The sequence below is a fragment of the Aythya fuligula genome, chromosome 1 (assembly GCF_009819795.1).
Source record: "Aythya fuligula isolate bAytFul2 chromosome 1, bAytFul2.pri, whole genome shotgun sequence".
Lineage (NCBI taxonomy): Eukaryota > Metazoa > Chordata > Aves > Anseriformes > Anatidae > Aythya > Aythya fuligula.
Genome location: NC_045559.1, coordinates 135,583,429 through 135,710,151, shown reverse-complemented (window position 1 = coordinate 135,710,151; position 126,723 = coordinate 135,583,429). Strand labels below are relative to the sequence as shown.

General features: G+C 40.2%; 4 protein-coding genes across 5 annotated transcripts; 1 reads left to right on the top strand and 3 right to left on the bottom strand.

Moving 5' to 3' along the window:
* Nucleotides 1-5,065: 5,065 nt before the first annotated feature.
* LOC116485928 (granulocyte-macrophage colony-stimulating factor receptor subunit alpha-like) lies at nt 5,066-25,229 on the top strand. The gene is given in 13 exon segments (XM_032182177.1): nt 5,066-5,161; nt 12,685-12,802; nt 12,979-13,112; nt 14,113-14,233; nt 17,365-17,494; nt 17,581-17,756; nt 18,902-19,041; nt 20,984-21,022; nt 21,376-21,505; nt 22,128-22,201; nt 22,203-22,222; nt 22,817-22,898; nt 24,987-25,229. Coding segments are annotated over 12 exon segments (1,203 nt in total). The 5' UTR covers nt 5,066-5,161; nt 12,685-12,714; the 3' UTR covers nt 25,056-25,229.
* Nucleotides 25,230-25,355: 126 nt separating this feature from the next.
* Nucleotides 25,356-30,532, bottom strand: SLC25A6 (solute carrier family 25 member 6). The gene is made up of 4 exons (XM_032180899.1): nt 30,351-30,532; nt 29,064-29,550; nt 28,161-28,301; nt 25,356-27,680 (listed from the first exon to the last, which is right to left on the bottom strand). Exons 1-4 carry the CDS (start codon nt 30,459-30,461, stop codon nt 27,523-27,525), a joined length of 897 nt encoding a protein of 298 aa, XP_032036790.1. The 5' UTR covers nt 30,462-30,532; the 3' UTR covers nt 25,356-27,522.
* A 2,548-nt stretch (nt 30,533-33,080) lies between these two features.
* On the bottom strand, nt 33,081-60,631 carry ASMTL (acetylserotonin O-methyltransferase like). 2 transcript variants are annotated; one of them, XM_032189308.1, is made up of 13 exons: nt 60,441-60,631; nt 59,219-59,350; nt 57,479-57,526; nt 56,798-56,862; nt 54,587-54,648; nt 52,427-52,535; nt 46,825-47,251; nt 43,627-43,789; nt 42,345-42,529; nt 40,961-41,090; nt 39,782-39,925; nt 39,119-39,241; nt 33,081-33,420 (listed from the first exon to the last, which is right to left on the bottom strand). In XM_032189308.1, exons 1-13 carry the CDS (start codon nt 60,531-60,533, stop codon nt 33,206-33,208), a joined length of 1,896 nt encoding a protein of 631 aa, XP_032045199.1. In that variant the 5' UTR covers nt 60,534-60,631; the 3' UTR covers nt 33,081-33,205. The 2 variants fall into 2 exon arrangements, with proteins under 2 accessions (XP_032045199.1, XP_032045188.1); XM_032189297.1 differs by having other exon boundaries at nt 33,358-38,114.
* A 12,453-nt stretch (nt 60,632-73,084) lies between these two features.
* On the bottom strand, nt 73,085-100,067 carry P2RY8 (P2Y receptor family member 8). Its single transcript, XM_032202125.1, has 2 exons — nt 100,018-100,067; nt 73,085-74,637 (listed from the first exon to the last, which is right to left on the bottom strand). Exon 2 carries the CDS (start codon nt 74,567-74,569, stop codon nt 73,496-73,498), a length of 1,074 nt encoding a protein of 357 aa, XP_032058016.1. The 5' UTR covers nt 74,570-74,637; nt 100,018-100,067; the 3' UTR covers nt 73,085-73,495.
* Nucleotides 100,068-126,723: the final 26,656 nt, after the last annotated feature.

The window sequence follows — 126,723 nt, the reverse complement described above, 5'->3', positions numbered from 1 at the left end:
CACTGAGGCCAATTGTCATGTAATTTTGCTAGATACATTTTATTAAATATTTAAATAAGCTTGATACATGAAAACTGCCATTAGAAATTAGCCCTGATCTGAGATAACCCCTGGACTATGCCCAGGATTTGTTCAGGACATTGCTAGCAAGTCCTGGCCAAGTCAATGCTTGGAATGGTTGTTCCTGGATGCTTTCCAGTGCTGGGGAGTCTTCCAGCTACCAACTTATGCAGGGTTTATCCCCCACATTGTCCTACTCATTCAGTAGCTAGATGCAAACAGCTCTTGGAACAGCCACTACCTTTGACAAAGTTAATGATTGCCTTTTGGTCAAAGACTCAGCTGGGAATCTTTTTAATCTTTTTTTTTTTTCTTTTTTCTTTTTTTTTTTTTCAGAAGATTAGAACAACAGGGCCAATTTCTTAATGAGACTGCATTCATGCTGGACACACATGCAAACCAACTTTGTGTTTCTTTCACTATGCAGCAGTGGCCAGAGTTGAAATGCTCATTCACATGCTAAAAGAATGATGGGGTTGTACTAGACTGCAGTAGCTTATAAAATCTTTCATGATATCTTTCCTCTTGTGCAAAATTGCCAGGGTGAAGCATAGGTTGATTATAATCTGCCATAACAGCCATGAGGCATAAAACATATGTTCGCTTGCTATAGGGAAGGGAAAAGGAAAGCATAATAAAGGCAGCACCAATACACTCAGGAAATGGTATTGTTAAATTGGTCTGGTTAAATAGATGCTAAACAAACTCCTTATTAGTTTCCTGTTTTCTCCTGGTAAGGGATAGCATATTTTAGCTTATTCAGGAAAGGAGCTTAGGAAAAGCTGGCAGGTCGCTTAAGACAGCAGAACAGAGAGCCATCATGTTACTCAAGGAAACAAGCAAATGTACTAGGAGAGCAGCTTGTTAAAAAAAAAAAAAAAAAAAAAAAAAAAAAAAAAGTACAAGAAAAAAAAGGAACAACAAAGCAGTGGGTGAGGGTCAAAGGAAGGGATTAAATGAAAAAAACTCAAACATGTATTACCTAGACAAGATTGAAATTTGGGCCCATGTGAACTTCATGATGTTCAACAAGTCAAAGTGCAAGGTGCTGCACCTGGGCTGGGACAATCCCAGACATGAGCACAGACTCGGGGAAGAACTCATTGATAGCAGCCCTGCTGAGAAAGACTTGGGGGTTCAGGTGGATTAAAAGCTTGACAGGAGCCAGCAGTGCACAACTGCAGCCCAGAAGGCCAACTGCATCCTGGCCTGCATCAACAGGGGAGTGGCCAGCAGGGAGAGGGAGGTGATTGTGCCCTTCTTCTCTGCCCTTGTGAGGTCCTACTTGGAATGCTGCGTCCAGGTCTGGGGCCCCCATCACAAGAAGGATGTTGATCTGTTCGAGCAGATCCAGAGGAGGACCACAAAGATGTTCAGAGGGCTGGAGCACCTCTCCTATGAAGACAGGCTGAGAGAGCTGGGGGTGATCAGCCTACAGAAAAGAAGGCTCCGGGGTGGCCTCATTGCAGCCTTTCAATACTTACAGGGGGCTTATAAAAAAGATGGAGAGCAACTCTTTGCTCAATCAGATAATGACAAGACAAGGGGGAATGGTTTTAAACTAGAAAAGGAGAGATTTAGATTAGAAATTAGGAGGAAATTCTTCACTCAGAGGGTGGTGAGGCACTGGCACAGGTTGGCTAGAGAAACTGTGGATGCCCCATCCTTGGAGGTGTTCAAGACCAGGTTGGATGGGGCCCTGAGCAACCTGATCTAGTGGGTGGCAACCCTGCCTATGGCAGGGGGTTGGAACTGAATGATCTTTGAGGTCCGTCAAACAACCCAAGCTATTCTGTGATTCTACAAGACCCAAAAAATTTTATTCAAGAGTGCTGAGACCTACCAAACCCATTCTCTCTCATCTTCAGAAGGTTGAGGAGACCAGGGAGGTTTTTAATGACTGAAGAAAGGCAAGTGTTGCCACTGTCTTCAAAAAACAAGATCAAAAGTTTCTCATAGAACTCCAGGCTTGTCATCATGGAAAAGTCATGAAGTAAGTCCTTTGGAGCACATTTCTGGGCATATTAAGGAGAAGGTCACTGGGAGCAGTCAGGTTGGTTTTACCAAGAATATCTGTGACAACTGGAGTACCACAGGGCTCTATCCTGTTCTGTATGACATCTTTATCAATGACCTAGGTCTCATCGTGTTTGTAGATGACACCAGATTGGGGTGACCAATTCATTTTCTCAAGATGAGATTTACTCAAGATGTTGCTGCCATCCACAAGGACCCACACAGGCTGAAGGAATGTTAAATATATATATATATATCCATTACTCAACTGAATTTAAGTTGTCCAGAAGAGGAAAAGGTAACATATATATCATATATATTTATTTTTTTAGAGTAGCTTTTTCAAAATAAACATTGTGGAGGAAAAAAATGCTGTGCATTTCCTAAAACTATATGCATTACACTGGCCCTTGTTAGGTTGTTACAAAACAACTTCATACCACATTGGGCAACTTCTTGAATGTTATGGAAACAATTGTTCCATTTACTCTTTACATATGACAGATTGGTGACATTTACAAGCTTTCATTAGCCTGGTGTGGGTTTTTGTTGTTGTTTTCCTCAGGGCTTCATCTAACAGTAGTAGATTTCGCCTTATTAGTGGTATATTTTTAAGACCATGCAAATTGAATGTCTATTTCATTTATGATAAATAAATTGGCTAGCTACACCTGCATCAACACTGTGGCACCTGCCACATGGGGCACCTGCCCCATGCAGCAGCAGGACAACATTTTCCCCAGTCTTCCTTTTTCTGCTGATGTATTTGAAGAAGCCCTTCTCCTCTTCAGTGAACGGAATAAGTCTCTGCCTGTGCCTCACTACTCCTGGGGGAGTCTCAGCTTCTGACACTGACAACACTGAACTAGAACAAAGCACAGAGTAATACATACACAAAACCCAATCTTTGCTGGCTCATCATAAACAGCAGGACATGGAGTGTCTCAGTTCACAAGCTGTTGAGCTGATAGCTCCCAGGAGAGGGTGAGGACTGATGAAGGGGGGCACAAAAGAGATGTCCTGGCGGAAGCTGGTCTCCAACAGAGTCACAGTCCTGGGCTTGGCCATGCAGATATATCATGGCACAAGGAGGGTCAATTGCCCCAAGAAGGGAGCCAGGACCTGAAGAGATCCGTGGGGCAAGCAGGCCATGCCCTCCCTGAGCAGGACCCACCCCACAGCAGCCATTGAGGGAGCAGGGCAGACACAACCTGAGCAGAGGGGAAGGTTGGTCGAGCCAATTGGTGCACACAGAGACCTGGTGAATTAATCCAGACTAGAGTTTAAAACTGATTAGTCAAAAGTAATTCAGCTACTCTGAACAGCCTGAAAGTACTAGTCAGATGAGACTGTTAGACAACCCTCAAGTTACCCAGAACCTGACCAAAAATGCCACCACAACAGGAAGTAAATTCCTTCATAAAAACTAATTGCTGTTTGGGAAAAATAAATAAATAAATAAATAAATAGATAAATAAATAAATGATTAAATAATAAATAAAAGTGGGTGTAAAATGGCTCAAGGTTGTCTCTGAACACTTATTGATCATTTATTTATCTATTTCCTTCACCTGGAATGACTTGTCTTGTTACTCTTTTAGGCACCATCATTTAGACCATCTTCAACCCTTTTCAATCCTTCTTCCCCTTCTCCTGCTCCCAAGTGAAAACCATCTTTTGAGAGCAGACTCAGGTGCAAATCCTCCCTGGCATCTATCACAAGGCTGAAGGACTTCTCCTGCTCTTTTGAGAGCAGACTCAGCTGCAAATCCTCTCTTGTACTATCACAAGGCTGGAGGAATGTTCTCAACAACCAACAGACAACAGTGAACAATACTTGCTTGAATTGTGTCCTGAACATTGCTGAACTATTTTAATTCCCACTATCAGAATAAACCCAAAACAGACAGTGTATGAGAAATGTCTGAGAACTCTTCTTTGGTGGATCTGATCACATGCACAAGCCAACTACTACTACTAATAAAGAGAGAGATTTTGGTTCAAGGAAAGCAGGGTTAAGACCTGCCCTTCCTCTAGCAGACTAAGGATCCCATCCCACTCCTAAGAAGCCAGGGAGCTCTCTTTCCTGTTATTATGCCTGCACTAGAGGTGGAAAGTACAGGGTAATTCAAATCACTCTGGCTATAAGTGCTTGAGAACAACAAGAAATAAAAAGAAACATTTGCATGAAGAACAACTAGCTTCTTCTATGTATATCACATACCACATAAAAACAACTGTGAAGTAGCTAATTCTCAGCATCACCCAGAGCCACATCTAACATTGCTGAAAGTTAAAGTAAATATTGTGGGTTAGATTCTCACATTTATATGACTGCAAAGTCTTTTACAAACTTGACATTATTCAAAATATCCAATACACTTTGGATATTTTCTTTAAATTTGAACATTCAGGAACTTTGGCAGGGTATTGTAGCCTAAGATGAACCAAACCAAATCAAAAGTCATTCATTTCAGAGATGCACTTCTTGCATTTTCAATGCCACTTCTTTGCCTACAAATATACGAGACAGAATTTTCTTGGCTGCTTCCAGATGAATGCCTGAGGATTGATCTTACTCAAGGGAGAACCTGGCCATAAATAATATATACAGCCAGATAGGTCATGATAAAATTTAATAACCCTGTTGTAAGCACTTTAAGTACGGACTAGTTCCACAAAACTTCAGTTTTTATAACAGAACTGCAGTAATGTATTTCCAGAACATGTTATTTATGAAACTGTTCTTATTTATAGGAGGGGTATTTTTGTGAGCATGTTCACAACTATTGTGTATTTTAGTTTGCACACTGTGACTATGAATATTTAGCTTATCCAACATAGCAGGAAGGAAGAGTTAGTTGCGTGATCAGTTCATGTGAAATCATTAGCATCTGCAAATTAGGAAATTTAAGGAAGTTCAAACGCAGTAGGGGAAATGATAATCTGAGTAACGTTGTGACTTGCAACATTTGCAATTGAACATTTGTTTGCAGTTTAAAAAGTGGCAAAGCAAAACACAGAGTCTTTGCAGCTCCGATCCATAATCAAACACAATAAAGGAGGAGGGTTTTTTCAAGAGGAGGTAGGTGACTCTCTATTCTTTTTTTTTTTTTTTTTTTTTATTTTGCCACAAAATAAATAAATAGCTTGTACAGAATCTAAATGTTTGCCAAGGATAAAATTAGGTTGACTTATAATACAACATGTACAAAATCTGTATTAGTTTACTGCTTAAGAAAACCTAGGCAGAATGTTTGTGATGCATAAGCCTATTTGATTAAAAACATGAATTTGTATATATATAAAACATCTAGAGCTTTCTGCAAGATTCAGGGAAGACTATGAAATGTCTATGATATCCATTGCTGTATTTATTAAAAGGGCAAACTAAAATGAAAAACAAAACATAAGAATTTAGTGGTGATTAAAACTTACATTACAGTGATGTGTGATTGTGTAAGAGTGCAGTAGTATCTCTGTAGAGCTTAGTACTATTTAACAGATATTTAAAAAAAAAAAAAAATCACACTTCAGCCCTTTTAATCCAGATAAAATTAAAAACTAACAAACTAACTAACTAACTCACTAAAACCAAAACAAGCAAGCAACAAACAAAAAAAGCATACTCACTGAGGAGGTTATCAAGAAATATTCCAGCATGGAAATTGCCTCTGCACAGGTGAGTATTTCAGTATGTATGCATGGAACTCGTCTTGTTCATAAGAAACTTTAATTGGAAGAAATTACTGTAGCTTAAAGAAATCAATCACTTCTTGGACAATCATAACTATCTTGAACAGTTTATTTTGCTTGCAGCCCTGGGGACCCCAGGACAAGAAGGAAATTGGGGCAGGTTCAGAGGAGGGCCACAAAGATGCTCAGAGGGCTGGAGCAACTCTCCTATGAAAACAGGCTGAGCGAGCTGGGGCTATTCAGCCTGGAGAAAAGAAGGCTCTGGGAAGACCTTCTACTGGTGTTCCAGTACATACTCTTTGCCAGGAATTGTACTGACAGGACAAGGGTAAGGTTTTAAGCTAAAAGAGGGAAGATGTAGATTCTATATAAGGAAGAAATTCTTTACTCAGAGAGAGGGGTGAAGCACAAGAACAGGTTGCCCAGAGAAGCTGTGAATGCCCCCTGGAAGTGCTGAAGGCCAGATTAGATGGGGCTTTGAGCAACCTGGTCTGGTGGGAGGTGTCCCTGTCCATGGCAGCAGGACTGAACTAGATGATCTTTAAGGTACCTTCCAATCCAAACCATTCTACAATTCTACAATTTGACGTTTGTTATCTGGCATTTATTTTGCAATAACTAAAATAAATGTTCTTTTCTATACCCTTTCTATTAATTATTATAACTAGAAATACGTGGGTTTCTGTTTCTTGGGGAAAAAAAAAAAAAAAAACACAAAGTGAATCCTGAAATAAAGAACATGGGTAGTCGATGCAGGAAGGCACCTCTGGAAACTGTCCAGTCCCACCCCCTGCTCAGAGCAGAGTAAGCTGCAGCAGGTTGGTTAGAGCTGTGTTCAGTCAGCTTTTGAATATCTCTGAGACTGAGGACTCAACAGCCTCTCTGAGCAGCTCTGCCAGTGTCTGCCCACCCTGAAAGTAAAAAGTGTATTCTTGTGTTTTAATGGAATGTCCCATATTTCATTTTGTGCCCATTGCCTCCTGTCCAGTCACTAGGCACCACTAAGCAGTCTGGCTCCCTCTCAGTTGATAAGATCCTCAAGATGAAGATGAGCATTCATCTTCCCAGAATGAAGTTCCAGCTCTCTTCACCTCTCCTTTTATGAAAGCTGCTCCACTCCCTTAACCATATTTGTGGTCCTTTGCTGGACTTATTGAGTCCATGTCTTGCTTGTACTAGGAAGCCCAAACTGGCCACAGTACTCCAGGTTGGGCCTCACCTGTAGTAGAGAGGAAGGATCACCTTCCTTGTAGTGCTGGCATCATTACTCCTGATGCCAAGGTTGCTATGGATTGCCTTTGCCATAAGGGCACTTGCTGGTTCATGGGCAGCTTGTTGTTTACCAGGACTCCAAGGGCCCTCTCTGCAAAGCTGCTTTCCAGCAAAACATCCTCAGCCTGTGCAAGAACCCCAAGAGCTCATTTTCCTTTAATGAAATTTATGAAATACTTGTCAGTCCATTTATCTGGCCTGTCTTGGACTCTCTGAAGCAAAACAGAATAGTGGTATATCACTTCTCCCACTTTCGTACCATCTCAAAAAATGAAAATACTGACCTAGAGACCGAATTGGTTCTGGAAAAGCTTAATTAAAGTATCAATGTGAGGTAAATATTTAATTGCCTTGTGTGTGTTGCCCTATTTTTATCCCTATTTCTATGCCTCTGGGTATGCTTAGCATGTGTATGGTGCTCTCCATATGTCCACAATGTATAAGCATCAATTTATGTCCACATCACCCAGAGAGTAAAATCCAAATTTTCATCTCTAGAAGGGTGTCACAAGCAGGAGTGCTTTTCCCAGATCCATTCAAGAAAATAAAGTCAATTGAAGAGCTAGGAATTAGAACCAAGGGACCTTGGTCTCAGGTGGCATTTTCTGGTAGCTTCCTACACTCACACCCTGAGAGAAAAGACAACAGCCTGTACAGACTAATAGGGTAAGAAATTAGAGTGTTTAAGTTAGTATTGAATTGATGCTTTCTGTAAAAACTGCTACAGATACGCCACAACTTTTAAATGTGACCTTGTTTTCCTTCTGGCATGTCAGTACTAAGATCTTTCCAAAGCATACTGCATTTGCCCATGCTATAAAGGATTGAATATGCTCAAGTTCACTAGCATACAATGAAAGAATCCACCTTACCAGGGATATGATCACTATTTCTGAGTAAGTCAAATCATACATCTGGTAATGTTAGATAATAAGCCTAGCAGTATTTTAAATGTTTTCCTTGATAAGATTTTGCTAGTGAAAAATTAACCATATAGTCTATGTCCATACATCTAAAGAAAAGAAAGCTAGAGCTTTTCATAGCTCCAGGGTCATGTAGCACTGACCAGCTCATATCCACATAGCTTAGGTTAGTCTTACAGCAAATCTGCCTTGGAGAGAGCTAGGGGGTGACCTAAGAACTGAGGAGTGTGGAAACCAGATTCTTGAGCTCCCTCTGCATCCCTCCCCCATGCAGTAGCATAGCCACATGCTGAAAGGCCAAGGCACCAGTAAGGCTGGTCAGGAGGAAAAAATAAAGAAAAACAAACAAACAAACAAAACAAACAAACAAACAAACAAACAAGCATAGAGTTAAGAATGAGGGAAACACTACTTATACATGTTCTTGTTCCTGTTAGTTTGATCCTCCAAATAACACTCCCAAGCAGTCTGAGATAACTACACCTTTCTTCTGACACCCTGAGGTCTGTTGAGAGCAGAGAGAGTTTAACCATACCTGTTTGCAAAACATCAATCTGGGAGAAGATGCAGGTCCTGAAAGTACAAAGCTCCTGCAGATGTGGTGCTGGAGCCATTTGCTTGGCTGCCAGGCAGAAGGTATGGAAGAGCAAGGCAACTGAATTAAGTCTCTCTGCAGCTCCTCTATCCTTCACCCTGCCTGCAACCCAGAGAAAATTCAGGAGACCTGGCTATGTGTTGGTACTTTCAAACCTGGTGGGGCAATGGAGAGAACACAGCAATAACTCAACCCAAATCTCTTCTTGTGTAATTTATTTTAAAAGTCAGTCAACAGTGAAACACAAGTCTATTGGGAAGCAAATTCCGTCAGTGCTCTGGTCAATGGAAAGGGACATTTCTTATGAGGAGAGTAAACACAACTTCTACTTCTACTGCAAGCTCACCGACAAGTCCAGATCCTGGACACAACAGTGCCAGCAAGCACTCCTCTAAGCAGGAAGGGCTGCAGATGACTTCTTTGGCAGTGATCAGATCAGTGATCAAATGAGCATTTCCATGAGAAAACATGGAGAACATTTACAGAATGGGCCTGCTGTCATTCATAAGAATTTGAAAGCCCAAGAGTCACAAGAACAGACAGAAGGAGATGACAAGAAGAATGAAGCAAAGACGATAAAGGAAAGGAGACCAGAGAGTTGAGAGAGAATAAGGAAGCAAACACCTAAAATTGAGGGTAGGATGAGGAAAAGAACAATGAAAGGTTAAGAGTCATTAAACAGAAGGCACAAAACCGAGAAAAATATGGCTATATAAAAAGAACAGGAGGTCTTGAGGTTCCTGTGCGCAGTTCTGAGGAGATCACTGAGAGCATGGAAGAGTAGAATAAGTGTTGAGACCCTTATCTTGCAGAGCATTTCAGTGCTGGTCCTCCGTACAGTTTGCGCTTAAGATTCTTCAGTATCACTTCCCAGCAGCTGTGGCCACATCCTCACTGTAGCAGGATGATTTGCAAAGAAACGATTGATGTTGCAGAGATAAGCAGAAAGGCATCAGGCTACAGTGAAGAGTCACTCTGTCCTGCCTCAATTTCTGGAGACTGTAATGGACAGGCCATGCTAAGCTATTTCCATGTCTTCTTCTGAAATGACCATAAAAATTAATCTAGAAAGACAGACAAGTAACAAACTATTAGCAAACTTCTTCTTCTCCTGAGTTCATAAGAATTTATCTAACAGTGTTAGAATTAGCCTTAGAAATGCCTACAATCAAGAAAATGGCTACTAGAAAATTACACTACTAGGAAATACTAAAGCAAATAATACCATGAATTGCCATTGCTTCTTAACATAGAAAGGAACAGAAAAACAACTTCTGGTCATAGTGAAAGGAAGTGGTGCTGGTGCTTTCCCAAAAAGAGAAAGAAAAAGAACAAGAACAAGAAAAAGAACAAGAAAAAGAACAAGAACAAGAACAAGAACAAGAAAAAGAAAAGAAAAAGAAAAAGAAAAAGAAAAAGAAAAAGAAAAAAGAAAAAGAAAAAGAAAAAGAAAGAAAAGAAAAAGAAAAGAAAAAGAAAAAGAAAAAGGAAAGGAAAAGGGAAAGGAAAAGGGAAAGGAAAAGGGAAAGGAAAAGGGAAAGGAAAAGGAAAAGGAAAAGGAAAAGGAAAAGGAAAAGGAAAAGGAAAAGGAAAAGGAAAAGGAAGAAAGGAAAAGAAAGGAAGAGAAGAGAAGAGAAGAGAAGAGAAGAGAAGAGAAGAGAAGAGAAGAGAAGAGAAGAGAAGAGAAGAGAAGAGAAGAGAAGAGAAGAGAAGAGAAGAGAAGAGAAGAGAAGAGAAAAAAGAAAAGAAAAGAAAAGAAAAGAAAAGAAAAGAAAAGAAAAGAAAAGAAAAGAAAAGAAAAGAAAAGAAAAGAAAAGAAAAGAAAAGAAAAGAAAAGAAAAGAAAAGAAAAGAAAAGAAAAGAAAAGAAAAGATATTTCTTGATTCCCATCAGTGACCCTGAGCTAGAGGACTGCTCATGAAAGCAAAGCCATGAAGTACCTTGATAAAGCGAAACAGCAATACAGATCCTCTTCTACATTCACACAGCCTGATTGGGAAGGTCTATCCTTCCACTTTCTGTATGTATAATGCTCTACCAAAGGTAATATTCACACACTCTGTAAGAGATGACAAAAAAAAAAAAAAAAAAAGTAGGCAAAAAAGAGACCCAGCTAGGTATAAAATTTGGTTGCTGCTTTTCTTTAGGAAATTAAAAATTAAAGAAAAAATAATTTAAAATTAAAGACGCTCAGCAGAAGGAAACAGAAAACCAGATATGCAAAATAAATAAATAAATAAATAAATAAATAAATATTAGAAAAACATCAACAAGGTTAAAAAGACCTGCATATAATCAAAGGATTTAAAACAAGAACTGAAAAATTATTTACTTGTACCAGAAGCAGTGAATAGATTTCAGCCAGATCTCCAATGCCTGTAATGGGAGCTTAAACAATTCACGCATATGTAAAGACCTTATGAAATTATTATTCTGTAGAAATAGAATATAAAATACATAGATAAGAAAATCTGATTAAAGCATAAATACATTCTCACACAGGGAGTCACATATCTCTCTCATCTATGAGCATTTGGTCTGTATATCCATAAAAAATTGGATAAAAATCAGGGAAATAGTGTAATATATTTAGATTATAAAAAGATTGATGTAATGATCATACCCCCAAAAAAAAAACATTTAACTCAGAAACATATTCTTCTGCTAATTTTGATTTGGGTCTCATCAAGGCCCTAGGTACGTTCATTACTTTTCCCAGCTTCTCAAATGTATTTTGTAGCCCAGGTTAAATTGTGCATCAGTGTAGTTTAAAATTATTATGGAGATGGTTCTATGAGATATCTTCATATTTTGATTACAAAGCAGATATTCTAGAGGTTCAGCTGAGTCCAGAGTAAGCTTCAGCAAGTTCTGGACCCAAAACAAATGAACAACATAGAAAGTGCAGAAAAAAAAAAAAGTATCATATTTAATAGTGATAGAGATGCAGGAAACTATACCTAACAATTATGATTCTTTATTATACTCAGTCTTCTGTGAAAACAGGTGAAAAGTGAGGGACCACAGTAAATAACAACAACTACAAATAAATAAAGAAATAAAGCTCATTCAGGTTAATCAGGAACTGACAGAAATGTTCAGCTTTATGATGAATGCTTCTATTGGAGACATTCAGGAAAATGGAAAAGCAGACCTGTGGTCAGGAAAAAAAAAAAAAAAAAAAAAAAAAAAAGGATTATAGTAAATAACAAGAAAACAAAAACAAGAGAACCCACAAAAACAGAAATACCCTTTGCTTCTAAAAATAATAATAATAACAATTATAAAAAGTGATTCAGGGAAATGCTCCAAGCATTATTAATGCTTTCTTCTTTCCTACATGAAATCTTGAAATCAGCCTGAAAAGCTTTTCAAGCAAGACTGTAGATTTGCCACAGTCAGAAATAAATAAATAAAGTAAGCAAGCAGGTCAGTATTTAATTCCTTCCAAAACCTGACAAAGCCTTTCTCCCTCCTGCTTTGCTTAGGTAGTTCATATCTCATGGGTGTTTCCATGCACACCTCAGATACTGACAGGAGGCAGGCAGATGCTTTGAACTGACTTGGTGGTGATGCCGGCTTTAAAAGAGCACTCACGGAGAAGTGAGACAATCGTCCATAGCCTGACAGAGCCAAAAAACAATTTGTCCACTTTCCAAAAGGTGCCTTCAACAAACAGCTGAAAGCCAGTGTTCACTTTACAGCAGAAGCAGGAGTGCTGCATAGGAAAATTGGCAGGGTCATTCACAGGATAGGGAAGCAAGAGAACATGACTTTTTGATGGTATGGTTAGGACAGATATTGAGAGCAAGCTGAAGTCATGGTCTCTGCACTGAAAACTGAGTGGATGTGTCATAACTTGTGGTGTCTCCATCTCAAATCACTGTGTTGTAATAGCTGATAGTGAGTCTGTTCCGTTCTTTCAAAGAATAGGTGCCTACCAGAAGTCCTGAAGCACAACTTCTGCTTGGTTTTTCTAAAGAATATGTTCTAGGAGTGAATTAACAACTTCTTTCACACTTCTCATGAAGAAAATGAAGCTTTGCAGAAAAAAAAAAAAAAAGTGTTCTTTGTTATCACTCTTTTTAAATTATTATTATTTTATTTTTCTTTTCCCTGAAGGCTTCATTACCTCTTTCCAGAGAAGGAAAGATGTTTGATACTCTTGGACTCATTTGGATGAGTTGGTGGTGTATGACACTATTTCATCCCTTGCATGCTGACCCCCAGCGTATGGAGCGTGAGTATGATTTTGCAGACATAGTCTGAGAAATAGGGTTTACTTCCTCATTTATTAGAGATATTTATAATTAAGGTGGCAATAGTCATCTTAGGTCTGGCAGATACTATCCTCTCTACTCAATAACAGCATGTCCTTACTGAACCTGTTCTTTAACCTGTTAGGAATCTGTTCAGCAGAGACAAAAGAATCACCTATCACAAACTTGACATGGAATTGGAGAAGAATGGAGCTGTCCTGGGAGAGTAGCAAGAATTTCCCTAGTTATACTTGTACGATGATCAGCAGTGATGGACATAGAAGGAATCAGGTACACTTGCTATTCATTGATAAAAACTTATACCTTTTACTTTACCTCTTATAGACTACATTTACCTTTAAAAAATGGATCAGTTGGAGGTAAAATCTGATAAGTGACTGTTTGCAGTCTACAGCTTGATCTGTCAAGAGCTATGAAAAGCCACCACTGACACCAGGGCATATTAATTGGAAGAAAAGTACCTTGTGCACACTACAGAACCGAAGTTCTGTCACCAAAGTGGGTAGGAGATGATAGCCTGAAGTGCAGCTACAATGAAGTATGAGAAGGAATATAAATGCTGAAAAATCATTATGCCACAAAAAAGAGGTTGTGAGACTAAGTGAGGTGCCTAGATAATTTAGAGAGAAAAAGATCCTTCAGATGAAAAGTGAATTCCCCGAATACTATATTGATGTTCAACATCTCAAGATCTTCACCTGTTTCCCAGTAAACTGGATCTTGCCTCTAGGACATGTTGTTATAAGCTCACACTCTCAGAACAGAAAAGGTGATTGGGTGGAGAGGGAGGAGGCAAGAGGGAAGGCTTATTTAGCACAGAAAAGGAGATGCTTAATTGGAAATACGTACTACAGTAACACCACACTCTTATTGAAGATTATAAGCTTAATGCCATAGACACCTTTCTTAGCCCTGGGGAGACCAGCTGAGGACTTCTATTTAACCAGGATCCTCTGGGTTAAATTTCATCTTGGTTTACCAGTTTAGCCACCATCTTCTCTTATGGGGTAATATTAGCCTTCTCTAATAGTCACACACCAGTGTAGGAAGCTTTTTGTGTACTTACACGTTCAGTGACTCGTCTTCATTCTATATTACCCTCAAGTGTTAAAAGAGGAATTTAGTTCCTGAGACTGAAATATGCGTAGATATATATACACACTAGATTTTGGTCATAGGACTTGTTGCTGACTATCGCTTTCAGAGTCAGTGCCATCTAACACAGCAGAGGAAAAACAGACAAATAGGGTATCAACTTGTTACTTTTCAGGTGAAGAACAGAAATTGCGGGTTTGCAATAGAAGGTAATCTACCTCTGCACAGAGGGATAAACTTTACCATTGAAGTACCAAATACAAACATCTCAAAACATTGCCGATTTATCCCTGAAGGTAATGCTTATGAGCTGGGTAAGGTTTTCTCCTTTTGCATTCTTTTAAAGATAAACAGTGCCATAGAAAACAATTCCTTACATAGTAATTAACTATTCCTTTGTATTTTTTTTTAAAGGTTGTTTCTTTGTTTATTTTCAAATCTTTTAAAATTATTTGCTCTCTAATGACTTTTCTGCACTTCTGCAAGAGAGTTATTATTAAAAATGTATCAGTAATTACATTATTCTTTTTCTTGCTAGGGCTCCAAAATGTCACTAAATTACAGTGGTTTTAGGACTGGATTCAAGTGACTGTTCTGGCTATTATGAGTCTGAATCTTAGTGCTTGCATCTTTATTAAATGTTTTTCTGCTGGGCTGTGTTGGGTTTGTCAGAAGCCAGACCACAGTGCTAGCAAAAGGCACAGTCTAGAGAACAGTGAAACCCATAAAATGGGAGGAAGAGAGGAAAGGAAATGCTGGTGATAAGCAGATGGGGGCAAACTGAATGTAGTAATCTCCTAATCTGACCTTGGCTCTCACACACAGTAGGGTTCCCGCAGCTGGCATCCACCCATTGTGCTAAGATAATGGTTCACAGATAGAAATATTCTGTGTCTGTCCCATTTGTGCATAAGTCCCAAAGTGGGATTTAGGCAGATCCAAGATTCATAAGTCCAAACCTGGCGTCTTTATGGCCCATTTTCAACTTCCTTCTGAACTCAGTATTCTCCATTAAAATCATTCAGTCACCAGTATTTCTGCAGCTGTGCACAGCTGGGATGCTTCAGATGTGACAGAGAGGATGTGCAGCCTGCTCATATCTGAGCAGCGAAGGCACTGCCCTGCTCATCTTTTCCTGGGGACTCCACAGAGGAAACTTTCTCACGGTGCTGGTCAGAGTGAAAACAGGACGCTGCCTTTTAAAACCTCTTCCCCAGTCAGACCTCACGTCCACATGTGCAGGTTCCCCAAGGGAATCCCCACTGCTTCCTGAGGCACACTCAACACGGGGCGCTGGAGGGCGTCAGAAGCAGAAGTGGAGGAAGGCCCCACCCTTTTGCTGAAATTGGGGCACACCGCAGAATTAAGCAGAGAATTGGCTGAAGGAGAAGGAAGAAGTGGGTCGAGCATGCCTGCACAGCGTAGCTGCGAGGGAGCCTCCAAAGAAAGGAGATCCCCACTTGAAAGTGCTCCAGGAAAGGGCAAAGTTGCTCTCTCCAATGTCAGGGTGGAAAGCTCTAGTGAGTGGGCAGCTTGATCAGGAGGCACCTCAGGAGAGGGTTCCCGAGTGTTGGTCACAGAATGAGAAATACTTCTCTCTGTAGCACCAACGATAGTGTTAAAAGCCCATGGGCTTTGCTTTACCAATGTGAATGCTCTCCTTTCCCAAGTCTCACAGTTCAGAGGTAGGCAAAATACAGTGCGATTGCAGTTTTCTCTCAACTGTCACTGCTAACCTAAGCAATAATTGGTTGGAGATGCAGGTGTAACTAGCATATCCAACCATGTGCCAAGACAGAACAGAACAGAACAGTTCAGTTGGAAATGACCTTCAAAGATGATCAAGTCCAACTGCCTGACCACTTCAGGGCTAACCAGAAGTTAAAGCACATTACTGAGGGCATTGTCAAATGCCTCCCGAACACTGGCAGGCAGGGGCAGCAACCACCTCTCTAGAAAGCCTGTTCCAGGGTTTGACCACCCTCATAGTAAAGAGATTTCCCTAATCCCAGCCTGACCCCCCAGCACAGCTCTGTGCCGTTCCTGCGTGTCCTGTCACCAGTGCCCAGGGAGCAGAGACCGGCACCTCCCTCTGCACTCCCCTCCTCAGGACGCTGCAGAGAGCCCTGGGGTCGCCTCTCGGCCTCCTTTCTCCAGACTGGGCAGCCCAGGTGTCCTCAGCCTCTCCTCATAGGACTTGCCTTCCAGCCCTTCTACCTGCTTTGCTGCCCTCCTCTGGATGCTTTCGTAGAATCATTAGGTTTGGAAAAGCCCTCCAAGATCATCTGGTCCAACCATCCCCCTACCACCAATATTACCCACTAAACCATGTCCCTAAGCACCAAGTCCAACCTTTCCTTAAACACCCCCAGGGACCATGACTATTTCAATGCTTGACCACTTTTTCTGAGAAGAAATGACTCCCAATTTCCTACCTGAACCTTCCCTGTCACAACTTGAGGCCATTCCCTGTAGTCCTATAGCTAATTATCTACAAGAAGAGGCCGACACCCAGCTCCTCACACTTTCCTTTCAGGTAGTTGTAGAGAGCAATAAGATCTCTTGAAATATATAATATAAATACTTTAATTTGTAATATATATGTTAATATATGTATTATAAGATATATAATATAAATACTTCGAATATAAGAATATTTCATGTACCTTACTATTCTTTTTTATATCGTGGAGCCCAGAACTGCACACAGTATTCAAGGTGAGGCCTCACAAACACTAAATCCCGTAAGAGAACCACCACTTTTGACCAGCTGGCTATGCTGTGTTTAATGCACCCTAAAATGTGGTTTGCCCTCTGGCTGCCAGAGCAAACTGCTGGCTTGTGCTGAGCCTGCTGTCACCAGCATCCCCAGGGCCCTTTCTGCTGAGCTGCTCCTCAGCCGTTCAGCTCCTGTTTGTGCCAGTGTCTGGTATTACTCCATCCCTGGTGCAGCACTCAACATTTACCTTTGTTGAACTACATGCTGTTGCTGGTCACCCAGTGCTCCAACCTATCTACATCCTTCTGCAAGGCCTCTCCTCCCTCCAGAGAGATAACACTTCCCAATTTAGCATCACCAGCAAACTTGCTGAGGATGCATTCCACTCCTGCATCCAGATCATGGATATAAATGAACTCAATCAGCCCTAGACCTGAGGGAACACCAATAATGACTGCCCACCAGCCAGATGTAGACCCATTCAGTGCAACCTTTTGAGATCTGACATTGGGTCTGTTCATCACCCAGTGCAGCATGAACCTGTTCAGCTCACAACTGGACAATTTATCCAGAAGGATGCCGAGAAGGACGGTACCAAAGGACTTACTAAAATCCAGAAAGATTACATCCACTGCTATGTGGATGCATCCCTCTGTCTTGGAGCAGTCACACAGTTCTTCCTCCTAACAGAGATTGCTGTGTTTGCAGGCAAAAAGGGGTCAGCCATTGAAAACTTCTCCTGTGTGATTTATGATGTTTCTCTCATGAACTGCACTTGGCAGGCAGGCAGGAATGCTCCAGGAGATACCCAATATTTTCTCTACTGGAAGAATTCAAGGTAAGTAAGCCTGCTTGAGTCTTGGAAAGTCTGAATTCTCACTCAACACATCTCACTGCTCACTTTTTACTCAAATACCTTTACAGTGATGAGAACGAGTCAGGCTGTGAGCTTTACATTGAAGGTGAAAATGGCATGCACACAGGATGCAGATTCCAAAATGTGATGATTGAAGGAAAAACTGCTTATTTTCTGGTGTATGGAATTAGCAACGATTCCCAGATCCAGTTCTATGATGAGTACATAACTCTGTATAATATTGGTAAGTACACAGCCAATGTTATTTTATTATATTACTGCTGTATTAAAAAAAAGTGGGGGGGGGGGGGGGGGGGGGAAGGGGAGAGGGGAATTTCTCTCTGAAGAGAAAAAAAGAAGAAGAAAATAAAAGTGCATAACTACTACAGGTTTCTATACAGTGGTTCAAACTTGGTTCTTGAGAGCTGACAAGATATGTTTCCAAAATTTACTACACTGAACAGACACAGAGACTGCAACAGCAGCTTTGAGAAGAGTGTGAACAAATCCATGGACCCAAGTGATGAAATGCAATGTTAATAACTTTCAAGTCAGCTTTCTGGTGGGCTCATTTCACCATCCCAATAATGCACTGAGAGCTGCAAGAGCAATGTGTCCTAAGCCAGAGGGAGGGTTCAAATGCATATTAAGACTGTATTAGTGGATACCTACATGCGAGCTAGGTGGTCAAGTTCTCTAAAACATGCTCCTGGTTCCACTCAAGATGCCCTCAGACATCCACAAGGCTTGCAGTTGTGTTCAGGACTTGTGAGAGACCAGGGTCTTTGTGAGTGTCACATGTGGTCTGAAAACCACAGCGCAGGACAGTCCAAGCAACTGACTCCTGCCTGCAGTCAGTGCAGGCTGGAAAGCCAGAGCTGTTCAGCTGAGCACACCTGCTCCATGGGGGGGCTTTGCAGGCACTGTAGGCACTACTGATGAGGTCTCTGCTGACTGTAGTGGTTAGATACCCAGGTCACCTGTAGACAGCTGTATTATAGGCACTCAGATTCAGATGACTCAATCTTCTACATGAATATCACCATGTGGATAAAAATTTCCATCTTCTTTTTTCCTATGGAGACTTGCATTGTCAATGTGAAATTTAGATGTAGAAGAAAATGGTGCACTGCAGACTTATGAATTATGCAAAATCCTTCATACACTTTTTTGCATGAACTTCAGTTACTTCAATGTCCAACAGCTGTAGCACTAAATTCTCTAGTTTTTCTCTGTGTATTACTTCTGTTTACCAGATAGTATTTGTTACCATTAGTAGTGCACAGCCATTTATAAGCTGCCTCAGCTTCACATGCATTTTACTATGAATGAGTTGTAGCTGATTACAGACCATGTCTACATTAATTTTTTCATTTCATTCCATTCCAGAAAGATTCACTCCTCCGTTAAATGTCAGTGTCAACTGTACTATCGATCCAGCAGGTTGCACAATTACATGGCAAAAACCCCGTACAAGTTATGAGAAACCTGAACATTGTTTTGAGTATGAAATTAACATACAAAATAAGGTAAAAACAATTTCTTGTTTTGAATTTGGCACCATACCTAGCTACATGTACTTACATAGCATGCAATAGTCTCTTTCCTTTGCTTATTAACTTCTCTCTCATAAGCTGTGTAGTGTCCTCTGGCTCTGGTCCTGATGTTCTAATTTCCCACTGCTCGTGAACTTATTTCAAACTAATGAGATTGGCATAGCAGAAAAACAGAGAGAAGGGAAATGTTATGAGGGGTCTCTGTCCAAAGACTAGGAGAGCACCTGAGATGCTGTCCTGCATTTCCTCACAGAAGATGACCATATGATTGCAGCCCAGTGATCCAAAATGAGATTTGTTCCTTGGCACCAGCCTCCAGGCCAGGCCAGGGCCCCTCATGCTCAACCTGCTTCACAGGGTACCTCAGCTTCAACCACCCTGATGGCATTTTGCAGATGCTGGAAAACTCACAACTGCCTCTGAGTTTCAGCACATGGGGCTGTTTTCCCCATCTCCTCCACCATCTCCCCCGTGATGTCACACTCTTTGACAGCCTTCTCTCAGGCACTGTTCTCCTTCTGGTTAGGACAACCCAATCCTCATCTTTCTGCACAATCCATCTTTTTCTATATGAACCTACCTTTTGAAATCAGAAGCTACTGAAAAAGGAAGCTATTCCTCAAAAAAAAGATACCAGCAACTCAAGGGAAAGTTAATACAGGCCCAGGGCAGACATCTGCAAAGGATGCATTTACTTTTCAGTAAGTTCTCCTCTACTCTCTGTTCAGTCAGATATGGTATTTTTCACCTCCTAAGGTATTTGACAGATTGTGTCCTTAAAATGCTTCTTTCTTTCCATTGATTATAAGAGGAACATAAGATGGCTAACTCAGATGTAAATGTGTAGATATTTTCCCCAAAGTGAGCTGGGAATTATCTTACTGTATAGCAGGAGTACTACCAATTTACCATGGTAACCACAGGAAAAACGCAGGGCAATACAGAGCGTGCCAATTTACCACAGGTGAAGTACGTCTGGTATCCATCAAGTACAACAGACAAGAGGCTGAGGTATCTGATCCTCCTCCACAGATCTCAGAAAAATTTCTTGAACCCACAAGTTCGAAAAGAAATAAGACTAAACCAATATTCTCAATGTTTATTTTAAAGAAACGTATGTCAGCTCTTCTTTTCTCTGTAGCAGTAGGAATGGGTGGGATTCACTTTTCCATAACACCAACTCTCCTGATGTTACATGTCATAAATGTTTCCAGGAGCTCACCTTTCAATGCTTTCTGGGATCCTTACTAAAACCACTGCAGGTGATATTGTTTCCTAATTTTTACACTTATGCTTGTTTCTGTCTTAAATATTTAAAAATTTTCAGGCTTTTTGGTCATGGAAAATATTTGATTCTTGTTAAGTAAATTTTAACTGTATGGAATGTGTAAGTATTTGTCTAATAGAAAATGAATGTGTGAGTATTTGTCTAACAGAATTTGATTGGAAGAAGAAATTTGCTGTTCACATCAATTTTGTGCCGTGTTATCAAGAAGACAGCAGAAAACACATCTTCCAGATCTGCTATGTTTAGAGGGTGTATATAAGATTGCCAAAGATTTTAAACTCAATTACTTCATGGTCACTATGGCCAACAAGTCTACCAACTGCCACTTCACCCACAAGACCTCTGTTCACAAGCATCAGATCTAGGAGGGCACCTTTCCTAATCAGCTACCTTATAGTACCTGTACCAAATTCATGTTTTCTTCCTTTTCTAAAATGAAAGGAGGAAGCCAAAACTCTGAATGAAGTGCCATATTCTGAGATGTTACTGGAGCAGAATCTCCATTTGGACTTTCCAGTTTATAATTACTTATGATATTTATAAGTGAGAACCGGAGAACAAAAGAGGAAAAAACATTATTACTTGACAAGAAAATCACAAAAATAAAGATTTATCTTTGTTTTGTAGGATGAGCCTCAAGAAGATAAAAAGGATCCTCCTGTAACAGTAAGTATTCTTACCCTATACATATTTGCACTTCTGCCCTCTTTAGCATGTAAATTACTATTATACAGAACAGTAGTTATTTCTGGAACTATAGCTTTTGCATCAACATAAGAACTCAGGAAGATATTTTTCTGTGGTATTTTCATATGTAAGTTTCTTAATATCTCTCAACAACTTTAAACTTCACAACAGAAACACTCAGTGGTAGGACGAACTAATGTATCAGAATTTAAAATTTGGAGAAAAGAACACTTGACAACCGTGTACCTACAAAATCATACAAATTAGTTTTCCAAACTTTATTAATATTTGCCTCTGGAATGAAATACACCATCTAAATGCTTTGATTTTAGGTAAACGCAAACAAATACGAATTCAAAAATTATAACGTGAAAAAAAAATACATTCTGAAAATCAGAGCACGTGGAAGAAACTGTCCTGTAAATAGAAGCTGGGGTGAATGGAGTGAACCCATAGAGTTTGGTAAGCCCATTGAATATATATATAATATATAATATATATATATATTATTACAGTGTTTGCAAACCTTTCTCTCTTGAACTAAATCTTGAACTAAATATATGACTAAATCTTGATTCTTACTCAATGACGTGGAAGGAACACAGTAGAAACTATTAACGTAGAAGAGATGCTCAAATACTGCGAAATGGAGGCTGATAACAACCTGTGAGCAGTTGTGATTGTGAAGACAGCTATTAGTCAGATGCCAGGGTTATAGGAACTGGCTGAGATAGACACAAACTATCATCTGCCTGAAGCTCTGAGATTTCCTTTAAGTTCTTGAAGATTTTATCACAATCATCCTCTTCCTTCTGAATCCTTTTCATCATTTCCTAAATGTTATTTTTTTAGTTCCACAACTGTCTCTGCTTTTCATCCTGCAACTTTCTCCTTCTCTGGATTTTTTTTTTTAATTGATCTCCACAGTTTACATGTTCAACTTGTTTTAAGATATTTTAAATCAGATGCCAAGCTGAAATCCTTTGGATTATTCAAGATGTTAAGGTGAAATTGGAGTTAATTACCGACAGTCACAAAAATAGATTTTGGGCACACTATGATGTTTCTCCCTTGGATTTTTCAGGTGAAGAGAAAGATTACTTCCTTGTTGTGCTTTTACTTCTGATAGTACTTGGAACAATCGTAGTGACACTGCTCCTTTTTTTTTCTTTGCAAAAGGTAAATCAATCTTATTAACGTAGGTATTTCTGTGAAACACATTCTTCCTACCTCTATAAGCTTCAAGAATCTGGTTATCAATATCATGAAGTGTTATTACCAGTATTGTTTGGGATGGCACTGTGGCACACAAAATCACAAGCGAAAAAGGGAGAAAGACTGATGAAGTTAGGGACTGACGCAAGCAGACCTTGGGGAAAAAAAAAAGTCTTTGTTTTTAAGTATTTAACATTGACATTACTTTACAATCATTGACTTCACGTAGTGCAAGACAACAAGGAAGCAGTATAAATGAATGTGTCCTTTGATAAAATTTCTCACATAGTGGTGGAAGAAAATTATTTACACCAGGTGAGTTACTGAAAATCAGTTTAATAAATTATTTAGTGTAGCTTTAGTCACAAAGTAAGCTTAAGTTACTTAAGTGATCAGTGTAAGAAGTTACCACCAGTCTACACAAAATATTTTCTTTCTTCTCACTTAGTGATTTGTAGAGCAATAAATAACATCCTTAAGGTACAACACAATGTTTGTGTTATATTGCTGGTATTTACCAGTAATTTAATTATTCTCAATCCCATTTTGTATCCAAAGGTATTGCAGTTTCAAAAGAGTATTTCCTCCTATTCCACAACCAAGAGACAAATTTAACACATCACATGATGAAAATATCCAGGTATGCTTTCTCATTTATTTAGTCAAATTTGCTAACTAAAACACACAAGCTCGAATAATTAGCATATAAAGATGAGAGCCAAATTCCATTAAAAACTAACTTGATCCTGTGCAAAGTATGTTGTTTTGAAACTAGAAATACTCTTTGTGAGTGCTGAGTCCAGAGATTACCTTGTGTGTGTTTGCATCGTATTTTAAGGTCATAGTTATTTTTAACAGATTGGTAATTTCTGTACTTACTGATTTTGCAAGGTTACTGTTTGTGGTTTGAAAATAACCAAATCAAGGAAGCATTTGCCAGTAGTATTTTCTGGTATTGGTGATCATGAATGCATATTTGCAATATATAAAGCCTGATATATACTTATGAAAACTCTTTTACATTGAATCATAAAAAGTAGGGCTGGAAAGAGTCTCAGAAACTTAACTGGTCTTTCCCTTTGCTTCAGCACAGGATTAGTTAACGACAATTCAACGTTTTTGGGCAAATTGCATTCAACTGACATTCTATAGCATCCTTAGACTGCATGTTATGTTTACGCTTACTTTCAGAATCTTTGTCAAAGTAGTCTGTTTTACTGAATTTAAAATCCACTACTTCCAAACCTTACTCCTTTCCTGTTTACAGTACCGTATGTACTTGAACACTGTCAACAATGACTAACACTCCCAGTCTCTGTTCACGTGTCCTGACAACCAAACTCAAACCATGCATGTTTCTCCTGTACTTGGTCCATGTGAAGAGTCCCTTGCACTGCTCCTGCATGATGGAATGCCCGCCTTGTGTTAATTAGCTATAGATATTTAAGTCACTAAATGAGGCTAGTTATTTATTGCCTACAAGTTCAACAGGCAACACCTTTCTCAATAAAGTTTGAGAAGTGAGAACTTTTCCTTCAAGCTTTCACAAAGGCTCCTAAAAGCTACTGTTACTGACACACCTGTTTTGGTAACCATATACCAACAGGTTGACCTACATATGATAGATACCAGCTTTGGGGTTAATATTAGGTAGACAGCAATATAACTTGGGTGAGTTTTCTCATCCGTACGTTACAAAAGCCTGATACCTCATTTCCTGTCAAGCTACCAGAGCAAAGGCTGCAGATCAGCAGTTCACAAACCACCAAATTATAAATTGGTATTTGCTAGTAAAGTAGCAAGTAGTCCTTAAATCTTGCAGACCCTCCATCTCGATGTTTACGCTAAACTTGAGGGACCTCAAAATCCCTGTGCTCGTATTACTGGAATAACACAAACACCACCCAGAGCCCAGGTTATCTTTGTGGATGTGGTTTCATAAACTGTGGCATGGGCACTTCCACGCAGACAGCAGCTGATCAGTACTAATTGCCAAAGTTCAAGTTCACAGCTGCCAACCCTGTGAAGGTATTTTTCCCAGTCTCTTACCTGCTGAACACCTTCTATGCTCTTCTTTGCCTATTTTAGTCTTAAAAATTAGTTTCATCTCTTCTTCCCAAAGATGATCACTGGTAAAGATGCTTGAATGATGTAATCCTTCAAAAAGGATAGAGCAAAAATATGTTCTCAGAACTTCCCCATCTAATTGAATACCAGGACTACATATTCCTGGCATTTAGGTCTAATACATTTATGAACTCTTTTTAAATTTATGGTGGTCCTCTGCTTCACCTTTCTGATGCCTGTATTTCCTCATTTTGTCCCTCCTTCCTCTAATGACCTTTTCACATCTTCTCATTGTTTGTCCTGCTTCTTGACACAGCTTTCTGCTAGATCATTGAAAAAACTCATGGTTTATAACTGTAAACTCTGCACCAAGTTTGCACTTGCTTCCTTCACATTTATGTTTAAAGTGTTTGCTTTCCCATTTTATTTGGGTAATATTCTACACAGTTCAGACAATGTTCCTTCATTTTGTTTTAGTGATCTGCCTTCACTTTGTCATTCTTTGTTTATCCCCTGCAACTGCAAGCATTTCTTATGCATCAGAATAGCAAAACCAGTATGCCTTTGAAAGGTGTGTCTAGTATTTCTGAATGTTCCCTGCTCTACAACAATAAATCTGTAGCTTACTGCAAGTTAAAGGCTAATGAATTTTCTCCCTTAGGCAGAGAACATGTTTCCATCCAGCCTAAACTGTACTAAGGAAGTAACTATGGTTGAAGAGATGACCTAACTTTCTAAAAAGAAAACAGACTTGGATTCTTCAACACAAAATCATGCATCATGACAATCTACAAGCATTTAAGGTGTTCCTCACAGTATAGACTAGAAATGAACACCTATGAAATTTTCCCCCATTAAAAACAAAAACAAACAAAAAATAAAATGGAATAGGAAGCTTTTTAAAATACAGGCCTTAGATTTAGATTCCTGCTTTTATATGTAAAATTCCAGATCTTTCTCTGTTAAATGTATTTTTCAAAATAAACACATTTCACTAAAGATGTGCTTCAATAAGGCAGAAAACAAATGCTTTTTTTAAAAGTCATTTATTATTTGCCTCTTATGTTCCCACACCGTATAATCACATTGAGAATTGCTGCTGCATGACTAAGGGAAGCAAAATACTAGAAAAATGAACACCTAGTAGTACATGCTGAAATGCACAGCACAGCTAATTGCAGTTCCACTTACAGAACAACCCACTCTTACATAGATTTCTTTTCCCATTTCCTCTGGTTAAAACCAAATTCTGTAGTGGGGGGATGAGATTTGTCATCCCCCTGTTCAAGAACTGCTCAAGTAACTGTCATGCTTGGTTCTTCCTCACAAAGCCAGGCCACCATGCACTCACGGTAAGGTTATGCAAGGTGCTTTATCTCTACCTTCCAAGCCACTGATGTAGAAAGTAAACCAATGCAATCTATTTATACAGACAACCTTTTCCCTGCCCCCCCCCCCCCCCAATCAATATAATTACAATTGAAACAGCAGCTTGATTGGCAAGGTCAACATCAAATGACCTGCTCACATCACAAGAGTGCTACCATGACTGAACAAGATAAAAAAACACCTGCAGTAGGTACATAAGGTTTGCCATTAGCCTGTGTACAAAGTAGCTATGTAATGTACTTACATTCATATAAAGATGTTGAAAGCAGTGCTTGTGCCAAGGAACATCATGTTGGAGCCAAATAATCAGACAAAGCCACGTAGTAAATTTAAATACCTCATCTTGAGTAGCAACCTCAGAAGGCACAAAAAAACCTCAGCTCAGTCAGCCTTCAGTGACTCATACAATGACATAGTTTCTTTCAGATACAGGGCAAGTTCTTAAGAACATGACTGGAAGATGAACACCTTTTCTTCCTTTACTGGTCTCCCCACATCCTTGTAGATTACAGAGTACAAAAGCAAGATTGTATACACATATGCAGATCACAGACTTAATTCCTCATACTGCCATTTGAGGTAATGTACTACCTGTTTCTAGTCTTCAGACAATCCTTGAAAGTAGACATTATTCAGTTATTAGTGAAGGCTGACCTACCGTTACCTCTATTTTAAAGCTACACAGGATCACACATATTCCCTGTCACATATCCTAACTGCACCTCTAAAACTGAGCTTCATTTCAGATTAAATCTATCTCCCACAGAGGTACTGACCACTGCTAGAGATCAGGCCAAACACACGCTTGAGTGGCATATCAGCATTTCCAAATAGCAGCAACAATACAATAGACAGGTCACTCAAACGTTAAAGGCATTTAACTGGGTTCCTGGGTTTTTGCATGAATGTCCTGCGTTGCTTCCTATATTAACTTAAAATATATATATATTCCATTTTAAGTTGCTTTGCGAAGGGCAAGAACATCACTTTTTGACAGCCCTTGCAACTTTGGGTTCTTGAAGTGCTACAACAGAAAAACCCTCATTTTACATCACATGAAAAGCTGCAAATCAATTCCTAAGAATCATGCAAAAAGCCACTTGCAGCAGCCCATCATACACAATCAGGCACAAAGAATGGGAGTGGTTTCTATTAGTACAACCTATGCTTTTTTCTTCAAAGGTCTCACATTCAATTATTTTAATAAAATCAAGCTTATTCTGTTATAGTGCAGTGTAAGTGTATCAGATGAACCATTATCCAAAACAAGTTTTCAGAGAAAAGAGGCTTTCCCACAGCTTCGATGTAATAATTTCAACACAGACAGAGTAAGTATGTTTATTGTTTTACAGCAGAATGCCCCAATTTAAGAACAAAATTGCTAGATGTTCAGCTGTGCAAAATGGTACATAGTGCTTCAGTACAAGTGGAAAAGAATGATTTGTTAGCAAGTACTTTCAAAGACAATTTTATGGTCCTAAAACAGATAGGACTTGAAACTGGGGACTGATCCATGGGCATACAATGCTTTTCTACCTAACTTGGACCCAGCCACTTTGGACCCTGAACCAGTGACGCTGATTTCTCATTGCTGAAACAAGTCACCACACTGAACTGCCAGATTCAGTGTCTTCACACAGGTTACCGTGAAATGGATCAGTTCTTTATGTCAGTTTCTAGCCCCATCTACAAATATCATCTGGCTCCGATAAATAAGACTCACAGGAATTTCTTGAAGGTCAATGGTCCATAATGGTAGTTATTCTACATGATCTGCTCAACTTGATTTCAAATTCTAGTTAGGCTGCTTAAATGACTTTCTTGAATTCATCATACAGCACAAGCACGAAAGCTCCCCCCATGCCTCGGAGAACATTAGACCATGCACCCTTGAAGAACGCCTTTCCTCCCTCATCCCTTGCAATCTTCCTCCAGCAGTCAATCGTTCCAGAGTACATGATATCAGCTGTAGAAAAAGAGCAAAGTGATTTTTAGCTCCTGTAATTGTACCTCAGGTGTCTCTAGCAACTGCCATTTCACTTCCCTATCTACTTCATGTCCCATACCTTGCTTTAAGACTACCACAATACTAGCTCAGGCAACAGAAAATCTTGCTACCTGCCTGCCTAGTTATTAAAAGTTATGTCACAAAAGAATCTGAAGTGTTCTTATGGCATTCATACTGTCAACTCATTGCTTTCACTTAGCTTGCCACTGTAAACAGCCAGCCCATTTACCCAATTCATATTCCACAAAGAGAAGTCCTCAGCATAATTCCTCACAAACACCACAAACTGTGAGCCTTACTCAACTGCCTCGTACTACTTAAATGTAATTAAAGTTAACAGAAACTTATGCAATAAGGAACTGGAAGTGCTGAGGGATGACCGTTAGGAACTCCATCTTGTTAGTGCTGCGTAAAGAACCACACAGAGTAACAGCCTACCTCCTTTGCGTCCCGACTGCATCATCATCCTACGCCGCACAGTATCGAAAGGATAGGAAACCACACCAGCCACAGCTGTCACTGTCTGTGCAATCATCCAGCTGATAACAATGTGAGTATTTCTGGGATCTGGCAGCATGCCTGCAATAAAAAAACTAATTAGCTTTTTATCCTCCACATCCTCCTCCAGTTCACTGCACTACAACAGCTACTTTTCTAGCTTTTATAAAACATTGTAAAGCTATGATTTAAGCTGCAACAAGACACTTGATACACTTGAAGCACACTTAGGCTATGTAGAAAAAAAAAAACACATGGAAACCCACAGTATTTTATATTATCAGTAATCAAAATTTAGGCACCAAGATGCTTTCAGACTGGCACGGAAGTGTTTTAATCATTCCCTGGGTGTTTATAGAAATAAGGGTCACTAGAGTAACTCATTGTCCCTATAAATTTTAATGAACTATACACACCAATGATTCCCACACCCAGAAGTCAAGCTTAAACAAATGATTTCTGAAAGCACTGCTCAAACCGATTCTGCTAAGCACGCCCAAATTGGTCTGATGTAACTACAGCCACTCAGTGAGCAAAACCAAACTTACAATATTTGTGTATGGTTACCAACAAACATTACTGCTATAAAGAAAACCTGCTGTTTTTTAACTCCAAGTAAAACAAAAGGAAAATTCAAAAGCAGCCTGTATTATCAATACATCCTGAAGATTGGCTTTGAACAGTACCACTGGCAGGTCACACTAATGCTGACCAATACACCCCCTTCTGCCCCCACACTTACGTAAACTACAGACACAGCAAACACAGTGACATGCGAGAACAGACGTAAACAGGCAATACAATTCTGCAAATAGGTTCATCAACTCCCTCCTGAAATTTTACCTTTTGCTGTATCGTAGATTCCAAAGTAGGCAGCTCTATAGATGATGATGCCCTGGACAGAGACATTGAACCCTTGGTACAAGCCACGCAGACCATCAGACTTGGTGATTTTGACTAGACAGTCCCCTAGACCAGAGAATTCTCTGTCTGCACCAGCTTTTCCAACATCAGCTGCCAAGCGGGTTCTTGCAAAATCCAAGGGGTAGACAAAGCAGAGGGAAGTGGCTCCAGCTGCACCACCAGAGGCCAGGTTACCAGCAAAATACCTCCAGAACTGAGTGTGCTTGTCTACTCCTCCCAGGAAGACCTGCTTATACTTATCCTTGAAGGCGAAGTTGAGAGCTTGAGTTGGGAAGTATCTGATGACATTCGCCAAATTCCCTCGCCAGAAGGACAGTACTCCTTGCTCCTTTGGAATACGCACTACGCAATCGATGATGCCTTTGTACTGCTTATCGGCAGCAATTTGTTTACTTGCGTGTTGCACCTGCAAATAAGAGTACGCATTTTTGACTCAATGCCTTGGCAGGCCTGCACTGCGGCTTGGCTTAAGCTTGTTTGGAGCGTAACAGGAAGAGCTGCCAAGCCAGAATGCCTGACAGCAGCTGGGTATGGAGACAGAGTCTGTGGTTACCACAGTAAGCCTGCCCTGATAACAAGCTTAGAAAAACCTCAAAGTCCAAAAAACCCTCTGGGTCAGCATGAATGTTAAGACTGAAAACCGATGTTAGAGCCCTCTCACAGAGGGGCTGCCCCGATAAGTGTCAGCGCTGCTGGGGGGCAGCTAACGGCCGCCGGGGGCCCGTTACCGGCCGCGAAGGTCACGCGAGTCACCTTGTGGCGCCGGGCCGCCCCGCCCAGGTCACGCCGGGCGCCGCGGGGCCGCCCCGCCCCGCCGCCCGCCCTCCCAGCCAACGGGCGGCCGCGGCGCGGCGTCACGTGAAGCCCGCCCAAGATGGCGGCGCGCGGCCGCCCCTCCTCCAGCGCCCCGGCGCCCTCGGCGCGAGGAAGTGACAGCGCGCGCCGCCCCCTCCCCCGGCCCCGCCCCGCCCCCGCGTAGCGGAACCGGCTTCCCCGCCGCCGCCGCGCGCGACCACCGCCCACGTGACCACCCCCTACCCCCCCCCTCCCCACCCGAGGGTGGGGGGGGGGGCAGCGCCTTTGTCTCGCGCGGGTAACGGGCGCTCCCCTCCCCACCCCACCGCCCCCCAACCGGTTGCCAACGGCCTGAGGCCCGCGGAGGATAGGGAAGGAGGGAAGGTCACCGGGCCCGGCCGCGCCGCCGACCTGCAGCAGGAGCTTGACCCGCTCGATGGGCGCCACCGCCGTCTTGCTGATGGCCGCGGCCACGCCGCCCGCCAGGAAGTCCTTGAGGAAGGAGATGGCCTGCTCCGCCATGGCCGCCGCTGGCACCGCACCGGGGAACGAGGGGGGGGTTGAACCGACGCCGCCGCCGCTCGCGCCGAAAGGGCGGCGCCGCTGCCGCGCATGAGCTAAATGCCGGGCCCCCGCCGGCCACGCCCCCCGCCTCGCAGCCCATTGGGCCAGCCGCGCTCGGGGGCGGGGCCGAGCCGCGGGAGGGGCGGGGCCGAGCCGGCTGAGGGCGGCCGTTGCTCCCCCCTTACACCCCCTCCCCCCCCCTCCCCGCGGCGCCAGTCGGGCTGCGCCGCGTCGGCCCGGCGGAGCGCAGCGGCCGCTCCGCTGCGTTAGGTCCCGTAACCGCCCGCGCTTTCACCGGGCGCTTCCCACAGGCGTGAATAAAGCCGGCCGTGTTGGTACACGGATGACCTGGCGGCCCAACCGCAAAGCTGCGGCGGCTGAGGCGCCCGAAACCAGCGGTTAGGGGTGTGTGTGTGTGCGCTATGCAGTGTCCTGAGCCGGGATGCCGAAGGGACCCCTCGTACCCCGGACCCCGTGCACGCAGTTATCTAGGCTGGGACTTTCTTCCCCATAAAACTTCCTGCTGGCGAGAAAAGAATTTCGCTCGTTGGGACTCCGGTGCTGTCAGTTTGCAAAATGAAAGTGAAATGTATGAAACCTTTGCGATAAGAAATTGTTTAGTCAGTGGTTGTCCTGTTCACCTTGGAGCTCAGATGCATCTGACTGGGGGAAATCTCGTTTCCTCTTTAGCATCATTCTTTTCCTCGTTTCTGTGCTGCTTTGTTTATTTTATTTTCACAGAATCACAGAATCATCTAGGTTGGAAGAGACCTCAAGATCATCGAGTCCAACCTCTGACCTAACGCTAACAGTCCCCACTAAACCATTTCCCTAAGCTCTACATCTAAACGTCTTTTAAAGACTTCCAGGGATGGTGACTCAACCACTTCCCTGGGCAGCCTGTTCCAATGCCTCACAACCCTTTCAGTAAAGAAGTTCTTCCTAACATCTAACCTAAAACTCCCCTGGCGCAACTTTAGCCCATTCCCCCTCGTCCTATCACCAGGCACGTGGGAGAACAGGCCAACCCCCACCTCGCTACAGCCTCCTTTAAGGTACCTGTAGAGAGCGATAAGGTCACCCCTGAGCCTCCTCTTCTCCAGGCTGAAAGTTTTATTTTTCTTTAACTAAAATTTTAGTTTTCTTTAACTGAAAAATTTCATATTCTGCTATCTGCTTTCATAAGAGCTACACAGGGCTAAAAAGGAGGAGGAGGATGTTCTTAAACCAAATGAGGTGTCCCCACATCTCTTCTCCAATTATAGCTGAGATAAAAAAACAAACAAACAAACAAAAAAACACAGATGAAACTCGTGCTTTTATGCAGCTGTCTATTCCAGAAACTTTACAGAACACAGAGGAATCTTGATCTTGACAAGCTTCTGCTCTAGTTCTTCCTACCCTGACTACGCCATCACAATAGTGCTGTTTCCTGGCTTCATTTAACAGTTAATATTTCCATACTACACAGGTGAATGCTTTAATGCATTTTATGAGATAGCAGTGTTTAACAAGTTTATGCAGGGGAAAAGAGGGTAAACCAGTGGTGATAAACTCAGTTACGCTGAAGAAATAGTGATTTTTATCATTGATTTTCACACACATACACGATGTCTATTATTGAATACTTGGTGTCATGGCCCTTCCAGCCCATCCTTGTAAACGGATGTAGATAGGAGAACAATGTGCTTCCTGAGGAGCAGCCTGCTTCCACAGCCCTCAGTCTTCTGAGGCTTACAAATGACTGAGCCCTGTGGCTGGAGACCACAGCAATGTGATGATCTTCATTCACTTAATTACTAAGGAGAAAACAAGCCCTGGGGCTGAACTGGAGCACTGCTGTGAGGGAGGAAGGACAAGAAAAGAAATCCCAGGAATCAGTTACAGGTTGGTAACGGGAAGAAAATCGTTCATGGGAAGCAGAGGAGTGGCACCTCCTGCATCTCAGGCTCAACCCTGTCTCTAGAGTGGCAGTCAGCCCACCCCCACTTTGGAATGCTGCTGTGCCCACACACTTTCTTACCACATAAAGAGCGCATACACAAGTGGTGGACAATAAAGAAAAGAGGTGAGCAAAAAATATGGAGGAACTACTATAAATTGCATTTGAAACATTTAACCAAATCGTGGACTATGAAAAAGAAGAGGATATGTTGAAAAAAGATGCAAAAAAAAAGTGTATAAAAATTATAGTAGGAAAGGTAGAATGCAAAGCTACAGACAAATAGTAAATAGGATAATAGTTCTTTATTTACAGTGGAGACTATAAAAATAAAAATGGTATTAAAGTGGATGGTGTTGAAGTTATACCTGCATTAACCTCCTGAAGCGGGGACAAAGCAATCAATGTGCGCTGGTCTAAAAGTTGGACTGTTTGAATTGCACCCAGTACAGAGAAACTGACTTCTCAGCAACGTCAATACTACTGTAAGGCTGCTGATACCATTGGTTTGGAGCCTGGTTCTGACCGTACTACAAGTGTTGTGCAACTACAGTAGGTATCAGTGCCATCAAGTGTTGCCAGCACATTCTTTATTTTGAACTTTACTCAAATTTAAAATAAATGCAATCACTTCTTTTTAAAATTTTAAGAGTAACTCCAGTTACATCTTTTTTTTATATTGATGGGAAACAGAATATACTTACATAGTTACAAGACATCAACCATGATCCAGATTTTACTAGTAGATCTTTTTTTTTTCCTATGTCTTAATGCAGAGAATGACATCTAACAAATTTCCTGTCAATTTGATTTTCACATTTGCGAATCCATGTTGTTCCAGTAAACCTCGGTATTCAGAGCCACTTCTCTCCTTTCCCTCTGTCTGCACAAGCATGTTCAAAGACTGAAGCAAAGCTGTGCTCCTGTTCTTCTTCTCATCATCCAGTACCATTTCAGCCAGCAAAATCCCACAGCCTAATTTAAAAACAAATGCATGCAACAGTGCTAATCCATTATCCAGCAAGAGAATTTCTGCTACCATATATAACTGTGCAAAATATAGGACACAGGTGAGTCCATTTTTCATTTACTCATTTGCTGTATTTTAAATGGCCAACCAATATTAAATGTAGAATCCACTACTCTTATAAAAAACATGGAAAAATCCAACACACATCACAGATGTTTGCAGGGCAAGAGGGGGCTACTGTAGACTTGGTGTGACTGCTATGGAAAGCAGTAAGGTAAGTATAGTAGTTATATTTCTTTGGACTATACTGCTGATCCATGTTCATATTGAAATTGTGGTGGATGGCAGGTATTACAGCAGCAGCTGACATTGCATGTTATTTCTGTACAAACTGAGGTTCTCCTGGTGGGAGCGACCAAGGGTAGAGAGCAGAACTTGAGTTACTCTGTGCTCACACAGCCTCTTCCTCCATCTTCACACCCATGAAAGGGAAGACACGAGCAAGGGGATTACTGACAAACCAATGCTTGTTTTACTTACTGTCTTTTGGACCAGCATCTTACACAGAAGTTTCTCTTGGCACAATAGAGATAGGAGGCCACCAACTCAGATCAAAATGCCAGCATCGTACAGTGATTTTAGTATTAAGTGCTGTACAATATTAATAACTGTGTTCTGATTGTGAAGACAATCCCCTCTGCCATTCCAATCAGTACACTTCTGACATTTAGCAATCAATAAAAAAAAATAATAAAAAATGAAGCATAACACTGCAGCTTGGTAGAGAAAAGATTGGGATTTGACAATAAAATTGCTGGATGAGGTCTGTGTTACTATCAGGTGTCATTGAAGTCCTTCTGAAAGCTTATTGAGATCTCTACATCATCACCATATAATTAGTTACCTTAAGGCAAGTTCAAGCCAGTTATGCTGTGGTGAACAAGTGCTTCACAAAGAAAAATAATTAGCCAAGCATATCTGAGGTGATATGAACCTACATTCTCTCTCCCATGGGATTTTTGTCTGAATTCAGACATCAAAAAATTAAATGCATTTCAGTTAGCTTTCTTACAGACTATCCACCATTAAACGTACAATCAATTTCCATACAAAACCCAGGAAATTTCCTTTCATAAATAGGCAAAATGATGCATCTACTGAAAACACCTGTTCTCTAGCAATAGAAGCTTGAGGTGACTAGATGACTTGAATGCCTAATGTTTAGGTATCTCAGGCTAGAAAAATGAACCCTATTTGTCAAGAATCTGTAGTTTCTGTTCTCTCTCACCCTTCTTGTGTGATTCTCCTTTGCCTTTAACAGAGGTGAGTACTACAGTCTCAGATTACACAGCGAATAATAGGTAGAGTGATGCAGGACTGTCATTTTTAAGTCATCACTGTGGTACAACTTTGGAAGACAGTGTCCAAATTTTGTATACCCCCAGAGGGGGGCACAAACAGAATAGCCATTATCTATCTCATTCATCCACCATTTTTTCAACCTGTGATTCTCCACCTCAAAAAAAAAAAAAAAAAATCCCATGCATCAGATTTCCTCCAAACTGTTTGTTAAAGAAGAATGTGGGCAAGACAGCGTCTTCAAGAAGGCATCAACTGAATGCCATTTCCCAAGGAAGCAACAGAAAACCTACAGCCTTTATTAGCAGCAATTTATTTGGATTTTAAAACTTAGCTCCTTCATTCCTTATTACTTGATTAGTTAACGGACCCAAGTTTTCTTGCACCCACTGCTCAGGAAATCTTTTCAGTGCAATGCCATTAACTCCACCCCTTTCACCAGTCAGCAAACAATACCAGCCTTCTCCAGAAGGACAGAGTTTGAACATTAATGAGAGAAGATGAATTTATGATTTCTCAGGTGACTGAATGATCACAGAACATCTTAGGACAAAAAGGACCGCAAGTCTCCAGCCCTGCTCAAAGCAGGGCAGCTCTACAGTCGGATCAGCTTGTTCAGGGCGTTGTCCTCAGATCTTGAAACCTCCAAGGACAGAGATCCACAGACTCTCTGGGCAACCTGCTCCAACACTTAGTTGTCCATAGAGTGATTCTCCCTTCCCCTCCCCTCAATATCCAGTCAGTCTCTCCCCAGTTATGCCTATGCTCTCTCATTCCATACTGCACACCATAATGAAGAGCCTGGCTCTGTCTTTTTGGTATCTGTCTCTTCAGCAGTGAAAGGCCAGATTTCCTCCAAAACCACCTATTCTAGACTGAGGTACATTTCCTTCAAGGCTCTCCTCACAAGCCACATAATGCAGCCCCAAGCCATCTTCATAACTTCCACTGGACTTGCTCACATTTATTAAGGTCTCACAGCCACCTCCTCTTAAATTCTTTCAGGAGTATTCCTTTGCTCTGCCCAGTCTCCTGACTATGGTAAAAGTTGAGGGGTGTGGATGACGCAAGCCACTTGGGAAGGTAAAAATGCAGCTTGCATCTTTTCTTCTCACTGCAAGACCAGTTTCTAAAATAGAACAGTGTATTTTGTTTGGAGACATCCAGGAATACAGACTACATTCAGACTGTTCAGTAAAGCAGATTTGTCTACAGTTTGTATTAGCCTCCTTTTTAAGGCCAAAGTAGCTAGGAAAGTGATCCTGAACCCACTAGCAACACAGCACTGTATTAATTTAATATTTGCTAATTTAACATTTAGAAGTAATATTTATTTATGAAATATTTTATAAGTAGTTTTCATTCATACCTCAGAATACTTTACAAAAAGGAAGTCTGATGAAGAGCCCAGCAGAGCTGCGGTCATACTTTACCACAGACACCATGCCCAAGGGAATAAAGCTCACTGCATGTAAAGTGCTGCACTTTAATCACAGAGTACACTGAGGCTGTGTGGTAACCAAGCATGTGCTATTTAAGTTTTATAGTCAGCAAGTACACAGGACTTACAGGCACAGGTTTAAGTCTGTGACAGAGGTGTGCCAACTTTAGGATTGCAGTGTTCTGACTCAAACAGCTTCTCGCAGCTTAAAGAACAGCATTATGAACTTTATGAATAACTATGAAGTGAGAAACACCTAATTGCTGGAACGAGTCTTAGGATACCAACCCGTTAAACATAATGGCAAGCCATTAGAATAGAGAAAAATGTTTTGAAAACCATTTTAAATTTATTCAGTACTTCAACATCTTATCTCTAAATGTCTATGCAGATCAGAGCAGCCGAATTCCATGCAGAAAAAGCTTCTGCTAAGACTTACACCCCTCTCTGGCAGTATTTCCCTGATTTTGTACAGCTCAAATGCTCTGTACTACACATTCCTCATGATTAACTGCATCACTGTAGCACTTTCACTTTACTCAGTGCTCAAAGAGCAAAGTAACTTCTGATTAATCAACAAGACCAGGTAGATGTAACTCTTGACCTTGCTCATAAACTTTTATTTGCAGAGGTCGGTGATTCAACATAGGCACTGCCTCTATCACCCTGGCTCATCAGGATTACTGTTGTAGGAACACGTGGCAGGACATATGGCAAGAAACTCACAACTGATAGACAAGAAAGCTAGTTCTGGAAAGCAACTTTAATCTCCAGGAAAGCTTCCACCATAAACTGGATTTTAAATCTAAAAGAATGCCAATGAAGTATCAGGAAAAAACAAAGGTTAAGAGTGGTGACCTAAGTGATGAGTTACTTGAGGAGAGGGGATAGAGAATATAATTCTCCAGTTAAAAACTGGAACATGAAGCTGCTGCTAAAATTTCTATTCATACATATTCTCTTACGAAAACTGTAACACCTAAGATTCATGCCAAATGAGACAGAAGTCGTATGTAGTCACAGATCTGTATTCAGAAGAAACAAAACTGGAAGGAACAGCTCTCAATTGCAGCCTGTGGGGTATATATTATGTCTGGAGGTTAGAGACTGCTGAAGCTCGTGACACTACTGCTCTTGTAGGAACATGTTGGAGCTTTGTTCTATTTTCCCTTTTGCCCAAGGCAAAAAAAAAATTCTAAAAATATTATCCTTGAGTTGCTTTTCAGTAAAGCCCCACAAAAGTGAAAAAGAGGACTACCATCCTGATTTTGATAGAGTATCATTATTATTTTTTAAATTTCTGATAAAAATGAGTAGTGACCACTGAATACACTGCAAAGGGAGAATTCTGTAGCTTTAAGGCCCAAGAAAACAGATATTAATGAGGCTCATGAAAGCTTGTCATTTTTAACTTGCTGCTATACAGCTACATCAACTCCAAGTTAAACATAGTCTGTAGACTAGCCAAAGTGTACAAAAGTTTTTTCATACACAGCTTTCAATCTGCCCCAAATACTTTTTAAAGCATAGAACTCATTCCTGCACAAGCAACAGTCCAACTTTTTATTCAAAGCCTGTAACAACTATGTTTCACATACAGGGTCAAAACAATCTTAAACTGACATCATCAACCAGCATAAGTGTTATAAAAACTCATCATCCCATGTTACTTCTGTTCACACTAAGGTGACAGATTCTTCTTGAAGCACAGAACAGCATCTAGTAAGGTTCCTGTGATCTTAATTTGTACATCTGTGAATCCGTATTTCTCCAGTAGCTGTTTATATTCTGAGCCACTTCTCTGCTTTCCTTCAGTCATACTGAGGGACTGTAGCACAGCTCTAGCAGGGTGCGTCTTCTGCTCGTCGAGCACAATTTCTGCCACTAGCAAGGCACTTCCTGCATTTCCAAAACAACCAGAAGTGCTTCAGTAAATTATTTCTAGCTTCGCATTTTTAGTGTTTTGTTCAGAGACAGTTATAGATAGGTCCCCCTCAGACCAGTGTTTTCATAGACCTTAGTGTCAATCATGAATTTATTCTCACTAATCTCTCCCTGGACAAAAACACTAGTTAGGAGGAAGGGGGAGGTTTGAGCACTGCCTCCACTTCACTGAAGTTCAGACCACTTCCTGATTTTTTTTTTTTTTTTTTTTAAACTCTGTCTCATCACCATTTGAACCAAGCAACTCCTTTAAGCATCTGTCATCCCCCAGTCTTTGTATAAGAAAATAAGGCAGTCATCCACAGTTTTTTGTGGTTTATAAACAGGATTATGCTTACCAACCTAGATCTTATTTGGAACACTCTCCTGTGAAACAAACTTCATAGCTACAATTAATCCCCTTAGATTAAGGAATTAGTTGAATACAGCACTCCAGTTTTTCTCTTGCTTCTTTGTCTTCCCTTTTGATCTTTTATATTGTTGATGTAGGAGAAAGCACAAGATACTTGTGCTTTTTATTTCTCAACCTATATAGTTCTCAAGAAATCTGTACCTCAAGTATTACTGAACTCTGCTACTATTAGCACTACTGACTAACAGATTAAACTGCCTCTCCTCAATTACCTTGAAGCCACTTTAGTCAGCCTGCTTGTAGTTTGGATAGAGACGTACTTTAGTAGTTGGTGATACAGTTCTTTGCAAGAAAGGTTGGGTATGGCAGAGAGATAATATGAAGCAGTAGCATGCAAAATCTGCAACTACAGCAAGGGCTTCTTTTATGTATTTTTATTAGAAGCTTTGTTTACTTTTTTATTAAAGAAGGCAAATATGCAAACTTAATGCAAAGTATTAATTCAAGCATAGGCTGCTATGATTAGACAAAAATATGCATTTTTTAATATGAACTTGTTATGACTGTATTAATATGGACCTGTAAATGCATGAGATTAAAAACTTACCTGGTTTGCAAACAGCTGATATTTTACTTAGCAGTACATGAATCTTTTCATCTGGCCAGTCATGAAGAACGCGTGAAAGGATATAAAGATCTGCTTCTGGAAGATTATCCTTGAAGAAGTCACCTGTTGAAAAGGAGAGTTAGTACATTCCTGCAGAAGGAAATGGAAACATCAAGATGGAACTAGGAGTTTCAGTGTGGGTAAGGTAAGAAAGATGAACAAACACGGGTAGCAATATGCTGATTTGTAGTTAAGGATAGTTTAAGAGTAAAGCAGATCACAGGTTAGAATTCGGTAACATGTTAAGATGGAGAGAAAGCTGAAAGCAAGGAGGGAAAAAAACTGAAGTCTTTTGTAACCACCATGTTGATCCTGCCTAGAAATGAAAAGCCTGATATAAGGACATACAGCAAGACTCTACTCCCAGAAGTAACAAGTTTATTTAAATTCATACTTCCTTATTTAGCCCCACTCTCTGGCCACAGTCAGTTTGCTGACTCCAGTCAGAAGCACAATGGCCCTATTTAGCATGTGTGAGCCCGCCCTGCCTTGTACTAAAACAGGTTTGGGATTGGAGCAGGGCAGCACACCATCCTCCACAGAAAAAGAGCCTGCTCTATGCTTCAGGATAACAGAAACAAGGAAACATCACATTACATTTACCTGATACAAATGTCACTGGAGCTGCGCATTGTTCTGAAGGCTGAAAGTAAGAGATGTTTGCAATGACTTCTGGAAGGTCAAACACTGTAACCTTCATATTTGGGTATATTTGTATTAATTCATGAGCCAAAGCTCCAGTACAACCTGTTGAAAGTTTTAAAAAGTCAAAATCAAATCTTTTCTCCCAAAATTTGCATACATTTTTAAGGATAAGGCTCTATGTAACATTAAGAAATACATTAACTCAGAATTAGAGGTAGCTAGTAAGCTCTAAAATTAACACTGTCAATAACACCTCCCAGTGAACAATGCCTTAAAGCTTGGGTAATGCATTATTTCTTACTCTGTCACAGGCTTGACAATATGACCTTTGATACCACTATGTGTTTGTGCCTTTTTATTTTTTTAAACACCATGACTAATGGACTTGTAATTTGTGAATGAAGTACACTAGAACTATTTACCAGATATAAAGCACTGATATCTGAAGTTTGACAAATACTCTCCAGCATACGAAAGGATAGGGGTGGTAACATCTTGAAGTCTCTGCACAAGTGGCAAAGGTTGTACCAGTATTCTGTTAATTCCTCTGACATGATGTCCATCTCCCCAGGCACTAAGCTTTTTTTTCTTACATTGGATCTTTTCCCTATATAGTAACATCCCCTTTTTGCCACTCCAAGACCAGTGTAAAAGGACACTAACAAGGATTGTTTCTTCAGGTCTATCATCAGTATTCAACACTTCGGTGGTCATCTTAGATATTAATTGGAGAAAAAAATAAAAACATTAGAACTACAGAACAACTCAATTCATTCTAAAAGAATCCAAATTTTTGTACTGGCAGTACTGTGTTTCACACAAACACTGATAGGGAGTTTTCAAAATCAAAATCAGCTAAGCCACAAACCTCCTTATTCTCTTTGTCGAGCTATGTGTCAGCATGTAACTAATCATGACAAATGTTCACTTATTTCATGTTACTCAAGTATCTTTTAAAGAGTTCTGCTTTCAGTTAATTGCACTTTAATTCTGACTTTACAGCACCAGAAAAATAACAGTATTAGACCATTTTACTGCATTCAAGTGGAAAAACGTACGTGTTTTAAGTAACAAAATATGGAACTGAAATCAAGCTCTTCCCTGTAATTTGCACGCAAGCTCAATTACAGACCATACCTCCTAAATCACAAGTAGACTTAAACTGTGAAAGATCAAATGCTGTAGCCACATCTCGTGCTGTCAGGTGGGCAATGCTGTGCATGGCAGCCATAAAACGCTGCTTCACCTCCTGGCTGTGATAATAGTCCTAAGAGGGAAAAAAAACAAAAACACAGTCATTGGCATTTATTTTCATTACTTAGGCATGCTGAGATTATGTTCAGCCAAGGCAGCAGGTGTCCTTATGCATGATTAGCTGATATTTAATTTCAGAAATCTCATGTGAAAGCACCATTGACTAGTTGCCCATCCGTGTCTTTTAGTAGTGACAAGCTGCTTCACTGTAGCAACAAGCAGATTTCTGCATCCTCTCCAGAACTGTCACACAGACATCTTTTGTAGGATGTCTCAGAGGACACACACTTAGCTAGTTTGGACGCAGTCTCAGTGATGTCTCATGCTATTAAATTCAACACTTTTGTCCACTGAAGCTGAGGTAGCATAGCAAGAAGAGATAACCTGAACTGTTTTTAAAGCAACACTATGTCTTTGATATACATTCACTAACAGCTTTTCTCCATAGCAAAATGTCTCCAGACATTGAAACTTTTGCAAAAAAAAAAAATAAATAAATTTTTCTCCTGCCACAGTCTAAAAATGTTTGTTCTTCCTGATATCAGGAAGATATCTTCCTGATATTCATTTAATTCTTTTATTCTCCCATAATGTGAAAATGATTAGATGAGCAGGCCATAACTTTAGACAAAAAGGTTAAAGCTAGTCACATTTATTTATTTATTTTTAAGTTACTTAAGAAAGTACTCAGTACCAGAAATGTTAGAATGTTAGATATGGAAACATACAAAGAGAAGGATTACCATTTTTAGTGGCAATATATACCAACTTGAAGTATTTACAAAATTACAAACCTAAATAAAATAGACTGGATCCCTCCTCTAGTACATTAACACAAATAGTTTGAAAACAGCTTTGAATATGCAGCCAGCACAGATTGTACTGGACGACCATCAGTAACAAGCAGCAGCACTCAGTATGGAAGGAGTGCATGTATAAGGTACTACCTGCTATTATTGAAAGGCCACACAGCAATCAGTAAGACAAGCTCCAGGATCGCTCTGAATATATTAGCTAGATGGGCAAAACTTCAGTCAGAATTTTTCTCAGCACTCAAGATTTTCTAGTACATTCTTTGATTACTCCAGCACTTTAGCACCTAAAGCCTGCACTGCAGGGAACATAAGTCTCATTAGTGAGTTCCACTGTATTTCTAGCATTTCTGAGATTCACCAATTTTCTTAAACAACTCAGTCTCCATTTCCCTCCAGATCAGTTCTTCTGGGTTCTTCACAGCTAGTTTTGGCACAGTGAAAGTTTATATTACCTTAAATAAATCCTCTGCTTTCCTTCCAAAGGCTCGATGGTTCTGTCTGCTTCCCTCTCTAACAGCAGACTCCAGGTTTGTAAAGAGAGGCCAGAGATGATCGTTAGAGTGGATAATGTAGCCATGAAGTGAGTATTCACCATCTGATGTCAGATAAGTATTTGCTGAATCTGTATTACTGTAGCCTTAATGGAGGAAAACAATTGTAACCAGTTTTGTTTCAGCACTTTACAACAGTCTGCTAGTATCTGAAGCCATTTTACCCTGTACAACTGTTAAAGGTGTAGGAAATCCTCATCTTGGCATCACAGGGGTTTTGGTTTTTGTACAAAGATCTCTATGGAACAGTTCTAAAGGCATCCTCATTCTTAAACAATGAACTAGGGACTTTCTTGTTAAAAAGAATGTAGGTGCTGAAGGATATACGTAAGCACATACATACATACATATATATAAAATTAAGTATTTATTACTATTTCAATTATATACCTGATATTCAGGGGGAGACCACCAGAAGTTCATCATTCCTGACTGCATTTTTGTTCTGCCCTTAAGGGCTTTCTTCTCGGTGTTTGGTCTTGTCCTCTAACAGCATTGAAAGCTTTTATTCCCTTTTCTCAGCCCTTGACCTTACCATGTAGATGATTCATATGGAAACTTATAAATACAGAGTGCAGGCTGAAAAAGTTAATCCTATTACTGAATATCACATACATACACTTCAAGCACTGTACTGGTCAGGGGCACTAAAAATTAAGAAGCTGTCCATGAAGGACACATTTCAGAGCTCTCATAAAATTCCTGATTCTCTGCTCAAGTTTGTGACTCTGCATGACTGCAGTAGGGAAGTGAGTTTACATGGTCCTTATTTTGGGTGATATATTTGAGCTCTTACACTGCTCCCTGGGACTGCCCATTAAATTTATTAGAATTCAGAGATAATTGTTTTTGCTCTCTGGTGATTTCATTAAATAATGCCTGCTCCCAGATAAAGCACTTCTAGCTGCTAATGATGAACAGAAAGAAACAACAATCCCCCCCACCTCAAATTCAAGATATCTACACCATCAGGTCAGTTCTTGTAACCTTTGAAAAATCTCTTCCAGTACTATATGCAGTTGAGAGTGAGTAGACAGGTATAGAGGTAAGAGAAGGTACCCTTCTCCCCTGACTAAAGGTAAGCAGCATTGTTTGACCATTTTAATCCTCCTTCCCTTCTACCCAGTCTCTTTATTCACCCCTTTTTATTTAAAGAGAAAGGTGGGTGAATTGGAAAAGTCACCTTGTGATGTCTTCTCCAGCAATCCAAGAGCCACACAGGCATCAAGGAGTCTTTCTGTTCCACACACTGAGGTTCCAACCTCGTTTGCAACATCCACAGCCTTCAGAGGACCTTTGGTTTTCAAATAATCAAACATCTTCAGCTTAGAGGCTACAAACAGCGCCTATATGTAGGAAAAAATGTTGTCGTGCTGCATTTAAAAAGACTGCAATCAAGAAACAAAGCAACTACATGTTTTGCCACAGACATTCTAGAAGTACTATTCTACATTATTACTATTATTTAAAAAGGACATAGGGTAACAAAATTCCTAAAAAAAACTGTTATGACTCGTTTCCTTCCCTCTCAGAGGAGTTTCAATGCCTTAGCCATGTAACAGTATTTAGGACAGACACATGTCTGAGAGAAAGGAACTATTCTGGAATGCAGCCTACTGAGTTTGTATAAAAACTACCTCTTTATTCAGATATTTATCATAACCATTGGTATGGAACACGTTCCATAAATCAGACATGCTTAACTATCTGAACTGATGCCAATAAGGAACTGGAAAGTTTCATTAAGGCACAGTAGCTGCTTCAGTTACTAGATTGTTCTTTGATTAATAAAAATTAAGCAGAAAAAGGAATGAAACTCCAAAGCACAACCATACCACATGCTCACCTTAAGATGTATATACGGAATTGGGGAAGACAGAACAATTAATACATGATAGAACAATTAATGCATGGGCAATTAAGCTGTTTAGGCTGAAAAGTTTAACCAAACTTTTACGGATATACTAACCAGACCAGAGAGAAATGTTAATGATATGTGACTATGTACACCTCTCCATTTGAAATTTATGTGCAATTCTGCACCTAAAACCAAGGAGCATATATAGAGCACAAGAATGGAAGCACAGGCAGCAATCACTGAATCTATTTCTTCGCAACTGCCAGCAGCTACGAACTAAAAAGTTCAAGGCAGTCAAGAAAAATGGATTAACGTTCTATTTAATAAAAACAAGTGGAGAAACAGGAGATTAACTTTGAAAAGGTCTGCTACTGTGTAATTATATACTTTTATCATCTCCCTCTTTTTATGTTTTTCTCTGTTGTACTAATTAGAATGTAGAATTGGGATTTACTAGAACCCAGAATTTCACTATACTGAGTCAATTGCATCTACACTACAGGCATTTGCCTTCCAAGATCTGTTTAATCTTTGGACTAATATGACCTAGAAATTACAAGAGGAATGAGAATGCAGAAAGAGTCAAAAACCTAGCCGATACGAATCATTCTTCTACCATTCTATAATGCTCAGTTCAAAAAAACATCCTTAAAGGTTTGAGTAAAGATCAAACTATGCAAATTCAGAATGTGTTAAGTTTGAGAACATGCTTTAAACCTGATCCCCTCCTGCTCTGCAGCAGCAGCAGGTGTTCAGAATAAACTAAGTGGCAACATCTTTTCCCCTGTAGGAGATTTAAGTCTGACTTACAAAAAGCCTTAAAACAACACTCAAGGATCAAAATGAAATAGATCTTGAGCTTTTATGAAACTCAATGCTTTTGTGCTCTTATCGCTATTCTACAAGGGGAAAGAGAGAAGGTAAGATTTGTGAAATTATAGAAATAGTCCACCACAACTAGTAGTTCATTTTACAAAGATCCAAGACACAGGAAAATAAAGTCCCACTAGCTCAAGATGAAATTTGGCACTGTGTACTATGATTTTACACTGGATTAGTGGGAAAGGAGAGCTCCTGCTTCTGTTTGCCATTGCCACCAAGTTTTACTGCACAAAACTACATCAGATCACAGTGACTAGCGTACATAATACGCAACAGCAAAGTGGTTATGATTCTTATTTTGCACTTAACTTGAAAAAATACTAAGCATCATCTCACACATTCAAGTACATCAAAACACGTTCCCTTCGTATGACTGCAAGCAGCACACCCACAGATCTGTAGTGACTGCACTGTAGTTTTCCTTAAGATCTGAGCATGGCTTCCTGCTCTTTCAACAGAACCAGTGTCAACTGTTCTGGGTGTTTCCTTCCACAGGCCAGCCTCCTAAAGAGCTTATTTTTAATATATCTTTAGGTTCAGGTTTGTCATTTCACTGCCACTTGAGCAGTTTTTTTCCACCTCTTCTTGAAACATGAATAGCTTGATTGAAATCGGTGATCTATTTAGCATGACTGCTGCTCATTTCTCCTTCACTATACTGGAGCTCTGAGTAGAAGACTTGGTAGCACTTAATGTCCAGCTACTCATTTCCCTTCACACTTGGCTGCTACACAGAGCACCTGACCTTCAGTTTGTAGCCTATGTCTTTATCAGATATTGCATGGAGATTTTACCTGCAACATGAAACAGGGTATAAAAAAAAATTACTTCCGTAATAGGAATAAAAAAGTGCTATCTTTCAAAGAACTCTAATACTAGCCATTAAAAGTTAAAAAGGAAAAACTGCAACAAGCATTGTATATATTTTAAATGAATTTGGTAAGTTAACCCCATAAAATGTCTTCTTTGTAGTATATCTAAAGGTAACTTACTACTTGATTCTGGTCTTACGATCAGTACAAAAAAATAATGAAAACATCAAAATATTCAGTGGTAAATTCTTACTTAAAGCATTTTGAAGTTTCCCTATAGCATTCCACTTCAGTATTGGAGTACAATCTGCATAAATACATTTCTGAAGTAACTTATTTTGTAATTGGGAGGCAATTACAACATGCATCAGAGCCTCAATCACTGTTGTAGCTAATGAAAGATTATGATTTGAGTTATGAAAGAGTTATGATTTTCATTAAGTTGTATTTAATTAGCATGACAAAAGACACATATAAGAGGCAAGGGGGTACTGTTGTCAGACACTCTGGAAGCAGTTTCACTGTTCATACCCAAAGCCAATCGTACACAAACAAAATTAAAATACGCAGATTTTTTTCATTTCAAATCAAGAGAAAGATTTTTATCACATGGGTAGTTGAAGTTTCATGGAATAGATAATCGTCAATACCAGAAAGCAATATTTATGTTGTACCAGAATTTTCAGCTTAGATCCTCTAGTACTTCACAGGTCCTTTTAAACTAATTATTATTCTTATCCCAGCTCAGGTATTTCACATTACCTGCTGTATATTAAAGTCCAACAAAACAACTGTATCCTTTAGTAAAGTAGTTTTATTTTTTCCTTACCTTTGAGGCTTTAAAACCATCCATCAGGTCTAGAATTTTAGATGGAAGTTTTGCTGCACTTTCTGATGCTCCGTTCTGATTTTCCAAAGGTACCGTAAAGCCAGTTCTGACACTAGAGCTGTTCTCACAGTTGTAAACAGGTCTTGAGGGACACATTCTACTGCTGTCCAACTTATTAGCACCTTTATGCTCTGTGAAATTTGATGATTCACTTTCTCCATCACTCAAATTCTCAAAAGTGTCCACAGAAGGGATAGAGTCATGCTTTATATGCTGTACAGTATGTTTGGGGGGTGGATAGTACAATTCTGCTAGCTTTTTGCAGAAGTGATTCAGAGGAAATCCCACCACATTCAAGAAGTCTCCATGGACATATTCAACTAACATCCCACCAAGGGCCTGGATTCCGTATCCACCAGCCTTGTCCCTGGGGGAGTGAAAACAACAACTGAGACCTATGAAGTTAAGATTAAGAGCAAGGTTAACAGCAAAAGGTAGCACAGAACACAATCACTAATACTGGAATAAAGACTAGTGTTCTCAAGTTAGAGGTGGATTAAAGCTACCAGCTAGGCTCAACACTGAAAGTTATCAGTCCTTATATTTACGTTGTGATATATATATATATATATATTTTTTTTTTTTCCCCATAAGGGTAGGTGGCCTACGGTCCTCAAGCTTCAGACAGTCCAAGTACCATAGCCACAGAAGCTGGAGTTACGTCCTCTGACTGCAGTCAAACTGTGCTGCCATTGCTCACACCCAGTGTTCTCCATGTCCTGGCTACAAAGGAAGGTAACAGCAAGTGTTACTGAGACCAACACTGCCACCCAGTCACCCAGCTGTGTACCGACCCTAACTCTACTCCCCAAGAGGCTGAAGGGCCTTTAGGTATACGTTGGCTCCAAAAAGGAGCTCACACCGAAGAGGACATCCTGGAAACCAAACAACTGTAGTATTTGTCTTGTGGCTCTCAGTCACAGGAATATCTAAAATGAAGGTCAAGAGGATAGATTGCTCTTCCTCAAGAAAGTCCTAATCAGATATAAAATCCACTGCTGTTCCACTCGGCTCTAATTTTTGTGCAGTTCTGAAATGCAGAGTTGTACGCAAGGTGCTCTTAAACGTCATGATAATACTAGTAATTTGGCACAGGTATGCATTCCACAGAAAGTAACCTTGGGAATCTAATGTCTTCAGGTGTAATTATGCAAATTCCACTGTGCAGAATGGAAATATATACAACCAGATAAGCTGTAATAGATCCAACATTTTTACTGTTCACATCTAAGGAACAAGGTAGAAGTGCATTTACTACACGATAACACCAGAGTCTGAAAGCCTAAGTAAGCAACCTTTGAAACCAAAGGTCAGTCAGTCTCAGATCTATTAACTCTGGATAGTAGGCAATTACAAATTGCTTTTGAAAGAAGGCTACTACACAAGATAATTTACTTTTCATCCTGGATTTCATGAGAACAAGTTCTCTAAACTTAGAACTTATTTCCGGAGAGCCTTTCAGGTAGTCTCCTAAATAGAAGCAAAGGAGTCAGTATCCCAGCAAATGGGATTTTGAATTACTATAAACTAGGAAATAGGATTTTCCTTTAATCTTGCATTTTAAGCACCTGTGTATAGCTTTTCTCTTGTTCAAAGTATTCTTGTTTTATAACATACTGAAGACTTACACCATCTAAGCTAGAAATACTCTCATCGCTAAATATATTGCTTTTATTTTTAAAATGAAGCAGTATTCCAGTAGGACGAAGTCATTCGGGTGTATGCTGACAAGTAGGCAAAAAAAAAAAAAAAAAAAAACAAGAATCAAAAGCAGTGGTATCATGCTCCTAGAAAGGATATTAACACCATTTGTCACCTCATTTATTTTTAAGGAGAACTTAACATTCTTGCACTGCATCCAGGTGATTCTCTACTACAGCTCCTAATCCAAAGATGTAAGGCTATGCAGTTAGTAACAGCTCCATTGATCTCTTATGTAGTGTCTTCCATGCCAAAAATTCTGAAAAAATACATCAGTATATACACAGCTCTTATAACTAGCTCTGGCTAATCTGACTGGCTTCTGTGACATGATAAAATTAGTGCTATGCTAGTAAAAGAGGCTTCATTTAGAATAATAGTGTGTATAGCATCAGTTAATTTGTATTAAAAAATAACTCACTTTAAAGACCTCTTGACAAGCTGTAAGATGTTGGCTGTAGCCAAAACATTTTTCGGCAACTGACCTTTCTAGGGAAAACCATGACTTCAAAAGGAATGTGTGTAACAACCAGCAATTAAAAAAACAAGCAATAAAAAAATACCACGCAACACACGAAACAGTGGAGGAGAAAAAGTTATGAAAAGTGAATCAGAGGTAACAAAAGTGCAACATTAAAACACATTTCCTTTGTTATCTGTAAAATTTCAACTTTACTTATGCCACAAAATAATATGTCCACATATACTACATCTGAGTTGTCCAAATAGAGCAAGTGATCAAATAAACTACTGCTGCACTGACAAGTACGACTGGTGCTACAGATGAAGAAAGATGTTTGATTGGGTTATGAGTTGATTTCCAAAGGCAAGAATGCATGTATGACAGTTCCATGTGTCTTGGCCTGTATATTCACATTATTAGAAATACAGGCAAATTTCAGCCACATGGGACAGTCTGAGCTAGTGACTGAACAATAGTAGACACAAAAGAACAAGTTCATCCTCAGTGAAGGAAACATTTAAAATAGGTCAGAAGCAGTACACTAATTTCTTGCATTTTTATTACCCGTGAGACAGTTGGTTGGATATCTAATATCAGCCATCTTCACATATCCACAAATCATATAAGTTCCTTTAAATATGTAGTAGCTTTGTAGAGCAAACACAAGAACTACTGACACCAGTGGTAAAGAAAGTCAGGATTCATTCTCCTGTCTCTTGAGAGAGGCAAAGTTGGCATATTCACAACAACAAACAAGTCAAAGATGAGTTTCCATTGGCAAGGAACTTGCAAAGGAGCAGGTGTGGGCAGGTGCAGGAAAAAGATGTGGTAATGGACTCTGGTGAACACTGAACAGCTCTTTCATAGAGGAAGTAGTCAAATGTAGCTATGTTATTGATGAAAAACAAGATTTGAAGTTAATTCTAGCATAAGAATACAGATTCCCTTACTTCTGTGACACCACACCTGTAAGATTTTTTTTTTCAGCTCATAGGAGCTGAAAAGATCTAGCTATGTGCTTGCTAATTTGCGCTGGGAGACCATAATTATTTGCAAAGCCTGAAAGATACATTTGCTTCTATATTCTATAGCTTTAGGGGAAATAACTCTTGGAGAAATCACACAAGGGAAGAAACTTGGACATACATATTCTATTATTATTATTTTTTTTATTTTATTACTTTATAGTTAATTCTGAAACTGTACAGCTCCAGACTCTGAACATCTCTTACCCAAGTGCAGGAGTCCTTTGCTTTCATTTCACCATTCAAGCAGAGCTATCAAAAACTGCCCAGGATATTCACAACTTTTTCCACAAGGGAAAGATTGCAAAATGAACAGCTGGCTTAGAAAGGCTGACAGAAACCAAGCCTACTATTACACAAGCACAAAATATTTAGGATCGCTATAGTCCAGCCCTCTTTCAACAGAGCAAAGAATAAGAAAAGCCCTTCCAGTAATCAAAAAAAATTAAATAAATCCTTGGTTGGAAAGAGGATCAGGAACGAAACAAAGCGAAAAGTTATCTTTCTGCAGACACGATGAAGGGTATTTTTATAGCCTCACAGTCTACCTTGATTGAGATAGTGCTTTTCCCTCCCTTGTTCATAGTTTAGGTCAGATATACACATTTAGAATTAGCCCGTGTCACCAGTGACTGAATTTAAAATACCACGTCACATCTGTTCTTGATATTAAAAGGACAACTCAATCCAATCGCAACAGCAAAAGTTAGACAAATTTTTAATTTTTCATGCAATCAGCCTTATATTATTTTATGAAATTAAGTCCTTATTATAGTGGGAATAAAAAAAAAAAAACAAAAAACACCATCAACCCTACAGGAACTTAACCATGTAACTTGTATGGGTGGCTAAGGAGGAGCAACAAAAACAAAACACACACACAAAAAAATCTTCTACTGGTTTACAATATTTACAGGGCACTACATTAGCTGTTCCCTTACAAGCCCAGAGCAAATGCTGCCTGTCCTCTTGATCATATGAATTAAGACCAAGTGGCTTCTGCTCCAGAGAGAAATGAAAGATATTTAACTGCTGATCCTTCAAGCATATGCCATTGCACACTGTTAGCAGAATAAACTGAATTACCCAGTGCTGTTCATAAGCCATTCTGATGTATCACAGCACCGCTAAAGCTTGTCTTCTACAGGAAATAATGAGAACATTCAGAATACTTTGTCCTTACGTTCTTGTAAAAATTCAGTCATTTTCCCTTTAAATCAACTGCATACCAAGGATAGCCTTCCAAAAATCTAACTAGGAATTTGTTATAAACCATATTCTTGCCAAAACAATTTTTTTCTGTATAATCCAAATTAATTCCAGCCTCTTTAATAAGCTGGGAACCTTATAAGGCTCAAGGAGCACACCTCATTTACACACACGCACTTAAATCCAAAGTCTACACTGGTTCCTCCTTCCTTAGCAGGACATGACTATATTTATGCCACAAATGAGTGCATAAAAACACTCCCATTGATATTCTTACATAGTCAGAGTTGAAGCTTCGGAGCCAAAAGTCCACCTAAGATCACAAGATACACAGTCCACAGTGCTAACCATGACCTGATTTGCCTTCACTAAGCTGCAGCTAATGAAAGGGAAAAGCAAGTTCGGTGACATCACGATCATTCCCTTGTTGTCTCTAAACAACCTCTTTTCTTTTAAACAGTCCAGTCAACTTCACCTTAAAAGCAGTTAGGCACTCTATTCTCACTCCCATTCCTTCTGTGGAATCAACACTGTCTGTAAGTGGCCATTACATTGCAAAGGTAGAGTAAAGCCATAAGCCAAAAGACATGTGTTCTTGTGCCATAATTGTAAGCTGGCCACAAGAATAGGGTGAAAATTAAGTTGGTGTTTCTTGCTATGAGAGCAGTATGAACCTAGATCAATCGTATGCCTCTGTTTCCTTTTTTTTTTTTTTTTTTTGATAGGTTAAATAAGCCAAGTTCTAGCTTCTTTCAGTAAAGTTCTTCAATATTTTGATTATCCAACAGTTGTTCCATTCACCTATTCTATAATGAGAACTATCCATTACCTCAGGTATCCAGGCTTCCTGAATGCTTCAGTTAACAGAGAGGTACCTGAATATTGTATGGGTACTTGCTAAAACCCAGGACATTTCAGTCTTCACTTTTCAAATTTATTAGTGTACTATAAAGGTAGTTCAGTTTACCTGGAGGAATTACAGTTCTAGACAAGGTCAGAACATCCACACTGCATCATCTATGCTGTATCATGTGAAACAGCAAAACAGAACGCTAGGCAAAATGCTTTATGCCAGAGGCTAGCAACATACCCTCAGACCTACTCTCGAGTACATTTTGATAGCTAGCTTCAGGGTCTTACTTACATAGGCTCCCCGCTATGAATGTACTCCCATAACAGCTCTTCAGAAAGGTCTGAAAATTTTACTTTAGTTTCTTCATAGAAATCAGTGATCTCTGTCTCTAGTTGATTACCTAAAGAAATGAAAAAGTTTCATTAGAAACAGAAATTAACATGAAAATAGTAGCTTAGAGAATAACATAGGTTTCATTTCACCTCATATTAATTTGAGGTTTTTGCTAGAAAAATATATTACAGCTATAAAATGGTTAATAATGCTCTTTAGGGACAGTGAACTTATCCGTTTACCTCCCCCTCCACATACTCATCATTTTCAGTAGAAGCTGAAAGCTGTAAAAGCTTACATCTTCTATCTTTGTAGTCCTATCTTCAAGCTAACAGGCTGCTCTCCCTGTGCACAACACACAAGTTGATGCTTTTGCAGAACTATTTATAAACTGCTAGCATATACATCTAGCAACAAGAATAAAAAAGTCTGCAAACACCCTTCTAACTTTATAACTGTTGTCAAACTACTCATAACACATCATAGATAGAATTACAGCTGTTATAGATGCCTGACTCTGCAGCTGCATCTTTACTGCAGACTCAGGCATTCAGCAGTGCCATCTGCAGCCATCAGTACAATTTTTGTACCATCTCTCAAGAAATAAGAGGAATATTTCAGCCCTCTATATCTGGAAGTGGTTGTAACAATGTCAAAGGTGCTATAAAATATTGCACACCAGCGTGTGGGCCCCAACATTGTGGGGCTGTGAGGTACACTGTGAGCCTGGTAAAACTGCAGAGCAAGGCTGCTCCAAAATATGTTCAAAAGAAAGCAGCCTTACAAAAACGGTTATTATTAATTCACTCTTTCCTACAAGAGTCACATCTTCTGCTACTGCTGTACAAATCATTAGTCTGTATTCTGGTAGCAGTGGACATTTTTGGGGAGGAATGAGGAAGATCTGCAGTACAGACCACAAGAATACTATCCAACTGCTGATGGTGTAAAAATTGAAAAACACTTAATCACACATAAGAAATTTTAAGAAGTGTTAGTAATCTCTCTTCCTATGTATGTTGTTCCATATTAATACGTAAAACTATCAGCTCAAGATGAAAGTTTCACCTAATGTTTATGGGGCACTTAGCAACAGCATTACGATTAAAATTAAAAGTGTACTCTAGAAAACTCTTTCATTGAATCACTTGAGGAACATGCTGACTTAAGGTATTTTTATTCATCTGAATATACCAAGGCTTAAATCTGTAAGCTACACATGAGACAAGCTGTCATTAGCATCACTACTGCAAGTGTGTGCAATTGCATTTTCTTCTTAGAGTAATCAATGAAAGGCATTATTATTCTTCCTACATTACTTACAGATACAACTTGACAACATTTTATTTATTTTCCAGCAGCTACTCCTACTGTAGAAATATTAATAAGGGTACTGGAAACACTGACCTTATTTCTGTTACAAGAGCTAAGAGCAACCATTCTAATAAAAAATTAAAGTTGCAAAGAATTTGTCAACAGAAAGACAAATCAAGTTTTGGACGAGATCTTGACCCTGACAAAATATTCACTGATGAAGTCTTAACGCAATTATCAGAGGAAATCGCTTAACCAAACACTCCTCAAATTTTAATATTAGGGTGCTCAAAAAACATTTGTTTACTGAAGAAATTAGCCAGTAAATAATATAGATTTATTGCTCTTTACAGTTCAATAAAGACTGAGGCACTACGCCACTATTTTACTCAACTCCTAAAAATAGACTTCTGTTTCCCTTATTTTCTGGAAACGGAAGTATATCAAAGTTAGTGTGAATCAGATTCTATCCAGTCCCACAGTTTGTTGTACTGTATTTGAACTTCATATAGAGTATTCACACAAGTTCACACTGGTCTTTTAGTTAGTCTCATAGCTTTCAGAGATGGTATTTTTATAGTCTATTGTATTTTGTCTTCTTCCCTCCAGTGCGAACACTGAATGCAATAAGGATGGCTTCTGTGAGGAGTTTATTTACATATCAATATGTTAATTTTCATCTTGAGCAGGAAGCCAATTCAGACTGTATATGAAGAACTTCCACTCTGTTTCTTCACCTGTACCAGTCCTTATGTAAATAATTGCTCATTAAAATACTGAGTTTTAATAAAATGACCCATGTACCTTTACTGCTGCAGTGTATAATAGCCACTCCTGTGAAAACACTGTGCTCTTTCCCACTCAGCCTGTTGCAGAAAACAACATTAAGAAACAGTTTAATGAACCCCATCACATGTAAAAATATTCTACATAATTATGTTACCACAGCCTGTGCAACAGACCATCACATAAATATATCACTTGATGGCTCTGACTTGTATCCTAAACAAATTTATTTTATTTATTTCAATATAAGTGAAAAGACATTAACAAAACAAGCCAAACAAAAAAGTTGAAGACATTCAGTTATGTTGTTCCCAAAGGTGACACAGCTTGGACTAAAAAAGCTTTTGTATGGATTTCATCCAGACACCCAGGGGTCCCACAGCAAGCTACAGAAACAAAACCAGAGTGTACAGGAAGACAGCTCATGCTCACTCTTACCCAGCCCAACTCTCAGCTGAGCTGACGTGGAAATCCTGAGCCAGTATGATCTCTCTCATAGTTGGCTCCAGAGTGCCACACTGTGGCTGATTAATTGTGAGGGCTTTAAGTTTTTTTTGTTTTTTTTTTTAAATGTAAAAACAACAGAAGTACAATAAATGCTAGGAAAACTTAAATTTTTGAAGAGACTAATTAAGGAATACTCTCATGACCAAGCTATAATTTGATGTGTCCAGGAGCATCTCACTCTTAATAAACACCACAGGATTTAACATAATTAATTTTAAAATGAAACGATGAGTGAAAAGTTTTAGTCTGACACCTTGGATATGTATTTTTATCTTTCCTATTTTTTCCAGTTTATATATAATACAATTAACAGGAGTTTAATTTTAAGTGCATTTCATATGCATGATTAAGAGAATGAACTGCTGTACCTTCAAAAAATCAGACATTTCTGTGCAATAGTAGACTACACTCTTTAAAAAAAAAGTACTATTTTTGAACTAACCAAACTTGGCATGTTTTTAGCAAAAACAGAGTGTTAAGAAATCTCTTGCCAGACAGATTCCTTTGGGAATCTCCTACTAATAACATATGCTGCTGTCACTTACTGGAAAGAGCGGAAAAGCTACTGCTGCTAAGTTAGTAACATGCCACAAAGAATAAGAATCAGCTTAACTCATCAGTGCAAAAAAAAATAATAATCTAAAATAGACTTAGAGAGCTAAACTCCAAAAAAACACCAAGCCCCTTATATTCTCCCTAGAAGACTCTGGAGTTACCATGTAAACTCCTGAATCAAGTGGAAGATATTTTGTGTTTTCTCCCCCATACAAGAGAAGAATGACTGACTAGTGGATTCGTCACATCTCAGTCTTTCCTGAAAGGTGATTAATTTCTTTCAGTTTCTTGGAGGAAGAAAAAAAATCCTACAACATACCATTCATCTTAAATGACAAAGTATCCTCCAGGAAAAAAAAAAAAACAAAAAACAAAAACAGAAGCCTAAAAAGTGCCAGCCCATCCATTGGAAACAGTGATGGAAGAGATTTTTTCCTCAGTTAAACTACAAATTCAAAAAGCCAGCATCTGGGTTGGATGAAAACTGCAAGATGTACCATAAATGAAGATTACTTTTCAACGCATGCTTATAATTAGTTTCACTATGTGACCCTGCTTGAGCAGAGGTGTTGGGTAAGATGACCTTTCAGAGGTCTCTTCCAACCTCAACCATTCTCTAATGAATTTTCTATTGACAGTATTAGCTCTTAATATAAAAAATAATCATCAATATACACATTCTTCTTGGAAAGTGATTAGCAAATTATTTATCTAAGAACATTTAAACTAAAGGACATTGTTTTAAATTGCGCTACCTTGTTTCCTTTCAAAGGAAATGTCCAGTCATCAATGATTGGACATCACTATGTACTCTCTCATACACAGAATTCTTTTTCATTGAACTTCAAGCCTCAAAACACTTCTGTCCTCTTTCCCTACATGGTATATCTCCGTATCTTCCCTTCCTGTACCAACTGAAGCATACAGAGTCTTGTGATAAGTGATTCTGAAAACTAATTCAAGTGAAAACGGAATGGTTATATCTCTTATCAGTTCCCTGCGGTGAAGCTGACCTAAAAGCACATCTAACTCTTAGACAGAACTGACATGGTATTTAAAAATGTTTGAAAGATTTGTAGCCAGACTTCTTGATACACACCAAAGAACCAATAAAGCTGTAAAAACAATTTAATAAACATATTTTGAAACTTATTTGAAAGTACAAACCTTGACAACATCCTATATGCATCTTGCTTATCAACTGGTTTCTCCAGGATCTGCTCATCCACGGACTAAAACAGAAAGACAGAGATACCGAGCTGTCTTCTCACTTTTCTTGAAACTGAGGCCAGAAAAGAAAAGATTTAAACCATGACTTCAGACAAGCCTTCAAAATAAGTCTACTGAGCAGAGCAAGAAGCGCAGATACTTTGGTAGAACAGTTAACTTACTGTCTAGCACCACTACCCTCCAGCAAAAAAAGCTCTCCAAAAGGTAATTCAACTTCCCCTGACTTTCACTGTTTACTGTCTCAGCGGAGATGATAGGCATAAAGTTGCTCGCCCCACGAGGGGCAACATTAAACAGTTCACATGATCTGGACTTCTTGACAGTAAGTCACCAGGGAACAGAATTTCTATTGCACAGGAACCCACATTACAGAGGATCAAAGGCAATAGTTAAGCAATACTAGTGTCTCTGGAAAAACAGTACTAATATTCCTAGCACCCAAGATACCAAACATTGCTTCATTTAGGAAAAAAATTATAGACACATCTACAGAACCCTCAAAACGCATCATACTTCAGGCATAACTTTTCAGCAAAAATCACTTTCTAAATTTAAACCTAAAGATTTTCTACACTTATCATAAATTAAAACAATGATAAGGCATATAAGACCTCTTACCACAATAGTGTCTGCTCCTATAACAATATCAGGTGTTCTCAGGTGTTTCTGCAAAGGCATAAAGAAATAATGTATTTCTCAGAACAGGAAGAAAGAACAAAGCCCATTAAAAACCTGAGGTGAGAAAGCTTAAGTTGACCAGTTTACAGGTACTACTACACAGACCTGAAAACACTTTCTCCTTTTGCACTTTTTACAAAACAGTAATAATTTGTATCACCATGAAAGTGAAGAAAAAGGAGGCCTGAGCAGACTATTAGCAGGTTACAACTTTGCCAAATACGTTACTGATGAACAAATACATGTACGTCCAGGAAAGATCTAACTGCATTCTCAGTTTTTTCATTCTTTTCATTCTCATTTTCATTTTTTCATTCTCTCTCTTTTTTTTTTTTTTTTCCCTTTAGCTACACTTTGCTTCTCTCTTAAAAGGAAACATATACAGCCCATTTTGGGGAACTAAGTAGGGGTATATACAGATTCCTTCTAGCCCTTTCTTGGCTTTAAACTAACTTGTCTTACAGGTGAATTTCGATTCACTTCCATGTTAATGAGGTACACAGCTATGATTTAACACAAGTAGACAGGAAACTTGTCTGTAACTCTCACCATTATATTAACACATTTGTAGGGAGGCACTTCTGCAGATATGCTGTTGATAGCTGGAATTAGTTCTGTTTAAAGCACAACATTTAAAAAAAAATCCTTTGTAATGAAGCATTTTGAAATCCACTGAATTAGCATTATCACCAGCATATTTTGCAATGAAAGCCCAGTGTAAGTTAGTTCATAAGTTTGTACTGAAAATACAGTCCTAATGTATTCTCTGAACACCATTCTCTGAAAAAGGAGTAGGCAGAAACCTGGATAACGATTTACATTGAAGATCATGCAATATTTGCTTTGAAGAATGGTGACATCTGACAACATTGTTGGTTTAAAGTGTCTGACATTCCCTTTCTGATATCAGTATAGGTTCAACAAATATATTTCTCTCTTTCAGGGCTTGTATTAAGACATTACAGTACAGTTTGTAAAATCTCGTCAGCTAGACTGCTGAAAAGGTTCTGGTAAAGAACAGCCTTATCTGCTCACACTGCTTACAGACAAGGGCAGAAATCAAATATACTACTTATAAAAGTTGGATTGCAGGTTTTGGCAATAATTAAGATTCAAAATTGTTGCCTTGACTACAGAACCTGAAATTATCAGCTTCTCACTCTTAAAGCGAACATCAATCTCTTTCTCCAGAATGCTTTACAGCTGAATGCCTTGTTTTTCTGATTACCTTCAGCATCTTTATACGCACAAATTCTGAACTATTACCTTGTCACAACTGTTCAGTCGAACTACTTTGCAATGAAAGCTACAGCAAAGCACTGGATTCAGTCAAATAATACCTGTAATAAGCAACTGTCAGGCTAAGATGCAGTCACAAACCTGACTGCTGAAAGGAGATACCAATTATGTACCCCAAGCTGAAGCACTTGTACACTTCTGACAAAAAATGCAAGCTATGTCTGCTTGTAGAAAGCCTGAACTGCAGGCATTGGACCTTCTTTTGAGTAGGAAAGTACATTTCAGGGATGCCATCTCTCACAAATGACAGAAAACATCCATCTCCTTTAAGTGGGTGAAAAAACACTCACAGACCACCTCAGAAGTATGTGCAAATTAAGTCCCTGTAACACACACCATTTAAAGACAAAAATCTCACTGCAGAAATAACTGGTAACTTACTACGTGCATTCTGTTTGCTACTTCCAGGGCCTTCTGCTTTGCAGTTTCTACAGCATATTCATAAGGGGCTGCAAAAGATGACTTTTCAAGCGTCTCCTTAAACCAGGATGGAACTACCTCAAACCGCAGGCCCTGTAACAAAGAAAGGAAAACAATAGAGTCAGCCTCACGTTGTTAAAAAAAAAAAAAATAAATTGCTTCTATTATAGGGTTTTGTGTTTTCATATCATTTGTAAGTAGTCCAGAATAAGAAGCCTCACCAGAAATAACTTCTGAACTAGTATGCTTATGTTATTTTCCCCTATTCCACCATGATATTAATCCATCCATGGCACTTGTGCAACAGTACTGCATGCTTACAGGATCTTTACCACCTGCAGTTATGTGTTATTATACATGTGATAAGTAGAAACCAAGTGCCAGTTATCTGTGGTTTTGTCAAAATAACAACAACTCTCCCTGCTTCCTGCCTGCAGATGACACACGTACACCTCCTGCACCCAGCAGAGACACTATGCTTCTAATAGCTGGGTGCATGTCTCAACCTCTGTAATTCTCTACATCTCCATATTTTGCAAAAAATATGCTTTCTTTACATTTAAGTTCTAACTTCTCCTACAAGAAGGGCTCTGTGCAATCTATTAGGCATGCACTGAGGCGCCATTCAGAAGCTTCTTGCAGCCAGACTGGTGAGGTCGGTGTGTGCCCCCACGGGCACAATGCTCTGACAGAGGGGATCCAGCTTCTTCATCTCTGTGTGCAAGAATAAGAAGTGACACTGACCTTATTCCCCTCGCTGCACACACCTAACGCTAACCCCATGAAACAAGGGAGATGGTAGGCCATTTGCAAATTATTTCGGCCCACAGTAAGGCCTCCCAAACTTTCCTGTGACATGCCAGAGGTAGGTGTGCAGGCATTTATGAGTCAGAGCCAGCCCTGCTGCATCACCAGCAGGGTAACTCAATCCACACGTACACCAATCTGCACATAAACCCACCGACACCGAGAACCCCTAAGAAAGAAAACCGTGATCGAAAACAACGAAAATAAAGTTTATTTTCTCAAGCATTCACGTGTGAACTGTGTCCTTCCCCCCCCCCCCCCACACACACACACACCCCAGCCCCTGGGGCACCGCCGGGCCTCCCGCCGGGAGGGGCAGGGCAGGGCAGGGCACGGCGGGGCAGGGCGGTGCAGCTATGGCCGGCTCGGCACTCACCACGTTGGTGAGGATCTCCTGGCGGCGCGGCGAGGCGCTGGCCAGCACCACCCTCTTGCTGACCAGCTTCCCCAGCACCGGGTTCAGCGCCATGGCCGCAGACACCGCCGCACGTCCTTCTTCTCCTCCTCTTCCTCCTCCTCCTCCCCCCTCCCCGGCGGGGCGGCCATATAATGGCGGCGGGGCGGAGCCGGGGCAGGCGGGGAGGGCTGGCAGGAGGTGGGCTGGGGCAGTGTGGAGGCAGGGGGCAGTGGGGAGGGAGGGAGGGAGAGGCATCGGCCGCTTCTGGCAACCTCTCCCCCCCGCCAGCAGTTGTCGAGGGAAAGTGTTCGGCAAAGAGGTGTTGTCGGTTTTGGTTTGGTTTGGTTTGTTTTGCAGAAAAATGAGATGTTATCGTCACCGGATGATTTGATGGGTATCTCAGCGGATAGGATGTCCCCTCTTTGGCCTTTCGTGTGAAGGAGAAAATAAAAAAGGCTTAATATAAAAGCTCAGATACATTCCCAAAAACTTGCAGATGGTATGACAGTAGGTCATACCTGGCCGGCTAGAAAGAGAGCAAACTATGTACTCTGGCATTAAAAATAATAATATATCTAGTCATAGCAGTTTGCATTCAGTAACAGAGTCTGTTGACATCCATCTCATTCCATCCATATGTACATACATGACCAGCCATGGAGACCAGCACCAGCAGCCACGCTCAGCACCCACACAAACACCAATGGCCTCATCGTCTTCCCCTCTGGCTGGTCAGGATGAAGGACTGTTGGAGGGAAATACGTGTATGTATACACACATACCTACCTACTTACCTATATACACTGTGAGCCCCTGCAGGATCTGACCTTAGACACCCAGTCTATGCATTAACTTGCTCCCCAAATCCCCTAGTCTCCCCAGCTGCTGGCACCTGAGCCTCCAAGCCGCATCCCCACTCCAGTTGCAGGTACAGATACACAGGCACCCTCACACATCTTTCCCCACCCAGGCACATACACAAATGGGTCTCTCAGTTGATCTTCAGGCCCCATGGACCCTCTGGCAGTCAGCCTGGAGCTCCTGGGTCCTCTAGCAGCCACCTCCCCAAGTTGTGCCACACTCACAGAGACACACACCTAGCTTTCAAGATACTTACCCTACTCACTGGCTAGTACAGTTTGAGGTTTGATAGCCATCACATACCAATTTGCATTCCTTGACTCCTTCCAAGTGCCTCTGTCCCGTGGCCCTATATGAGACCAGACTCATTTATGGGCAGCAGTGACTTGAGATCAGGTCTGAAATTTGTCTTCAGAGACATTTTTGCTCAAATAATCCTAATATATTAAGAACCTAGGGAAGTTATGCTAAAATGAAAAAGGAAATAAAATGCTTAGATTAAATACAACTGTGAATGTGGGTTGCTGTCCTTAATATGTAAGGGGACTTAAGTAGATGTTAACATCCTTATCAAATCCGTAACTCTGAAATAATTCTGGGATAGCTGGAGAAGTGACTAAAAAGAAAGGGCAAGTGTGAAACAGGGAGAGGAACAGTCTCTGCTTGTCATAGAGCTTGTCAGATCTAATTCTTTGCTCTTTTCTCAGGCCAATGAAAAGTGACATTTCTCCTTGCAAAAAAAAAGAAGATACCACAGAAATAGAATCCTGAGTATCCTTCATATGATCCCGTTATAATTTATGATTGAATAAAAGGACAAGAATCTCATCAAGTCACAGAAATGCATGTCTCCTGGCACATACAGGTCAAAGATTTGGAATTAGTCCTCTGGGAAAAGTATTATATCCCTATCTCTAATGCCTGAGTTCAACATAAGCCTAAAGCTTAATTTATGTACCTCTTCATTATAACTGCAATATGAACCAAACAAAGGGAAATTGCACTTGTATGGATGTTGCAAGGATTTGGGACATAATTCTTATCTGAAGTCATCTTTTTATACGCTGAATTGCTATGTGTGGGATATAAGCAAGTTTGATAAACTTAATTCAGACACTCCAGAAGATTAAGATGATAATGCAAAGTTTTCCATAACAATCCAATAACAGTCCTGATTTTCTTCTATTTCTGTTCATTTTATTCAGTCTTCTTGAGTACTTTCACCACTATAAATGTGAAGTAATGATGGTGTGCCTTCCATCCAATGCATGTACATGTATTTATACAAAGAACAACCTTGACAGAAAGAATGCCTTCTGTTCCTTCCAGCTTGTTTTGATAGATAATAATGAAATACAAATCTGCTGTCTCTAGTAATTTATAGAGGTTATAAGGATGTATCCAACATATATCATTCCTCCTGCTTGTGGAGCCCAATTAACTCAAATGTAAGACAAGCATGATTTACCTCCCTTGACTGAATTCTGCCTACATACTGCTCCTCTGATTTGCACAAAGAACTTTTTGAAAGCTAAATAATAAAAAAAAAGAAAAGGGTGGGGGGGGGGATCATGGGGGGATGGAGAATTTCTACAGTCTTTCCCCTGACAGTTCAGATAATGTCAAAAAAATGGAGATTGGTACAGGGAACTTCTTAATATGAAAACAATGATAATGTGGCTTTTTTAATTATTAATTTAAAGACCAATAACTAGTAAATCTGTTACTCTGACAAACATGACAAAGAGTTGAATTAGTTTATTTAAAAGGCAAAAGCACAAAGCTGTAAAAATGCATGCTTTCATTGACCTGTATGTGGTTTATACTGGTCTAAATGTGGTAAAGTTCAAAGTATCCTTTGTGATCAAGCTAAAAATTTTCAAGTAAGCTATCACAGGTCAGCGAGATTTGACAAGTAATTATTTTTAATTAGTCTACAGCAACTTTGCAAGAGTTGGAAAAAATAAGTGTGAGGCTGCAGTGAGCCAACCGAGGTGAAGATCAATGACAACAGCAGTTATCAGAAAAGTTTCTGTCTTGGCTGACCATGCTAGTCAAAGATTAGCTTGTCCAAGGTTGGTTATGAAACTGTTGACTTTTTCAAATATCAGGTGTATTTTGAGCAACAGCAAAGTAACAGTTAGAGCTCTGAACTGTAGAGACCTTTCCTTAATATTTTTGTTCTGGACCTCTCTGCTTTTCTGCCTACGTATTTATACTACGGCCATAACTCGAAGCATGTGGAGAACACTGTGCTAATCAAATTCTCATACCTACATTTATGTATATCGCAATAAGTGTATGTATTTCAACCTGGATCTATTGTTTGGCTGAGTGATCTGTACCAGCACAAGATCAAATTGCTTGGAGGACAATGCATTTCCATTGCAAAGAATATAGAGAATCCTCAGGATATTGCGATGAAAGAAATGAACATTTCATCGTTCACAAGGCAACTTGGCATTTCTAGGACAACCTCATTAATTCTGAGAGTGCAGTCTTAATTTTTCAGAAGCCTCTTTTTGGCATTGAAATCCTTGCTGTAGTCCAACATAACTACACAGTTCACAAAGCAATAACTCATGTTTCTGTTACTGTATGGATTTAAAGATGTATTCTATTTCACCAATTAATAATTAGCTCCATGGATTCTCCTCTGTTTAAAAACAACAAACGAATCATTCAACATTACCCACGTAACGTTTTATTATAATATTTTTGCATACAGCTGTATTTAGCTAGCTATTTCATCTGAACCATGCTATTGTAGTGAGCTTCCCATTTCATATAATACAGTATCTACTATGATTAGTTTACATGTTCAACTAGATTTTTGATTTTGAAGGGCTATTCTAGATTTTTAATAAGTTCAGATTTTTGCAAGGTAGGTGAAACACTCTGACTTTCAAATTACTTTGTCCTTGCTTCCTGTAGAGTACTGCTGAAGTTCTATTGGAAAAGCCTAAGATTTTAAAGAGTCATTGTTCCAGACTAAGGGAGTGTTTTCAGTGTGGGAAGTCTAGATTTCTTTCACTTTGCTAGCTCTGTGTTCTCATAGTGCATTTTTAAGAACCTATATCAATTCAGTTTTCTTCAGCTCATGTCTAAATACTTCTTTGTTCTCTTCTATCAAACTTTGAAGTTCAGCAAAATCTTGGTGTGCCTATATGATCATATAATTCCATTTTTATCTTAAGTAATGTGGTATTATAAGCATATAATGAGCTTTTGAGGAAACCACAGAAAGTCAGATTAAACATTATTTTGTTACATACATAGGCTTTATATTATGTAATGTCTCTGTAAATGTTTTTACATATAGTTCATTTCATGACATTCATGCCACGTAGTTATCAAATGGCATTAAGCCTTGCCTATGAAGAAACTTCCCAGTTGAAGGAATGTAGTGTATCTCATGCCAAAGGAACAGCAACCATCTCTGAGGCAGCTCCGTGCCCACCTCATGAGACAAGGAAAAGCACCTACATTAATCATAGTCCGGGGGCATGCTGGCCACTCACAAGATAGCTTTTAACAAACAAATTGTCACCCAAGCCTTGGTGAAGCATTTTTGACCAGCATACTTAAATAGTGCAAGGAAACTCTTTACAAGAACTGGAAAAGGGATGTCAGTGATTAACTGGTTGCATTTGGCCTTTACCACAGAGAAGGTATTGCATTAGGGAAGAACCTAGAGCCTTGAAGAAATCCCACTGGGAACAAAATAGCATCCCAGGGATAAGACCACAGTATGACAGGCTTTGTCCTTTTGCTGTCCTTGAGGATTAGCTGCCAGCAAGCTCCATGTCAGCAACACCGGGCTGAAGAAAGGAATGCTTCCTTCCAGCATGTTTCCACCAGCTGTGCTCCTTCAGGGAAGAAATGGTGTATTGCAAACACTTCCCAGTTTACATGATACAGAAGCAGCATCACAGCTGTGCATCCTTCCAGTGCTGTCTTTCACAGCTGTTGCCACAGCCCAGCATCTGCCACTGAGAAACTTCTCTGATCTTCAGCTTGCTTTCTGTCTCCTTGAGAGATAGCCCAAGTTTGATAGCCCAAGGCCATCAAACAACCTCAGAGGAGATGACAGGGTAGTGCCTAATAACCCCATAATCACTGGGACAGGGGGTTCAGTGTTTGCTGACAACATCCCTAGTTGTTTGTGTACTTGTGGGGCAGAGGATTATTTCAAATCCCTGAGTATCTCTTAAAGTTGCATGGCTTGTTGGTGGTAGCTCCACATCTAATGGCTCTGCTAATTCCACATCTAATCGCAGCGTTTCCCCAGTCTCATTCCTGTTGATGTTTTTATAAGCTCTAGAGAAAAATAAATAGCACATCAGACTGTAAAGAACACTTTTTCTAGATAGTTTATTCTGAAAAACAAACAAACAAAATAAAACCACAGCAACATATAAACGAATTGATAAAATATTTTCAGAAAAATTGTGTTTACACAATGCATATATTACATGCACTGCATGTGCACACTACATCTGTTTGTGTGTTTGTATTAAACACATGTACACATATATTTGTCTAAGTATGAAAAACAAATAAGATGTTTCTCTTCTTCTTATACAGTATGATGATTACTGGAACGATAACGGTTCAGAGGTAGTTAAAATGAAGCTAAGATGCAGAAAAGAGGTTTATAGGCTCAGCTGGAATACCACCTCTTCCAGAAAATGATTTCCCCACCGAGACTCCAAGGTAAAAGCACGTTTTGTGGAGCTCTTAATATGTTCGCTACACAAATCTCCACAAGAGGGCAGTACGTCCCGTGTTTTTTTCTAAGGTTTTGCTAGCATACTGTAATTTTCAAATAGCTACAGAGAGCTGTAACTGGTAAGGATAAAAAACAAGCACTACAAACACTCGGAAGTCCTAGTCTGAAGTACAAGGACTGCTTAATATAACTGTGTATGCCTCTGTTTGTGTGTGTTTGCATATAGGGGTAATCTGACACGAAGTTAATGTCAATAACTCTAGTGACATCTGGAAAGTTAATGCATAAACGAGATTGGAACTATAAAGGTGCATCATAAAGATATTAATAGGTGCTAAGATATGTTTGCAACAGGGCTTAAGGCCCCTTCAACAGATTTGCATGACTGTAAGAACAGGAGTAATTCCACTCTGGGAGTCAAATACCTGTATTAAATATGAAAAATTAAAGTGTATTTTAACAAAATCTAGACTAAATACTGTTAAGTTGAAGGGTTTATTTTTGTCTTTTCTCTTCTTTATCTATTCAGATTTATCAATTAAAGAAAAGTCTGCTCCACTGTATCTTATTTTTTACTCCTTTAAAGGCTTGATTTTGGCAGCAGTACGTAGAAACAGTTGCCTTGTTACAAAAGCTCAGGTACGTTGACATTTTAGGTAAAAGCGTACAATGATTTTCATTATTCACTAGAGAACACTAATACTAGGTGGTAAGAAACAGATGCATTCTGCATGCATATACTATAGAAAGCAGCGTGAAATAGTTAAAGGAAAAATGTCAGCCTGTGGGCAATAAGTAGGAGCTGAGAAAATCGGTGTTGCACTGCGGAAACTTTTTGAAGAAAAGGCCATTGCAACTCCCTAGAGAGTTTCGAATTGAGAAGGTTGTATAGAGTCTTTGTAGAGGTAAACAGTGAGAAGAGGTTTCCAGTAACTTAACTCACATATTTGCCCGTGTTTTGTGAATCCATCCAGGTTTGACAAGGTAATGGAGACCTGCATTCTATTTAAGTATTTGCTAAGGTCCCCAGGAGTATTATTTCCCAGCACATGAGCCCGCCTACATGGCTTTCTATCAGATGAACAAGCTCCCATTAGAAGCATGAAGTTGGCAGAATTAGAAGAAAACTGTCAAGAAGCAGACGGTAACGGGCCTGGAATACCAACATTGCTTTTGTGGTGGAGTTCAATGGTAATGTGGAAGTCTACTAACATCTACATGTCTGAATGCAGTCAACAGCCAATGCAGCTATCACAGAAACTTAGGAATCAGAGCAGACAGTCGACTTGAATGCTGCCAAGCACTAAGACACCTACAGTAACACTTAATATATAGTTTTGATCAGATGAGTTTCACCTTTCGTGCCTGGCAAGCCCACATTTCCAGAGACCTGCATTTCTCCGTGAGATGTTTACTCTGTATCTAGGCAGTGGTTTATTTACCTGTTAATCACATTCCTTTCCTTACAGCAAGAATCTGGAGTGCTGCTGATGATTCCAGCTTTCACACTGAAATCGGCTGTTTTTGAAGAAAACTATTTACAGACATTCTCTAACTGTGGATGGTTTCCTGCAGACACCAACTTTCTGCAGCTTTTTCCAAACTGTCACTTACTGTATTTCTTCCCCCAGCTTCCACAGAGGTTACTTCTTCAGCCCCATCCTATCTCCAGCTTGAACCTGTTTATGCCTCCCTGAAGTTTGTTGCTCTTTCTCCTTTGACAAAGACTTTCAGATAAACAGCGGTGGAGTCAAACCTTGGAGTTAAATTCAATTTGAAGTACTCAACAAAACACTTCCCTATTTTTTCTGGTAGCTCACCTATGTTCTAGCAACAGCAGTTAAGGTTATGAAGATACTGGGAAAAGCTTAGCCCTGGTAACTCCCAGCAGGACAACATACACACTTTACTTTCTGTATCCACATAATTGTATACCACATAATGGTATACCAGAGCCAGGTTATGTGGACACTGATGCAGGAACTGGGGAAACAAAACCATCATAGTTACAGTCCTGAAAATTTCCACAGAAGAAAAAGCTTCCTGAAAAAGAAAAAGACTCTCTGCAGGACATCATGGTGAGTCAAGATAGTCAAGCAGGTGGCTGAGGTATTTATTTATGCCAAAATCGCAAACGGTATTCTGGCTGACAGCACTGAACTTCTTTAAGAAGCCTGAGAGTCTCTTCATTTGATAACATATCTCCAGCTGTTTAGAGTTAAAGATTAAAGAATAAAAGTCATAAGACTTGCAAGCAAATCATGAAAGACTGAGAGTTAAATAGGAGTCCAGACTTTAGACAGTTTTTTTTTTCTCAAATGAAGAAAGAAAGCTTTTAAAAACAATTTCAGCAGAGCATTATCCTCTACTTTATTATGTTCTCCATAATTACACTTTCTAGGTTTGACAAGAGAACACATATGCAAATATTTTACCCAGAATGATTGCAGTCCAGAAGAATATATCAAGATGAATAGCATGACTGAAATTTTGTTCTCACTGACTCCTTTTAATCCTATGAACTGCAGCATAATTGAGGAAAAACAGTACATAATTTATTCTAATAATGAGTTCCTCATTTTTTTTCAGGATGGATTTAATTACTAGAATACAGTAACCAATGCTTATATCCTGATCATTCTTGTGAGAGTCATCATATATTAGGATTTTCATTCTGGGCCCTTAAAAATCTACAATATTAACTACATCTAAAAATTTTTAACTCCTAACAGCTTGCAATGTTTTACTTGCTTTCTTTGCACTGTCACTGAGCTAATGCTTCGAATTACGTACTGTGATGTATAGTGGTCACTACCAAGCATATCATTTTGTGTGCAGAGCTGTGACTGAATTTACCAGTGTTCATCATTTCATGCATACCAACACTGAATTTCACCCTCAAGTGTTCATGCTGTCATACATACCTTTGGGCATGTAGCATATACCTTAAACATCACCTTATAGAAGCCCTACTCTGGTTGGCAGTGATGTAGACCTCATGTTATTTCAAATACTTTGAACTGAAAAAAGAGACAAAAAATTACCAGGTGAATTCAAGACAATCTCTGGCCCTCTTTCATTTATCAGCATAGACACACCCACACAGATCCTGAACCCCAAATGAAGCACAGTCAGTCTAGGGAAGGTTTCTATCAGGGTTTCATGTCCTGAGTGTCCCTTTAGCCCTGATCATCTCTAGGGGCCTGACCCATTCTGCCCTGGGACCAGGATCCCACATCAGCCCTGGGGGTTTCCCCACCTGCCCAGGGGCCACCAGCCCCTGCCCCAGTGAGGCCACAGCAGGGCTGGGCCCCAGCTCACCACAGCCAGGCCTGGCCATGGCCCTTGCTCAGCAGGGTCCACCCAGCAGGCCCATGTCCCAACCTTGTCTTGGCCTGTCCCTGTCCCCAGGGAAGTGCTTGGGGCTTGGGGCTTGGGGTTGGGGCTGCCCCAGTGAAATTAGAATATATCTTAATATATTCTAATAGGCAAAAAGACAAAAGACAAAATAGCAATGGAAAGACAAAAGAGACAAAATAGCAATGGAAAATTGATTAATTTTATTTTATAACTTGATCTCCCTGTCCTGTTTTAAGTTGGGAAGTAGCCCACACATGACAGGTGCAAACAAATCTTAAATCCTTTCCTTTTTATGTTTTCTTTATTTTTTTGTATAAAAGTCAAAGGAAATTCATAGGTTAAATTGTTACACAAATAAAATATATGTGTATAAAAAAACAACCACCGCCGCCACCGCCACCAACAAAAACAGAACAGAAGCCTGTACATTTGTGTCTTCTTCTCAGTAAAATTGCTACCACAGAGGCAATCAAGTAAGCATGTCATACAGAACCCACATTTCCCAAACTGAAGGCAGTATAGACAATCACTTTTTGACAACCTCTCAAACGGCAGCCTCCATTTATGTGTATGTTTATATATATATATATATATATATATACATATATACATATATATATAAATGCATTTAAGCTCACATCCACTGAACAAGGAGGGTAGCAGTCTTGTGACCTCATGGTGTCCCATGAGGACATGTTTCAAGTGTTGAAGAACAGTTAATTGGACTACTTCTAAAAAGAATTTATTCACCTCCTCTCTTAAAACACCCCTCCAAAACTTCACAGTATACACCATCAGACTCAAAAGATATCTGTAAGAAGCAATCAAAGGTTATATTCCTTTCTCAAGGGACAATCCACAAATTGGAATTTTGCCTCATCTGAGCTAATTTGAGACTAGCTTATAAAACGGTGCAAAGAATAGGACATCCCTTCTATTCCTTTTTAGGCACCATTGAAAAAGGAATGAAGTGCTATGGAGAGCTGTGTGAGGCTGGCGAGAAAATTTTCAGTCAGTTGTGAGCATCTTTTCTCTGTTGCAAAAGGAGCAATTCAGTATTTTTCAAAATATAGTTGCTGATGTCCAAAGTGCAAAATCTTTGCTTTTTCAGCTCTGTTTAATGTCAGTTTCAGTTGAGGCATGTTTCAGCACATTTCAGGATGCACAGAGTGCTTGAAGATTAGATTTAAAATAAAACAGAATGAAAATTTGCATTAAAGCTCGGGGAAGTAACAAAGAAGAATATTTGCAGAAGGAAAAACAAAAACAAAACAAAACAAAACAAACAAAAAAAAAAAAACGAGGGTGAGAGAAGGGGATTTTAGTATAACCTCCAAAACAGTTTCTGACACCATAAAATGCTACAAACAGTTTTGGTAGTGAGAAGGAGTTCTGTAAAAGTAGATGGAATGGGGATTTGAACAGCCAGGCAAAGCAATGCACTGCTTAATTAATGCACAGGTTTGCAAAACTAACTGTTAAACTAAAAAGAAAAACAACAACAACAACAACAAAAAAACAGTTAATAAAAAAAAAACTAACCGTTAAACTAATCAACTAACTGAATTTCCACTTGACGGATATGGGACAACCCAGGAAAATCCCAGCCTGTGATTTTTTTCAGACAGTGTAAGTAAACAGAGGCACATATCCAAACTACTGAAATTTATGTAATGCTTTATGTAATGTACTGTGGTATATTTTGTATGTCTTTTTATTAAAATTATTTCTTTCTTTGGAGGGGTAGAACAGGCAACTGTGTAGGGCATGTTCAAAGAAAATGGCACTGAATGCCCTGGAGTTGGACACTGAAGTCCCAAGCAAGCAAGCAGTATTTTTTTGTTTGTTTGTTTTGGTTGGTTGGTTGGTTGGTTGGTTTTTGCTTTAAACACATAAAGTTATCCTTTTTCCTTTTACGTCCTCCTCTATCCTGGATCTTGTCTATCAAGGAAGCGGTAATTTCTTATCTCACCTTCACCTCCACACTCATGCTCTTCCTACCCAAGCTGTCAGCTCACATTTCCTGCCAGAAGTTCAGATCCTGGTGAAAGCACACAGGCAGTAATGCAGCATAGCCTCCATGAGGCTTGATGGGAAAGTTTTGATGGGCTACTTGTGGCTAAAGCTGACCTGATGGGCCGAAAATGTGCAGATCACTTAAAGCTAATGCTGTGAAACACACAAAACACCTCAGATGGCTTTTGAAAGGTAGCACTAGGCCCACGCACTTTTAACCTGCACCAATAACTGATGATACTTTAGCAGAGGGTAGGTTGTACAGATATCTCACAATTGATTTTGTGGGTATCCAGCCTCTACAGTGATGAAATTCATGGTGAAATAGTGGTGGAAAAATGGGTTTAAATCATGTCATAAAAGAAGAAAAAAAAAAAAAAAAAAGAAAAAAAAAAAAAGCCAAATAGGTAGCAGGAGCCATGGGTGATGTCTTTTACCTAGCTGCAGGAGCTCAGAAATCAGTACAGCTGGCAGCCACTGCTCAAGGGAGGCGAAATGTGGTGTGTGAACCAACCATCCACAAAAAGAAAGCCTCCAGCTCACCATTAGGTGAAGAGGCAACGTAGCAAAAGGAAACAAATAGCTTCATCTTGCTTATGAGGGGAAGCTTGTCTGGCTCTGCCAGGTGGGTTTGGGGGTTCTTTACTGTACTGAGAGCCAAAGGTAGATAAAAAGCTGAAAATACAGTAGGAAAATCTTTGTCTTTCTCTGTCCCCAGGATGTATTCTGTAGCAGTTGTCTTTCCAAGTACCCAGGCAGTTGCTGAGATGTGAGAAGAAAAACATCACACAGTATATGCAAACAAGGATATTTCCGAGAGAAATCCCAAGCACAGGACTGCACTATCAACCTGATTATATTTACAGCCTCTTTCCAGGATACTTGGTACATCTCCCACTATCAAGCCTTGCTTTCATTTTCTTCTGCTTTCTGTTTGCCTGTTTGAAAGAAGTACATTTCTGATACCTGGCCATCAGGGCAGGTTTTCAGACAGCTTCTGCTGGCACAGAATCACTGTGGTAAAATTCTCATATATCCTGCAGAAGGTCTGATTAATAATCCACACCAGTACCATAAGGAAGATACGTATATCCTCACACTATGTAAAGCTAAATTGTCTGCTGAGGGGGTGGTGCTTCCACATACAGTCTATAGTGATTTGGTGAAAATGACTTACTGATACCAATCTAACACCAGAAGCATTATTACTGTAGTAGGTCAATGTGGGAAACCTGCTTTCTTAAACCAATTTCTGCCCACTATCCTGAGAAATTAATACCTTCAGGAAATGAAAATATAACCCACACAGCAGCTGAAGTGGTCTCAAACACTGTTAGTTCTAGCTAAAACTAGCTTAGAACTAGAAAGAAATGCTAAATTTTTTTTCATGGCATGATATATTTTGCTTTATAAAACTGAAATAAATAATATCACTCAATCTAACCTTTTCAAAGGTTAGTGTGGTTTGATTCAGATAAACGGGTGAGTGTTGCGGTGAATTCACAGTGGCTATGCATTATGCATTGATGGTAAAATGGCAAGCTATGTTTACTCATTTATAGAAATGCAACCGAACAGTAAAGCAACATATTAAAAGAAAAAAAACAACAACCCCCCCCCCCAAAAAAAAAAAAAAAAAAAACAAAACCACAGCACGTTGCTTAGAAAAATAACTCCCCTTCCCAAACTCCCATTTCAATGTATGCTATAACTCATATACAGTAATATTTCACATTCACTGATGATTTCAAGCATTGGGTAACACTGAGATTATAAAACTTGAAAGTAATTCTTGTTCTAAACCTATCCCTTGCACTAATTCCAGGCCAACCCTTAATTATCTACACTGGTTTTGCCTCAGGGGCTTTTTTAATAAACTCAGTTCCTTTTGTGCTTCCACTTGTTGTCAGAAAATAGTCACTTACTCAAGTAGCATGCACAATATTCATATGGTTTGACTTCTGTCACTAGAGCATGTTACTTTGAGGGTAGACATTCAAAAAGAAATATTTTCTGCCTCTACTCATGGAACTCACAGGTGCCTTTCTGCTGGGGAAGTCTAAGGCTAGAAAACACTTTCCTGCCTTTGCAAATAGACCGTTACTCCCTCTAACCCATCCATAGGTCCACTTGACATCGACCTGGCTGACATGGTCCTGCCAGAAAATAAGCTTTCCCTTCTGGTTTCCAAGCTGTCACTGAGTGGTACTTTAGGGCGAAACACTTGCATCAATTTCTGGTAAAATTCTTTAGAGGCAAAGTAGTAAATGAAGGGATCTATGCAGTTGTTGAGGCAACTGAGGCACAAGGTGAGCTTGTAGGCAGGGTACAAACTCCTCTTGTAAAACAGGCGGACGATCATATGCGCAAGTAGGATAAAGTTATTGGGGGCAAAGCAAGTGACAAACACCGAAAGGACTATAATCGCCAGGTATATGGATCTAGTCTTCTGCCTGTTACCATATCTGTTTGATGTCTGAATAAGCTTCCGAATGATGCCAATGTAGCATCCAACTGTTACAATGAAAGGGATCAGGAAGAGCACAACAAATAGTGTGAGGAGAAAGGCCACCCAGGCTGCAAAGTTGGGCAGCATATCCCACTTGAGAACGTCAAAACAGGTTATAATCCCCAGTTCTTTCACTTCATAAGTCAGATCTGTGCTTTCCAGTGGATAGAAAGCTAGTAGCAAGAAAAGCCACATTATCATACAGGCACCAAAGGCATATCTTTTTCTTCTCCACTTGACCAGCTTCATGGGATATACCACACCCATGTACCGCTCAATGCTGATGCAGGTCATGGTCAGTATGGAAGAATACATGTTGGAGTAGAACATCACAGTCACAAGGCTGCAAAGAGTCTTGCCAAAGATCCAGTGATTGCTCTGGATGTGATAAGATATTTGGAAGGGAAAGCAGAAGGCCAGCATGAGATCTGTGATGCTCAGGTTGATCATGAAGATAACAGAAGGCGTTTTGGGTTTGATATGCAAGCAGAGCACCCAAAGGGAGAACAAGTTGCCAGGGATACTGATGATAGCCACCAGTGTATACACCACTGGTAGGGTGACGGAAATAGCTCTGTTCTGGAGCATTGCAAGTGTTTCATTGTCCAGGTGGGATCCGTTTTCAACCATTATTCATAAGGTGGCCGTTGATCTCTGTAAGCCAGCTGGATCATATCATGAACTCTTGGCTTCAAAACCTAGAGAACAAAAGTCAAGAGAGAGAAAAGCAATGTGTTAAAACAAATTACAAACATTCTTCTTATGCAACCTGATCTAGTGGGAGGTGTCCCCCTACCCATGGCAGAGGGTTGGAACTGGATGGTCTTTAAGGTCCCTTCCAACCAAAACCACTCTATAGTTCTATCATTCTATATTAATTTAATAAGAAAAAAGCCTGTGTAGTTTGACATTTTTTTTCTGAATGAATTGAATCAATTAAAAAGTTCTCCTGACAAATGCCTCCTCCCTCCAAATCATTTGTAGTTTTACCTCTCTCATTTCTTTCTAGCTTTGAACAGCTACTTTTTCCCTACTGAGAGGCTTTCTGATATTTTTTGCAGACTAAACATTATCATACCTTATTGTTTTGTTATTGTGACACACAGAATATCACATCGCAAATTGAAATGAAATTGATGTCTGCATGAGAACACCAAGCTGTAAGTTTCCCAAGAGCTAAACCCATCTTATCTACTCCGGATGCCAAGACCTTGCTCTCTTGTAATATAGAATATTTTCTGATTTCTTTTTGTCCAACTAAACAGAGATCCATTCCAAGTAAGTGCTGTTTTTATTTGTTTGCTTGTTTGTTGTTTGGTTGGTTGGTTGGTTTTGTTTTGTTTTTTAGTTTGAAACTGCTCATAGGAGTCACCTATAATTCTGCAAAATGAGTTTCAGTTTTGCAGTTTGCAAAACAAAACCATGCTTTCACTGTCTGGCCTATATAAACCTTTCCTGGCAGACACAGTCTTTTATGGTTTAGCTTATTTATTTTACAAAATGTAGCAGCATTTAGCAGATGCAAACAGGAACTCATGCCTCAAAGTACTACATGCATGTGGGAATGCAATTTAACAAAAGTAGAGGATCAAAAAAAAAGCAAAGAAGTGGCAATGAATGATGTGAAAGGAAGATAATCAATTATCAGTAAATTCTGTGAAGAGTGGGACTGTGGACCTGAAAAAGATTCCAGGCCAAGCCAGCTGGTAACTTTGGGCACATCTATGCTGATTAATAAAGAGGGCCAGAGAGTGCGTACAAGCACACAGTATTACTTGTGGACTCTGATCATCTCCACTGTTTCATCTCTCCAAGAAACACTTGCCACAAGAGAAGCTAGTTTCTATAAACATAGGCACAAGTCATTCGGTGTTATTTAACCTCAGATCCAGTTAAATAAGACCTTTAATTTAACTGTAGTCATAGCCAGGGAGCAGTGTAGCAGATCTGCCCCTCAGAGAGGTGATCAGCCTTCAGTCCTCATATCTCAACTGTCTGGCAACTACCATTCTGACAAAAGCTTGGCTTTCTGACAGAAGCTCTTATCAAATGACTTTCACAAAATAACTGTTGATGATTCTTGAGACCTGGCAAAGATGATGTTTCTAGCTGAGCTATTGGAAACACAGAAAAAGGCACAAGAAAGTAGGAACAGCAAAGATGTTAGAGACGTGTTCTGAATATATCATGCACATGGCACAGAACAAACATGTTCTGAGTAATAAGCACATCACATGATCACAACTACAAAAAAAAAACTCTGAGCCAAATCCATTCCAGATGAAATTCTGTCCTTGTTGGAATGATATCAAGAATGAAACTAACTCTTCCAGGGGAACTTGGAAGGGCACTTAACTGACAGTAAGCTCTTGAAAAAACGTAATGCTCTCTATTTTAAGTCTTCTATCTGTGACTTACCATAGTAAACATCTACTCATGCACCCATTATTGCCTCAAAAATCTGTTTCAAGTGACACCTATTTGTGCCTAGTAACCCTGCATTTCCCAGAACAAAGGTTTTATGTATACCAAAGTAACTACAGAGCTTTAATAACAGGCCTTTGCAAGTGAAAGATATTTGCTCTCAGGGACTGAGAGATCTCACCTGTAGATGCTATTCCTACAGCTAATCTGTACTTGGGAGGTGGGAGTATGGGTGAAAACCTCCATTAAATCTATTGCACTAGGCATAAAGCTGTTCAATATCTCTTACACTGAGTTTTATGTTAGGGCTAATCACAAAGGTATTTTCTGAAAGCAGCTTCTGAATTTGCTTTTTCAGATAGCACATGCTGATAATAAATATGCAAAACAGTGTTGGGATTTGTGGCCTGCCTAAAGGTAGATTTTACACGTTTGTGGAGCAGAACTGTCAGTAAAACACAAGTGCCTCCCACATTTAGGCACCTTTTCAACAGGGCGCCTGGATTGTAAAGTTCTGGGCTTTGTGTTTAGATGTTGATAAAAGCTCTCCAAATAGGGTGGGTCCTCTTGGCATGTTTTTTGGTAAGGAAGATGTCCTTCACAAGGAGTGAATAGCTCCCTAGTGTCTTCTGCAGGGGAGGAGGGAGCATGCAGAGCACACAAGACTTGCAAGTTCACAACCTGTTTCACATCATATAGATCATCACTCCATCTTTGCCTTTCCTTTTGCCAAATCTTTCTGGGGCTCTATTGCTGAATTCCTTGCTCATGAAAACCTGGGCCAGCAGAATTTTCTGCACTGTCACACTTACTTTTGATATTTTGCCTTTTAAATGGCCAGATTAAGCTGCTGGACTCACAACATAGCATTTCAACATTCTTCATCTCTCCCATTACTGTTTTTATTTGGGTTTAGTTAGCATTGTACTTATGTTTCTATCTCGTTCAGGGTACTTTTAAGTCCTTCCTCCACCGCAACCACAGCATCTGTCTATCACTTGTGGTTTTAGTTGAAAATGTCATAAATAAAGTGAGAAAGTATTTTTTATAAGCATTAGAATTAGATTCCCTTTACATTTGTGAGTTGCTTTCTTGCAATTTCAGGCCTACAACGCAATTCAAATCTGTGGACCTTGCATGATTCACTGTAAAAGAAACTTTCCTGTAGAGTAATTTTAAAATATCAACCCTCAGCTATGATTTCATAAACTGTAAAAATACACTGTTATATAAATATCCCTGTAATAAAGACATTGTTTTGCTTTTATTTTAACAACAGCCAGATCTGAACTATGACAAATGAACATATAGGTAGACTGAAAGAAAAACTCAGTAAGGATTCTTTAAGTGAGAAAGTCCAGTCTTATTGCCATTTACATTAGTCCTAGAGATTTTGACAGCAAGAGAGAAATGTTAAGTTTTTCTGCTTGCCTCATTTCTAGAACATTTAGTAAGCAGATTTATTTCAGTTCAATAATAGGTATTAAGAGCACCTGCATCTTCTGGAGTAAACCTCACTAAATCCAGGGAGGATTTTTTTGCTCTTCTTCATACCCTCTCACTCATGGCACTCTACTCAGAAAGCTCACTTGGAACTTCAGTAATACCAGTTTTTTTCTGAGCTATAACCATAAGCAAAGGTGACAGCTGCTTAGTGCCTCTTTTGACAGGGATGGTGATTCCCTTTAGTGGACAAAACATGGTGATTAAAACAGTAAAAGGTGTACTGAAATAGAAAGATTTAAAAAGCGGAAGATGACCGTCTCACTTCTTTGTCATGGAAGAGTAACAACAGAAATGTGTCAACCTTTTTTTAGGAGACTACTAGATAAAACTGATATATTTCCTTTCTCACATCTATTCTTTTCCTGTTGTCAACGTGAAGTGCACCTGTGAACAAGAATCAAAAGTCTGTGATTTGACTGAAAAACAGAAATACCATTTTATAAAAAGTTTGTGATTTGAGATGGAAAAATAAATTTCAAAACATTCATTGCAACAGAAAGCCTTCCAAAACCTTTTCTGCTTCATTATTTTGGTTCTCTGTCTGTTAAAGCTCTATTGTCTATAATAAAGTCTAATTTCCTGAATCCATTGATATCTTTGCACTTTTAGAAAGACACTATTCCAGCTGAAGAATGTAGGACAGCATAATTCAGACTACAGGAACACAAACAAACAAACATGAAATGCTGAACTCAATTGCAAATATATTCAGAATGAAATAAAATGAAAACAGAGGTTTTATTCTAAGCACTTAAGAAAGCCATATTGGCTGTTTTTAATTAAAGCAAACATGACTAAGGAATGTATTTTATTTTTTATCAAGATAGTATATTTTTGGAAAAAAAAAGAAAAGAAAAAAAAAAGCTGATATTTTTTTCCTTGCTCTTCTTACGACTTATAAAACTGAAATGAGAGTTAAAGGGGTAGGATAGTTTATTTCTCACAAAATTTTGCTAAAGCTGGAGAAAACTTTGGAATCCTATATGTGCAATATTCCTTCTGGGGATTCAACCTCTCATGGACTGTCTGAATTGCTGGTCAGATGACAGAATATTAGACCAGTGTAGAAAACAATTTCCTTTATACACTGCGTATGAAGAGAAGAACAAGCAAGGAAGGCAAAGGGATAACATTCTGAGTTGTGAGAAAAATGACGAACACTTTGATATTTAGATAGAGAAAAGTGTTTTAATATGAGAACAAGAAGAAGTTCCCTTTTTAACACATCTCAGATCTTGCTCCCCAGGCGTTACTGATGTGATTCAGAGAAACACTTATTTCTGTAAATGTTCACGTTCTCCCAGGCCGAGGAATGTCAATAAGTGCATTGCTGACTGGGCACTCCCTACGTCGAGGGTGGGCTTTGCTGAAAGAGGCCAAAGGTTCTGTTTGTTTGTACTTTCTCACCCTTTCAATAAACTTTTGTGGAAATTTTAACTTTTAGTGTTACATCTCTACAAGCCGAGGGTTTCCTTCACCCAGTCAAGATCTGAACATAAGTCTTCTAAGAAACTTCTCTGAATTGTGCCTTCCCTTCCCTGTTCTTTTTGCTGAATTCTTTTTTTTTTTTTTTTCTTTGTTTCGGTTGTTTTGTTCAGAGCATCATTCTCACAATCACCAAATGTTGCTGAGTCTGTAGCTATGTTATCACAATGGCATTATTTCACATTAATCTTTCACTTATCTTCTTTTAAAAATGAATACTTTCAGGAAATGAGCACCTTTGTGCACTTGTGTGTGCAAGCACTGATCTGTATTTCTGAGCAAACAAAGCTGAAAACATCCAACTAGTTGCAATATTCCCTACCTATGTCATTTAGTTTAAGACAAACAAAACTTCATATTTTTCACTAAAGATTATTCAGATAAAGTACATAAGAAAACCGTATCTATGCCTTCACTGAAAAAGATGACTTATTTTTACACCGAAAGGGTGACTTCAGAATCTCTATATTGATATTAAAACAAAACAAAACAAACAAAACAAAACAAAACAAAACAAAACAAAAGAAAAAAAGAAAAAAAAAAACACCTCTTGCAGAGACAAACTTCAGTCTTTATTTAAGTGCATTTGGTCAAAGCAAGCCCTATGGTGGTTATAGTTCTGACCTCAAATAGTTAGGGCAAGGTAAAACATGAGTGTCTTCTCTCCACAAGTATTTCACATTGAGAGGTGAAAATCCCTCTATTTTTCAAGTGAAAAAAATGTAGAAAAGTTACCAGGTTTACTTTACTGGAGAAATACATGCTTGTAGAGCTTGTTAAATGTATCAATCTAGGTAAAAGCAGCTTTATTCAAAACTGAAGAAAAGTAGTCCTATAATTTCTGCCTATTAGAGAGTGCTAGCATAAAATATGTATGTTCATCTTTCCTATAGACACAGACTTTGTAAGTTTATTTTTATTTAAGGCTGATATTTTAATATAACTGTCTTATATTAGCAAAGTTAAGACAGACCCTTATAAGGATTCAACACAACAGTTAAGGAATTCATTCCTACAGGACTCACACTCCTCTGTGGTCACAGTCCACGTGCATGCTCTTATTACCCAACAGCACAAGGCAACTCGCTTCTTGGTGAAATAGTGCTACCTTGCACTTATCATGGAGCAAAAGCATGCATGCAAGCAGTTACTGAAAAATTGCTGATGCCTGTCAGGGAACTTGACGTCATTAGACTCCACTTTTTGTCAGATGGCTACCCAGGGTACATGGCAATGGACAACCAGCTTGCAAAACATCCCACTCTGATGGATGTCCCTGTAGCACAGAGTTATCCTGTGCCATAGGGCCCTCCTGCAGGTAGCTTGCCCCTAAAATATTGTTAAGTAATACTGAGTTTGGACAAAATGGTGATATTTTTATAAACTTTGACGACAAAAACTACCAAATAAAGTCTACATTTAAATAGTACATGAACTGATTTCCTTATAACTTTGCATCTTTTAAATATTGCCTATGTCCAGGATTGACAGACAATAGATTCCAGTCTGCAGTTACTTCACATAGTCCTTTTGAAAGTCAGAGGAAAAAACACAGTCGCCCTTTTCCCTTTTGACCTCAAATGCCAGGAAAAGAATCAAAGCTTAATGGCAGAGGCCATTTGTGATAAACAATATGACAGGTTCCCAGAGGATCCTTCAGTCTTCTGAAAACTCTATGGTCTTATATTGAATCCGTGTGGTATGATTGGCATTTTACAGTAAATAAATATTCTACTAATTCTACTAGTTCTACTTCTACTACTACTAATTCTACTATTGTACTAATTCTACTAATATATATATATATTCTGCTTGAAATAAGTACTTTCTATCTTTTCATCTCTCTCTTCTGTGAAACTCTTATTGAATATTTCCTCTCCTGTTCAGTCCACAAAGAAATTGAGGTAGAGCTGTAAGCGTGTTTCTGAAGATTATCTTTACAGATTAAAACACACACACACACTGAAAAAAAAAAAAAAAAATCAACCTTCATACATTGCTTTTTCTTGCAGTTGTATTAAGGATATGAGAGCCTGTAGCTGTTGATTGATTTAACATACACTGGAGTATATAACCAGGTCATTCAACCATGTTTTGCAGGTGTAGCTGAAAGGGCAATTTGGCATGGTATCTGGGACATGTATTTTTAGAACAAAGAATTAATGTAAGGTATTGTGTCAGAACTTAGAGATTATCTTGTTAGTGATGAATCAAAATTCTTAGCTAAGCATCCACACTACCTCTACACAAGCCTCCTTCCACTAGTTGGGCTCAATACATACAAAACATGGTATTGCCTCCTAGATAAATACAGAGGCACATCCCAGAAAGCCACATCAGGATCCCTAACGACTGGTAACTCTAAATGCAGGCTGAACCATTGTTCCTCTTGCTAAGATCTATATGAACATTCTAACTCTCTTCCCAGAGAGAAGCATTAAGCAGCAGGATTTGAGTGTAGCTGGCATCTTGCTTCCCTGGTCCTTGCTACAGCTGTGGAGAAGCATCTGTAGAAATCTCAGGGTCTATTTTAGGGTGAGTTGGGAAGTCTAAATGCCACTGACTATACTGGGTGGATCTCCAGTGACTGTAGCAGGCTCATATGTAGACACTTTCCGTGTAAATGCAGATGGTTGAATCTGAATCCAACTCATTTTGAATATCCTGTTGATTCAGTTCCTGGTTTACTGGAGGTCTTTAATTGCCTGGATTCTGTCAAAGTCTAAATTAGTTCCTTAGAACATAATTGTCCCCTTTTACACATAGATCACTCAGCGGCCACTTTAAAATGACCTGGCCAGCTTCCATGTGAAAAATTAAGTGGTATGGAATAGGACCTAATGCATGATTTTATCCATCTTACACCTGTGTTTCAAAAGCTACAGTCAGCTTTATGCAAGCATATCTGTGTGTGTGTGGTTTTTTTTGTTGATGTTGTTGTTGTTGTTTTGTTTTGTTTTTGTGTAGCAAAGATGCCACAGCTGTGACTCAAGAGAAAAAATATTTTGTCTTCTGCTGGTCTCACTGCTATAATTGCTCAGCACAGGTTGTTTGGGCTTTATTGACTGCTCCCCAGCAAGACTGACTGCTTTACTCTCCCCAAACGTTGCCTTCTGCAATGTACTGATGGTGAACTCCTGACAGACTGGGCATTCTCCTGGTTCACGCTTGAGTTAGAAGTGGTTACCACATCAGGACCAGTGGAAACAGTCTTGGCTGAAAAATGCATGACACGAAGGCCTCTGTAGAAGATAAACTGACATGCATTTGTCTGTTTTGTCTCAAGTGTGATTCTCTGCTCCTGAGTGGGCAAGAAGAGCTAGTTCTACAGAAAGAATAAGTGTCACTTCCTATCAAACCATGACTTACCAAAAGGCTTTGATACAAAAACTAGGCTGTTGGAAGCTTTTTTGTTGGAACCACTCTTTATTTTGTCTGCTAATTCCTCCAGACCCCTTGTCAATACCACTGAAAATAGGTGCTCATGTGTATTCCAGCAGGAGAGGTGTGTCTGGGCTGCTGAAGGGCCAGGAGGCAGTGATGTGTGCAGTCCAAAGCATGGAGGAACCTGGAGATTTCATAATTCTTTAGCACTTTGGGCAATGCTTTTTTGCCTTGCCTGAAGGGAGCAATGGTTGGGGCTCACCTCCAAAAGAGTTCCTGCACTGTTACAACTCTTTCCTTTGCACAGTTTCTCTTACTGCTCGTTGTCGCAACTCAGAGTGCGAGCCCTGAATCATCTCTGTACTACTGGGCTATATCACTGTGTTTCTTCTGAGTGATGTTCAGTCACCCATGGCCTTCCAAATGGTTGCAATTCTCTGCTGCAGAAAGATTCTTTGCTTTTTTCAGCTTTGCCATCAGCAGTTAGTAGTATTAAATCTATTATCATGAGCCACCCTGGATGGTTCTGCTTCTCAGTTATGGTCATATCATGCGAGGAGCGATTTAGGGCACTCGCATGACTACTACGGAGCCCGGAACAGAATTCATTCGTCTTGGGAACAGTCCTGAAAGTCTTGTATCCATGCAACTCCCATCACAGTCTGAGGCAGCTTTGCGTGCACAGCACCTCAGGGCTCTTTGCTCAGAGGGGAGAAGCCAGCTCACCCTGCTCATGCAAACTCACTGCGTTCATTCACACGCTGAAAGAACTGAAAGCTGGCTTCTCTGCAAAAGCTCGTGGCTTATACTGATAACTGCAGCTGTGCTGCTTGTGGCTGGCACAGGACAAAGTACAAATTCATATGTTCCTGAATAGCACTGAACAGATATACCCAAAAGGCACTGTGGACAGGTAACCGGAATCCCAGAATCAGCTAACTACAGGAGCCCATGGACTGCATGACCTACTTTTAAAAGCAGCATTATATGTGCACACAAAGGAAAAAGACATGGCCAACAGCAGGTGTTTTTTTTTTTGCTTGTTTGTTGTTGTTGTTTTTTTGTTTTTTTTTTCCTGACTTCACACTTTTTTTCTGACTTCTTAATTTGATACCAGTTAGAGGTAAGACTTGTAATGTACAAGAATTGAAGATCATAAAATGGGGGGAAAAAATAGAAAGATTTCTAATAAAAGCTCCTCTTCTTGCTCATTTTCTTTGTAACTACTTATGCTATCACACTAACACACAGAGGTATGACAGGAATAGCACCATGAAACCACATCTGCTATTGTTTCATTCTTCTGAAAGTCCTCGAATGCAGGTGAGACCGTAGGTTCAGGTCTTTTCAGCTGCAAGTGTCCTTCTGTTCAGTCTTTGTTCTCCTCAGAATGCCACTGCATTTAGGTAACTTAAATGCATAAATAAAGAAAAAATTGGATTCTGCCCTTGTCTAACATAGCCTTCCTGCACTGAGAAGTATATAAGTAGTTTAAGTAGTATACTTATACTTGTATACTAGTATATACGTTTTAATCAAGATATATGCCAGCATGTAATTATACTTAAGTTTTACATGAAATAATCACAGGCAGGAGTCAGAGTCAAACATTATGCTCTGTAGATAATTTGGGGGGGAACGTGAGTGTGACTAGTCTGTGCTCTTATTAGCAGACAGTACATTGCAAGAGCTTGTTATTGGCTTTACTTGAGTTCCCTTTTACCACTAGCAATATGCCCTGAGATATCTGGACCATAGTTGTCATATGAATCATTGCCCAAATTTTGCAATGTGGAGAGAAAATATGAGGATGAAGATATTCTGCTTTGAAGGTTGTTATTTATTGATCAGTGTATTAAAAATTGTTGTCTTAACAGTAGTTTTTATGGCATTTAACTCTGACTTAATAGAGTTAATTCTGGGTACTCAATTTGTAAACAGGCAGTCCGTATCTCAAAATCTCTTCTGCTATTCAACTGTAATCTGCTCCTTAAGGCCATGGTCAAGAACACACATTCTTGCAGTGTAAGTGAAGGTGTGAATCCTTATCACAGCAGCTACTCAATGTATTTGACTGTAGTCATAGAGGCACAGGAGCTTGCCTACCCTTCTGCAGTGAAGCATTGTGGAACAGCTCCAGCTTACCATGTGAGAAGACATATTCTTTATGATACCGTAGTCCGTACTATATCACAGCCAATGTACTTGGTAGTATGCCCTATTTATGCCCTGCTTTGTCTCTGCCATGACTTGTCTGCTTGCCCACACACTTAAGGTAAATAAACCCAGCAGAGATCTTTTATATGCTGACCACAAGCAAGTATCACACGTCAGTGTGGGGTGAGACCAGCCTTGGTGTGATTCTGATAAAGGAAGGGCCTCAGAACAGGATACACCAGCAAAGTAAAGGAGAGGTGGGAAGCTGTTATGAGGACTAGTATTCTTATTTGTCCATATTATAAAATATATATTATGCACGTGATATTATTATGATAACATATGGTAATATATGTAATATTATATATTAGATATCATTTATATGAGATAGATAGGAGATAAATATCTATTTCTACAGGTACCACAAACTGAAATATCTATTAATCCCATAATCAACACCCCAAGTGCAAGAATTTTAGCCTGTGTTACTGATTCATCATATACATAGATACACACTATTATATATCATACATGATATATCGTACAGTAATAGGTAATAATGTATGCTATTATGTTCTCATTTCATTGTACATCTCCAATTGATAACAGTCTTTTGTTTTTAGTATTATTTTCATAACTACAGTTGAAATTTCAGCTATTTGGATACTAAGCTCTGAAATGATAAATCTTTAAATGAAATGAAAGCAATCATACAGTGAAAACTGTGCTGGAGATGAAGACACTAAAACTCATAGGATATCTAACAATAAAACTCCAAGGTAGTTTTGAAGACTAGTACAATTGCAATCTGCTTAGACACTAATAAGAGTAGAGCAGTAGGAGATAGTGCTTTGGAGGCAAAACATAGGTTGTTAGGACCCCTAGAGACCTCTAAGTGACATGCTTTGAAATATCATCGCATTCCTGAAGTGACAATGTATGACTGGAAACTGATGCATAGGAAACTGATGTGAATGTACTAAGAATAAAGGAAAACTTTGACACAGATGGGTCCTACACAGGAAAACATTGTTCAACATAAACCAAAACAGGCAAGGCTAAAAGTTAAGGTTACAGTTTTTAAACTGAAGACTAAAGAAAGCCAACTGGCACAGAGAAGCATATGGTTCAGGATGACACATACTCTGGGGTGGGAATGTTATTAAATCCTCTGTATTCTTAGAAGAAAAGACAGGAAAAGATATTAATAAAACCCAGGAAGGAACCAGACAAACAACTTCTACAATGTTTGAAGCAGATCACGTAAAACAGCCAGAACAAACCCAAAATACTTGTGTCTTTACAGGTATGCAACAAGTGTGAAAATGCTGAGGGTGATTGCTCCATCTTACAGCTGGGAATCTGACCTCATTCAGCCATCTGAGAAGTCTGATGAATGAAGGTAGCCGCTGCAAATTGTGTAGCCAGGACACACACTGACACAGCACTGCCAGAGTAGGTCATGCCTTTGAAGGATTGGTGCAATTGTATTACAGGAAGCTGTGTGTCACATGCAACAAACAATTCAGCTGCATCAACAAATGATACAGAGTTTAACGGAGTGAAATACCTAAATAGGAAGGCTATAGCTTCAGGACTACGCCATCAATCACATAATGAGGATGGTAAATGTGGCAGCAATGTGCTTAGGAGAGAAAGAAGACTGTGAGCTCAAAAACCATGGAAATAGCAAAACCCTTCAGTTGCCCCTGAATGGACTGGGCAAGTGCACAGAGGTGTGATCCCCATGTACAGGCACCAGTAGTGGGGAGCTCCTCCCCAGAGGAGGTCAGCAGCTAGTGATTAAGGCTTCTCTCTGTCCTCCTGAGCCCCCTTAGCAGCAGGAGCCCTGACCTGGGGTCTCCTGCATCCTCATCAAGATGCTCCTGTGTGCCTGGGGCCACCCCTGGCATGGAGGTCAGCTGTCCAGGACTGGCCTGTGCCATGCTACCAGGCCTTCTCCTCGGGGAAATGGCACACAACCTGCCTGATTGCAACATCCCAGGGCCCGAGCCAGCTGCTGTTGCTCTGTGCTTGGGAATCCGTGGGGAGAAGTTATCTAGCACAACCGAAACCTGCACCAGCTGGAGCTGTCATGCATTAGCAGTGTAGAGCCACGTTCCAGTGACCAACATTTTTTCCTTTTGATTTAATATAAAAATACAGCTTGCTGTCCCCAGAGAAATACAGAATGCATGGAAATATCTGACAATAAATGAGACTTGGTAGAATAAAACTGCAAGCTTGAAACCTGGACTCTCGTGAGGGCTTCCCTATCGAAAGGTTTTCGTTCCCTTTTTCACTTTGTTGTAGAGGCATGGGTCTCGAAAGAGAATTTCCACTGGGAGCTCCTTCACTGCTTGGTCCCTGGTGCTTTGGCAGTGGCTGCACCCTGTTCACAGCCCTCTTCTCAGCAGTTCCTTCTTTTCTGAAACCCCAAGAATGCCCTCTACATCATGGGAGCAGAGACAGGACCATGCTCTCAAAACCCAGCCCACCCTCCTTCTGCAGCAAATGCATTCAGGAACACCAGCACCACCAACTTCCTCACTTGTCTTTCTGAGAGAATTGGAAGTCATTTAATTTTTTTCTATGGCTTTGTTCCCAGCTCTGTTTCAGGACCATGGCTCATGCTTGCTCATGGGAAGCTCATGGGACATGGGACATGGGACTGTCCAAGGGTTTTCCCAAAGAGCTGCCCAGCTCTGCCCTGCTGTGTCAGAGTTTCTGCACAAGTCTCCATGTCGCAGCAGGCATGCAACAGGCCTGGCCGGGCATGCGAGATGGAGTCATCTGTGCCTGTGATAGTCACCCAGCATCAACGCACATGGGACTTTCACTGTGGTTTGGCAGGCAAGTGGTGGAAAAAGCCAGTGCTCTGAAAATCATTCAGGGAGCTGAAGGAAATGGCTCCAGGTCCCTTTTATTTTAAATATCTCAGCTAGAGTCTTTTATAAAAGTATAAAGGCAACATAAATTTCAGGAAAGCAGCTTTAATTTTTTTTTTCTTGTGTGCATTTTTGTCTCTTGCTCTGCCTCACTGTCGTAAATACATGTGCACAGAGAAGAAACAAAAACCAGAGTTTTAAGCTTTAAAATAAATATTCTTGTTAAGTAAAGGTTGTGAATTAGATATTTATAAAAGAATCTACAAAGGGAAAATTAATTCTTATGGCCCCTTCTAGCACTCCATCCGGCCATGCAGGTGAGCAAAGACAGTGTTCAAACATCTCAGACAGCAAAGATAAGAGCACAGTGATAAAGTATTTTTCATCACATGTTGTGGGAAAAGTTTTGTGCAAGCTAGGACATGCTGCTCAGTGCAGGTTCCTCTTTCAGTTCTCTGAAACTCTTTTTAAAAAATTACAAAAAATAATAATAATTCAAAAGCAGCTTCCTCAGTTCAAAACCTCCCAGCACTCCCACACCATCTCTGTAGACATTACCTCTGAGACATACTATAAGGTGCGGTGCACATGAAAGTTATTTGCTTACAGACTGATAGCTTTTAGAGCATTCTGTTACATTCTGTTATAGAATACCCTATGCAAAAACATGGTTTTCTATTTAGTTTTGTTTGCTCGTCTTTTTAACATAGAAGAAAACTTTTTTTTTTTTTTTTTTTTAGTACTAGTAGAAAGAGGAGACATCTAGCAATTCATCAGTTAAAACCTACCATTTCTTTTTAAAGGTTATACAATCACAACAGGAAATATTTTGAAATGGTCACAGTAATCACAAGACAGACAACTTTTTAGGCTGAACATGTGTTTATACTAGTGCCCTATTTTTAGGTCATGTCACATGCCAACTCCATGCCATCTCTTTGTATTTTAATTGTAAATGAAATAATAATTTCTGCAGTCCTCAAGAATAATAGGATCATACTTCATTCTTGCCTTGTTCTTGTTTGCTATGCTCAAATTCATAATCTGACAGATGCAGACTCAAAATAGCTATTTTTGATTTCATTAAAGGTGAAGCTTTTCTTTGTCTTGTACTTATAGACTTTTTTTTTTCTTTCTTTAAGAACCTGCAGCAATTTTATTCATTCAAACAGTAGCTGGAAAAGATGCGAAAGTTGGCCTAAGATCACTTCCAAGGTTAAGTGCTGGGATGCGATGGGCTGAGGCTGACACCCACGCTGAGCTTCCTCATTATCACTCATGCAGAAAGCCATGTCAAGAAGGAGATGAAAATGCTGTAGACATCTTCATTTTGGGAAAATGTCTCTTTGGAATAGCAAGAGATAGAGAATTAAGAACTGGAACTCTTCTGAGATTTGATAGATGGACTGTAAATAGCTCCTTGAGAATGCTAATCAAACTGTTTTGAATTCCACTGTTACCTCTTTCACTTGCTTGATGCCTTTTCTTCGAACAAGGCATCAAGCTCTCTTACACTGTAATGTTTGAAAACCTTTCAGTGACTTCTTAAAACAAAGCTGTAAGCTTGATTAATCAAAACTTATGACAGAAATGTCTTGAATCATAGTGAGTTTTTGAGACATTTTTTGAATGCCCAGCTCAAGAAATATTCAAGGGACTGCATTTGTCAAAACTGTGTTCAGATTTATTTATTTTTTCAAAATAATCATTTACTTGTACCTTAAATTGTGATATACAAATAAGGAGACACCCTAAATCAATTATCAAAATAGAAAATTCTTGCTTTATAAGTAGTGATTTTATTTCACCCAAATTATAATAATACTAGAATATTCTAAAGGGAAAAATATCTGCAAGGTGCAAGGTGCAACTCAGTTTTATGGTTCTTGTAGTAATTAGTACCTACTATAACAAAAGCTGTGGTTGACTTTGTACAAAGGATTTCTAATGCCTTTTTTTTTTTTTTTTTTTTTTTTTTGGTACAAGACAAGCTCGAGAAAGCTGCAGCACCCCAAATTTCAGCTGAAAACCAGTTAAAAGACTTTCTTTAGAAACTGGGTGTAAAAAAGAGATTGTGGTTAGTTTTGCTCGATCATAAAGAAAGACAGACACAGGAAAGCACCAAGTATCAAGAGGCACTAATACAGAATGCAAATCCACAGAGAGAACCTAGCACACCCACCATCTGCACCTCCTATACCCAAGGTTGTAGAAGCACAAGTAGACAGAGGCACCTGCCTGCCCAGGAGTCTCCAAGTCCCCAGTTGAAATGTCCCATACCTTGTTGATTCACAATCAGGCATTTTAGAATAAGATCCAGAAAACCAGGACACCGCGCAGTAAGCAAGCTAGACAACAGGAAACATCTTGGTCCCTGAGAAAGCTGCAGCTTTCAACCCTCTGCTGAGGGTTTCAAGAAGACCTCCAGCTACAGCCATGTATTGCAACTGAAATTTCCCCTGGAGTGAGATGTTTGTATAGGTTTTATTGGAAAAAAAAAAAAAAAAAACACACACAACAACAACAACAAAAACCTTGAAGGATGGAAAACAGAAACAACAGTACTGCCCTTAATCCTCAAATATCACTCAATAGGTATGTGGGAGATATGAATTTATTTCTCTCTTCAGATAAATGAAGTTTGAATCTACACCTCCCACGAGACAGTGAGATCTTCTATTAGTCACTTCATATAAAACATAAAAATTGGATTGAAATAAGAATTATGCTTAGGACACCTTCTCCCTTTAGGTACCAAACAAAATACTATATTTTTTCTTTCTCACCCATTCAAGTTATACCCCAGTTGCAGCATGCAAACTGGTACAAATTCAACCCTAGAAGTAAGCCTGGAAGTTAGGTATGATACCTTTACTCCCAGTCACCACGCTGAGCATTTGTGTTTCATTCCCTTCTGACAGACAAGAGTGAAGTAGGGCTGTTTCTTGTTGCACAAGCATGCCTGATTTATTCAGAGGTTTAGAGCAGGCTGATGAGACTTCGCTCACAGGGCTGCAGGTTTATAGATCTGCTTGCTCTACTTCTCTTGTTGAGATCCTTTTTGTATCCTTCCCTGCAAGCCAATATGGGAGGAGGACAGTATAAAGATCCTATATTTACACTTTACAACATTTGCCTACTGCAACAACTAAGCTTGCCATGGATAAGAGTGGCACTTACTCATGGGAGGTACCTAGAAAGCTGTTTCCCTAACCCTATGCCATAAAAATGAATGCTGTGCTCATGGAGGTACAATGTGAAGCCTCATTTTTGAGGCCAACCTAAAGCTTTTTTTTTTTTTTTTTACAGAACAAGACTCACAGGATATAAATGGAGTAGTTTACAAACACCTCCTTCTCAACTACTTCTCGTGACATCCTGTCACGGCTGGTATGACTAATTCATATCAGTGGGTATACAGATGCATCACAGTAGTGGCAGGGTCACAGAGGATCAGGTAATTTTTAGTGTTGTGTGATGGTAAGTAGCAAGAAATCTTGATAATTTTGATGCAGTAAGCAAGGTAGGCTTGACAAAATAAAACACTATTAGAAGGATGAATGAGAAGAACATAAGGCTCTTGGTAGGTAAAAGCCTGCCAAAATTCCACTCCTTCCAAACTGTTGTCATCTTTTCAACTCCTTCATGCTTTTCTGATGAGAAGCTAGATGAAAAATTGCATGATTTTCATACTCCCGGATGGCTGGGAAGATGTATAGATCAACTTATTCATAGGAAAAGAAAAAAAAAAAAAAAAAAAGGCAAGAGTATCTAACAGCTTGTATATTAAGAGTTAAGAGGAAGGGAGGAGAAATAAGGAAGTAGCGGTTGAAACAATCTGCTCTTAAGCATACAAAAACTGTGAAAGAACTTGATAACATTTTAAACAGTATATAAACAACACAGAAGAGCACCAAAGTAGGTCTTCTTTTATTTATTTATTTATTTTTCTAGGAGTGGGGGCATTAAGAAGGAGTGGAAAGTCTAATGGCAACCTTGGGAATGGAAACTCTGCAGTTAGCCAAAGAACAAGCACAAATTTCTCACCCAGCCAGCTTGAAAACTAAAGGCACCATTTGTAATTGTGAGAAGAGGCTGGTTTCCAAAGCCTTCCATTGTAGGGTAGCACCACTTTTTTGTACTCAGATATTTAATTTGAGATGGGTTAGATGAAAAGTATATGGAAGAAAATAAATATAGTAAAGTATTTCATCTTAAGACTTACTACAAAAGGCAGCCGAACTATCAACATGAAAGAGGGAAATGCAAACTTCTTTCAAAGAACATTTTCATAATATAATATTTTGATCTAACAATGTTATGCTGATTTCTTTAAAATTATGCTGTATTTGGCTTTCTCTCCACTGGGGAAATACTCTTGTCATTTCTCATCATTGTCAGCAGGGATTCAGCAGCGGTGTAGTTTTTGTAGTACTGAGCCAGAAAAAACTTTTTCTGATACCAAAGTCACTGTGTCTATAAGAAGAGCATTCAGAAAAGTGTCATTGTCTGTATATATGGCATTGCCAAAATCTACAGCAATGTGTTGCCTCTGTGTGAGGGGTTGTAGAAAAGGACTGAGATTAGGGACAGTTTAGACCTAATTTATTTCAGAAGCAAAATAAATGGGAATAAAATTAAAGGTTTGAAAATATTTAATCTCAATCTTCAAAGATATTTAATAGTTTAACTGCCGCAAACTTAACTTTCTGCTTCTACACAATTGCACTTAACACTTGTGCATGAAACAATAAGCCAATGCCTAACTGTCTGTAAGCAATCAAAAGTGATTTTTATTTAACAGCATCACTGATAGTTGTCTATCTTCACTGCCTTTGATAGCTACAAATCAAGAAAATTCAGCTCAGATCTCAAAAAAAGGAAATAAGCACCCACAAGATAATCTCTACAGCACATTTCTTTTGAGGAGAAGAACATTTAGACACTAATGTTGACACCAAGAGCATAGACAGAAAGTATTTCAGGGGAGGCTCTGATGCTCGTGTTCTTCCCAGAAGAAAGTAAAAGGTCACAACGGCACCAGGCTGCCGATACGGGAGGTGAGGTCCAGGGCTTTGTGGACCATCATGGACCAAAAGGGAGAAGGCACACTAAGACGCTGGGCCATACAATACCTCATACGAGCCGATGAATAAACGCAGTACAGAGGAACAGTGTAGGCTGCTCATGCCTGAAAGTGAAAGACTCTGCTGTTTTCAGTACACCTTCTTACCTGATGAATGAGGTTTGTGGATAGGCATGTGGCCTCATTTTTTGGGGAAGGATGTGATGTGGGACAATCCAGAAGGGTAGATTCCCTTCTTCAGTGTGTTAGGTGTGGGTCCTGGGTGACTGTCTGCCAGCCCAGGCATCAAACAATTTTACTTGTTCACATTATCAATAACTTAGAAGCAAGAAAATAAATGGCAAGCAAACAGCTACTTGGGCCAGCTGTTGTTCACTTGTGTTTGAAAAGAGGCTTTGAGCTATGTTCACAAGTCTGTGTTTTCTATCTCACCTTTAGTAAATGTGAGCATGTTGGTTAATTCCAGGCAAAGTTGATGAAGTGTATAGGTCTCAAGATTAACTAAGTTTCTGTGCATTGCATTAAAATATCTTGCCGATTGGATGAAAGTCTATTATTCAGACATTTACATTTCCACAAAAAGTGGTTCTTTTGACTGGTTTCTGCAATTGTATAGGCTTCCTGCATGTCATGGCAGAGGAGTGTTTGCAGTTCCTGCAGACTAGCAGGTTAATCTGAACTGTGAAATTGGTGGCAATGGCAAGAAGCTGCAACACTACCTTTTTGACTTCAAACACAAGGAAGTCAAATCCCCAGGTGTTCCAGTGTACTTTAGAACACAGTAAAAATGTTTCTACCAGCCTGTTTTTCCTCCTATATTTGTGATTTTATTAGTCCCAGAGCCAAGTTAGAGCAACCAAAAGCACAGGCACAAACGAAGGAGCCAATATTTCTGTAGTCCATTTTTTTCTCTGCTCTCCTCCAGCATGCTCTCCTCTCTCTCCTGACACAGCAATACTCTTTCCACCTCATGACATTTCTCCTACAACAAAGGGATACCCAAGCGCTGCTGTGAGACACTGCAAAGTGTTTTGTTTTTTTTTTTTGTTTTTTTGTTTTTTTTTTTTCAGTACTGCAGCAGAAAAAAATTGGATGTGCAGAGGATCCACCCCACTCAGTACTCAGTGTATACATTCTCAATGTCTGGGTAAATCAACCATCTACGCTATTGATATCCAGATCAGTTATGATCTATGACTCTCTGATCTCTTCCTTTTCTCATGCAGGGGTACATGTAGTCATGCAAGAGGGCCCACAGACATTGGTGGGAACAGATAAGTGAGTCAAACAAACATATCAGCCTGCTATATGTCCCACTCACTGTAAGCAAAGAGAAGGTTCAAGTCCAGCTGATGAAACTAAACAAGTACAAGTCTATGGGGCCCAATGTCCTGAAGGAATTTTCTGATGAAGTTGCCAAGCCTCTCTCCATCATATTTGAAAAGTCCTGGCAGTCAGACAAAGTCCCTGGTGACTGGAAAAAGGGAAACATCATTCCCATTTTTAAAAAGGGTAGAAAGGAGGACCTGGGGAACAACAGACTGGTGAGCCTCACTTCTGTGCTTGGGAAGATCATGGAGAAGATCCTCCTGGAAGCAATGTCAATGCACATGCAAGACAAAGAGATGATCTGAGACAGCCAGAATGGCTTCACCAAGGGCAAAATGTGCCCAACCAATCTGGTGGCCTTCTATGATGGAGTGACTGCAACACTTGACATCGGAAGACTGACCAATGTCATCTACCTGGACTTCTGCAAGGCCTCTGATACAGTCCCACATGACATCCTTTTCTCCAAATTGGAGAGAGATGGATTTGATGGGTGGACCATTCAATGGATAATTGAATTATCCATTCAATTGGAATGGATATTGGCTTGAAGGTCACACCCAGAGCACACCCAGAGAGTGGTGGTCAATGGCCCTGTGTCCAAGTGGAGGCTGGTGACAAGTGGTGTTCCTCAGCGGTCTGTCCTGGGACCAGTAGTGTTTAATATCTTTACCAATTATATAGACAGTAGGATCAAGTGCACCCTCAGCAAGTTTGCAGATGATACCAAGCTGAGGGGTACAGTTGATACAACAGAAGGAAGTTATGCCATCCAAAGGGACATGGAGAAGCTTAAGATTTGGGCCCATGTGAACCTCATGAGGTTCAACAAGTCAAAGTGCAAGGTGCTGTACCTGCATCAGGGCAATCCTGGACATGAGCACAGACTGGGAGAAGAACACATTGAGAGCAGCCCTGCAGAGAAGGACTTGGGGGTTCTGGTGGATGAAAAGCTTGACAGGATCTGCCAGTGCACACTTGCAGCTCAGAAGGCCAACTGCATCCTGGGCTGCACTAAAAGGAACGGCCAGCAGAGTGAGGGAGGTGATTGTGCCCCTCTGCTCTGACCTTGTGAGGCCCCACTTGGAATTCTGCATCCAGATCTGGGGCCCCCAGCACAAGACGGATGTGGGACTGTTAGAACAGATCCAGAAGGGGACCACAAAGATGATCAGAGGGGTCGGAGCACCTCTCCTATGAAGAAAGGCTGAGAGAGCTGGGGCTGTTCAACCTACAGAGGCAAAGGCTCTGGGGTGACCTCACTGCAACCTTTCAGTACTTAAAGGGGAATTATAAAAAAAAAAAGGAGAGCAACTCTTTGCTCAATCAGATAATGATAGGATAAGGGGGACTTTTAACTAAACTTTTAACTAAAAGATGGGAGATTTATATTAGAGGTTAGAAGGAAATTCTTCAGTCAGATGGTGGTGAGGCACTGGAACAGGTTGCCCAGAGAAGCTGTGGATGCCCCATCCCTGGAGGTGTTCAAGACCAGGTTAGATGAGGCCCTGGGCCACCTGATCTAGTGAGTGACATCCCTGCCCATAGCAGGGGGGTTGGAACTATATGGTGTCCGAGGTCCCTTCCAACCCAAGCCAGTCTATGATTCTGTGCTTCTATAACATGTAAAACTGCACATTGTCCTGTTGGCTTATCTAAGACATATTGTTGATGGAAAAAAAATTGATTAAAAAAGCTGGAAAAAACTTTCAGACATTAAAACTATTTAAAATCTCAAACTTTTAACATAGACTGAACCTGAAATGTCTCAGTGATGATTTTGTGAGGCTATTTTATCCACGGAGACCATATTTTAAGGTAATGTATCGATACAGCAGAGAGTTGCTGAGATCATTAAAAACAGACACTTAAAAGGAAACTTCATTCTTCTTCCTCTTAAAGGCGTTAACAATATCTTTATAACCTGCAGGAGAAACTTGTGACTGAGAAGGCAGATCTTATGAAAGAGAAGGTTCCAGAAATGTTGTTTGATAAGTATGTAAAGATTTAGGTCATGATTTAGGTTCATAAAGAGACATTGTATGCAGTGTGTAAAGCAGAGTTTAGTTCAACTGAAGGGCTTGATCTTGCTCTTATTTAATGCTATCTCATACATAGCAACCAACTTGTGCTAGCTGCACTCATGAAAAAGCTTCAAATTTTTTGACTAACAATGTATTTCTAATGACCATAACAGCACTGATCATCACACTGATTATTTAAGTACTGAATAATCAAGGTTGTCATCTTTGCAGTGACCTGAGATTGAGGACATGGGACGTTGTCCCTTATGAAAATGTCTTTTCTTTCCCTTTCTTGTCAAAATACTCATAATGATCATATAGCTTAAGCAGGTTATTGCTCTAACAGCAAATAAACTGCTGAAGAACCTGGGAGTCAGAATTTCATTGGCAGATTCCCCTGGGTGCTTTGTAGCTTAGTGATCCTGTTAGTGAAAAGCTGGAAGTTGATAAACTGAAGAGAACCAATCAGCCCAGCTGCCAAGAAACTTTACAAGTCAGGTGGATGGAAAACAGGCAAGTTTAAACCTGCCCATTTACAACAGATTTGTGTTGGAACCAGTGCCCTCACAGCAATTCTCCAAAGGCAGAATACTCCACCAGAAAGCTGGGGTATTCTGCCTTTGACTTTGTTCTCCTCATTGTTTGAAGAATGACACTATATCCTATGGACAGTGCACTGTTCAACCCCTTGTTGAATGACAAGCAAATAATTTACTTGTCAGCATTTCTGTGGCATGCAATGTTGAAGCAAAGTGCTCCAAGAAGACCTGCAAATTTCTTCTTTGAAGCCTTTCTCTAATTGGAAAATTATTTAACCATATTGCAAACAGGAAAGTAGGCAATGGAGATCATGAGGCAACCTAGGTTGCCTAAGATCTGACTACCTGTGTTCTCAGAGCACCTGATGTTACATAAAATTGTATTGTTTCAAAGCCATGTTTCTGTTGACTACATCTAGATCTATAAGTGCTCAATACTTCTGCAAGAAAGACCCAGGTGTCTATGAATTCATGTTTAAAAATGAGGAACTTGGAACTGGTGGCCCTTTCTGAAAGCTTAACCCTTTGAAACCAGATTTGAAAAAAAAAATCATGATCTATGAGATGAGAATCGCAAAGATTAAGGCACCAATGAAGAGTTAGGTGTCTCAAAATGAGATCTGAAATAGTCAGCAAAACAATGAGGAACAACATGAAATTAGCACTCATCTAGGGTAGACTATGGATGACTCTTGGAAATGTAAAAACTTGGAAAAAAAAATCTTAGTGAGTTTCCCAGAACTCTCTCTCTCTTCTTCAGGACGACTACCGGGACACCTAAAGCCTTTGGTTGGCTTGTAAAGTCTCCTTTTATAAACGTTCCCTGTTTCCTTTTCTTTCTGAGGACTAAATATGATTTGCTATAATCTTTTAAGATGATTGATAGAAGAAAAACACATCCCTTCCCTTTCTAAATGACAGACTAGTGGTTATAGTCAGGAAATAGAGCCTCCCAAGTCTGACCATGGAAATTATTATCTGATCAAGAGATTTTTTTAACCACGAAATGGCTGGGTACTACCCGTGTTTCATATCAAAGATATGCAATAAATAAATTATTGACATGGTAGCTTAGGAAAAAATGCACAACATGCACAACAGCAAAAGATTCCCTAGCCTAGCCTAGCCTAAACACAGGGGCAGTCATCCGTAAGGGAGCAGACATAGCCTGATCTTTACACTTTAGATTGGCCTTTGGGGTTATCCAATGACTACTGAAAGTGAAATAGTGTCTCTGAAGACAAGACTAGAGAACAAATATTTTGCCTTCTAGATAATCTGTATTTCAGGTATCTGCTCCTCTTTTGTCCAATGACCATTGCTTCATCTTCCATCAAAGTTGCAGCTTCAACAAGTTGGGTGCAAATCAGACCTGAGTGTGGTAGTTAGCATACTTTCAAGGAAGGAAGTGGTTAAGACTTTGAATATTTTCCAAAGAGAGCACCGAATGTGTGTGATCTTTCTCCTAGGGGAGTGCTCTAGAAGAGGAGTTACACGTGCTTGAAAAGAAAGCACTTGTATTTTTAAGGAAATCCAATCTTACTGATGTACCTTAAGCATGCTCTTTACTGGCATGAGGTCAACTCTCTCAGTCCTGTCAAAACCCAATTGCTCCATAATTGCAAATAGATATCTGCTTTATACTTGTCTTTAAGTACCTTAAGTACTGCTACTTTATGTTAGGAGAAGCAGCTCTTAGGGGATTATAGTCAGTGGCTGTCTGAGAATTGTCCCCAGCTGGAGCTGAAGCTCTGAAGTTCCACCTCAGATACATTTCAGACATTTTTCTGCACCTATTTCTTATGGAGATGCTCATTTCTCAGCACCACAAAAGACTCTCAGGCAGAATCTGATCTCCCAAGACATAATTCAAGCACCAAAATCACAAGATTACTCCATCTTCTCCTGTAGCTCTCCCTCTCAGTCAGCATGTACCCTCCAGCATCGAGTATATCAGGGCTTTTTCAGGCAATAGTATCCCTCTGAATGAGCAGATGGTTGATTTTTTTTTGTCTGTCAAAAAATTCTTCTGTAGTATCTACACTTAGATGATTGAAGGCTGTACCATCTTCCACATGCATAACGGAGCTTTTACAGCACTAAGGCTAAGTCAATATTAGTAAATTAAACACTGTCAGAGCCTGGGTTCAGGCCGTGAAATTCACTTCCTTCTGTGGTTACAATGCTGGCACAGCTTTGATTCACACCAGCTAATGCTCTCTCAAGCAACTTGTGCAACTTAGGAGTTATCATAGACCAAAGACCATTCCTGAAAATGAGTTTGGATGTAGCCATCCTGTTTCAGGGAACAGTTGTTGTTATAGATGTGTCAGATCAGCTGAGGACCAGAGTAGGACTGGTCTCAGCACATGGACGCAGGGCAGAATTAATAACCGTAATAAACGCCTTTTCTGGCTAGACCACTAGAGGGTGTACGCAAACGTGCTTTGCCTTGAAGTTTTATTTTTAGGTTACAGAGGCACGGATATTTCAGGTTTTTCTCTAGAGTCTTTGAGGAAATGAGCTGGCAGGATCACGTTTTGCTGTCCTCTACAACCCACTTACATCATCTGTAACATGCAACCCAAAGTCCATCTTCCTCTCCATTAGCTGCCGTCCAGAAATGTCTCTCTGTTCTCCTCTACATGGACTGGACTGCCAGTTCTCCTCCTATTTTTCTTTTTTTTTTAATTATTATTCGCCACCCCCCACCCCCCCACAGCACTTCTGTTCTTGCTTGTCCACAGTTTCCTATCTCGCCCTCCCCCCTCACTCCAGGAGGATTTCCCGTTGCTTCCACACTGACTGACTGTCACAAGGAGAAATAATAAAAGCACGAAAGGCTTCTCCAGGCCTTCAGCTGCTGAACCACTGTAGCACAGAAATGGAGTCTACTCAGTGTGCCTTCAATCCTGGTATAACAGAACTTCAGCTGAGCACAATTTAGACAATCTCGACATCTATATCTTTTCAAACTTGTGGTTAAACAAACAAACAAATAAACCTACCACCACCACCACCACCAAAAACAAACAACAACAACAACAACAACAACAAACAAAACAAACAAACAAACAAAAAAACAGTCTTTACAAGAGGATTCCTTTCTTCTTGCTTATTAACCTAACAGCAGAGACTTGTGTTCCTGAATATTCCCTTATTGCCTCAGAAATTGCCTCACATATCTAAACTCAGCATGTAACATCCTGCCAAAGAAAATGCAACACACTTCATCTCAAATGTTGATCAGACTTACAGGCAGCTCTCTAAGGAATTTGTCTAGCCATGGTCACCACTGAAGTTTCCGTGCTGTAGCAGATCAGATTTCCTCTTGGAGAAAGAGCTGCAGAAAGGACCAAAGAAAAATCTTTTAAGAGTCAGCTGCTTCTAAAATATATATATATATATATATATATTTACAAAGAGCACATCTAAAGATGCTGAACAGTGACAAGTACTGATAATGGTGCCTTTCTTTGTTTTAAAATGCAGTTCACTAGCTGCAAAACATACCTGTGCTAGATTGCTAAAGATGTACAATATCCACATCCGAAGAAGAAAAGAAGATAAAAGAGCACATATTTTTGGTGACTTTATATTTTCTTTTCTTATTGAATCAGGAGCAGCATGAATAAGGTGCAGGTAGTAAGTAACCCTAGCTGCTTCATCATGACAATACCAGTGCATAGTATCTCTTATTATTTCAAGACCTAATGAGGAATTGGGAGACCAAGGGCCTGAGCATAAATTTTTTTTCAATTTACCAGCTGTTGAATAGAAATTCCTCATGCAGTAGTGTAAAAGCATGACAAAAACATACTGCTTTTGATGAACAAGCTCATAGATGCATTGCACCAGCTTGGAGAATGCTTGGGTTTTCCCCAGTCCGTGAGCAAAAATGCAGAATCTCTCTTTTAGGATATCAATAATGGTTAATATCCATTAAATATATATACACATATATATATTGTTACATTAAGAGTGCACAGGATATCTCTCTCACTTTCTTTTTAGTTAAATATTCTGCATCACTGAAAAAGAAAACTGCCAACGGAAACTTTCAGTAAGGATTGAAGGTTTCTTATGAAAATTGTGTGAGAAGAGACCAGATCAAATTGACAACACCAGATTCCAAAGATGAAGAAAATTAACCCTGTGGGATATTTCTCTTTGATTAACACCATAATGTAGACAAGAAAAAAAAATAGTACCCATTTTAAACCTATTTAAAAAAAAATAACCCTAATGGTCGGGTGAGAAGTTCCTCTCAGGTCTCCTGTGTATAGATAGTAAACCCAAGAGGAACACCAACTTGACTGTCTAGTTCCAATCAGAATGCAAGATGCTGGCAGTAAGAGAAAAAAAAAGGCCAAAGCAGAGTCCCAATAACATTTACTTATAACATGAGCTCATTTTTTCCATAAATTTTTGAGGCACAAATCAAGGCCCTCTTATTTCTATAAAATCATTTTTCAGAGAACTCAGTTTTAAATCTCATCATGTACACTATGAAAAACATAAGAATGGCATCAGAAAAATATGTCAGGTGTCAAAAAGGTCCTTCTGCCCATTTGGAGTCTTTGCAAACAGTTGTTGTCAATGGTGAGGCATTCTGGACTTCTGCTTCAAAACAGCTTTCAAGGTGGAAACTATGCAAATATGTAGTGGAATTATTAGGCTGCAGTAGGCATGCAAATCACCACTACATCACTTAAATGCACTGAGAAACAGTCCTGGTGTCTCTGTGCTTTCAAGCAGGACAGAGGGAGCCCACCACACAGTAACTTCTTAAGGCTGGGTTGTGGGATGCTGGTTTCTCCCCTCTAGCCACTCAGCTAGAAGGCAGCCGGGAGAGACCACACTTACCATACAATGAATGGGTTTTCTAGGTTTTGTTTCTTTTCCATCCTGATATGCTGCTACATACAAGGTATGCCTCCTTCTGACAGAGAGCAGAGGAGTACAGCCTTTTTCCACATCAAACAAAGATGCTGAAGCTGGAGAGAATGCTGAGAACAAAGATTTTAAACCACCTAAGCCAACACCCTATTTTCTACACTTACAGTCATCAGAGAGAGCCAATTTGTCTGCCCGGGCAGATGCATCAGGGATGAAACCAAATCCACCCTGAAAGACAGAAGGTGAAAAAAACATTTTCAATAAACATGCCTGAAGGGATGCTGAAAACTGCAGGCAGAAGCAGTGGGTAAACTGCTGCTGGTGATAGGGAAGTCCTGGGTTCAGTTTGTTCTCCCCCCACAAAGCTGATATGCACTTTCACTTGAGCTATGCCTGGGCAATAAGTGGGAAATGCAACTGCAGGATGGGTAGCCATACCTCAGCCAGCTTTCATCTAGCAAGCCGCAGCATTAATAGCAACGCGCTTCAGCATAGATGACAAGTATTTACCAGCTAAGGTCAAACACAACTCTAAGGAACAGTAAAATGCTTAGCATCAAACTGATCAGACTAAGGTTGATGCACGTTTCTCCCCATGCTGTAGCCTCTTCCCCAGCAGCATGCTGACATGCTCCCTGGCTGTGTTCATAATGGAAGAGCCGGGGCTCTTGATCAGATCACCCGCACTAGGGAGCTGAGAAACCTTGGGCACAAGTCTGGTGTCAGCTGGATTTGGGTTCATCTGGGTTCAGTGACAAATCTCTGCTCCATAGGGTATTTGAAGGGTGAATTTCATTACAGAAGTCCAAGCACTACCATCTCACAAGTAGGGTGCCAGTGATTTAGGAATGAAGTCCAAAAATTGATGGGACTTATATTTCCGAATAAAACAAATGCCTTGAAAACCTTAACTGGATTTTCCCTACTACTATGCATAACATCCAGAAACCATTTATACCAAACGCAAGGCACAATTGCAGAGCTAATCTCCAAACATTAAAACTGATTACAAGCAAAAAGAATTAAAGAAAAAAAAAAAAAAAAGCAAATGCCAAAAAAATGAATCTCCAGTATATGACTTTACCCAGGGATCCTCATAGCATGTACAAGCTCACTTTCTGCAGGGTGACTTGGTGACAGCCCGTTATTACAATAACTGCCATGCGGAGGGCTATTTTATGTTTGTGTCTGAACTATTAAAAAGAAAAAAAAAAAAACGTTCACACAAATATTCTCTCTCCCTGTCTATTAAGAGACAACAAATGCAGTATGCAAGAGTGCACTCTGCTGTGAGACTTCCTTCTGGTGCCGCTCTGTCTGAGCTCAGTTTTTATGCATCAAAAGACCCTGATGAAATTATATCTTTTTATGATTTGCTTCCACCCTCACTTCTGTGCATATGTTCAGTTGCTGCAAACCTCAGGAACAGTCTCAGGATGACTATAGTACATGACTCTGCAGTAGCTGAAGATAAGTATCAGGTCCAGTTTTATGAATAAAACTGGTCCAAAATTATCTGGTTTTGTTTTTCTTACAGCATGTAGCAGCTCTCTCTTCCTCCTTTTAAAAAGACCTTTGAAGACATACTACGATTATCACTGCCCTCTGTACTAAAGCAAACTGTACACCTGAGAATCCTTATTTTGATCATGATTTGCAAAGCGAACTCCTTAAACTGGCGGTAAGAGTCTTCTTTCTCTTCTAATGCAGTATTTGCTGTGATTATTCTGACCTCTGACTAGTAGTAGCATACCTTCTTTGTTATTGCTGCTCTGTTACTATCCCATACATTTCTTACTTTATTTCTAATGCCCACAGTCATCTGGGACAAAGACACACATGCAGTTCTTGGATTCAATGAACTTTGTTCTCCCTTCAGATGTAAATAATAGGAGGGTGAACAAATCAGTCCTGGCTGAGACTGACTCCACTAAAAAGCAATTTTGAAGAAAAAAAACAACAATCAAGAAGTGAAAAGCTGCAGTCCTTACCTGATCTGGGATGTACAGTGCACCTTGAAAGCCTCTTAAATGACAGAGAAGAATTAGAAATAGTTGAAAGTTTGCATTCATCCAACCACAGGGCTCAGGAAATGACCGTGTATTTTGCAACGATTAACTCCTTCCTCACTAATGTCTTCACTTTTTCAAGTACAATAGAAAAAAAGTCATCTTATCCTTCCACTGCAGTTTGGTAACTAATGCCATACTTTACACACAATTTCTGTTTCACACTGAGAACATGCAGGTGGCCAGAGAAGATGACTCTGATCCCCTCCATGGAAGAGAGAATTTGCAGCATCTTCTGCATAACTGTGACAAAGTACGTTTTACTGTTGTGTGAAGCTTATGTGACGAAACATAGAAATGACTAAGTAATGGCTTGAACAGCTAATTCTCAGTTTTAGAAGATGCTTAGAGCAGTATTCTCAACATGACTTGGGATGTGTCTCCCAGCAGAGCAAGAAAAAAAAAAGTTATTTAGAAAGCAGCATCCATTATAGTCTGGACAGGCATTTGGTGTGTATGTGGTCTGAAATACTTCTTTGCACATAGAGTCTTTAGGTGAAAACTGGGAATGCTGGAACATCAGGAGTTAGGTCCCATGCACATAAAAACCTTCTGCCCCTAAAAGACTGTTCCTTTGCTGGATGTACTCACTCAACTGAGGCATTTCTGAGCCTGACAATCCCACGAAACCATTGGCCTGGAAGTTGTGAAGGTCAGTCCCACCAGGTGCACAGCTGCCTTTGGGGAACTGGCACTTCCATGCTGAACCCGTGCTGGCATTGGGGTTCTCTGCATGCAGGCATAGGGGTGATCAGCACCCCAGAATGAATTCCTCCCACCCAAAAGCAGCAGTCTGAGAAAGAAAACATTTCAAAGTCTGGATGGCAACGCTGAACACAGACCTGGGTTTTGTACCCTTCTCCTTTTCTTACAATTTCGAAAACAAGTCCTGGACATGCACACGTGTATGTGACTTACACAGCTCTGAAGTCTTCTCGCCTAGGCACGTGTGTGTTTTATTTTAAAAACCTTATGGGGGGAGGGAAATGTCACTCCTGCACTTGGGATGTTGGTAGAGGAAGAGAGAATAGAAATGTCCCCAGCATGCCCTTTTGTATGATGTTTTCATAGCTACAGAGCCCAGCTAGGTTGGTTTGGATTTTGGCTTGTCTTTGACACAAACTAAATCTGTGTTTTGTGCAGCCCACAAAACAATGCCTGAACCTGCAAACTGCATCTTTTCATGGAGTAGGAGGTGTAGGAGAGGGACAAGTCTCTCTCCCCCTCCTGAATGGGATGCTTACAACTCCTTTGGGACACTAGGAAAGGAGGGGAAACAAGGAGGGAAGACAGGTTGCTGAGGATGAGGCTCAGGTTTGGGTGCTGCTCCAAGGACAAAGAGTTCCCTGCCTAAAACGTGTCAAAAGTTCACAGAATCTACAGAAGTGGGTCTAGTCCAAGCTTCTCAGCAAGGCTGAACACACAAAACAAGATTTGAAGTGTCAGTGAGACTGTGCTGCTTTGGGAATTTTCCATGGGAGATGCACTGTATGAACTACATCTATCAAAGACTTCAGTAACAAGGATCAGTGCTCAGCATTGTCCAGCTCTTGGTGGATGGTGGTTTTCATTAAATGTGTTTCTACTTAGATTATTAATACTTGCAAGATACTGTCACTCGGATCTTGGATTCCTCTTTGCAGAGTAGTAGGGCTTCAGCAAAAAGACTGGAAAAGGTATACATCCCAGCTGTGTGCTTAGGGAATTATCCCCAAACGTGGGAGCAGGGACCCAGAAAATGTTCAGACTTCAGCATCTTCCACTCTCCCCACCAGTACTGTGGGTGACTGTGGCTGAGAACACTTTCCCCAGCATTGCTCACAGCTCCTGTGCCTGGTGCTGAGAGCAGTGCTGCACTCACATTAGACAGGGTTTAGGTTCCTCCAGACAGGCAACCACCGTGGGTGCTTCCTCCCTCCCACAGAAAGCAGCAGAGGCTGGTACTTCAGCCTGCAGCCTGAAAAGCCTCTGAGCTTGTGGAGAGACCTGTGTTTGGGTTATCTGAGGCAGGGCTAGGATTGTCTCACCTGGCCCTGGATGCTTGCACTTCTGGATGTCTGCACTAGAGCTAGTCGTTCAAGGCACCTTGAATATAGGCAATGGAGAGAAACAGACATTTATAAGGCTCATTCTCTGAGAGTTTTAACAGCCAGCAAGAATTCCTTTTGCTATATATATACACATTTGTATATTTGTTAATGAATTCAACATTTTATAAAACTAAACAAATAAAATCCTTCAGAGACATTATGTCCAGTAACAATGACTCACGGTGCATGCTCTGGCAAGGCACCAAGGATTGTGATCTGCCCTAGATGTTAATCCTTTCACACTCAGAACTAACAGGGATACTCATGGTTTTCATTGTAAATGAGTGTTTGGTTTCTTTTTTGGAAAAAAAAAAAAAAAGTAATTAAAAGGGACAAAACATTCAGGTGATTCCTCAAGCTAGGGCTATTTATTATATTGCTTCACATGCAGAAGCATCCGTGAGTTTTATATAAAACACAGTTACAGGACAGAGACTCAAGTTCTTCTTGCCTTGACTCCTCTCACTTTCACATACAAAAACTGAATCAACTGTCAGTCTGTGTCAGCTGCCAGACTTGCTTCTCACCATGGGCCTACAGGTAAACAGGAAGGAGTTTCAGTCTCATAACTTCAAAGCATGCAAAAATATTGAATCAGACATCCTAAAAGCTAATGAAATTTGGTTTGTTTCATAGGCTGTTATTTTTTAATAAGTCTTCTTTCAGCTCAAACATGGCAGTTTAGAAATAGATCTCCATTGCCACTTTTTGATCCCTAAATCTACAAATATTTCAGATTTTATAACTTTAATTCACTACCTGTGTTAAAGAAGCTTCACCCCCTAAATGAACTTTCTGAAAAAAAAAAATAAATAAATAAATCAGCACTTACTTTTGATAAAAAATACAAAATTTGGTGGTACTGTAGTATTACATGATATAATGGGTATTATTCTTATAACTGTTGTTTCAGGATAATCCATATGATGGGATCCATTTGTCCACTTTCAGATTTCCTGAGAAAGCAATTAAGTGCTAAGAAAGCATTACCCTGAAAACTGATCACGTCTTTCAGAATGATTATGAGTGATGCTGTGGATTTTTATAGGTTGGTTGGTTTCCTCTGGGTGAAGTTATGGCCCTTTGCAAACCCATAGTCAGTTTCTTACTGAGCTCAGTAGGGTCAAGAGTTCATCTTCTGAGTCTTCCCTGGAGCCATCTCAAGCAGTTTATGAATATTTGTTTTCCTTCCTCTGTTGGTATGAATCTGCACTTTAACTACGTTCTCCTGGGAGAATGGGTTGTGATTTTGCTACTGCAAGTCATTTAGGAGTACTCTGGTAATTAAAGATTTTTTTATTTTTTTTTTTCTTAAGTGATGTTAGAAAGCTCCTAATTATAGAGCCACTGCAAAGATCTTCCTCTAGTGTGAATCTGTGCCAGCCTTGAGGGTGACCTGAATGTGCCCCTGGCTCCTGGTGCCTATATGAAGTGGAGCGAGGAGTTACACAAGGCACTGAGGGCTCTCTGGCCTCAAGACATACTGACAACTTGCATAAAAGCAGAGAAAAAATAAATGGTCTTGGGGAGCTGCACTAAGGCTAAATGTGGTTATTCCCAGAGGAGCAAATGTGCAGTTACAGGCTAATTCTGTACCTGCTTTGGGACATGCCAACGTGCTGACAGACCCGGCCTGGCAGTCAGCATGAACAGAGGAAGGCCTGGCCATTGGAGCACGCGGCATGATGCTAGCTGTGATACAATAAAAGTAGGAGAGGCAAGCTGTCATTGTACTCTTCCTAAAGGGTTCCTCATCTTGGCTATAGGTGAGTTAGGAGGCAGAGAGAGGTTGTGCAGGTGGTATGTGTGCGTGGAGGTCTGCGCAATGTGGGACTGTGAACAGAGTGCTGATAGATGGGCAACCATTAGGAAGAAGTCTTGTGTGCTGAGAGTGAGGAGGTGGGAAGGTGAATCTGTACAGAAAGGAGGAGCAGAGAGGGAAGTGAGGGGAGGTGGCAGGAGCAAGAGAAGTTGACAGAACAAGTCCCAGAACCGTGGGAAGGGGACAAGCAGAACAGAGGGGAGGAAAGAGAGACTGCTGATGCCCTTTCTGTATCATAGCAGAAGGGAAAGAAAGCAGAAGATTATTCTGTGAGACTTCTGCTTTGTCGTCCAGCACTAGGAGGTCTGGGCAAGTCTCCAAGACTTAAATACTTTTTTGCATTCTAGGCAGGCAAGACTGACAGGCCACAAAATGTCCCATAGCAAGGTGATCTCTTCACAGGGATGGAGGGAAGGTGGGTGACCAGTCAAGAGAAGGAGGAGAGGCCCTCCCCATAGCCATCCTGGTATCTCCACACACCCTAATGCCCACCCAGCAGAGCTTGGAACCAAGCTGTGATGCCAGCAGTGACAAGAACAGAATACATTATTCCAGCCCTCATCTTCCAGGTGGCAAATCTCTTTTTTGCCCTTGCCATTGAGATGACTGTGGTATGATGCCCTTACACATCCAGTGAGACTCCAGACCTCAACTATCCATTTCAGTGCTATCATGCCACAATCTATGGAGCTCTCCAGATAGAAGACAATTATCCTAACTCTCCAGGAAATAAGCAAACAATCTTGGCCCATTTCTTCTAAACCTAGATTCAGCATCCCAATGTGCTATGTATGTGATCAGGTGTGTGACAGGAGATAAAACCCACCTAACACTTTTGCCTTGCACAAGGAGATATGACCTGTTTCCTTGTACAACTGCAAGGCTTTCATAGTGTCAAACTGTTTCAGCTGTTGGTTATTCATTCTCCAAACTGCACGTTCATGCAATTCTGCCCAATAGAAAATGAAGGGAAAAAAACTCAAACCCAAAGTGATTCATTTCAGTGCTTTCAATCTGACATTTTTGTTTCAGCATAGGAAATGTTTGTCATAGAAAATGAGTACTGCCTAATTCAGTAACAATAGTAGTAGTGTATGGTATAGGTCTTTGCTTTGCTTGAAAATGGTGTTGCATTTCTTAGGGGAGATTTTCAGCTACTGGACTGCAATGCAGTTTGAAGCCATGATCTCTCCAACTACACCTCCTTCATCTCATCCAGAAATATATCTTGCTTTTTACATTGAGGTGAATGTCCTGGCTACATCCCAGAACTGAACTGTCTCAAGACTTTGAGGCACTCAACCTCTTCTCCTCCAAGCACACTCACACTTGTCCCTTGGTTTCTATGCAAAACTGGAGGCATTCTCCAAATGAGACTCCTACTTGTATTTTTCTTTTAGGTTTTCCTGTGCTGTGTGGAAGGAGAGTGGGAAGAGATGAGTGAGACCTTATTGCAGGAAGAAACATGAGAAAAGCTGGAGGAGAGAGAGAGGGAGAGTGATGATAGATGGCAGAGGGGAGTGAACATTCTATGGTGTGCAAGGAGGAGGGTAGGGCAGGAGACTAGGGGAAAGGAGAAAAAATCTCTTTGGCAGGAACACACATGGGCCATAGCTTCCAAATCAGGAATGACAGAAAAACAAGGCTAAGGACCCAGTCTCATCAGAAGTACTGTGGCATGCATCAAAGCATAAGTTCAGATGCAGAAGTCATCTTTCCTGCTCTGTGTTGTACAATATATTAAACTATCATCTGTGCAAAATGAATCTGCAGCCTGGTGACTGGTAACTGTTCCTGGGAAGGAAGCAATGTCTGGACTGAGTAGCACAAGGTGCTTCAGTTTCTTGAAGCTCCTCTTGCGAAGCACCAGACTTCTGCTTCCAGTCCTGTGGCTGCCATCTTACAGGATCCCTGTACCACTGACTACTTAGAAAAAACAATTCTTAAACATAAAGATGTGTTTAGACTGAAGATAAAGTTTTCATCGTCTCAAAATAAAATTTGCACCTCTTTATTCATTGAAAAATCTTTAAATGTTTATCCCTGACCCCAGTATAATGAGGATTTTAAAGTTTTGACTACCTTTTCAACAAATCAATGTTTTTTGCAGTCTTAAGATTTAAGCTTTTCCCTGCTCTGCTAATGACCTCACAGCATGCATCTGATGCATGCTGAATCCATGGCCCTGATATGCAGAAACCTCACAATGTCACAGCCACCTACAACAGAGACAGCACACGAAATCTTGGACAAGGTTTCCTCTGACATCTCGGAGACTATGTTTTTGGCCCATGTTTTCTGCCCCTTGTTTCCCTCCCCTTGCCATGGAAAACGCTCTGACTTGTTTAGAAGAGCATCTGATAAAACCAAATCACAGTGCAGAGCTGGAAACACCAGAGTCTCTGCTGTAAGAATGTAACATGAACTCTGGGAAAAATTTATCTTTGTGAAAGGTTTTTCTTGCTCCAGCATGACCAGCACAGTTGCCTCTATTGCAGACTTCAGAGAAGTGTATCAGTACATAAGCTGGCTGTGAATAAAACCACCTGCACAGCACAAACTGGCTACAGCCTTAGCCTGAGTTGACTCAGCTTCAAGAAAACTAATAACTGCATTTGGAATCATTTAGAAAACTATATGTTGCTGACTAATTGCTTGCCTGACTAACCCCTACTAGGCAGATTTCAGTTTGATAAACCTGACACTCAGTAAAACTTTAAAAGTGACTTCCTCTTGCTATTATTGCTATTTCAGGGTATCATCTCCATATGTGTCTCTCTTACTTTTTCCTGGCAGTGTAAAGCAGCCACGGAACACACTAAACAGGAACAGCAACAACAACAAAAAGACAGAAAAAAAGAAAAGGAATCAGAATTTCTTCCTTTGTATTCAATGATTGGATGTGTTTTCCCACCAGTCATATAAAATCCAGTTCTGTTTGTCATTTTTCTTTGTTAAAGACATATTTGAATTGCAGCTTAAGGACTGGACTCAGGACTGAACACCTCAAGTGTTATTTCTGGGGAAGGAGGGCTGGGAGGTGGCAAGATCCAAACCTCAGTCCACTACTTTGCAAGGGCAGCTCTCTCCCAGGCAGAGGCAAGTGGAGTCATCAGGAGCTCAGCTGATTTGGGTTGGAGGAAAATGTACTAACTGGTTGCCATTCTCCATGCATCAGTTTGAGCTGGGCCCCCTAGATTAGGTGGATGGGATGCTCTCTGATTACACAACCACTTACTCATTTCTCTGAAGCCCTCTCAAAGAGTGAGTCATATCAAGACACAAATATCTATGGTTCTGCAGAAAGCAGTGGTCTGGTGGTCCCTCTACACTCTTGCAGTTGAGGCAATTGAATGGTGCCCTAGAACTGGACTTTGTCTTGGTCCTTTGCCCCGCAGTTCCCAGGAGCTGCCAATAGGGCCACTTCAGCCAAAGTTTTCCCAGATGGGTATGTTACTGGGACTCAGTTTTGGGGAGACACACGGGGACTGATCAACTGAGGTCAATAGTAGAAAAGCTTTAGTCAAAATCTGTGTTACTAGACACATAAAGGTTCCAGAAAATCTGTGGTGGTCATTAAGGGAGCTTGGTTTCCCTAGCCGCAAGCAATGCTTGTTTCCTGCCACACCTCAACCAACCCAGACAGTTGACTGACTGGTGGGCAGGCTGGCAGGAAACCAATGCTTCCTGCCTGCTTGCTTCCCAGTTAACCAAGCTGCTGGATATATGAAGGAAGAGCAAATGGGAAGGTCTTTCCTCAAGCTGCCCATCTTCTCAATTCCTTGTGGCCTCAAACTCTACCTCTTGAACAAAACAGGCAAGAAAATGGCCAGCTCCTGAAAAGGTTCATACACGTGTCTTCTGGAATCAACATATTTGACTTATTGCTCTCTACTACTACCTGAAAGGAAGTTGTGGTGAACTGGGGGTCACCGTCTTCTTGCAGATAATTAGTGATAGGACTAGAGAGAATGGCTTCAAGTTGCACCAGAGGAGGTTTAGGTTGGAAATTAGGTGACACTTCTCAGAAAGAGTGGTCAGGCACTGGAATGGGTTGCCCAGGGAGGTGGTGGTGTCACTGTTTCTGGGGGTGTTTAAGGCAAGGTTGGATGTGGTGGTTAGGGACATGGTTTAGTGGGTGACATTGGTGGTTGGGGATGGTTAGACCAGATGATCTTGGAGGTCTTTTCCAACCCTAATGATGCTATGATTCTATGACTCTATGACTGTGGTTAAAACTAATAGGGTTTTAATGCCTTTTTTTTTTTTTTTTTTTTTAACAATGACACGTTTCAGTTGTGTCCTGTTTGGGAAGTTTTTTTTTTTGTTTTTGTTTTGGTTTTTTTTTTTGTTTTTGTTTTTTGGTTGGTTGGTTGGTTTTTGGTTTTGTCCTTGTGGTGTAGGATGTGACAAATTGGAATCTGTCAAGTAGATGTTTTGGAGGACCCACCATTTCCGGATCACCATTTGCTGAAACATGAGGTTGTAGCTGGCTTTTACAGAGAGGTAGGACTCCTTTAGTTTTCTGCTTCTTTCTAACTACATTTTGTATCACATGGTTGCCGGGAAAATACATTCCCCTGTGTCTGGGTGAGCAGATGCTTTCAAGTCTTGGCTGCTTCCAAAACACACCCAAAGATGTGTTTATTTCAGTCCTCAACACCAGGTGTGATTGGTGTGCAAGAAGGAAGCCTGCCTACTGAGTAAGAAGAGAAATCAAAACCTGAGTTATCAGCTGTCCACAGCCAGTGATCCCACATGCCGAGGCAGGGGGGAGTCACCCAAGCATTTAAGAAGATTCAGGATTAGGCCCAGAGCTAAGCTTTGGAGGTGAGAGACCCGCTTCCTTCAGTGTAAAAAGTCTGTATTTCAGATGTTATGTAAGATACCCTGCTTGTCTCTTACTTCTCACTGATTACAAACGGATACCAGGAAGGAAGCTCTCCACCCAGTTTCTTAATTTATCATGCACCGTTGCTTAAAGGTGTCACCACCGCCTCAACAGAAAACTGTTGTTTTCTTTCTTTTTAAGAAAAATAAAAGGGGGAAAATATAGCAAATGATTTTGCTGCTTGTTAATTATTAATTGTATGGCAGTTACAGCCAGAAAAGCTTTTGATATTTCCAGCCGCACATTTGCTAAGAAATCCTTTCACCAAGATACAGAAAGATTTGGCATTCTTTCTCACAGAAAGGAAGTTGAGTGAGAGATCAAATGAGGTTTGGTGCTGTGCGTTTCCAAAGGGCTCGGTATCGCAGCCCAAATCAGAAATCAGTATCCTAGTTCTACAACACAAGCGTTGGTCAGCACTCCTAGTCTTGTGATTATTCCTGCAAGATCACCAAATGAAAACAGTGAGGGTGAAATGCTGTTCCTGGTTCTGTGAAGGCTAGGATCATTTTGTTGCAGCTCCGGGGGGTACTCAATAATTAATTTCCCTTACACATGGCCATGATTTTATTCCTTAAGTCCATGTTGTTTTTGTTTGCAGAGATGAGCTTGCAAAACCCTCCTGTGCAGAGCAGTGAAGGTTCTTGGGGGGGGGGGACTTGTCCCGCTCATGCATGGGCTCTCCCTGGGGCCAGAGCTGCTGTTGGACACCCGTGCAGCATGTCCGGTCTTGCAGCGAGCACCGTGGGGAGGGGAAAGAGGCAAGGAAGGAAGCAGGACAGCTTGGGAGGCCTTTATAAGAGTGCCAGGCAGCTGGGGGAGGAGAGCCGTGCCGGGTGCTCAGTGGGCCAGGTGTCCTCTCAGCTGTGTGTTTACAGAGGAGCAGCGGCCCCACATGAAAGCCCGCTGGATCAGGTGCTCCAGCCATGGCAAGCCTTGGGCTTCTATGGGAGCAGCCTTGGGCTCCCATGGATGCTGCCACAGCCTGCAGGGCCAGCTTGCCTCATCAGTGGGGATAGAGCGAGGCTGAGCTGTGGGTAGCCATGCTGGCACCTGGAGGTCCAGAGCACCAGGCTACTTTTTGGCTGTGCCAAGGTTTGCCATGTTTTTCAGACATAGGAGCCAAAATATGTGACAGGCCATGCCCATAAACAGCTGACAAAAGCCACAACACTATTAGACAATGTACACATAACATGCTAACGCCAAATGTACCAACAATGCAAATACTAATCGCAAAGAGGAAACCGAACATACGTAGACAGTTTAAAGCTAATCTGTGGGCCTTCTTGCCATTCAGTTTTTTTAAGTGAGGACTATGTCAACTCATCTGTACTTACCCTTGACCCAGGCAACAATGCACATTGATCTTAGTCCAGATATTCCTTTGCTGCATGACTGAATGCTTATTGTATTGTCTTCTGTCATTTCCTTTAATGGTGCAAACAGGAAAGAAGCTTCAGAAGAATTTCTTTAAGCCCAAGCAGTGTGGTACAGAGCAGGGTGCAGGGCCCCTGCACTGAAGTACATCTCTTCTCGAAGTCAGAGCCATTCCTATGATATAACATTCTGATTCCCCATCAGGTCAGCTTTTTTTTTTGCTGTCCACACTGAGCTGTTTTTAGTGGTGAAAATTGTCTCCTGAAGAAGTTACAATAATGTTCTGGCAAAGCACAGCATACATTTTTCTGTGGTTTGTGCAATCTGAGCTCTAAAATAGCAGTCTTCTCAGGTCCCAAATAAAACTGCAATGTGTATCTATTCCAGATTAAGTGTATTTTCAGTTCTGCAATTCTCTCAGGAAGTTCCTGGCATATCTTCATTTCCATTGCATGTCTCAGGAATGCATCTGCAGATCTTCATTTGTGCCTTTTGTTGAAACTCTTTGCAACACAATAATAAAAATGGGATCAAAGCCACAGCAGAGACTGTTTGATGCCAGCGAAAGCCTAGATAACCCCAAACAAACTCTTCATTTTGGCCCTATAGGCTAACTGGATTACTTTTATCACTATATCATGAATATAGCACACCATAAAAATCTTACAGAAACCCATTTTGAAAGCACGAGAGCTCTGCTTGGTTTCGCCAAATGAGGGGGGAAGTAAGAAGTTTTCAGTCAGAAGTTTTTGAATAGTTGTGATGCCACTGATAGTTGGGGGGAGAAAGCACAAAAAGACCCGTGAGTCACTGTAGTGTCTCTAGGGCAAGAAGCGTTTCTCGAGGAAGACAGAGTTTGGGGTAATACCTCTAAGCCAGTTGCTGCTTGCCACTTGTGCACTGAAAAGTGAGATACATTTCCATTAGTGGAAGCCAAAATTTGAAGACGTATCTCAGCAGAGCTGTGCTAAACATCTCACAGGCTCGCAGCATTTGGTGACAAGCCCCAGCTGTCACCAGTGCTGGAGGCTGCTGCCTGCGGCCTAAAATGGAGCACGGCTGGTTTCCGCAGAAGACAGCAGCCACAGGGTGACTGAGAGAGGTGCTTAAGAACTGGTTATGTTGTGAAGGCAGCAGACAAGATAAAAAGGTAGGGTCGTGCTGTTCAGGTGAAGGGAGAGTTTCACAGAGGAGTCCAAGGCAGGGGGCTGCTATGAAGGCCCACTGGTAGATGGGGCTGGTGGGAAGGTGCAGTGCCCAGCATGTGCTCCCTGGCCTGCAAGGTAATGCTGCTGCCATGGATGGGGTTGGTGACCTCTCCTGAAATTGCTCCTTTAGGTAAGAAGGTCTTTTTTTAAGAAAGAAGGCTGAATGGGTGAAGAATAAACCTGTTTTATTAAATAAATAAGTAAATTAATAATAATAAAATGTATGCTTTTAAGCAGCAAGTTATCTGACATACTACCTGAATAATTTTAAGCTTAATTTTAACATAATTAATATTTATAACATTAACGGATAACATGAATCATAATTTTAAGCTTAATTATATAATTTTAAGAAGCATGTTACCTGAAACCTTTTCATTTCATACATAAATCTTTTTGTTTGTTCATTTCTTTTTGTTATTTTCTTAAGTGTTCCCAGTTGTAATACCAATATGAACATAATGCATAAGGTACATAAGGTATTCTCTTAGATACTTGGAATACCTGCTCCATTAAATAAATTTTTACATTAATATATGTTTTTATCCCCACTCAGTTATTCCTCTCTCTTCTCCCAATTCCATCTTCTCAGTCAGGTTCTTACCAGCAGGATTCTGGTCACAAAGTTTAAATTGCTTAAATTTAGTGGGATTTAAAATTATGCTTTTTTGGGTAAGGCATGTTTTCCTAAAAGGGGGTAAAAACCTGCTTACTTATGCAGGAAGGAGGTCTCAGTACTCTTTATCAGAGCACCTCTGGCCAGCACTGCAGCATGCATTTCTCCTCTCTGTCACACCTGCAACCAAAGAGCACGTGGCTTTGCAACCTGCAAAAGTGGTGGAGGGGGAAGAGGGCAGCACCAGCTAGCTCTGAGGTCCTGCTGGGGAAGCACTTGGTTGCTACTAGGATATTTTTGCAGTGCCTCCCTTGCTTTGTGCTGGAGCTGTCATTCTCAAGACCAAATGTGGACAACCTGCTAACGACCATCTCTGCTCTTTAGACCACCCAGGCTAACATTCAGCTGCTGTTTTCAGGATGGCTCTGCCCAGCTGCCTCCTGTTGCCAGCCCGAAGGTGGGGGTGACTTGCCTGCTGCTCACCACCCCACTGCAGCAAGAGGAGGGGAAGGGTGGGAGGAACTGAGGGGCAGAAGCACACCTTCCCTGAGCAAAAGTGATGAATGTCCTTCCCTTCCTCCCCATGAGTAATGTGGAATTTCCCTTTTTTCTCCGTCCCCCAAAAGGACCCACCCCACACCCCAGGAGATCTGTTTTTACACCTACCACACCTTCTGCGATTGCAAAGTTAGCGAGGTGTGAAGTGCACCTCCAGCCAGAGGAGCGGCCTTGTGAGGGCAGAGGTAACAGTGCCTCCTGGTGACTTCTACAATAACGTGAAGCTCCTGAAGTGAAAAATTAAGATGTTCTCAAGCACTTGAGGGCCACTGCAATTCTCCCACAGGCTGCATGCTGTTACCCACAAATATTACAGGCCTGAGAACAGCAGCCAAATGCAAGCTTGAACTTATTCGCCCTATGCTGAGGTCAATGGAGCAGGTCACTGAGCAGGCTCCCAGCTATTTCACTGGCAGCAGGTGTGGGAGCAATCACTGATGTAAAATACACCCAGGTGTGTGAATATGAATCTGAAGACCTCTGGGGGGATGCCCCAGTATATTTGTGTGGCACCGATGAAGATGCTGAGAATACAAATAACTATCTCAGTTGAGATGGCCACACTGCTGGACCTCTCTGAGCTGCTACTTCTCCTACATGACTTAGATTCCTTTAAAGAAACCGAAACCAGTGGCAGAGAAACAACAAGCCTATCTGGCTGGCAGTCAGTAAAAATTCAGTCCAAAAGCATCTGCAGCAGCATTTTTCATGGTCTTTACTGAGTGATTAAGCACTGAAGAAATGCCTAAGAATCATCTAGCAGGCAAATGAAAAAAGAGCAGATTAAACCAAAACAAAACACACATTCATTTTTGAGAGTTGTTTCCTATTTAGTCCAACCCTATAGCTTTGTGAAAATAAAATACCCCTGCTAGAACTTGAAGGAAACTTTTCTCTGTGCTTAATTTCTTTTCCCCCAGCTGATGTTGAAGTATCTTTAATCTTAAGGCTTTGGTGGGAAATTTAAGGACTTTGAACTCCAGGGGCAACTGGGTTGTAGGTGTATGTCCAAGCAGCTGAGCACCCATAAGCCTCCACAAGATCAAAATATTTTGTACTTGCCCAGCTCCCACAGCATGAACTGATTTCTACCAGTCTTCCTACCCTGGTTCACCTCAGATATGGGGGTTATTATTCACCTTCCATATTGACTCCCACATAGATAGATGAGGGGCAACCTCACTGTTTATTAAAGTGCAATGACTTGTTTGTAATTTCTGGTTCGAGAAACATAGCCGCAAATGTGAGACACTGAGTATTTAATGAGTCTGTGGCTGGAAATGATAAGAGATGCTTCCTGTAGGTTTCAGCCTCACGTATTGTTTTTTGTAACAATGGGAAAAAATGAAATGTGTTTTCTAAATCAGCAATTTTATGACACAGTTAGTTTGTGTTCCCTAGCAAGGAACCATTAGGGAATACCAAAACTTATAAAGAGAAAGAATTTGAGAAAACAGGACAAAAATTACGACGAGTACATCAGTAATTTCATCTCTTTGGGCTACAGTGAATGCATTTAAATTGAATTCTATTGAAGGCTGATTTTCTTCATCACACGTATAGAAGCCTTGATTTACAGCACCTTCCTCCCACGTATGCAGGCATGAACTTTTGGGAGCCTGAAACCCCCAAACCCTACTTCCACATGCAGCAGGATTCTCCTTATCTGCAAACGCCCCTGGCTACCCCACTTTCGAGATCAGCTGTGCTGTCTTTTCCCAACAGCTACAGCTGGCATCAAAAACATCCTTCTGCGCCTGCCAAAACAAGACAATTGCTATCCCAGAGAAGGGAAGGGAAGCAGCGGGAGGGATTGCCGACCCGGCCTCTATTCCAATAGCTATGAGAGCTTCTCTGTTGTTGTAACTTTTGCCAGGTCAGCTTCAGGAAAATCAAATTTGCTTATTTCAAAATCTTTCTCCTTAACCCCCATCCGCCCAGCTTCTTCCCCTTTCCCAGGCTCTGGCTAGGTGCAGTGGAGAATTTTTTCCTGTGAAATGTCTTTTCTAAAGGCTGCAGTGCGTGCACCTCCCCGTGGAACCGATGCAGAACGGAAGCATGCTGTTAGGGTTAGCTGAGGCTGTGACTCGGGAAGCACAAGAGATCCTTAAGGACCTGTCTGGCCTTCGCTTTGACTGCCAGAGACAACAGAAAGGAAGGAGCTTTTACTGCATATAGGGACTTGGGCACTTCTTGACCAAATCCTGAACAGAGGCCAGCACTGAGCTACAGCTGCACGGGAGCATTGCCACCCAAAGCTCTTCCCTCAGCCTCCTCCTCCCTGCAGCAGTTACTTGGCTTGACTGAGGCTTGGCTACTTCTACAAAGCAGTCAGATCAGCAATGAACAATTTCTCTTAGTCACATCTACGGCTCACGGCTACCTTCACCCTTGTATTTTTAGCTAAAATAGAATTTCCTTTTCATCTTCAGCTACCCCAGAAAAGTCTGAGTTTAAAGCTCAAGTGATAATCAACGGCTGCTATAACAGCTTTGTGGATATGAATCACATTAGCTTTGTAAAAGTTGCCCAACATTGTAGGCTAGAATTGTGTTACTGAAGCAATATGTTACAAAGCATGGCAAGGAACACAGCTCATCCCATCTCTTATATAGCTGTACTGGAATAAAATGGAATCTTTTTCTATAAGTACCCAGTTAAGAAGATTAGTCTGGATATCTACATTTTAGATGGTTCAGTTTACGTGAGCTGAATCCTATCTTCTGTGACTTACTGTAGAAAGATGTGTTTAACTTACTGGTATTTTAATTGGTAAAACTCATTACTGCCTTTCTTAAGCAGTAAAGTTTAATATTCTGCATGCAACTTCCCAAAACTGTCCTTGGTGTACTTGTGATATGAAACTAAATTATTTCAGAACAAAGCTGAGATGAAACCTGATAACAGAAGAGTAAAAAGATGTGCCTTCCCTCCCCCCCCCCTTTTTTTTTTCATTTCTCCTAAAGAGAGATAACTATTTCATTTCTGTGGGTGTACAGGTTAGAACGGCTGAAAACATGAGCACAAGTTAGTGGTAATTGCAGCAGCTGATTCTCTAGCAGATAAGTGTGGGATATTCTTAGCTATACATGTGAATCTTTCAAATTAAATGTGGCAGAAATACAGCATCAATAGAGTAACACAGAGCCAAAAAGAAACATTGTATTTTTATCCCTTAATTAGTTGAATTTACTACTGTCAGTCCCAAGCATCTAGAAATCCTAAATGGGACAAACACTAAGAGATTGTTTCAAAAATAAGTTTATTTCTTAAGTACTTTCTGTACTTTGTCATTCACTAGGACTTAACTTTTTTCTCTGCAACTGTGAGGATGAGAAACTTTTTCTTAAGAGGAAAAAAGAAAAAAAAAAGGAAGTAGAATGTTGAAATTGTAATTAAAAGGAACTAATTATTCCAATTTAAAAAAGGTTCCTAGGTGACCTGGAGTTGAACCTAAACCAGTTCTGTTTATCCAAAAAAGATACTTAGGGAAAAGACTAATCCAGCATTGTCAGCTATCTAACATTTGATGAAGTGCAGGAACCCCAGACAGGTGCATGAATATGGGAGGAGCTGTGCTGCTGATGCAAGATGTAGGTGAATCGTTTTCTGAAGGATGTTGTATCTGCAACATGGAGATGTAAGTCACTAGCTGAATGTTTCCAGATCAACAGGAAAAGACAAATAGAAGATGAACATTTATCAAACATAAAATCCCATTTTAAGAAGTAGTTTGGACTATCAAATTTGTGGAAGCTGGGAGATAATACCACTGAAATCATTGTCCCTCTGCACAAGCCCTGTGAGAAAGTCTGTTCAACTACCTAACCATATCCTCCCTTTCCTTTGTGCATCCCTCTCACTCAGAGAAAGGCTGTTGCTACACTAGCTTGGCTGTACTTGACTGTATGGATGTAAAAGACTACTAAACTGAACAACCCAAAAAAAAAAAAAAAAAAAAAAAAAAAAAAGGGGGTTTGTTTATATTGCTCATTGGAGCACTAGTTGGGTTTATGCTCTCTCAGCCCCACAAACCCATTCCTTTTTTATCTTCTAAGAATCATAGAACTTCGTAGAATCATTATCTATCTTCATAGGATCACAGGATGGTTTGGGTTGGAACAGACCTTAAATGTCATCTAATTCCAGTCCCCTGCCATGGGCAGGGACACCTCCCACCAGACCAGGTTGCTCAAAGCCACATCCAGCCTGGCCTTGAACACTTGCAGGGATGGGGCATCCACAGCTTGGGGAGTCAGCTCTGCTTGTGCCAGACCATGGAGCTATCGTGTAGGTGTGCCTGAGATGAACAGCAAGCCCCAGCGTAGACAAAATATAAAAATCTTTTCCAGGAGTTGCCATCGTGTATAGGATTTGGAAGTTCCAGTGATGAGTAGCTACCCACCAGGTGGAGCCATGCAAGCACATCTTGTTACTGTGAGTGGTTTATGGTGGTAGTGATACCTTCCACAAGTACCTCGTGCTCCTCCTAGTAGAAATCTGAGTTACTCCAGATATAACCCCCTTCATTTTATTTATATATTTTTTTATTTATTTACTGTGTAGTAATAGAAATCAACACTGGGAGGTAATTCTTGCAACTCTTGCTACCATACTCTTTGGAGCAGTATTTTGATACTCAAGAAATAATGTAAGATAAACATCAAGGAAATAACATGAAGGAAAATATTAATGTAATATTAATATGTTTCATACATTTCTGACATTGTCTCTCTCCACTGACTTTTCTTTCCCTCAGTGCCAAAGAGCATGTATTGAGTCCTGAGGTAAAAGTTTCAGTTGATGTTTCATTGTTGAGAGGATTGTATTTATTGGCAATGAGCTGGAAGAATGGTAGGTATTATAGTAATGAAAAAGGTTTCAGGTTTTGGCCAGAGTGACCTTACCAAGACTGACAGCACACTGCCTGGAATAGAAATGCATATATCTGATTTCCTAGAGAAGGAAGTGAGCTCTAAAACCTAGTAATATTCTCTCTTTCTTCCACTTGACCGTGAATTTACTTTTACTAACACGCCTTCCCCCTGTCCCCTTGCCCCCATATCTTAACTGTCTTTTTAGTTTACCAGAAACTGAAAAGAAAGTTATAATCATTTCTCAGCCTTCCATCTCTATCCTGTACTCCCTAAGGTCAGTTTACTCATGTATACCAAGCATTTGACTTCATTTTTTTTCCTTTTCCATTCGAGTCATTCCTGCCAAGACGTCTAATGACCTTCTGGACAGAGATCATCCACAGAGATGAGGAGCCACGAGCAGACAGAAAATCCGGCACTTGAGGAAACAGGAGATATATAGCATAGCACAGGGAGAAAGTAAGAAAGGATTCTCTGTGTATCCCACTTTTGGGAGTTTTTGGGGCTGTTTGGTGTTTTCTCTTGATGTATGTGAGAGGAATCAGGTTGGGAAATAAGTATTGAGTCTTGATAGCCTTGCCCAGGTAGCCTTGCAGTACAGTTCAAAAGGCTTTAAAAAAATAAATGAAAAATATTAAAGCCCAACCAATCAAAGATCCACAATGTAAATATCAAAGTTCATTACTGCCTAATGAAAAGCGAGCTAGCCCTGTTTACAAACACTACAAGGAATCAGTCCTCATGCAAGCCAATGGGATAATATGACTGTAACCATCACAAAGTAGGATCCTAAAATACCCAGTTATTAAAGAACCAAAGCTTGAAAGCCCTGAAAGAAATTTCCAAGGAACTACCACTGAATTTCCTCTGTTAAGGGGAACCCGAGAAAGATGAAAGGATTCAGTTTCTGAAGGATAAAGGGTGGCAGTCTCCTGATGTTGGAAGCAAAATGCCTGAACCTCCCTCAAATCTCCTAGGGTAATCTCCCAGGCCTGGAGCTCAGTGCAGACCACTTGGCTTTGTGTGAGAGAAGATCCTTTGACAGAGATGCTTGAGGACAAAAGGAGAGCTGTTTTGGGTTGACTGGGGTCATAGCAAGAGAAAGAGTGCTGAGTCATTTTTGGATTCCTGATGCTGAAGAAGTGGTACCTGCTGAAAACCCCAGTTGTTCATTTCCAGGGAACTGGAAGCACATTCCCATGCTACTGTTCCTGTGCCAGTAACAAAGCACCTGGAACACCTCTGAAGATAGAGACTTTTTTTTCTGACTCACACTAGGTGCCATAAGTCCTCTCATTTTAATGACATGGCTTCATGCTGATTTTATGCTGAATTTTAACCTTATAAATACGATGCAAGACAAGAAGTAGGGTTTGTATTTCTTTTTGTTTGGTGTTCCTCACTAGTGAGGACCATGAATGTTTTTTCAGCTGTTTTAAAGATTTTGAAAAATGGACTTTGCATCACCTGCACAAGAAGGTAGAAAAAAGGAAACACTGAACTGCAAACTATTCATTGCAGGAATACACGTTGCTCTTTTCTTCCTTGTGCTTCAGCAATGGGGTCATCAACTTCTGCAGCTAGCTCATATGACTTGTCTATAAATTACAGCCAGGTCTTTGATTTTCTACCAAGTCAGTTTAACATCCATCAGTTAAAAGTGGCAAGCATCCCTATCCCTAAAGACTGGCACAGAACCCATTTCAGTCTGTTTAAGATTAAAATTTGACAAGCTCAGTGTTCAAGAAACTTATTTAAGGCAGGACTTACTTCCTACCATAAGTGAGCTGTGCAGACAGAAAAGGAGATTTCCACTGCGCGTACATAAAGGAGAACAGAACCAAGCCTACTGGCTTTCATTTTACGGCATGGCTTGGTCACATTCTCTATCCATAAATGAGACTGCACCTACACTGCCAGCAAAGTTATGTTTTCTTCTCACAGGATCTTACTAGAAACAAGGCACTCTTAACTTTTACTTCATTTTGTGAAGCTGAAACCACACTCATCTCCCTGTGTGGAACAGACAAACCTAAGAGCCATTTAAATGGAATCAGACAGAGTATACAGACAGGTTCCTCAACACAACTAACACTTTCGTATTAGGATGGTTTTGGAAAGACAGTTGTTATTGCACAGAAGATTTAATCCTAGTCACATCCCTACACTTGCCTGTGAATGGTGAGGTAGTGATAAATCAAAAAATAGATATCAAAAACTAACAATCAAACAAACAGTTCCTCTGATGCACATGGAAACTGGAAAAACTCTACATTGTTCAAATTACACCTTTTACCTATATTTAACATCAGACATATCATTGCCTGGAAAGGCATTTCAGTATCTAAAACAAATAATGTGAAGTTTATTTGCATATTTGTGTCAGTAATATCTTTAGCAGTATTTTTAGTGTACTAAATTACCAAGTAGCTCACTGAAACTTTGTACTGAAATACAAACACCCCAAGTATTACCAACTAACATTTTGGTTAGGGTGTAGCCTCTGCTCTTAAAGAAATACACTTAAAATTTGGTTGCCTATGTCCCCTTCTGGGAGCAGTATGTCCACATCATACTACAAAAATTAATTAACTTCACAGGTGTGTGAAATAAATGCAAAGATGATGTTCTCAGTGTTCATTGTTTTAACCTACTCTACATCATTTCAAGCGTATCAGCCACAAGAAAATAATGGTCTTCCTAAGTAGTTTTACAGAAGTCATTTTTTGTTGTTGTTGTTATGAGAAACAAAACAGCAAATGGCAGAGTCTCCTTCCACAGCAGATTAGAAAGAATTCTGAGATTTCTGGGAAGTTCAGGCACTGTTGAGTTTTGGTTTTGTTGGGTCAGAACAAACCTACACACACAGGCACACAGGCACACTTTTATTTTTTATTTTTATTTTTTTTTTAATTTTACACCAACCAAAGGTTTTTCCAAGAAACTATGATGTTTCTTCAGATGAAGCAGGCCTTGCACATTGCCTCTGCTCCAGCAGGTTGGTGTTCTTGATAGTTAAGTGCTTATCTGGTGCAGCAAACCCTTGAGGACTGTATCGACCGAGCACGCCTGTTGCCTGCTGCACAGACCATCATGCCAGGTACCTCAAAGCCTCCACTCCCCAGCATGGGCTCCGCAGGCCATGGCCACACTGGTCCCTGTCAAACTCCAAAGCTTTTTTCATATTGCTGGCACTGTGCTCAAGGACCCTGAGAGCCATGATCCCAGCAACATTGTTTATAATGCAGTATATTTCCAAGAAAACAATCTAGGTAAAACAACAGTATTTCTTTGTGAGAGTCACAGAAAACAATCAGATCAGCCCTGCCACCCACTGGTGCCCATGCTCAGACCAGCTCTGCTGCATCCAGCTGGGTAACACAGGAACACACCATTGGGACAGAGCAGGTGTCGAAAGAGCTGGGACATTCACTGGAACAGCTCTATGTCTTCCATTTTCTTGGGAAATTGAGGTACAAAACAGAAAAAACAAAACAAAACAAACAAAAAAAGATTACAGCCACTGTGTGTGAATGAGTGAAGATGCAAGCACTTAAACAAAAGAGCACAACTGACTGAAAAGGCAGTATTTCGAACATTCTCCATTAGGAGTTTTCCTTTCAGTACAGAGACACAGATATCAGACTGATGCTGAACTTCATGGCTATGGCATCACATCAAACCGATGGAGAGGAAAAGCTGTAAGACTTCAGGCTCTGCTTTAATCCTCTAATGGGACTTTCTACAGAAGATATGAATTCTGCTATATAACACGTCATCCTTCTTAAAACAGAAACTGGTGGAAAACACTGTACTTTTCTAGTAGTTCGCTAGGGTTTATTCTAAGCTGTCAAGTAATTGTCCTGTAAGGAAAACGGTGGAGGGAAGACAGAGATCAGATTTTTTCACAGTAACTCTTCCACAGAAAATGAAATAAAACAAAACAAAAAATCCCACACCAACAATGTCAACAAAACAAAACAAACAAACAAACACACACACACGAACAAAAAAAAAAAATAAACAACAAACCAAACCAAACCAAACCAAAAAAAAAATGTTTCTGTAGTATCCTTTCTCTCTGGAGAGAAAGAAAGAATCCTTTGGTTGACCATAATGGCTTGGCTTTACCTGAACTATTTGAAAAGCTCTCTATATTGCCAACCTGAGTGCTCATAAGCTCTGAATGCAGTAAACCCTAAAAGACAAAGTATTAATCCAGTAACATGTTGACCAGCTTTGCACAAATACACAGGAGACACTTCACAATGTCTAAGGTCACAGATACCTGTTCAGGACAGTGAAAGCCTTCTGCAGAGGTGTCCATTGCCTACCAGCTGGCCCTGGTGCATCGGTACCAGCACTGGTCACCTTCCTCTGCTCCACTGTCCCACCAGCATCCAATGCTCACCCACCTTCCCTCAACTCTCACCACTCTGGTTTCACTTCCCCTCTCAGCAGCTTGTTGAACACATGTGCATGTAGATGAACAGCAATACCCCCTCTCCAGCAGCAAACACATGAAACACAAGTAAAATTAACTAAGCAACTATCTGCCTTTTTGGTTTTAGTTGTTAACCATTTCTCATTCTGTTTCTCGTTTCTGATGTTGTGGGCACCTTATCTGAATTACACACTACTACATCATTGGAAAGGGGTGCTGAGTAAAATGTTTCTTTATGCCTACGTGATTTCAGAATGTAAAATCTGATTTGGGTTCATAAATTAGTTATGCAGTTCTGAAAATATTACCCTTTCCCTGGTATGGATACATGTACGTAAAGTACTTGGCATTATAAAATACAAGGAGTGGAAATGTGTAACTGAGCAAGAGCTAAACATATAGTTGACTAAATAATAAAAACACTGAAAGCTTGTTTCAAAGCAGTGTAATTTCCTTAAACAGTGAAGTTCTTCACACCTTTATTTAACCATGGTCAGACGAGAATTCCACTTTCAAAAAATTGTGTCTTGATGCTGTACTCAGTTCAATATAGTTTTAACTAATTATACAATACAGAAACAAAAATATATGCATGTCACTTCCAATCCACAGGACTTTGGGGAATCCATAAATCAAATATTCTTCAGAGGGGTTTTACTATTCTGGACCTGGGAGTGATGGTGGATAGTCGGCTGAATATGAGCCAGCAGTGTGCTCAGGTGGCCAAGAAGGCCAATGGCATCCTGGCTTGTATCAGGAACAGCGTGACCAGCAGGGCTAGGGAGGTGATCGTCCCCCTGTACTCAGCTCTGGTGAGGCCGCACCTCGAGTACTGTGTTCAGTTTTGGGCCCCTCGCTACAAGAAGGACATCGAGGTGCTTGAGCGGGTGCAGAGAAGGGCGACGAAGCTGGTGAGGGGCCTGGAGAACAAGTCCTACGAGGAGCGGCTGAGGGAGCTGGGCTTGTTCAGCCTGGAGAAGAGGAGGCTCAGGGGTGACCTTATCGCTCTTTATAGGTACCTCAAGGGAGGCTGTAGCGAGGTGGGGGTTGGCCTGTTCTCCCACGTGCCTGGTGACAGGACGAGGGGGAATGGGCTTAAGTTGCGCCA

Bases quoted from the DNA above. Each gene is read 5' to 3' on its own strand.
- SLC25A6 (XM_032180899.1), bottom strand. From the start codon at position 30,461: ATGGCGGAGCAGGCCATCTCCTTCCTCAAGGACTTCCTGGCGGGCGGC. The intron at 28,302-29,063 runs GTAAAATTTCAG...TTTTTATTGCAG, and splicing joins AATCTACGATACAGCAAAAG to GCATGCTGCCAGATCCCAGA. The intron at 27,681-28,160 runs GTAGGCTGTTAC...CTTTTTCTACAG, and splicing joins GCAGTCGGGACGCAAAGGAG to CTGATATCATGTACTCTGGA.
- ASMTL (XM_032189297.1), bottom strand. From the start codon at position 60,533: ATGGCGCTGAACCCGGTGCTGGGGAAGCTGGTCAGCAAGAGGGTGGTG. The intron at 54,649-56,797 runs GTTTGTACTTTC...TTTCTGCAACAG, and splicing joins GCATATAGGATGTTGTCAAG to GCTGAGTGGGAAAGAGCACA. The intron at 43,790-46,824 runs GTAAGGAAAAAA...TCCTACATATAG, and splicing joins ATGGTTTTAAAGCCTCAAAG to GCGCTGTTTGTAGCCTCTAA.
- P2RY8 (XM_032202125.1), bottom strand. From the start codon at position 74,569: ATGGTTGAAAACGGATCCCACCTGGACAATGAAACACTTGCAATGCTC.